The sequence below is a fragment of the Mya arenaria genome, chromosome 9 (genome assembly GCF_026914265.1).
Source record: "Mya arenaria isolate MELC-2E11 chromosome 9, ASM2691426v1".
In the NCBI taxonomy this organism is placed as follows: Eukaryota; Metazoa; Mollusca; class Bivalvia; order Myida; family Myidae; genus Mya; species Mya arenaria.
This window is the reverse complement of record NC_069130.1, coordinates 30,150,304-30,294,482: the sequence shown is the minus strand read 5'-3', so window position 1 is coordinate 30,294,482 and position 144,179 is coordinate 30,150,304. Positions and strand designations below refer to the sequence as shown.

At 37.7% G+C, this 144,179-nt stretch overlaps 3 protein-coding genes, 1 long non-coding RNA gene and 1 pseudogene across 7 annotated transcripts in view; 2 read left to right on the top strand and 3 right to left on the bottom strand.

The window, feature by feature from the left end:
- LOC128246814 (F-actin-capping protein subunit beta-like) overlaps window positions 1-38,095 on the top strand; it is a 47,652-nt gene extending 9,557 nt beyond the window's left edge. Inside the window, exons 2-8 of the mRNA XM_052965268.1 lie at window positions 8,781-8,870; window positions 10,164-10,285; window positions 24,463-24,576; window positions 27,976-28,117; window positions 31,868-32,050; window positions 35,598-35,787; window positions 36,273-38,095. Of these exons, the coding sequence (XP_052821228.1) occupies window positions 8,781-8,870; window positions 10,164-10,285; window positions 24,463-24,576; window positions 27,976-28,117; window positions 31,868-32,050; window positions 35,598-35,765 (819 nt within the window). The 3' untranslated portion in view covers window positions 35,766-35,787; window positions 36,273-38,095. The remainder of the gene's footprint in view (window positions 1-8,780; window positions 8,871-10,163; window positions 10,286-24,462; window positions 24,577-27,975; window positions 28,118-31,867; window positions 32,051-35,597; window positions 35,788-36,272) is intronic.
- Window positions 38,096-64,458: 26,363 nt separating this feature from the next.
- Window positions 64,459-68,384, bottom strand: LOC128245557 (uncharacterized). The gene is given in 4 exon segments (XM_052963755.1): window positions 64,459-64,746; window positions 64,885-64,942; window positions 64,945-65,078; window positions 67,694-68,384. Coding segments are annotated over 4 exon segments (858 nt in total). The 5' UTR covers window positions 68,215-68,384; the 3' UTR covers window positions 64,459-64,601.
- On the top strand, window positions 66,989-81,069 carry LOC128245559 (guanidinobutyrase-like; annotated as a pseudogene).
- Window positions 77,372-80,522, bottom strand: LOC128245560 (uncharacterized). Its single transcript, XR_008263182.1, has 5 exons — window positions 80,432-80,522; window positions 79,950-80,072; window positions 79,234-79,371; window positions 77,953-78,105; window positions 77,372-77,468 (listed from the first exon to the last, which is right to left on the bottom strand). It is a non-coding gene; the product is annotated as an uncharacterized LOC128245560 (long non-coding RNA).
- A 3,047-nt stretch (window positions 81,070-84,116) lies between the features above and the next one.
- LOC128202976 (membrane metallo-endopeptidase-like 1) lies at window positions 84,117-139,139 on the bottom strand. Of its 4 annotated transcripts, none has more exons than XM_052904193.1 (24): window positions 139,011-139,139; window positions 137,874-138,025; window positions 137,013-137,048; window positions 136,709-136,750; window positions 136,337-136,498; window positions 135,908-135,991; window positions 133,582-133,799; window positions 133,114-133,293; window positions 132,815-132,901; window positions 132,479-132,612; window positions 131,709-131,802; window positions 130,911-131,039; window positions 130,598-130,696; window positions 130,222-130,299; window positions 113,495-113,598; window positions 113,194-113,252; window positions 111,248-111,299; window positions 110,808-110,875; window positions 110,478-110,611; window positions 110,057-110,122; window positions 104,903-105,007; window positions 104,412-104,488; window positions 84,423-84,566; window positions 84,117-84,284 (listed from the first exon to the last, which is right to left on the bottom strand). In XM_052904193.1, the coding sequence occupies exons 1-23, from the start codon at window positions 139,034-139,036 to the stop codon at window positions 84,467-84,469; spliced, it is 2,286 nt and encodes a 761-aa protein (XP_052760153.1). In that variant the 5' UTR covers window positions 139,037-139,139; the 3' UTR covers window positions 84,117-84,284; window positions 84,423-84,466. The 4 variants fall into 4 exon arrangements, 2 of the variants coding, with proteins under 2 accessions (XP_052760153.1, XP_052760154.1); XM_052904194.1 differs by lacking the exon at window positions 104,412-104,488 and adding an exon at window positions 91,922-91,998; XR_008255831.1 differs by lacking the exon at window positions 84,117-84,284 and adding an exon at window positions 91,922-91,998 and having other exon boundaries at window positions 84,429-84,566.
- Window positions 139,140-144,179: the final 5,040 nt, after the last annotated feature.

The window sequence follows — 144,179 nt, the reverse complement described above, 5'->3', positions numbered from 1 at the left end:
CCTTTACACAGGAGGAGGTAACTCTTTCAAGCTCTTTGACAAATTAATGCCCCTTTTTCTACTTAGAATTTACGTTAAAGTTTGCGTACCACCTCAAATATTTTCAAAGTCCATTGACATCTGGCTTTGAAACTTTGCACTCTTGTTCATCATCATGCCCCCAACATGTACACAGGAGGAGGTAACTCTATCAAGCCGTTTGACAAAATTATGCCCATTTTTCGACTTAGAATTTATGTTAAAGTTTGCGTACCACCTCAGATAATTTCAAAGTCCATCGATTTATGGCTTTGAAACTTTGCACACTTGTTCACCATCATGATCTCAACCTGTGTAAAGGAGGAGGTCACTGTATCAAGCTTTTTTACAATATTATGCCCCTTTTTAACCAGGTTTTCACATATTGAAACCTGGTTATTAGAATGGCGACATCGTTGTTCGGGTGGGAGGGCGGCCAGGCGGCGTCAAACTCGCTTATGAAACTAAATAACTTTAGTAAGGGTTGACATATCTTGACCAAACTTGGTCTATAGAAAGAGTTTATGGGTACCTTTCATTGGATTGCGATTGGGGTCCCTAGGTTCAAGGTCAAGGTCACTGTTACTTAAAATAGAAAAACGTTTGAAACTAAATAACTTTAGTTCGGGATGACATATCTTGACTAAACTGGGTGTACAGGAAGAGTTTGTAGATACCTTTCATGGGATTGCGTTTGGGGTCCCTAGGGTCAAGGTCAAGGTCACTGTTACTAAAAATAGAAAAACGGTTGAAACTTAATAACTTTAGTTAGGGTTGACATACATGTATCTTGACCAAACTTGGTCTTTAGGAAGAGTTTATGGATACCTTTCATGGGATTGCATTTGGGGTCCCTAGGGTCAAGGTCACTGTTATCTTGACCAAACTTGGTCTTTAGGAAGAGTTTATGGATACCTTTCATGGGATTGCATTTGGGGTCCCTAGGGTCAAGGTCACTGTTATTAAAAATAGAAAAATGGTTCAAACTGAATATCTTTAGTTAGGGTTGACATTTCTTGACCAAACTTGGTCTATAGGAAGAGTTTAAGGATACTTTCATGGGATTGCGATTAGGGTCCCTAGATTCAAGGTCAAGGTCACTGTTACTAAAAATAGAAAAACAGTTGAAACTGAATAGTTTTAGTCAGGGTCTACATATCTTGACCAAACCTGGTATAAAGGAAGAGTTTATGGATACCTTTCATTGGATTGCGTTTGGGGTCCCTAGATTCAAGGTCAAGGTCACTGTTACTAAAAATAGAAAAATGGTTGAAACTGAATAACTTAAGTTAGGGTTGACATATCCTGACACAACTTTGTATAAAGAAAGAGTTTATGGATACCTTTCAATGGATTGCATTTGGGGTCCCTAGGTTCAAGGTCACTGTTACTAAAAATAGAAAAACAGACACAGGCTGAAGATCTTTTGTCAATCATTAAAAACCTGGTTTCGTCGCATTGCGGCGTTTCTTGTTTTACTTAGACTTACGTTAAAGTTTGCGTACTACCTCAGATATTTTCAAAGTCCATTGACATATGCCTTTCAAACTTTGCACACTTGTTCACCATCATGATCCGAACCTGTGAGACTTTATACAATGGTATTCAACCACCCAGCCTAATTGAATAACCAAGTTAGATAACTGTATTTTGCAAATAATGGCCCTTTATTATTAGACTTAAAAATTCTGGTTAAAATTTTGCATGTTACCAAATTTATGTTAATATCTCAGCACATCATGTATTGCATTGAAATCTAATCTAACAGTGATCCATTCATGTTTCGCCCAAACTTTTCAATCCTTACACTGAAAAGCGAAGGAATAGTCGAGCGCGCTGTCTCTGTAACAGCTCTTGTTTAGCTCTAAGTGTTTGTAGTTCGCGCATTCATCTAAACGAAATTGGTTGTGAATGTTTGTTCAAATTATGCCCCTGGGGTCATAACTGGCCACTCCCCAGGGTTCACAGGTTTGGTAAACTTAAAATTAGGAAATGTTTGAGAATCTTTTTGTGCATCCATATCAACACAATTGCTTGTGAATATTTATTCAAAAAATGCCCTTGGGGTCATAACTGGCCATCCCCTGGGGTTCACAGGTTAAATTGGGAATGCTTGAAAAAAAAATTGTCTGAACCAGTTATGCAGACACTTGCTATTTTAAATAAGGCACAATTTAGTGGTCTGCTACCATGCTTGTTTAAATTATGCCCCTGGGGTCAAAACTGGCACTGCCCCTGGGAGGAATTCTAGAATTATTCTAGAACAGATTCTAGAAGATAGTTCTAGAATAGTAAATGAACTCTAAATGGCAGTTCTAGAACTAAATGTTCAAGAACTTTCTCTAGAACTTCTTGAACCAAATTCTAGAACTTATGAAAATTTGTTCTAGAACCCAGTTCTAGAATATAAATCCCAGTTCTAGAATAGTAATTGAACTCTTAACAGATGAGTTCAAGAACTTGTTCTAGAAGTTCTGGAGAAAGTTCTTGAATATTAAGTTCTTGAACTACCATTATATGACTGCTGCACCTGATTTGAGAAAGTTCTTGAATATTAAGTTCTTGAACTGCCATTACTATGACTGCTGCACCTGATTCTATGCATTTGGTTGTTTTACACAATTTTCAAGAAAACAAAATTCAAGTGTTATATCTCACATTATTGTCGATCACAAATGTAACTGGCTGATCTACAATATTTATAGTACCTGTCAGTGCCTTTTTCAAAGCAACAATCTGCAAAAGTTTTGAGGGCCAGATAAGGTACATATCATAATGCATAATTAGATCCTTGCTTAGTTACTTGCAGGTAAAAACACGGGATATGGCAGGGCTTTTTCTATAGTACCCACGGGTCCGACTATCGGACCCATTCCCAAAGCAAAATATAAGATATTTTTCCCAATCTTCAGAAAAAAATCCCAATCCAAAAAAAAAAAAAAATTTTTTTTTTTTTTTTTTTTTTTAGAAATTCTTTATACCTGTACTGGTTCATTTTCAACATTCTAATAAATTACGTGATGTGAAGTTTTTTTGGTACTTGAACTCAGAAATCATTGATTTTCATCACATTCAGAGATATGAAATATCTGTCATGATTTATTGAAATAGATATTTACACCCCAAGGATTGATATTTCAGCCATTGTGGGTCTTTTAAAGAGAAAATAAACTAATATTAAATCATTTCCTAATTCACAGGAGACTAGACAGCTTTTTCTTTTCACTGTAAAATTTCCCAATTTCCGCATTTTCACGACGCAAAATTTCCCAAAATGTCTAGGGTCTTTTTCCCAAAATGGGCAGAAAAAGCCCTGTATGGCAATAGCTCCCTGAACATTTGTAGTGGCTAGCTAACAAGGAAAGTTTGAGCACTGACATGGATAACGTGAAGCCATCATTTGATCCCATCATATAAGAGAAAGTTCATGTTGAAAATTGTTAAAGCAGCACTCATTAGAATGAAAGATTCCTACATATATACAATATTTTTTTGCCTGACTTACAACGCAAGATCAGATGCTTAATAATGTTATTAATATATTGAGAAAGTATTGTCTATTTAGACTCTATTTATTAGTATTTCCCTAAAGAGTGACAGCAAGACAGATGGCCTGCTGCAAGGTACTTCAGTGGTATTTAACACCTAAAATCAATACAAATTAAATGTGATTTCACTGACCAGTCTATTGTCTGCTAAATAATGAGAAGTTACAATAGATATCTCAAGTGGTAAAAGTTTTTCCTAAACATTGACAGTACACTGTCTCAATCTTTAAAGAAATGGTGCTTGTTTTGTGGCATTTATCTGAAAATGCATAGGGTCCGAAAAAATGTCACTTGAATCTGAACCCAACGGCAGGCGGATTTTCTGGAAATCTACTTTCACTTTCGTAAGACATAATATTACAACAGACTGTGTCACTGTTATTTACGCATGCTGGATCCAATTTTTAACTTTAAATAGTAACAAGTCCAAAATTAGACTGGTTCACTTATATTATACTGGTTTGCCGAACAATACATAACACCAGTCGAGTGAGTCCGCCAATTAAATCGACATGTATGCTATTGTGTAAACACTTTAACCTCCTGCTGGCTTGTACAGGCCTGGAAACCGTAATAAGTTTAAAAAAAATAAAAATAAGCCAGGAAAAATGCATTTTGTTTCTCAATTTAAAACTATACAAAACCCATAAATCAGAATCCATAAATCAATTCAAGAACTAGATTTTAAGAGAACTTTGTAAATTTCAATGAAACTACATGTTTAGTGTGATTCAGGCCATCTGGATTCTAGATCAACTCGTCTATTCAAGATTTGCGACAGTTCTAGAACTTTATTGGTTGAACAAATGGTTACACAGTAAAGATTTTGTATCAGAGTTCTAGAACTACCCCAATTCTTGAACCTTAGTTCTATAACTGTTTGATTATAATAAAAAAACGTGAACAACCGTTTTTGCATTGTTCTAGAACTTGAACCTGAGTTCACTAACCTTTCTCAGTGATCTAGAACTATTATAGTTCTAGAATCTGAGTTTTTGCATTGTTCTAGAACTTGAACGTGAGTTCAAGAACCTTTCGCAGTGTTCTAGAACTATTATAGTTCTAGAATATGAGTTCAAGAACTATTCTATTACTTTAGCAACAGTTCTAAATGTTCTTCAGAAGTTCTAGAACGTTCAAGAACTTTTCACTAGTTCTAGAACATTATTCGCAGGGGTGCCCCGGGGGTAACAAGGTTCCTAGAGACTTACTTAAGATTTTTTTAAAACTTTCTTGTTTCAAACCACAAGGCTCATACCTTTGATATTTGTTTTGGAGCATGATATGATGACTGTCAAGCAAATCAGTTGAAATTATGCCCCTGGGGCCAAAGCTGGCCCCACCCCTTTTGACCTTCTTTTTATTTTTAAAGCTACAGCAATGATATTTAGACCATGTGTTCAGTTTTGCAACTGAGCATCAATGTTGTCCTCGGATGAGCTTGACATTGACCTTTTAACCAGCTTTTTTTATTTTTAAAGCTATAGAAATTTTGACCATGAGTACTGTCAGTTTTGAAATCATTTTTTTTTATCAGATGACCTTTACTTGGCACATATTAAAATAGTTGATGCAACTTATCTGCTTACAACAATTTCTGTCCTCAGATGTTGACCGTACAACGTTTTCAGGTAACCCAAACACAAAACAGTAACTACATGTTTGTTACCTTTTACCCTTACATACATGCTCTGGATTAAAAAGACCACAAGAGCCATGCCAATAGAGTAGAGCATAGGTGCTTATGGGCCTCTTGTATTTATATATTTATAACAATCTTATTAGGCATTTCAAGAGGAGATTACTTGGAGAAGGCCAAACTAGGTCTCATGTTAGTATTTCCTCATGAATGTGGGTACCATCTGAAATGGCAGATAGGTGTTAATATATTGTTTTGACAGTTGTTATAGTGAATTTATGTAATTATGCCCCCCTTCGAAGAAGAGGGGTATATTGCTTTGCACATGTCGGTCGGTCAGTCTGTCCGTTGGTAGACTAAAGCTTGTCCCAGTGATAACTCAACAATTCCTGGACGTAGGGTCATCAAACTTGACATGAACGTTCGGCCTGACCAGTAGATGACCCCTTTTGATTTTAGGGCTCATCAGGTCAAAGGTCAAGGTCAAATTGACCTTTAATGGTAAATGAATTTTAAAGCTTGTCCGAGTGATAACTCAACAATGCCTAGACCTATGATCATTAAACTTGATATGAAAGTTGGGCCTGTCCAGTAGATGACCCCTATTGTTTAAGGAGGTCATCGGGCCAAAGGTCAAGGTCACAGTGACCATGAATGGTAAAAGGTTGTCCGAGTGATAACGCGACAATGCCTGCACCCATGACCCTCAAACTTGACTTAGAGGTTTGGCCTGACCAGTAGATGACCCCTATTGCTTTTAGGGGTCATTGGGCCAAAGGTCAAGGTCACAGTAACCTTGAATGATAAAAGGTTGTCAGAGTGATAAATCAGCAATGCCTGCACCCATGGCCGGCTAACTTGACTTGGAGGTTGGGCCTGACCAGTAGGTGACCCCTATTGATTTTAGGGGTCATTGGGCCAAAGGTCAAGGTCACAGTGACCATGAATGGTAAAAGGTTGTCCGAGTGATAACGCGACAATGCCTGCACCCATGACCCTCAAACTTGACTTAGAGGTTTGGCCTGACCAGTAGATGACCCCTATTGCTTTTAGGGGTCATTGGGCCAAAGGTCAAGGTCACAGTAACCTTAAATGATAAAAGGTTGTCAGAGTGATAAATCAACAATGCCTGCACCCATGGCCGGCTAACTTGACTTGGAGGTTGGGCCTGACCAGTAGGTGACCCCTATTGATTTTAGGGGTCATTGGGCCAAATGTCAAGGTCACAGTGACCTTGAATGATTAAAGGTTGTCCGAGTGATAACTCAACAATACCTGCACCCATGGCCCTCAAACTTGACTTGGAGGTTTGGCTTGACCAGTAGATGACCCCTGTTGATTTTAGGGGTCAAAGTTCAAGGTCACAGTGACCTTGAGAGCAAACTCGACAAATCCTGGACCTATGGTCCTAATACTTGGTATGAAGGTTGGGCCTGACCAGTAGATGACCCCTTATAACTTTGGGGGTCATCGGGCCATAGGTCAAGGTCACAGTAACCTAAAAACGCAAAAAAGTTAACAAATCTTCTCCCAGTGATATCTCAACAATGCCTGAATCTATGATCATCAAACTTGACATGGAAGTTGGGCCTGACCAGTAAATGACCCTTATTGATTTTAGGAGTCATCGGGTCAAAGGTCAAGGTCACAGTGATCTGAATGCGAAAATGTTGTTTGAGTGATAACTCGACAATGACTGCACCCATGGCCCTCAAACTTGACTTGGGGTTGCGGCCGACCTGTAGATGACCCCTTATGATTTAAGGGGTCATTGGGGTAAAGGTCACAGTGACCTTGAACGAAAAAAGCTTGTCTGTGTGATAACTTGACAATGCCTGCACCCATTGCCCTCAAACTTGACATTTAGGTTTTTTAGGTCATTGATTGCTCATCTTAAAATAACATCGCCAAAATTCAGCCATTCAATCTGGAATCATAATGTTGATTGCCAGGGATAAACTAGTGCATACAATGCATCCGTAACAGATTTTTTTTACAACTGTTTTGATTGGTTCTTGGTTTGTAACAAGACAGAATCAAAATCATCAGCTCTCAATATGCTTCAGCTTCAGTCAAAATGGCGAAGGTTGATGGAATTACCGGAAGACGGAAAAAACAGAAAACACCGATATGGCAGCGGTGTTGAAATATGAGACTAAGTGTGTTAATCATTTTTTATATTATTTTTTTTACTCTTTTTGTATACTATTCAATGACATGTTTGTTCGGACAGGCAAATATTTTTTTCGGAAAAGCAAAAACCTCCAACATACAATTTCGGGAAGATGATATGATGGGAGTTTTTTGCCAATATTTTATTCGTAACTTCTGATCAAATAATATCAAAATAATATGAGGGCATCAGGTATAAAACTTTATTGTTTCTTGGAATCCTCAGGAACAATTCTATATGGCATGGGAGGTGTTTTAGTTAAGGATTGTTATGTCCAACCTTTAAAAACCTGAAGGGTTGTTTTGTCAACCTTGTCAAAACACTTGGGGGTGTTTTGTCCGCCTTTTAAAAATGGTGAGGGTGGTTTTGTCTTGCTCTTGCTGTCTTTGGTGCGGGATTCTCTGTGATTTGATTTCTTTTAACTGGCTGACAATCTTCCTGAAATTGTAAAAATTCTGCCTGTCCACCGGACAGGCACTTAGGAAGTTTTTGCCTGTCCGAAAAAATATTTGCCTGTCCGAACAAATATGTCATTACATAGTATACAAAAAGAGTAAAAATATAAATGTCAACTGGTATTAATGCTTTCCTGATTTAATTTACACAAAAAATTTACACTGCTTCGGTTTTCCCGTAATTCCACCAACCGCTGCCATTTTGACTGTAGACGAAGAATATTGAATGCTGACGATTTTGATAGTACCTTGTTGCAAAACCAAGAACCAGTCAAAACATTTGTAATAGAATGCTGTTAGTGATAAATCGTAATTACTCGTTTATCCCCGGCAATCAACATCATGATTGCATATCAGAAATGGTCGACTTTAGGCGATGTTATGTGACGTCATTATCAGTATGGGATCGACTAACTACCACTAAGGCAAATAATCAGTGAACAGTTTTTATAGACATTTCACTTTTAGGTACCCTTTCGCTATTAATTGTCTCAAAATATGTTGGTCATCTGGACCGTCATTTCCGGAAGACCTGCTGGACCCGTACAAAATCTGCTGGACATGTCCGGCGGACTGGCACATTTCAGGAAGACTGGGCTGATGAAACATGTCAAATGGGGCATTATTGCTTTATTGAGTAATAATTAGAACAAATGAAAATGTGATTCCTTGTTGGCAAAGAAGCAACAAACTCTGAGCTTTGAGCTCAGAATAGATGCAATATGATGAAAAAATAACATTAAGCAGGAACTTAAAGCCTTATGCAACCTGGGCTTTAATGCGTCGATCATCTAAAAATGAACAGAATTCCTTGAACAATTCTAAAAAACTACATAAATGTTGTCGTGGAAGTATCGCAAAATTTTCTTTTGTTCTGAAATTTGATTTTAAGTTTGACTGTTTCATGCTTAATAATAATCAATGTTGTCCCCTTTTTATAATTTTAGACGGACCAGCAACTAGACTGTGCACTGGATTTGATGAGGCGTCTTCCACCTCAACAGATAGAAAAGAACCTTAGTGACCTTATTGACCTTGTACGTATTGCCATTTAAAACTGTAAAACAGCAGTTTTCACGATATCAGGTGGATCTTTCTATATATGTAAGTGTTTTATTCAGAGTTTGTGAGTCTTACATGTGTGAGCCCTGTCATTTTCATAGATGTAATGTGAGCCCTGTCATTTTCACAGATGTAATGTGAGCCCTGTCATTTTCACAGATGTAATGTGAGCCCTGTCATTTTCACAGATGTAATGTGAGCCCTGTCATTTTCACAGATGTAATGTGAGCCCTGTCATTTTCACAGGTGTTATGTGAGCCCTGTCATTTTCACAGAATCTGATGTTATGTGAGCCCTGTCATTTTCACAGATGTAATGTGAGCCCTGTCATTTTCACAGATGTAATGTGAGCCCTGTCATGTTCACAGGTGTTATGTGAGCCCTGTCATTTTCACAGAATCTGATGTTATGTGAGCCCTGTCATTTTCACAGATGTAATGTGAGCCCTGTCATTTTCACAGATGTAATGTGAGCCCTGTCATTTTCACAGGTGTTATGTGAGCCCTGTCATTTTCACAGACTTGACATGAGCCCTGTCATTTTCACAGGTGTTTGGTGAGCCCTGTCATTTTCACAGACTTGACCTGAGCCATGTCATTTTCACAGGTTTAATGTTAGCCCAATCATTTTCACAGACTTGACATGAGCCATGTCATTTTCACAGGTTTAATGTTAGCCCAATCATTTTCACAGACTTGACATGAGCCCTGTCATTTTCACAGGTTTAATGTTAGCCCAATCATTTTCACAGACTTGACATGAGCCATGTCATTTTCACAGGTTTAATGTTAGCCCAATCATTTTCACAGACTTGACATGAGCCCTGTCATTTTCACAGGTGTTTGGTAAGCCCTGTCATTTTCACAGACTTGACCTGAGCTCTGTCATTTTCACCAGTGTAATGTGAGCCCTGTCATTTTCACAGGTGTAATGTGAGCTTTCAGATTTCACAGCAGTGATCTGAGCTCTGTCATTTTCACAGACTTGACCTGAGCCCTGTCATTTTCACAGGTGTAATGTGAGCTTTCAGATTTCACAGCAGTGATCTGAGCTCTGTCATTTTCACAGACTTGACCTGAGCTCTGTCATTTTCACAGGCTTGACCTGAGCTCTGTCATTTTCACAGACTTGATCTGAGCCCCGTCATTTTCACAGACTTGACCTGAGTTCTGTCATTTTCACCAGTGTTATGTGAGCCCTGTCATTTTCACAGGTGTAATGTGAGCTTTCAGATTTCACAGCAGTGATCTGAGCCCTGGCATTTTCAGGTGCCGGACCTTTGTGAGGAACTGCTTTCATCTGTGGACCAGCCGTTGAAGATTGCTCGCTGTAAGACAACAGGCAAAGACTACCTGCTTTGTGACTATAACAGGGATGGAGACTCATATAGGTATATATAAAGGATAATTGTTTGTTTCAGTGGAAGGTCACAATGTATTTCACCGAATGAGCACCAACAGCTCTGTTTCAGTATTGGCGTAGACACAAGTGAAATATATACTTTTGGTGCTCACTAGTTGAAAGATAGTGGGATATTTTTCTTTGGCCTAGAAAGGATATAAAAAAGACAGTTAATTGTAGTTTTCAAGAAAAAGGGTGTCAAAAGTGTATTAGAACGTAAGTATTAGAACGTAATGCCATGTCTGAAATGATGTCTTTGAAATTATGATTCAACCATTTGGGTTAAGTGGCCCATCAGTAAAATTGACAGTAATAAAATATTGAAATGTGAGAGCAGGCAATACTTAAGACTTTATCAATATAATGATGAAATCCGAGAGGTCAGATATATGGTGAAAAATCATCTATATATCTTGAGTATTGAATGTATAGAGTGTTTGTTGGAGTACCAAATTAATCAAAATATTTAATAAAGCAAAACGAAGAAGTTGTGAATTTTATAAGGTTATTGAGTCAGTATTATTTTATTATTTACGTATTTTATCGACTATAAGACCGGGAAATTTGGGATTTTTAACCTGAAAGTTAAGGGGCCCGTCTTATAAGCGAGTCAATAAAATAGTCAAGTTCAAATTCAAGTCAAAATCAATAATATTTTACATAGGGTATTTGACTAACCGGTATATCCTCTGCTGATGCAAGTATGGGGCGATTAAGTAAACAACACAAAATCTCTTCACCGCGCGTGCTCTGACGTCACACAGTGTACATTTTGATCTGCATTTTTAGCTCGACTATTCGAAGAATAGGTGGGCTATACTACTCGCCCCAGCGTCGGCGTCCGGTTAAAGTTTTAGGGCAAGTTGGGATTTTCACTTATAAGTCCAATACCCTACATTCAATTGACTTAATACTTCACACAGTTGTTCAGGGCCATCACATGATGAGGTTAGATAACTCCATATTATTCTTTACACAGATTATGGCCCCTGATTGACTATGGAACTTAGGTTAAAGTTTTAGGGCAAGTTGGAATATTTATTAATAACTTCTATATCCTTTGTTTAATTGACTTAATACTTCACACAGTTGTTCAGGACCATCACACAATGAGGTTACATAACTCCATATTATCCTAAATACAAGTTATGGCCCCTGATTGACTTAGGTTAAAGTTTAGGGCAGGTTAAAGTTTTTAGGAAAGTTGGGATTTTCACTTAAAACTCCAATACCATTCATTCAATTGACTTAATACTTCACACAGAGGTTCAGAGCCATCACATAATGAGGTTAGATAACTCCATATTATCTTTTATACAAATTATGGCCCCTGATTGACTATGGAACTTAGGTTAAAGTTTTAGGGCAGATTGGGATATTGTTTAATAACTTCTATACCCTTCATTCGATTGACTTAATACTTCACACTATTGTTCAGGACCATCACCCAATGAGGTTACATAACTCCATATCCTTAATACAAGTAACGGCCCCTGATTTACTTAGGTTAAAGTTTTAGGCAAGTAAATGTTAAGGGCAAGTTGGGATTTTAATAAAAAAACTTCTATACCGTTTATTAAATGCACTTAATAAAATTCAAAATTATTTATGACCATCTTTCAACAAGAAACATAACTCCGTTTTAAGCCTAAATACAAATTATTGCCCTTGAATTTTTTTAATTTTCGCAGTTTTGTTATTGAAGCCTTTTTTTTTTTATGGTGTTAATTACGGTTTATTGATCACAACATAACGGTCAATCTTTTGATTTTAATTGGGTTAACCAAAATTATTTCAATTCCGATACTTAATGTCCTGTCCTGCAACCTTTAAAAACGCCTGACCGTGTACTAATTATTAACCCACCTCAAAATAGAGAGCTCACAGTTGCCCGCCATTTTCTTCAAGCAAAACAACAAATTTACCGCGAAAGTCGATAATTGTCTGTTGACCTTGAACATTTTCACACATTTTGAGAATTTAAAAGATTTAGATTTGATTAAAAAATTGACCCCATCTTATAAACGAGTCGAAACAGAAAGTACCAGATTTCATGGGCAAAGTTAGGGGGTCGTCTTATAAGTGGATCGCCTATAGTTTAGAAAATACGCTATGGATCTTGGGTAGGAGGCTCAAGACTTGGTTAAATACAAATCTCACTTTGATTAAATAAGATATAGTTGATCATAACTGAAAAAATCTATCTGTAAGGTCAGGGATGCCAATCAATAGTGATTTTGTTTATTGAAAATATATTGGTTCGAATTGCCTCAGATGGTTTTTGACCATTTTGGCTCCATTATTTTCTTCTTTCAAGATTGAACTTTCTTCCATCTTCTCACCAAAAATAATCCTCCCTTTGAAATTCTTCTATTTGTAATATGATTTGAAATATGATAAATTATTCAATGCTGGGTGAATGAAAGTAACAAAATAGACAAGTATTCAAAAAAATAAAAATAAAAAAGGCAAAATGTCAAGTGTTTATAAAACAGAATAACATATGATTATAAGTCTTTCTCTGAATCTTTTCAATCTATAAAACAACAGAAATACCGTAAATCACTGTGTATAGGACACTATCATAAGACATAGGCAAAAATATGATAAAATGAAGAGTAAAAACTGCTAATTGCAAAAATAGGAGGCAGTGAAAAAATGTCAAAATCGGCAGCTGCCATATTTGTTTTGATGAATTTTAATGAATAATGAAAAAGGCAAAGGTGATTAAACAGTACAACACATGAACATAAATGATAAAGAACATAAAAATAACAATGGTACAAGTGGTATACTGTACATAAATAGTATTGCAATACTATATGAAGTAATGAATATGCAAAAATTTCATTCTGTCATCTGATGTGGCTCTGACCTCGAAGCCTTCAAATTATTTTCTTAAATGCAAATTGTATAAGCAAAAGCTGTACATTGTACTTAAATGAATAAGCACATGTATTTGGTACATAAACAGGATGTGCAAAACCCATGATCCTACCTCAAAGTTCAAGGTCACACATAGTTAGGTTAAATCTCAAAATGAGAACTGTTGATAAGACTGAACCAGCCTGTATCTTCACCATGCATTATAGGATTTTCGAAAAACTTGCCATGGAGGTTCACCATGATGAGGTTTAGTATTGCAGGTTCAATGTCTTGTTCCAACTCCATGTTATTCTGAGTTGCAATTAAATGAAAGAGCTTTTATTATGCCAATCTTCGAAGAAGAGGGGATATAAAATTATTGCTTTGCACATGTCGGTTGGTCAGTCGGTATACCAAAGCGTGTCCGAGTGATAACTCGACAATACCTGGACCTATATCCATCAAACCTGACATGAAAGTTGGGCCTGACCAGAAGAAGACCCCGATTGATTTTAAAGGGTCATCAGGTTAAAGATCAAGGTCACAGACCTTTAATGGGAAAAGGTTGTCAAAGCTTGTCGAGTGATGACTCAACAATGCTTCGATGGTCATCAATCTTGACATGGAGGCTTGTCCTGACCAGTAGATGACCCCTATTGATTTTAGGGGTCAACAGGTCAGAGGTAAAGGTCACAGTGACCTTGAAGGCTAAAAGGTTGTCCGAGTGATACTCGACAAGGCCTGCACCCATGGCCTTAGAACCTGACTTGGAGATTGGGCCTGACCAGTAGATGACCCCTATTTATTTTCGGGTTCATTATGTCAAAGGTCAAGGTCACAGTGACTTTAACGCAAAAAGCTTGTCTGTGTCATAACTCGACAATGCCTGCACTCATTGCCCTTAGGTTGGAGGTGACCAAGTAGATGACCATATTGGTTTTGAGGTCATAGAGTCAAAGGTCAAGGTCACAACTCGTACTGGTCATTAAAATTACGTCATATTTACTTATTCCCTACTGCTAAGAGGTTACATGTTTATCTGCAGATATCAGTCTTCATCTGAACATGATTAAAATATGAACTTACTATCCTCACACTTTGAGTGGTCATAATCTTAAAACTGCTTAAAAGGTATCCAATGTCAATAACAAATCAGCTGTCATTTCGGTCCATGCATACTTTATTCAATTTACCAAGTATTCCTGACAACATGGCTCTCAGGGGGCATAATGTTTGACTAACATCTCTTGTTTGATACACATTCACAGTCTCAAAGAAAATGTTTATGGTCTTACATGAACATTCTAGCTGCGTTGCCCATTTTCTCATAGTTATCCGCATTGACGTTATATCCTTTTCACTACCATAGCCGCCTAATGCAGACCCAAAATTTGGGTGTCTCCAATAACTCTATCATACACTGGCGAACTGCTGCAGCAGTGTAATCCATACTCAAATTTTGGGCTTCTTGGGAATACCGCTTATTTTTATAATATTGTACATGTTTTGCTAAAAGCAGAGACTTAAATCTCCCGATTAAAATGTGTTAGCAATTAGGTAAAATGTTTATCAATTTTGAAACAGTACACATTTTGAACACAATTAAAAAAAAAAATTACAAAGATTATATAGTATATAAAATTATATAATATATACCCTTATTAATCAAGTTTGCATTTCACGAATTAGTGACATAAACATTATACCTAATTAGGTAATGTTCAAGTGAAAATGTACATTTTCCCTTTTACTTAAACCCTTTTATAGACATATTAATACAATAAAATGCATTTTATTGGTTTAATTATGTAACAGCAATTAAAATATTCACTTATAAATAAATACGCTCTGGTTGACTTCGGAAAAATAAAAAACTCTCATTAATACACTACGGATATGATGAATATTGACAAATGTAGCAATGACCGTAGACGTGTGTTGAAGTAATTTGATTGAGGACCATCATCAGTAGGTAAACGCACATGCAAAACAGTGCAATGGTAATCCTGTGATATGTAGATTGTGGTAATTTTCATCTTCGGTATTGGCTACTTTTTAATGTTTATAAAACTACTATAGGCGAGTTGTGTCGATAGGAATTGCTTCTTTAAACAATTTGTTAAGTACATAAGGATAATAATATGCACTCTGGTAGTTCTAGTACAAACATTTTATGTATGTATGTGTATTTCAAAATTACCGGAGACGTTTAATGTTATTATCAATCTTGAAATTATACCACGTGTACGTGCATAGATACACTATGGCAGTTTGAACTTTTGTAGTAACTCGATATTAATGTCTGTTGTTTTCCTCATAAATACGCTACGGCTAGTATTTGATATTTCTAAAACAGCAATTGTGTACTACGGAAATTGAAAGAGGTTTTCCAAAACATTTCAAATGTACAATGCTTCAGAAGATGGTTGTAAGGCAATTTTGCGAAATGTTTCTTTTTTATTTCAATCAATTTATGCATGTGTGTGCTGGAATCCGAGTAAATTGAAGAAATCTACATAAACACTCTCTGGAATGCCATGTGTGACTAAACCATGTATGTATAAATATGCTATTTTAGCCAGGCTTGATTTTAATGCAGACATCACATAATCACAGTTTTCCAGGCACGTTGTCTTAATTCCGTGTAAAAATTCAGTAATAAAACAAAAAGTGAAACTTATGATTTAAGAAGTGGTTCGAATATGGTTGTGTCCCTAGTTCATTGTTGTTTCGGTCCTTGACTAGCAAACCTACACAAGGCTTATTTTTTAATGTTCAACTAATGGGCTAATGTTCCTGTAGTTTTCATGATATTATACATGTTTTTGTTTCTTTTATTATTTACACATGGGTAGAGCGATTACGAAACAATATGTTTTTATTAAATAAAACAGAAAGGAATTAAGATAACAATTCTCTATCATCATGTTTTACACATATGTTCATTCATTTCCCCTATAAATGTATACTTATAGGACTAAAATCCAAATAGGGTTTACAATTCATTCATACATCAAGGTTATAAAATGTATAGATCATGGATTGAATTTCATTAATTTATTCATACATCAAGGTTATAAAATGTATAGATCATGGATTGAATTTCATTAATTTATTCATACATCAAGGTTATAAAATGTATAGATCATGGATTGAATTTCATTAATTTATTTACATCATAGGAACTTGGGAAATACATAGGGATAAAATCAAACATTACGATAATCAGTAATGATAATAATATTCTCTCAACAAAGACCACATGTATATAATTATATAAAGGAAAAACACAGATCAACACATAAATTAAAGTATTTGACTTTAACTATTAAATTGCAAAAAATATCGCAAGACATGTCACGGGAAACAACACTAGTATAATCACAGCATGCGATTAACGAGACAGCAACATAATTTAGTGGAGTTTCTGGTGCATAATGCATCGACCTGTAAAAAAAATCACATATTGATGAATATTTGTTATTAAGACACGTTGTTAGGGATAATTGCATTGTATGTGCATTAACTTTCGTCAAATATGTCCTCATTTTAAGCATGAAATGTTTGATTAAAGATCAAACATTATTCGTTTCTTCAGGAACAAAAAGTTGACCCCTGAACAACATTTTGTTTTAATCATTTCATCAATACTATATTGAAAATTTATTTTAATACCTGACTGATCTAAACGGCGCTTTCTTGTACTAGACTCTGAAATTCAAGATGTGCCATTAAACAGTAGAAATAATTTAATGTATGCATTTTCATGAACTTAAGAGGCCGTTCATTGTTTCGATTTAAGGGTTGTTTCAAAATGCAATAATATAGAAAACATACATTATTGAAAATGTTTTACATACTTGAGTTGTTGTTTTCCGTTCCTCTGTGTTTCTGGAGCCATAGTCTTGTTGGACTTGACCTCCATTCGGCCTAATCTAGAGGTAATGACATGATATGAAATAAAACATTCCCTTAAATAAAATAACATTTCATTTGTGTTTTGTTTTATAAACATTAGAATAATACTTGTGCAAGCTGACTCTGTACTGCACATTGCCAAAGAGGTCAAGTTCAGAAATGTTGCTTGTTTGTTTGGATTCCTAATACGTGTGCTATTCCCGCCAATAAGTTGTTCAACCTAAAAACAGAAACAGAAAACATTAAACAGCTGATTGATTTTGATTTTAAAAGATGTTGTGCATGGTTCATTTTGGTAGTTCATGAAATGATCAATAATGTTATTAAACGTGATTATGGTTATGATTTAACATTCTACAGCATGATTGTAATTTACTGTAAAAGAAGGTATTACCATTCTCTCAAACAGTTTATGGGTAGCCGGAGGGTTGACGCTTTATACATGATGAATCATAAGCAAGATGTCCATGGCAAACCACACAAAATATGTTCACAACAAGCACTTTGTGTTTGTACACTGTAAATGTTGAGACTGTCATGACACCCATTTTTTTTAATTAAAAAATAACTTGCGGAATTTAATGCATGCTTTTTCACACTTTCCATTTGTATTTACTTTTTCCATCATAACCTTGTTCTGTTGTTTATTATAGGATTGAAACATGTAATCGGGTTGCACACATGTTTAGATTATTCTCATGCAGTGGATATAAGCTTCCCTTCCGAGGTATTTCATGCCATGTGTTTCTCTCTGCTGAACATCACTTTGCCATCTCTTTTCGTGGACTCATTCTGCGATTGACCAATATTACCTTCCGGACACGAATGTGTAGATTTTTTCCAAACGCCAAGGGAACTGATGTTTTAAACTTGTCGACAAATACAACATGATTTCTCATGTGATGTTTTCTCTTCAGTTCTCATCAACTGTTTGAGTCAACCCTACTTAATTCTATCATTCGTTTTAAGTACACCTGGTAATTCCTGAGACACCCCATGACACACGAAAATTCTAATTCCTTTTTGCGGGCTTGTTAGGAACACCAAAGATTCTTGAATGGTGACCGTTACATTTGATTACTTTATCAACAGATATGTATTGATGCATGTTGTATTAAGTCATGCTGCTTTCCCATACATCTTCCACAAGAGGGGTCACTGTGGTTCCAATGTAATCTTGATAGCGACCTTGTGATATTTGTCGATATTAGTTGGTTTATTATTGTAATGGTAGGCGCGATTCCGTGCGTATGTGTGTGCGTATGTGTATTTCCTCTTACATTTCTCATGCGATTTCTACCAAACTTTCACAGATTGATGACTATATAGTGACGCAGCGCATATTGTCGGGCTTTTGCGATTCAACCCTTTTTGAAAGAGTTATAGCCCTTTGTTTATTTTACATATAAAATTGGTTTCTTCGCCACTCCTCTTACGTTGTTCATGCGATTTCTACCAAACTTTCACAGATTGATGATCATAAAGTGAAGCAGCGCATATTGTAGATCTTTCCTGATTTGACCATTTTTGAAAGAGTTATTGCCCTTTGCTTATTTTATATTTAAATTGGTTTCTTCGCAATTCCTCTTACGTTTTTCATGTGATTTCTACCAAACTTTCACAGATTGAGTATCATAAAGTGAAGCAGCGCATATTGTCGGGCTTTCTTGATATGACCATTTTCGAAAGAGTTATTGCCCTTTGCTTATTTTACATTTAAAATTGGTTTCTTCGCAACTCCTCTTACGTTTTTCATGCGATTTCTACCAAACTTTCACAGATTGATGATCATAAAGTGAAGCAGCGCATATTGTCGGGCTTTTGTGATTTGACCATTTTTGAAAGAGTTATTGCCCTTTGCTTATTTTACATTTAAAATTGGTTTCTTCGCAACTCCTCTTACATTTCTCATGCGATTTCTACCAAACTTTCACAAATGACTATATAGTGACGCAGCGCATATTGTCGGGCTTTTGCAATTTGACCTTTTTTGAAAGAGTTATTGCCTTTCTTAATTTTACGCATTTCTTATGTTCCTGAGAAACTACCCTTACCATTGATTGGCTTTGGTTACAAAAAATGACCCCAATGCAACTTCATTCGCCTTTGAAATGGGTTGAGTTATGTTGATTACGTATTATGTTTATACAGGAGATAACGCTGCGTAGTTTTGCATACTTCTAGATTCAAGAATGCTACCAAAGTGCACTTAAGTGACTGTGTTTAGTTTAATTCAATCATGAAATGTCTACCTTATCATAGTTAACACACAGTCCGTAAAACAAATCTCACAGTAATACCACTGCGCACTCAGTTTTGCTCATTTCTTAAATTCAACAGTGATACCACAGCATACCCTTGATACAAGAGGAAAAACATAAGCATGCTGTTTTATTAAAGCAAATTTACAAAAGGCAGAGCCGAATAATGTTAAATTGCGATTTTTAAAGATGATTCTAAGGCAAAGTACCATAGCGTACTAATGCTGATTTTAAAATTCACAATCCTTACAGTAAACTCAACGAGTTAGACCCACTTTCCTCGCTCATTCCAAGGGATAAAGTTGATGATCGCGGGTTTCCTCCGAGGGTAAAACTGTTGCCCCCGCAAAAATCCCCCCGAGTTCCTCGGAGTGGCTGGCTTACCGCCGAGTTCAATATGAACGATAGCGTTGAGAATCGTCCGATTTTATGATCCTGGCGGAACTCCGAGTATAATCAGATAAGCAAGAAATCATTCATGTTTAGAAGTTATTTATTTTTATGCTTATGCACATTGTTAAGCGTAAAAGATTCTTAAATGTACCAACGTTTAATTTGTATTTATGTCCCAGGGATGTGATTTGTCCGCCGCGGATTCGCGGAATTCCGTGGATCTAATGGCCTCAGGGACCCCCCCCCCCCCCCCCCCCCCCCCCCCCAGAATTTTTTTTATTTTTTTTAGCTGATTAAAAAAGATTCTAGTGTGCTTTTGGTTGTTAGAGTTGATATCCCAGTTTGCTTCAAATTTAAAGTCAGAAGAACCCTCAAAAGAGCTTCTAAAAAGCCAGTGTGCTTTTGACCCCAAAAGTGCCCCATGGCCGAAATGGTTTCTGCCCTCCAGCTGCCAGATCAATCACATCCCTGTGTCTGTAAACGCCAATTGAATATTGTCTTGAATAATAAACATTGAATCATTAAAGTATTGCACTAATTTTATTGCATCACAAAGCAGCCGACAATTACACGATTCTGAACCATGACCTCTGACGTCAAGCGCGTGATCAATACAATGTAGAATATACTATTTATTATTGGTGGTTAAAAAAAGCTATGACGTTTAATGGAATTTTCCACAGAAAACAAGGCAAGAAGACCTTCAAAAACATGCGCTGTGAACTTTGAACGCGTCTTTGACCTCCTGATTTTCCGAAAATGTGTAACCTAGAATTCCTGCGATGAAATGTGTTTATCAGTCATTAGCAAAACACGTTTATAAGATGCATGTGCAACTAGTGAAATACGACTGCATTCTTATGGTAAGCTAACATCATGCAAAACGGGCAGAAGAAAAAGAATAATAGCAATTTACTGGAGCCGTCGTTTGAAAATTTTAATAGAAATTAAAATAAAATAACTTTAGAGTAGATTCTTTTCAAGTGTCTGCAGAGTTTCGCGGAGTTAACCCCTCCGAGGAACGCCGAGTTCATTATTCTTCGGTCGACTGATCACCCTCCTAGGGCCTTAAATTCAAACTCTGAGGAACGCGGACAGTCGATAAAATCATTGTGTTGGCCGCGATAGCAAAAATCCGCGGAGGTCTAACTCGTTTAGTGTACTGTATTTTAATGAAAAAGGTACCACAAATTTGTGGAAAATGTGCATTTTGCGGCTGTGGAACTGGACATTACTACTATTTCGGTACGTTTCAGTCGTCTACAGTATTCCTACAGTAAAACAGTAGTGGTAACCATGTAGCACCCTTGAAAAATTGGTCTGCGTTAGACGGTTAAGGTAGCGCGTCGATGTACGGTTGCAGTATTCGAAAGGATATATAGCTAATGCCTTCGAATGTTATTTTGACAAACAAGTTAAAACTAAAACCCATATGATGGATGCCATAATTAATTTGACAATAAATGTTACTAAGAGACCATTATTCCTCACTTGGAAAAAAAACACATTTCAACTCAATGACATCATTCCATATGGTCAAGTATTGTTTTTAGCTCTACTGGCCAAAGGCCAGAAGAGCTTATGCGATGGTAATGTGTACGTAGTATGTGCATCCGTGCGTCCGTGCGGTCTTCAGGAACAAAAAGTTGACCCCTGAACAACATTTTGTTTTAATCATTTCATCAATACTATATTGAAAATTTATTTTAATACCTGACTGATCTAAACGGCGCTTTCTTGTACTAGACTCTGAAATTCAAGATGTGCCATTAAACAGTAGAAATAATTTAATGTATGCATTTTCATGAACTTAAGAGGCCGTTCATTGTTTCGATTTAAGGGTTGTTTCAAAATGCAATAATATAGAAAACATACATTATTGAAAATGTTTTACATACTTGAGTTGTTGTTTTCCGTTCCTCTGTGTTTCTGGAGCCATAGTCTTGTTGGACTTGACCTCCATTCGGCCTAATCTAGAGGTAATGACATGATATGAAATAAAACATTCCCTTAAATAAAATAACATTTCATTTGTGTTTTGTTTTATAAACATTAGAATAATACTTGTGCAAGCTGACTCTGTACTGCACATTGCCAAAGAGGTCAAGTTCAGAAATGTTGCTTGTTTGTTTGGATTCCTAATACGTGTGCTATTCCCGCCAATAAGTTGTTCAACCTAAAAACAGAAACAGAAAACATTAAACAGCTGATTGATTTTGATTTTAAAAGATGTTGTGCATGGTTCATTTTGGTAGTTCATGAAATGATCAATAATGTTATTAAACGTGATTATGGTTATGATTTAACATTCTACAGCATGATTGTAATTTACTGTAAAAGAAGGTATTACCATTCTCTCAAACAGTTTATGGGTAGCCGGAGGGTTGACGCTTTATACATGATGAATCATAAGCAAGATGTCCATGGCAAACCACACAAAATATGTTCACAATAAGCACTTTGTGTTTGTACACTGTAAATGTTGAGACTGTCATGACACCCATTTTTTTTAATTAAAAAATAACTTGCGGAAATAAATGTTACTAAGAGACCATTATTCCTCACTTGGAAAAAAAACACATTTCAACTCAATGACATCATTCCATATGGTCAAGTATTGTTTTTAGCTCTACTGGCCAAAGGCCAGAAGAGCTTATGCGATGGTAATGTGTACGTAGTATGTGCATCCGTGCGTCCGTGCGGTCTTGCGTCCGTGCGGTCGTGCGTCTTTAAACAATTGCTTGTGAACACGATACAGTCTTCAGTTTTGATTGTATCTCGATGAAACTTGTACAGTATCTAGATATCCATTAGAGCTCGGTTCCTTTCGAAAACCAGCCAGATCTGCCATGCATGCCTAGATTATGGCCCTTGATAGTATAAAAAAATGCTATTGTGTAAACAATTGGTTGTGAACACGATACAGTCTTCAGTTTTGATTGTATCTCGATGAAACTTGTACAGTATCTAGATATCCATTAGAGCTTGGTTCCTTTCGAAAACCAGCAAGATCCGCCCATGAATGCCTAGATTATGGGCCATGAAAGTTTTAAAGAAATGCTTTCTATTTTTAGCCAGGTCTGCATGAGCGAATTCTATTTTTAGCCAAGTTTACATGTATATGTTAATTCAAGTCTAGAGTTAAGGGAGACAATTTGCAAGTCTAGGATTTTGAGAGACAATTTGCTTTTTGCTTCTGCAGTTGATTTTGTGAATTACTCTGCCTTGTTCTTGTTGAAAGCCCAAAGGCCATTTTTTAGCTTTAAGTTCTGTAGTTTGCGCATTCATCTTAACAAAATTGATTGTGAATGTTTAAGTTATGCACCTGGTGTCATTACTGGCCCCACCCAGGGTTCACAGGTTTGGTAAACATAAATCTGGAAAGGTTTGAAAATCTTTTTGTGTGTTCGTGCATCCATCTCAGCACAATTGATAGTGAATGATTGTTCAAATTGATCAATGTTGTCCTAGGATGCCCTTGACTTTGACCTTTTGACCAACTTTTTTTAACTTTTAAAACTACAGAAAATTTTACTATGAGTTCAGTTTTGAAAGCATTTTTTTTTTGTCAGATGACTTTTACTTGGCACATATTAAAATAGTTCATGCAACTAATCTGCTTACGATACTTTCTGGGCTCAGATGTTGAACGTGCTACGTTTTCAGGTAACCCAAACACAAAACATAAACTATATGTCTGTTGCCTTTTACCCATACATACATGCTCTGGATTGATATGACCACAAAAGCCATGCCAGTAGAGCATAGGCCCTTTTGGGCCTCTTGTTTTAGATAAATGGCAAAGCAATGAAAAAGTATAGTGTAGAACGTAACTGTTCTGTACCCTGACAACGATTTAATAAAGTCCAACAGTTCTTCTTTCACTTTCATTTAAATTGAATTGAAGTAAACAGGCACCTGTTTCCGGAGCTTTTTTAGACTTAAGACTATATGTGAAAAATGTTTATCTTTCTGTTATGCATTAAATCCTTAAAGATTCATCTTTTTATTTTAGCTGTTAATTAAAATATATTTGAATGAAATATCATTTTGGATATTTTAGCATTGTTGTTTTTCAAAGCCATTGTAGTAAGCGAAAACTGCCGAAGGTATCCCTTAATTTACATAATGGACAGAGTTATTCCGTCATTGAGTTTGACTGCTGCTAATTAACAAAGTTACTGGTCAGAACTACTTGTCAATTCGGATGTTAATTACACTTGACATGTGTTTATATACTTGAATTGAACAAACAAACATTCATCACATCTCTCACAGTTCTGAATCTGAATCTTATAAAAATAGAAAAGTCACCGCAGTCTAGAAACAACGTACAGGATTTGTTAACAGATATTCTCAGGAATCGTGGAGTATAACATGCTGACATGCACAAATGTTTTTTTCGAAAAACCGGAACAGGTGCGTGATCAATTTAAAAATGCCGAAATATTCAAAAGTGCACTGAAACATTTTGGGAGGTTTTGTTTACTTTTTTTTTTTTAAAGTTAAGGCTTGAACTTGGAAAAAAGTCACTCACTAGAAATATCAAGTGGGCATGAAATTCTACTCGCATTTTCTGAATTTGACTCGCATTTAGTGAGTTTGCGCCACTAAATTTGAACCCTGTGGTTGTCTTTTTAAAAACCAGTTATCAAAAGTGCATTTGAAATACCAACGCCTTTCCCATTGCAATATCTTAACAATTACCATTACATTTGTATATATTCAGATCTCCTTGGAGCAACAGTTATGACCCTCCCCTGGACGATGGGACAGTTCCCTCAGAGAAACTCCGCAAGCTAGAAGTTGACGCCAACTCTGCCTTTGACCAATACAGAGAAATGTATGCCTGAATTGATTTCAATAATTATAATGTATTCCCATGAAGAATTTAATGCTAACGTAGTTCAACAGTGAAAATAGTTAAACTATTTAAGTGTCAGTTTGTACTTAAGTCTGGTTTTATTATAGCCAAACCCAAGTAAGTATAATTTAATCGTTTTAAGTTACACACCACTAATTTATTTCCTTATCCTTTTCAATGTAAATAGGCAATCGTCAGACTGAAAATATGCCATTTCTAGCATTTCACATGTGACAACCATATATTTTCCTAAAATTCAGTTTGAATCCAACTTTTTAAGGAATAAAAAAATGGTATGTGATGTTCCTCCTAAGAAAATTAACTCACATAACCATTAACGTTATCCAATTGCATTAGGCTGGAATTTTCTTTTAGATTTATATAGAAAATGTCTTAACCTGAGCTATTCATCTCTGAGGTCTTTCTGATTGCAGTTATTGGACTAAATTCAAAGTATAACAACTACTTATAAATTGCATAACTCAGAGTCAGTCTTAAATATAGAGAGTGAATCCTGGACCACATACAGGCACTTGTCATTTAGTTATAACCAACCTATAGTTAACCCATTCCTGCATTTTTTATGGAAAGCACTTTCAATATGTCCTAGACCTACAAACATAAATACACCTAAAACTACCTTAATCTTAAAGTCTGTTTTCACACCTTGGTCAATGTTTTGCATGACGTCACACAGTGTGACTCTTTGATCTGAAGCCGATAGAATGTATTTATTCAGTTCAATGCATGCATAAAATGGTGTTTTAATTAACTTGATGAAGGATTTACACTTATGGGCGTAATAAATACGTTTATGACCATTGATTACTACGGATAAATTAATAAGTAGTAAATGCAAACATGAAGAAAAAAGGCAGGTTAAACAAACATGTAAATAAAATGTAAAAATGGTAATTTTCTATGTATTCGGACAGCGAAAAAAATAATTAATTTAAGGTGTCCGAACTCTTAGGTGAATTACGGTAAACACATTTAGTATCTCAGCAAAGACTTCATGTATTGCATTGGGTTAATACAAGTGTTCCTAATCACCCAACCTGCCTAATTAATCTAGTGAAATACATCTTTCTTGAACATAATGCACCTTTATTATTCAATGCTTAAAATTCCTGTTAAGGTTTTGCATGTGAGCACATAAAAGTTAATATCTCAGCTACTATAACTTCATGTTTTGCATTGAGACTTTATACAGCAGTACTCAGCTGCAACTTAATTAAACAAGTTAGTTAAATCTATTTTGCATTCGATGCAAATAATGGCGCTTTATTATTTGACTTAGAAATTCTGGTTAAGGATTTGCATGTAATCTTATTGAAGTCAATATCTCTGCAACTACGCAATTTATTTCATAAGGACTTTGTACAACAGTACACAACCGTCCAACTTACTTAGTTAATCAAGTTTGATTACTGTATTTTTCATTTTATGCAAACTATTGGCCTTTATTATTAGCGTTTTAGAAATTCTAGTAAAGGTTATGCATGTTACCACAATTACATCAATATCTTATCAAATGATCATGTATTGCATTGAAACTTTAGATATGTGCTCCTAACTATCCTACCTACATATTTATTTAAGTTAAATCACTTTATTTTGCATATTTTTTGCATAATGGCCCTTTGTTTGTTTACTTAGAAATTCTGGTTAAGCATTAAAACATTATTCAAGGACTTCAAACCATCAAATCTTCTAAACTAGTCAAGTCAGATTTCATGGCCCTTTTAATTATAATTATGCCCTCCTTCGAAGTAGAGGGGTATATTGCTTTGCACATGTCAGTCGGTAGGTCAGTCAGCCGGTAGACCAAAGCTTGTCCAAGTGATAACTCAACAATTCTTACACATATGATCATCAAACTTGACATGAAGGTTGGGGGCCTGACCAGTAGATGACCCCTATTGATTAAAGGGCTCATCGGGTCAAAGGTCAAGGTCACAGTGATCTTTAATGATAGAAGAATTGTAAAGCTTGTCCGAGTGATAACTCAACAATGCCTAGACCTATGGCCCCCAAACCTGACCTGGAGGTTGGACCTGACCAGTAGATGACCCCTATTGATTTTGGGGGTCATCAGGCCAAAGGTCAAGGTCACAGTGACCTTGAATGATAAAGGGTTGTCTGAGTGATAACTCGACAATGCCTGCATCCATGGCCATCAAACTTGACTTGGAGGTTGGGCCTGACCAGAAGATAACCCCTATTGATTTTGTGGGTCATCGGGCCAAAGGTCAAGGTCACAGTGACATAAAATAATAAAGGGTTGTCCGAGTGATAATTCGACAATGCCTGCTTCCATGGCCCTCAAACTTGACTTGGAGGTTGGGCCTGACCAGTCGATGACCCCGATTTTGGGGTCATCGGGTCAAAGGTCAACGTCAGTGACCTTGAAAGCAAACACAACAATTCATTGACATGAAGGTTGGCCCTGACTAGAAGATGACCCCCTTTTGATTTTAGGGGTCACCCAGCCAGAGTTCAAGGTCACGGTGACCTTTGATGCGAAAAAAGTTAGAAAAGCTTCTCCCAGTGATATCTCAACAATGCCTGGACCTATGATCATTAATTTTGACATGGAGGCTGGGCCTGACCAGTAGATGACCCCTATTGATTTTAGGAGTCATCAAATCAAAGGTCAAGATCACAGTGACCTTGAACGAAAAAAAGCTTGTCTGTGTGATAACTTGACAATGCCTGCACCCATGGCCCTCAAACTTGACATTCAGGTTTTTGGTGACCAGCTGATGACTCCTGTGGATTTGGAGGTCATTGAGTCAAAGGTCATGGTCATAACACACTCTATCCTCACACTTTGAATGGTCTTAATCTAAAAACTGCCTCAACAGCATCCAATGTCAGTGACAAATCAGCTGTCATTTTGGTCTGTGCATATTTCATTCAATTGTCCATATAATCCTGACAACATGGCGCTCGGGGGGGGGCATAATGTTTGTCAAACATTTCTTCTTCTACTTAAGAATTCTGGTTCAAAGTAAGGAAATAGTCCAGTGCGCAGCTTGTATGACAGCTCTTGTTCATGAAATTTTGACATTTTGCGTATTGTAGTCCTGAAGGCAGACAACTAAATTTATTTTTTTAAATAGAAGTAAGTTGTGAAAACTATGAAATGGCATTTTTTGATCAACCCATTAAGATAAATGCATTTAATAGTGATAATATGTGGTAAATAATGAAATGCAATACATTTTGTGCAAAAAATGACACTTCTGCTCACAGCAGTTTGACCCCTAAGCTATTTTATAAATGAATAGACAGAAAATAAGTGAAGAAGTCAAACTAACAGGGATTGTGGTGGTTTTATAGAGATGTTCATATGCAGCGTTTTGTATGTGTCAGGTACTTTGAGGGTGGGGTGTCGTCAGTGTACCTCTGGGATCTGGACCATGGTTTTGCCGGTGTTATTCTTATCAAGAAGGCTGGGGACGGCTCCAAGAAAATCAAGGGGTGCTGGGACTCCATTCACGTCATTGAAGTCCAGGTACATATACTAGCACATAGTGCTTATAAATTACACTGTCAGGTAGTCCCTAATGATTATGGAAACTAGAAAGTTATGTCTAAATGCTGAAATTATACTAATTCAACAGAAAAAGCTAAATAATTTCGAAATATTTATCTAAAACAGCTCTTGCTTGTTCCTGAACTCTCATGAGATCTTTCAGGAAGGTATTTCATGTTATTAAGTTGTGGAACTAATAATAATAACTAATGATAGTAACATGAAGGCATATTAATAACATGAAATACCTTCCTGAAAGATCTCATGAGAGTATAGATTAAACATATTCATTCAGCTCATGAGAGTATGACTAATAATCTTGCAAACTTTTGCAGAATTTAAGAGCCCAATTTTTGGTTATACTTTGTGCAGCGGGAAACAAAACCGCAGATGCACAACTTCATCGTATTGAGAAAATATTGGTCCTTGCTTTTGTGACAAACATGGCATATTAAAATTGCACCATCTGTCTGTCTGGTATTCCATGTCTGGGCTCTAACTTTGTCATGCAGGGAGCGATTTTAAAATTACTTGACACATATGTTTGGCACATAAAGAAGATTTGTCAAGTGCAACCCCATGTCATTTACTTAAGGGTTATGGCCACATTTACATGTTTATTATTATTGAATTCTGTATGTATGCACATAGAGTATACATGAATGTAGCTGGTCGTGTCCGGGCTGTAACTTTGTCATGTAGGGAGAGTTTTAAAAAAATTATTGGCATATGTGTTTAGTACATAAAGAAGATGTGATGGGTAAGAGACCCATTTCTCCCACCTCAGATAAGTAGGTCCAATAATTTAACCATGCTAGATATTCTTATCTTGCCCACGGGCGAAGATAAAATGCCCGTATGGAACTCTTTAATGGTCACCACATTGTAATTACCTCCCTTGTTGAAGACTGTCGTCAGTAGCATCAAGGAAATTTTGTTTAATGGTAATATTTAGAACGCTAATTAATTATTTCTCGCTTCAAATGTCACTATAAAACAGTTTTCACGCACCATTTAAGAAATAATGCTTCATCTCCTTAGAACTATTTAAAAAGACCAATTTGTCTATTAACATTTACTGGATCACTGCGCGCATATCCATGACAACCACGTGCTATCACATATCCATACGCAGTTATTTTCACTAAGCACAAAAGAGTTCCAGCACAAAATACATTTTTACTTAATTTTGTTTAACCGAGGTGGGAGAAAAAGCATCTACCATGGCCGCTTGTGTAAGATAGGTTCATCCCGACCCTTGCGCAGGGTGTTTTGCAGAAACTCGGTTGACCTCGTTTCCGCAAAACACCCTACGCTCGGGTCGGAATGAACCTATCTTGCACTCTCGGCCATGGAAGATACTTATAGTCCCTAACTCTTACCTTGACGTTAACCATTACTCGGGGTCGACATATGCTTTAAGTTTAAAATAGCTCTTCCTGAATGTAGGCATATTAGTAATTGCATAATCCATTGAACTGGATGGCACTTTGGAGGCATTTGATTGCCACTAACTGTGACAGCTCTTGTTAAGATATGCATTTTTGAGATTTCCACTGGTCATTATAAATTTAAACAAGAAAACTTATTTGTCATTGTTATAATAATAAAATAAAAGAGTATTGTATATTAGCTATATAAGTCTCTGATTGTTTTAAAGTTGAAGAATTTAATTCCCTGCGAATGATTTTTCCTGAAAAGTGAGACAGATCATAATTAAAAGGTAAACACAATGAGTAAAATGCTGAAAGTAGTAAACACATTGTTTTTGGACTTGATTGTTTTTGGTGTAATATGGTCCTGCTTTTTATGCCCCCGAAGGTGGACATATTAAAATCGCACCGTCCGTCCGTCCTTCCGTCCGTCCGTGTGTCCGGCTCAATAACTCGTGTCCGGGCTGTAACTTTCCCTTGTATAGACTGATTTTAAAATAACTTGCCACATGTGTTCCACATACCAAGACGACGTGTCGCGTGCAAAACCCGTGTCCCTACCTCAAAGGTCAAGGTCACACTTAGGCTTTATTCACAATGGAGTGCTGCATATAGGACATAGAGTATAGGTTGTCGTGTCCGGCTGTAACTTTCCCTTGTATGGACAGATTTTAAAATAACTTGCCACATGTGTTCCACATACCAAGACGACGTGTCGCGTGCAAGACCCGTGCCCCTACCTCAAAGGTCAAGGTCACACTTGGGTGTTTATTCACAATGGAGTGCTGCATATATAAGGACATAACAGTGTCGGTTGTCAACTATGGGTGGTATTTTTTATGTTAAGAGGCAATTTAAAATAACTTGCCATATGTATTTGACATGTAAAGGCAAGATCAACTTTTCATGTACTGACCTTGTTCATAGGTCAATGTCACAATCGGGGGGATTCGTCACATACTGTGACAGCTCTTGTTTTCCTTCCTTGCATTGAGACCTACTAAACAAAAACATCATTTCGGGTCAAGCTAAAGTGCTGACCAATTAGATGACAATATAGACTTAGATACTGCTGACCAATTACTGACCCTAAAGATAAAGAAGGAACTTCTTACTAATAAAATGAAAGTAGAATGACCAGTTATTTTATATTCTATTATGTACTATCTGTTGGTTAAATATTGATTTTATATTGATATTTTATTTAAGTATTAAAGCTGATATTTTGTTATCTCATAGAGCTTTTAGTTACAGGCCACCAGCAAAATGGCTTACTACTTTCAAGGTCAATCATAATAGTCTTAACGAATGTTCTTAATGAGAACTGAAGTTCCTGATGGTCATATATGTTGACGCCCTACAGTTATTCTAAAAATAAAGAGAAGTGAAATATTTCTGTTACAGTATTGAAAAAAACCCATGTGTTTAGTCAAACATTGCAACACTATGTAAAACTGTGCATGGATTTTATATTCTTTTCAAAAAGCTGCACTGACTAAGGAAATACCTAACAACAATAAATCCAAATCAATCTCTTTTACATGTTGAACATTCAAACCATTCAGACACTAGTCATCCCACTGGTTTACCAGTGGGCGAGTACTTTTATTATTAAGATACTTCTTGTTCATGGCCCTGGCCTCCTTCATAAAATGATGGGAAAAAAATGGAAAAAACCCTGTTATATTCTAAATGTGCTCATACACATAATTAGTACTCATACCCTTTCGTACATATGATTTAGGACTCAAAGTGTTTTGTGATTGTATTCATGCTTTACGTTCTACACTTAAAATTTCCACACTTCAGAATTTCAGAGCCCTTTTGCTTCACCATACACCATGTGAAATTCTTTGTAAATCAGGCAAATACTACAAACATATATATTATATATAGTATTTAAAAGACAAATTGACAAATTTTCGAAGGGATTTCTGACTTTAGGAAAAGACACTTGATTTCAACTGATTGTGTCCTTTCACGATCACTGGGAAATAGGAAGTATCGAGCCCTGAACTAAAGTATGGAATGTAGGTATTTCCTGGAGAATATATCAGGAAGTAAAGTTGTGCAACTGGTAATTTCTATGCTCATTCATTGACTACAGGTGGCATAATGGACCTTGCTTTTGTGACAAATGCAGGCAGTAAGGAGTATTTTTGTCTTATTTACACAGTTATTTTTCAGTATGAAACCATATTCACTATTTTTTATATTTAATATGAAAATTTCAATATTTATCTATTAAATGATGAATATTTTGAACTATAAAATATTTTTTTTTGCTTCCCTGCAGGACAAGTCGAGTGGTCGGAGTGCGCACTACAAGCTGACTTCTACAGTGATGCTATGGTTACAGACGACCAAGGAGGGGTCAGGCACAATGAACCTAGGGGGCAGTCTGACACGCCAGGTGGAGCAAGACTCCACAGTCAGTGAGGCAACATCACACCTTGTCAACATTGGCAAACTTGTAGAGGTAAGCATAGTTAGTTTACCTACTAAATTCAATTGTATAGACCCATGCTTGCAGTGGTGTTATTACATTAATAAAAGAGTATGCAGTGGTGTTATTACATTAATATAAGAGTATGCAGTGGTGTTATTACATTAATAAAAGAGTATGCAGTGGTGTTATTACATTAATAAAAGAGTATGCAGTGGTGATATTACATTAATAAAAGAGTATGCAGTGGTGTTATTACATTAATATAAGAGTATGCAGTGGTGATATTACATTAATATAAGAGTATGCAGTGGTGTTATTACATTAATATAAGAGTATGCAGTGGTGTTATTACATTAATAAAAGAGTATGCAGTGGTGATATTACATTAATTTATCACATGCTTACCCTTGTTTTCCATGTAATATACCCATTACGAATATTTTTATCTTACACATGTGTAAGATAACATATCAGACATTTCTATTGGCTAGACTAATCACACGCAACCTAGATATCCCTCCGCATTGTTTGTAAACAAAATGGTTTAAACGCCAACAAATACTAACCTCAATAATGAAGCGGAAGGACTTCCGGGAGACAAATGGCTTACGAATCATAGTGCCAGAAAGCATCTTGTTCGAAAACTTTCTGATAACAATGTTCCGCCAACCAGATAATGCAGATTACTAGTCACAGAAATATCCAGTCAGTCAACAAATACAGCCACATTAGTGACAAACAACACGAGAACATTTCAAACATCTCCATCTTAACAGGCAATATGCGACCAATGCCATAAAATTTGCTTGCCAGTTTAATCAGCTGTCGGTTACCAAAACACAAATACGAATTCCGCAGCACAGGTTTCTCATCACACGTACGTCCCAAGACGGTAAGAACAGCTTGTTCTCTGGAAACATTCTTGATGGAACTTTTTCAACATCAACATCCATGCAGTGCAGAGTAAGGCTTCGTCGTAATCATCTGCATGTTGTGAAAATCCATGTCCACTAAGAAAACGCTTTAAAGTCATCGTAGAAAGCGACAGCGAATAACTTTTAAATCCGTGCACACAGTAAAACTTGACAGACGATGTAGGTCACATAAACCGCGTAAAAGCATGTACTCTCAGTGTGACGTCATCAAGTTGTGTACTTATTGTGTTTTAATGGTTAAAATTGTTCGTTATTCATGTTGTTCGATATTTTACTACACATGTTTATACTTGTGACTTGTTCAGCGCTTTAGCAGAATAAAAACTTGATAACTGCTAGCTGTTTTTATACGCCCATCTTACGATGGCCGTATTATGGGAACACCCATGGCGGGCGGGCGGCGGGCGGGCGGGCGGCTCCACAATGTTGTCCGCTCTCTAACTTGAACATTTCTCATCCAATTTTCACCAAACTTCATGAAAGTGTTTGTTGGTGAAATATCTAAGTCAAGTTCGATTACCAGCCAAATCGCTCTAGGCACTCCAGAGTTATGGCCCCCTGAATTTGTCAAAATTGGCCATTGTAGCTTTGTCCGCTCTCTAACTTGATCATTTCTCATCCAATTTCCACCAAACGTCATGAAAGTGTTTGTTGGTGAAATATCTCGGTCAAGTTCAATAACCAGCCAAATCGCTTTAGGCACTCCAGAGTTATGGCCCCCTGAATTTGTCAAAATTGTCCATTTTAGCTTTGTCCGCTCTCTAACTTGAACATTTCTCATCCAATTTCCACCAAACTTCATGAAAGTGTTTGTTGGTGAAATATCTAGGTCAAGTTCGATAACCAGCCTAATCGCTTTAGGCACTCCAGAGTTATGGCCCCCTGAATTTATCAAAATTGGCCATTTTAGCTTTGTCTACTCTCAAACTTGAACAGTTTTTATCCGAATTTCACCAAACTTGCTACTATAAATGTTTGTTGGTATATATTCTTGGCAAAGTTCTATAACCAGCCAGGCTCTTCAGGATTATGGCCCTTGAATTGGTCAAAATTTGCCATTTTTGCTTTGTCCACTGTCTAATTTGAACAGTTATCATCTGATCTTCACCAAACTTGCTGAAAATATTTGTTGGTAAAATAAATCGGTCAAGTATGATAATCAGCCAAATGCCCCGAAGCACTTCAGGATTACTGCCCTTGCCATTTAAGCTTTGTCTACTCTCTAACTTGAACAATTCTCATCTGACCTTCACCAAACTTGCTGAAAATGTTTGTAGCTATAAAATCTTTACCAAGAATGTTTGCCGGTATAAATGCTTTGCCAAGTACACACTGATTGTCTCTTGGGTACGATTAAGGATGAATCATCTCTTGGAGACGATTTTTACATGAATGTTATTTTTCAAATCCCGAACACGTTGATCGTCTTTGGGCAGTTTAACTCTTTCAACACCATAAAAGCCAGAGTGTAACATATGACATTTCATGTTGTATGACCTATATAAAAGGAACAGTGTAAATAATGTTGTATAAAATAAAACAAGACTTTAGGTTTGATGCAGTGGTATGAAGAATATTTCCTGAGACCACAGTGTGACTGAATATTTGCTGAAGTATACACCATAGTTTGACAGAACAATTGCTATAGATAATTGAAGAATGTGCCATAGTTCCCTGAAATACAGAAGTACTTGGTAAATACAATTTTGCATGAAACCCTCAGTAAAAATCAAGGGCTTGGTCCCCAAAGGTTCTAAGTGCCTATGAAAATTATAGACATTTTAGCACCTTTTGACTCGAAACCCTCGAATTAAAATAATTTTTTTCTACTGTTGATGCCATATTGTGCCAAATCATTTGCTTCTTGAAAAGCTTGCTTCTCAAAGGGCCAATGTGACAGTAAGTTGTCTTAGAATCCAAGAAATTATTGATGGGCGTATTTTGTGAGTGTCACTCTTGTTTGTCATTTTCATTTGGAACTATTTATATGGCGCATCGTTGACATTCCACTCAGTGTACTTTGACTGTCAAACAATGGGTTTAGAAAGTGGAACGTGGAACTAAATTGGTAATAAAAACACCGTTTTAAGCATGTGATAAAAAAGATCTGACACTCGTTGTCATTTTATACAAGATTTTTATTAAACTCGTCCATGAAAGTTGTTAGTAAGCTCGCCAGAGGCTCGCTTACTAACAAATTTCATGAACTCGTTTAATAAAATCTTGTATTAAATGACAACTCGTGTCAGATCCTATATATAAGAGTATGCAGTGGTGATATTACATTAATATAAGAGTATGCAGTGGTGTTATTACATTAATAAAAGAGTATGCAGTGGTGTTATTACATTAATATAAGAGTATAAAATGCATAAAGTCATCAAAACCCATTTGAAAATAAGAATAAAAACATGGACTGTTGTAGCATTGTATGCAAAACAGGATCAGGATAAAAATGCATGACAAATAACCTTTGTATTTGATGCAATACAATCAGTCTTGTAAATTTATGATAGTCATTGGATTCAAAGTAATAACTTAAAAGCCAGTGAATAGCATCATTAAAAGTGTAGAAAATTTCGTAGGTAACACTGTAATACCTAGTGATGTTATTTGATGTATTTCACACATTATTTTACCAGGATATGGAGAACAAGATTCGCAGCACGTTGTATGAGATCTACTTTGGGAAGACAAGGGACATTGTGAACGGTGTCAGGTCAACCCAACCCCTCCAGGACGAAAAACAGAAGGCCAACTTTCAAAATGATTTATTGAATGCCCTTAAAACCAGACAAACAACATCTTAATGGTGGGAGATGATTTAGTCCGGTAAGTAATAACCTCTCTCTTAAGATAAAAGCTCTTGTGTTTTCCTCATAATTATGCTGAATATACAAATTGCTCCAAATCTGTTGTAAAATCAGGGCATGACCCTTACTTTTGTACCTGAAGGATCACCGATTCCTAAAGATTTGTGACCCGTAAAAAGTAGAGGGTGTCCAGCAAAATGTCAGCAAAAACAATGAATGTGTTTGAACATTTATTGTTTTACAATTAACTTAGAATCATTCTATAATTGCCTGGTGTACAAATCGGCAGTCATTGAAATAATGACAGAATTTACATCGCGAAATTGTGTGACAGAATTCTGGGTCATACTGAAATCCAACAACTTTTCTTTCATTTATTTTCCTGGAACAGCCCTTAAATATTTGTTCTGTAATATGACCTTGATCAAGGGATTTACAGGCCTTTGAACTTCTTTGTGTAAACATTTTCCATTACTTTAATAATCATTTTTTTCTTTATTTCAGTGTCCAATTCCGTTGTACATTTGCAATATATGTTAAGAGATTTGAATGGAACATTAACTACCCACTGTTGGCAGCTTCAAGGAACATTGACAAAATTACTACCTACTGTTGACAGCTTTAAGGAACATTAAACATTAACTTCCCATTGTCGGCAGCTTCAAGGAATGTAAAACATAAACTAAACACTGTCGGTAGCGTCAAGGAAAATTTACTACACACCGCTGGCAGCTTCAAGGATCACATACTACACACTGCCGGCAGCTTCAATGAACATTTACTACACACTGCCGGCACCTTGAAGGAATTGCCAATCGGATACATAGCTAACATGTTTCTCCTTAGAAATACAAAAGTACATTTTCTGGAAGAAGGATGATTAATTATAAATAATGTACTTATCAGTTATTCTTGTTATTTCCCTTGATTTCTATGCTTTGAAATGAGGTATATTTAATATAATATTAAAACCCTCAATGGTCTGGAAAAACTAGGGAGGGACACTTCTTATGATTATTTTTAACCTGTATGTTGATGTTTGTTAAGTTATCTCATGATGCAGAAATAATCATTATACTACAGTGCTGTGTATGGTTTCTTTATGGCATTGCTGAAACCAAATTAGCTTTATTTCATTATGATTGATAAATGGATTCTCTGTATGTCCTAGTTTTTGTGTCATCAAAAAAGGTGACATATGGGTATAACTTTTGGTGTCTATTGCAGTGAGATCATTGACAATCCTTGTGTAGACAAATAACATAAGTTTTTAATTTCCAATCATGATGTAACTTGTTGATAATGTTTGTGGGCATAATGTCAAGGTCAAATTCAATCATGGTTGATACCACCTACGCAGTTTTAGAGTTGTGCCCCTTTTACATTAAACGATAGTAGGAGTAAACATGTGCAGACATTGACTTAGGTATGCATTACTTTATCATGATTGAACTAGCTAGTTCTGTATGCTTAACCTTTTAAGATTAAATTGCTCAAGTTACACCAGAGTTATGTCCCTTTTACATAAAAAACAGCTAGCCTACATACTGTCAAATGGTAAGATTAACATACAAAGCTGTCTTGCTCCTTTTACATTATATTTGGTGTTCCAATTGGTTTGACTTTATGGGCTCACACAGGCAACACATCCAATTTTGCGTAATTCTAATTGTTAGCGTTTCAAAAAACTACTCTTGGTACTATAATATTTGTTTAAGAAGTTCTTTCAGTGTTAATATACGGTATTGCAGTTTGATGATAAATATATTTATGATTTGATAATTCCTATAACTCGGGCTAAAGTTTTTGTCAAGCTATGCCCCTGATGGTCTGCAAACAGTCCAGCATTGGCACTAGCCTTTGGTGCTCTTGTTTTTAAATGTCTCTATTCTACAAGGACCTTCTTTTGGGTCACAGAATTACGCACTTAGGTGAAGAAAATGTTCTGCTGCAATGTGAATTTGTAAAAAGTGTTTATTGCAACCATTTCCTTTTTACCAGCACACAATAATTACAATTTCTTACTTTTCATAGAAAATTGACGTTTGGGGAGCATCCATAGCTTCCAGCAATACTCTTGTTGTTAAGAGTACTGTGTTGTATGATTTTCCCAAGTTAAGGAGAACATTCTCTTAACCATCTCCTAGCCTTTGTCAAATCATGTGTATTTTCAATTTTCAAATTGTGTGGTTGTCATGAGCAGATGTGCAAGATGTATTAAATTATAACTTTGTGTATTCATTCATGTTTATTGTATATGCCTTGATTCCTCTTGGGTAATACATTTTAAAATAATGACCTATATATGAATAAAATGTAAACTTTGACTTTTAAATCAGTTGTTAAAGTTTTAAGGCAGATTTTTTTTTCAAACAAACACAATGTTGGATAAGTGGAAAGACAGCTGCTTGATCAGCTTGATCAGCTGTACTAATGTCGTTTACCAGACAGCGGCTTGATCAGCTGTACTGATTTCATTTACCAGACAGCAGCTTGATCGGCTGTACCGATGTCATTTACCAGGCAGTGGCTTGATCAGCTGTACCGATGTCATTTACCAGGCAGTGGCTTGATCAGCTGTACCGATGTCATTTACCAGGCAGTGGCTTGATCAGCTGTACCGATGTCATTTACCAGGCAGTGGCTTGATCAGCTGTACCGATGTCATTGGCAGCGGCTTGATCAGCTGTACGATGTCATTTACCAGACAGCGGCTTGATCGGCTGTACCGATGTCATTTACCAGGCAGTGGCTTGATCAGCTGTACCGATGTCATTGGCAGCGGCTTGATCAGCTGTACGATGTCATTTACCAGACAGCGGCTTGGTCGGCTGTACCGATGTCATTTACCAGGCAGCGGCTTGGTCGGCTGTACCGATGTCATTTACCAGGCAGTGGCTTGATCAGCTGTACCGATGTCATTGGCAGCGGCTTGGTCAGCTGTACTGATTTCATTTACCAGACAGCGGCTTGATCGGCTGTACCGATGTCATTTACCAGGCAGTGGCTTGATCAGCTGTACCGATGTCATTGGCAGCGGCTTGATCAGCTGTACGATGTCATTTACCAGGCAGCGGCTTGGTCGGCTGTACCGATGTCATTTACCAGGCAGCGGCTTGGTCGGCTGTACCGATGTCATTTACCAGGCAGCGGCTTGATCGGCTGTACCGATGTCATTTACCAGGCAGTGGCTTGATCAGCTGTACCGATGTCATTTACCAGGCAGCGGCTTGGTCAGCTGTACTGATTTCATTTACCAGACAGCAGCTTGATCGGCTGTACCGATGTCATTTACCAGGCAGTGGCTTGATCAGCTGTACCGATGTCATTGGCAGCGGCTTGATCAGCTGTACGATGTCATTTACCAGGCAGCGGCTTGGTCGGCTGTACCGATGTCATTTACCAGGCAGCGGCTTGGTCGGCTGTACCGATGTCATTTACCAGGCAGCGGCTTGATCGGCTGTACCGATGTCATTTACCAGGCAGTGGCTTGATCAGCTGTACTAATGTCGTTTACCAGACAGCGGCTTGATCAGCTGTACTGATTTCATTTACCAGACAGCAGCTTGGTCGGCTGTACCGATGTCATTTACCAGACAGCGGCTTGATCGGCTGTACCGATGTCATTTACCAGGCAGCGGCTTGGTCGGCTGTACCGATGTCATTTACCAGGCAGTGGCTTGATCAGCTGTACTAATGTCGTTTACCAGACAGCGGCTTGATCAGCTGTACTGATTTCATTTACCAGGCAGTGGCTTGATCAGCTGTACCGATGTCATTGGCAGGGGCTTGATCAGCTGTACGATGTCATTTACCAGGCAGCGGCTTGGTCGGCTGTACCGATGTCATTTACCAGGCAGCGGCTTGGTCGGCTGTACCGATGTCATTTACCAGGCAGCGGCTTGGTCGGCTGTACCGATGTCATTTACCAGGCAGCGGCTTGGTCGGCTGTACCGATGTCATTTACCAGGCAGCGGCTTGGTCGGCTGTACCGATGTCATTTACCAGGCAGCGGCTTGGTCGGCTGTACCGATGTCATTTACCAGGCAGCGGCTTGGTCGGCTGTACCGATGTCATTTACCAGGCAGCGGCTTGGTCGGCTGTACCGATGTCATTTACCAGGCAGCGGCTTGGTCGGCTGTACCGATGTCATTTACCAGGCAGCGGCTTGGTCGGCTGTACCGATGTCATTTACCAGGCAGCGGCTTGGTCGGCTGTACCGATGTCATTTACCAGGCAGCGGCTTGGTCGGCTGTACCGATGTCATTTACCAGGCAGCGGCTTGGTCGGCTGTACCGATGTCATTTACCAGGCAGCGGCTTGGTCGGCTGTACCGATGTCATTTACCAGGTAGCGGCTTGGTCAGCTGTCCCGATGTCATTTACCAGGCAGCGGCTTGGTCAGCTGTCCCGATGTCATTTACCAGGCAGCGGCTTGGTCAGCTGTCCCGATGTCATTTACCAGGCAGCGGCTTGATCAGCTGTACCGATGTGACCCGATGTCATTTACCAGGCAGCGGCTTGGTCAGCTGTACCGATGTGATTTACCAGACAGCGGCTTGATCAGCTGTATCGATGTGATTTACCTTGCAGAAATTACAATTTCTTACTTTTCATCCCACATTTTTTTATTTTCTCTGCTCCGAATTTTACCCGTTGATTAAAATAAAACGTCGGGGAAAGAAAGACAACTGTTTCCAACTAAACTTTTCATCGTTTCTATAGCCTGTCTATAACTCATCCAATCGTAAGCGCTGATTTTGTATTCAGACGTTTGATTGGACAACAACGCTTGAAGAAACATGAAGAAAAATTTATTTTTTACAACAGAGCGTCTATCGACTGAGATGTAATTAGGAAATAAACATGGTGACGGTGCCGGTGGAGGAAGACGTGTTTTAATATCACTGTTTTATTCTCAAAAGTTTTATGTTATTTTATACTCACGAAGATTAATAAAAGGAGGAGGGAAGTTTTCGTAACATATATGAAGCGGACGAGTGCAATAACTAAGCCATTTAATTGTCTGGACTGCCGATAAATACCTAAATAACTTTGGTGCATGTCCGAGCGATAGAACAATAGCGGCCGCCATCTTGAATTTTTATACATTTTAAAGTTTTAACTGACTTTTAGTCGTCTGTTTAGAGTGTGGTGCACAAACTACATAACTTTTAGTAACTATTAGTAACCCCAGTAAATTTTAACGTGATTTTTACATAAATAAGACGTTATTTTATTATTGATATTGTCCTAATTGTCATTGTAACTGTAATATACACTGCTGGGTGGTGGGGTAAAGGCAGACCGACGTGCAGCCGGGAGAGGACCGTGAATAAAGGCATGGCGTGTGCTATCAGACTGAGGGGCGAGGCGACGAATGATGGTCCAGTCACCAGGAGGAAGGATGAGTTTGAGCTCAACATGGACAAGGCGCTCAAGAAGAAACTGGCAGCAACCAAGAGGTTAGAGAATTTGTCTTATGAACTGAAGGATGGAGGCTTAGTGATAGACGCTGACGCAGTGACTTTTGAATTACTGAGATTCGCAATGAAACGCTTCTATGCTAGGTACCCCACTGATAGGGGAATAGCTTCGGTGACAGTCACCACAGATAAAACTGGCAATAACATTACACAAGAAATGTACAGAGTCAAGAACAATGATAAACAATACACTGTAAACGCTTATACTTCAACATGTCGGTGCTTAGTGAATGGTAAAAATATGGAAACATTTTTGAACAATGATCTTGAATCCATACATGATCTCGTGTTAGCAATTTGCGATAACAACAACCTAAATTTGACATCCTTGAACCAGAAGCTAGCAGAATCACTACAGCAGATTCTCAGAAATAAGGCTCCAGAAAATCTAGTACCGGCTATTGCAGCAAAGAGTCAAGAGACCACAGTGTGTCCAAAATGTAATAGGCAGTGTAAAACCAGAAGTTTTCTGTGCGATATAGGGCACCATTGGATCCACTACAAATGCGACAGCCTGACAGACAACCAAATAGAGGCCATAGAAGGTAATCCAGAAACCGCACATTCATGCAAATCCTGTCAGAAGACCACGAGAAGTACTATCCGACTCCCGAAGACAAGTAGCACAAGTAATGTTGCCCAGGAAATCATGAACGAATGTTATGATGCGAGGTCAGGACAGATTATCCCCAAACTGCAGCCAACCTCAGTCTCCACTCCTGAAGTAACAGATATTCAACCGAGGGCAGTAGTACCATATTCTGCTGCGACAACAACCAGTCCCATCTCTACACAATCAGAGACCCGAGCGAGCCAACTACAATCAAGCGTACCTACCGCAATCCATGTTAGTAAGTCTCCTGTCCAGGATACTAATGATCAGGGTCCAGCTGCAGAGAAACTAACTGACATTAGACAGAGAGAACAGAAGTGTAAGAAGAAAGAAGAGCAGCTGACCATAAAAGAAAAGAAGCTGAGTGAGAGAGGCCGAGAAGTAAACAAAATGGAAGCATATGCCAAACAGCTTGAGGCAAGAAATGAGGAGCTTATGAAGACTATCAGAACCTTACAGGAACAGATTGAACAACTGAAATGTAAAAACCCTATTGATACAAAAGTCTACCCTTCAAGAGTGAATGAACAGAGATTTAATGAGAAACCCAGTTATAGAGAAGGGGATCAACTTAACCACAGAATTCATAAACTTACCGATAAAATTACGGACATAGTGCTCGCTAGGTTGGAAACGGATATAAACAAAATAGAAGATACACTGTTTAGACCTGATAAACAGACTGCTTATGCTGAACATAGTCCTGAACCATCTGCAAGTGACCATCCTCAAAAAGCAAAAAAACCCATTGATGGCGTCTATATAGACCTGACCAGCGATGAAGCACATCAAGAATTCAGAGAGATTCACCCCCACCAACAAAACCTACCCACTCAAAATCAAAGTACAGCAATCAACACTGAGCGGTTTGTGGGACCACCACTTCACTACGCAAAACCACAGGCTATACATACACAGCAGCAGGCAGCCAGCAGACCCAGGGCACCAACTCTAGTACATAATCCGATTCCGGCCCCAGTGCAGCAGCATATATCTCCATTCATGACCCAGACAGCACCTACAGTCCAACACCATCTGACGCACCACACGGGCAACCATGTTCCAGTGCAACCCACTATCGGAGACCAGTGGATCCCAACCCCTACATACCAACATACAGCTCCTCATACTCCGCAGGTTACATCTACAGAACAGCAGTCTTTTTTGTACCAGCGCCCCCTATGGATGCACCACAGGTAGCAGAGGGCCCTGACGAAGCGCCAACTTTGCGGATAGCTTCTTTTAACTGTAAAAATGTAAAAACTAGTGTTTTAACCATACATGAACTACTTGAGACCCACGATTTCTTGTTAATCCAAGAACATTGGCTGTTCCACTCACAGGTCCACTTGTTAGGCGAGATCGATGAAGATGTGTGCTATTCCGGCAAAGGTGCAGATATGAACGAACCTATCCTGCCAACTCAAATTCCAAGGGGATACGGAGGTGTAGGGGTACTGTGGAAGAAGGAGCTGGACTCACATGTGCGGAAGATCGAAGATGGGGGTCCTAGAGTCCAAGCAGTTCATATACACCGAGGTAGCAACGAGTTGGGCCTGCTAATTATGTCTGTCTACCTTCCTACAAGAGGCATCTCCGGCAATACAAATGACTTCTGTGACACTATAGACCAAATCAGAGAAATCTGTTTAAAACATATAGATAACTCATATATTCTTATAGGAGGAGACTTGAATGAAGCGCTAGACCACAGCGTAGGCGGTAAAAGGCGTGACTATTTGTGTGATTTCCTAGAAGAATTGGACCTGAAGTGGCAAACGACAGGGAAGACATACATCTCTCCTAGTGGTAAAGACTGCTCAGAAATAGACTATTTTCTAATGAACATTATTGATTCCCTTTTAGTGCAAAGGAAAAACATTCTACAAGATATCTGTAACAACACGTCAGATCATTATCCAATCAGTTGCGAGATACAGTGGACCAAGCCTGCTCATAGGAAAGAAACAGTAAAAAACCTGACAGTGTCCAGAATTAATTGGAACCGTGTAGATACAGACCTGTATGCAGCCTTTATAGACTCGGGATTAGACCATGTAAACTTAACACCCGTTGAGGATCTTGGCGTAGACAATACCCTGAAGACACTATGCCATCTGATGGAAGACTCAGCTACCAAGTCCAGTAAACCAATAAGACCGGTGAAAGCAAAGCCAAAACTACGTATCTGGAACTCTGAAATAAAGCTATCATTAGAATCGATAAAACTCCACTATAAAAACTGGAAAAAAGTAGGAAAACCTACTGAAGAAGACAATCCTCTGTTGATAAAACGACAAGAGAGCAAAAAGAAATTCAGAAGTGTATACAGACAGAATCTAGCAAACAAGGACAGGTTGGAGAAACAGAAAATACTAGAAGCAAGACAGTCCGACTCCAAACTCTTCCATAGATTGGTCAGCGCACAGCGAAAGAAAGGGAGTGTCTTCATTAATGACCTGCATGTGGGAGAAAGAAGATTCCCAGAAGAAAATATCCTAGAAGGCTTCAAGCAGCACTTTGAGAGCCTCGCCCAAGAGAGCAGTAATGACCTGTACGACGACCAGTACCACTCTCTGGTTAAAGAGGATGCATTAGCCATGTCCGAACTTGCGTCTAGCAAAGAAGTTATTCCGGTGACACGTGAAGAGGTGCTACAAGCAATTGGCAGTATCAACACTGGGAAGTCGCCAGATATCTACAACATCACTATTGAACATATCCTTAAAAGTGGTAACGCTGAAACCTCAAAGCTGATTAATGTGATATTAGATATTGTGAACTGTATAATTAGAACAGGAAAGTACCCTAATACACTAAAATCAGGTCTTCTCACACCTATCTTCAAGAACAAGGGTTTGGCAAACATCTCGTCGAATTATAGAGGAATAACTGTACTACCAGTGCTTGGAAAAGTTGTTGAAGCTGTCCTCCGGGCCCGTATAGCGCCACGTATAGAGGCAAGACAGAACATTGTCCAAAGAGGTTTCACGAGAAATGCTTCTCCTTTGAACTCTGCATTCATCGTCGAAGAGCTGTATAGAGAAACCAAAGACAACAAGGAAACCCTGCACTTGATCCTGCTAGACGCAAAGGCGGCATTCGATGTAGTAGACCACAAACACCTGCTGAGAAGACTATACCAGATGGGGATTGACGACAAGCATTGGTCACTGATAGAAAGTTTTCACCAGAATGGCTCCGCGGTGGTGAAATGGAAGGACCAGCTCTCCGAGAAGTTCCAAATCAACCAAGGTGTACGCCAGGGCGGCATCCTGAGTACAGACCTGTATAAAGCGTATGTGAACCCCCTCTTGGATAGACTGCAGGGCACACACCATGGACACAGTATTGGCAATATCAGATGTGCGGCAAGTGCCTGTGCCGATGATGTGTGCTTGGCAGCCAGAACACCTGACAGAGCTCAGCTCCTGCTGGATATTTCCACAGACTTCGCCAACATGGAGAGATACATACTGCAACCTACGAAAAGTGTGCACATTCCAGTAACCAATGGAAAGAAACCGGATGAACAAAAATACACGATTAACAACAGAGATATTCCTACTGTTAAAAAGGCTACTCATTTAGGTATCATCAGAACAGAATCCTTGGCCAGTAATCAGAACGAGAATATCGAAGAAAACCTACGGAAGACTAGACGGGCATCATACAGTTTGTTTGGAAGTGGTCTTAGGGGCCATGATGGTCTTAACATTAGGACGCTAGTGCATCTCTACAGGACATATATATCACCTGTTCTACTATACGGACTAGAACTGATCCAGCCGAGTGCCGGTCAAACTGACAAACTTGAAGTGTTCCAGAAGAAATTCCTGAAACAACTACTGCAGTTACCAAACAACACAGCAAATCCGGCGGTGTACCTGATCACAGGATTATTACCAGTAGAAGCTCAAATCCATATCCGAACATTAACTTTTCTTTATAACTTGGCTGCACAGGATCCATGCAGTATTGAAAGACAGCTATTGGAAAGACAATATGCTATGAAAACAGTCGACAGCAGCAGCTGGGTTATATGTGTGCAAAAAATACTGTGGAAATATGACCTTCCATCTCTGGGTGAGTTCCTAGAACAACATACTACTAAAGCCAGTTGGAAAACTCAAGTATATACAGTAATAAACAAATACTGGGGAGAGAAGATATCCCATAGTTTGAAACTTTACAAGTCATTACAATACCTGGCAGATGACAGTTACATCCCAGGAAATGTACATCCACTCTTCAGAATCGACTACACCGCACGGGAAAGCGAAAGGTTAAAACCAAAGCTGAAGCTGGCAACAGGAACCTACATTTTACAGACTAACAGAAAGAGTTTCAACCAGCATGGAGTCCCAGATACCTGCACGCTGTGCAACTCCGAAGCCGAAACAGCTGAGCACTTTGTGTTAACCTGTCCAGTGTTAGAGGGTGTCCGCAGGCCAATTCTCAGTGACATCATCTCGGAACTGGACCAGACGTTTAACATCGATTTTGCAGCGCAGAGCAACGCCCTCAAGATACAGTACATACTCAACTGTTGGCCGCTGGTTGGTACAAGAAGACTTAACCCAGAGGAACTACGACCTTATGAAACACAGTGCTGCAGGCTCCTGTATAACCTGGACCTGGTCCGAATCCGAACAATTGGCGTATCCCAACCCAGGAGAAGAAAACCCAAAGCAACACTGCGCCAAGGTCTGCCAGCCCCCCACAAACCAATCAGTTGACACTAGTATGTTACGAGAATTTGGCTGACTATGAACTATGAACTATTTTTTATGCCAGTGTGACAATATCTATTATATAGGGCGTACATACATTAACCTACGCGATAGCATTTTAAATCCTGTGAACTCTTAGCATAATATGTGCGTACATAAACTGTGATTCGTATATATAATTGACATTTTACGGGCGAAGGTGAATTTTTACTACGCACACCGTGCGGTTCTCCTAAGAAGGAGGGACAAGATATACAACAACAACAACATGGCGGATTGGTTACAGTTAAGCTATTTCTCGGATTGCTAAACAGTAAATTTATTTGTTAAAAAAATGAAAATGATACTGTCTCCGATATTATTAACACGAAGCATTCCCTCTAATACACTCGTAATGAATGTATGTGGATCTCGAACGTCAGGAAACCTGAAGGGAGATCGTTATGCAAGGCTCCGTGTTGATACAAATCGGGGTCAAATTCATTGTCAGACTCAAGAGTTACAGATATTAAAGGTAAATACGCTATTAAAATCATAGAAACCCCAATTGTTGTTAAAATCGATGAGTAACAAAACACATAAGAAATGGCAGAATAGATGCGTAATGAATTAAAAATCTAGGTAGGAAACTCATTTCGTCTAATTTGATTCGATTAGTTAAAAATATATAATGGTTTCCGTAAATGGCCGATCATTTTCCGGAAGCAAGCCGGAAATAATCGAATAGGAAATAATCTATTATACCTCGGGCTTTTGCCCAAAGACGCTTTCCGTTGATAAACGAGTAAATACGATTATTGACGGATGCAGGCGGAAACTCAGATGTTTTTTTTTTCAACTTTTCCCGCGAAGATGTCAACAAGGAAAATAGGTCGAAAAAGGATACTTTCAACCCAGTCAAACTTGCTCAATTCTTATCTAAACCCAACATCATCATCGGTGAAATATTAGAAACAATAATTAAGGATTCTGTGCTCTCATGAAATCGGAAGATCGACAATCGACCATCTTCTAAGCGACATTGCATGACTTTGGCGAGTCGAAAGCCAAAGCACATGTAGTTATGTTTATTATGTAAATACAAGCAAATTATATTACAAACAGTGGATATTTTTATTTAAAGTTATTTAAATGATTATGCTATCATTTGGAATCGTAATAAACGAACTTGTGTTATCTTGCTTTGTGCTTATTTTCGTGTTAACTTTCGGAAACTATCGGAATTTGACTCTTTCTATATATGTTTTAATTACAAATATCTGGGCAAATATGTACGAGTAATATGTTGTTAAAAGATGGGAATTTATTGACATACAAAATAACCTTTTATTCTTTTCTTTTTACCATTTTTTGCACCTTTTTCAAATTTTACTTGGTATCATTCGTAAGAACCATTGTTTTTCGACATTTTTCATTCTTTTTGGTATATTAAAACAATTGCATTTATTGTGACAAGTCTTATTTAGTGTTCACTATTATGGCAATAATGACATTTTAATGCCATAGCTACTCTAATCAATGTGTCTTGTGAGTTATTGTCATAATGATATACTTGTATATATGTCATGCAAGTTGTGCACTCATTTAATTTTAATTATACAGTTGTTATCAGTAATTGTTTCAAATCACACTAATAAAAAATAATCGTTCATTGTTGTTACTCAGTTAAAATCAAAACGATGCGGTAATAGAAACTTGGACTACTCATTTACAATGTGTGACCCAATTCTTTTCCAAAGTGAGGAGTTATACTCTATCACATTGGAAAACTTATCTTAACTGTAAATTGTCATAGAGGTTCTGTCAAAAACAAAAAAGGAAACGTGCCACCTAAAATGACTGTCAGTCCATTTGATATATAATGATGTCCACGACGAAGAAATTTGATTGCGTACCTCCATAAAAGTATTATTCAGGCATTTTTTTACTCTTGACTTAATGTTTTTATTTGTGCCAGTTTCACGGACCTATTATATTCCGTGTTTGTTCTATACTATTTGGTAGAAAACGCTGCACATAATATTCGTTATGACTTGATAGGCATAACGACATTTATTTTTAGGAAATAAACCGATCTGTTTAAGTCCTGTAAGAATTGTTTATCTAGTCGCAGTAATATACAACTTGGTTATTTGACGCATTGTTGACGTTTGACACATGTGTTGACACATTCTGACAGCCGGAAAAATGGCAGGGTAAAACAAAAATAAAGGATGACACTGCTAATCATAGTTGTTTAATTGTTGAAAATAAATACAGTCGAAACTCGTTATGTCGACTTTGTCGGGACCTAGGGAAAAAAAATCGAGATAACGAACATTCGACACATTCGAATTATAAAAAAGTATTACCAATCCCAACACATATGAGTTTGATATATGTCCTACATCCGACTTCTGCAATTGAACGGTCTTGTTACGGGCGTGGAAACAGCAAACGTATTTTTTAAAAATAGAGTGATAAAAAAATGAATTATTTGTGCCAAATTAATTTAATTCACGTTTATTGATTACACAAATCAGATATAAAACTACAATTAAATACACTTGTTTATTGTAAGAAAACGGTAAAGCACATATGACAACAGGTTAAAATAGCACAATGGTTATGGCTGTTGGTTCTTTGTCGGAGGATTCGGGCCTTCCATTACGGAGAACAAACTAGAAAATTATATACGAAAACGTGGCCCAAAAGTATCAAGGATTGTTCTAAACAAAACAAGATACGGAAATGTAATAATACGCGTTAACGTAGTTCTAAGATGACGATAACGCGAGCTATATGACTGACGACCCATGCTTCTGGCCTAGCGGCGTCACATGCAGGCCATGGGTGTCGTATGGGACTTACAGGCGACGAAACCATTCGGATGACGACACTAGCCGCGCACGGGGACGATGGCAGACCGGAGACCTGCAGATCGGATATCGGAATGAACGCGATGCAAGAACCAACTCTGGGTTCAGTGATTATAACAAATATGACGTTCTAAATGACCCAAGCGTCGACTAACAATTGTTATAATGATAAAACTAATATAAACCTAGCAACATGGAATGTTACAGGCGTAATGTCCAGCGCTAGCTACTTGAGTGACTGTTTAATGCAAAGCAACATACACATATGTGGAATAGCTGAACATTGGTTATATAACAGTGATTTGTATTTCTTTAATTGTATAAACAATCATTACTGTAGCCACGCAATCTCAGACCCTGATCTTTTAAAACCTAGCAATAGAAGGGTCGGAAAAGGAGGACTAGCAATATTATGGCATCGTAATTTAAATGAATATGTATCGCCGTTAACGTTCAACTCTAAATATATCATAGGCATAGAACTTAATGTAAGCCCTGGCCAATATTTGTATGTTTTTCAGGTATATCTTCCATGTAAAAATTATTCTGTAGATTCATTTAGACACGCCCTAAATGATGTAGAAAATATTATTATACAATTTTCACATAAGGGAACGGTTGTTGTAATGGGCGATTTTAACACAGAACTCCCCTCGCGGGAACAAAAATATATTTGCTTAGACTACCGAGGCCAGTCTCTTACAGATACTCGCTTAGAAATAACCTTGTCGCAGTAAATGGTCTGTCAATTTGCACTGGCGCGCTTTTTACGAACGTACCTTTTAATAGTAAAAGAGAAACTCTTATTGATCATATACTTGTACAATTGCATGATGTAAACTTTGTTAATAGTTGCCAAATATTAGATGATGATTGTACACATTTTTCAACACATCGCCCTATCATAATGAATTTTGTCGTTCCGATATATATGTTTTAAGAAACTGAGCAATCGAATACAGACACACGGTTTGTTAACTGGAAGACAGTTAAGCCGAGTTACATTGAAAACTATAAGGCTAGTATAGAAGGGAGCAAAGTGTTAATAAATCTATCTAGTAAAAGTCCTCGTGAAGAAGAAGATATTAACGCATACTACCGTGAAATTGTCACAGAAATAAATGCGGTAACCAAAAAGTGCATACCAAAGGCAAAATTCAAACCTTATATCAAACCATATTGGACTAAGAATATTTCACTCCTACACAAGAAAATGACAGATGCTAGAAGTAAATGGATACTAAATGGACGTAAAACGCACGAATCGTCGAACACACGAAAATTATATAAAACGGCTAAAGCGGAATTCAGAAAAGCTCACAGATATGCAGTGCCGAACTTTATTATGAAACTTGAACAAGAGATAGACGAAACAGCAGAAATGGACCAAAATCAATTCTGGAAGCTTATAAATAAAAAACGCAAAAAAGTTAAATTCGATAAAGTATTTGAAATGAATTTCTCTGGTAAAACTTGCAATAGACCGGAAGAAATAAACGAAGGATGGAAACATTATTTTACTGACCTTTATTCGCCTGATGAAACTGATATGGAAAGACATATGTTGCGTTAAACAGAATTAAACAATGTTATAGAAAATTTAGAATGTGACGTAAAATGGTTACCTTCCATTACAGAACCAGATGTTATCAAACAACTAAAGAACTGCAAAAATGGGAAATCAAGTGGCTACGACAACATTAACTATGAACATTTGAAATATGGCGGCGAGGTAATCATAAAGACACTGACAATATTTTTCCAAACTATGTTGAAATTCCATCTTGTTCCAAAAGAATTAAAACGAGGAGTAATAACCACTGTTTTTAAAGGTGGAAATAAAAATAAAACAGACCCTAATAGTTATCGAGCAATTTCCTGATGTTCAACTATCCTTAAACTATTTGAAAAAGTAGTATTATACAAGTTAGACGAGTTAGGTGGGCCAACGATAAATTCTCTTCAAGGCGGCTTCCAAAAGAAGTACAGCTGTACGATGACGTCATTTATGTTGAGAGAAAGCATCCTCTTCGCACGTGAAAAGCAGTCGAAAATATACGCATGCGCACTTGACGTCCGGCAGGCATTTGATCATGTAACCTTCGAGTTGCTTCTGCTAAAACTGCATAAAACTGGGATAAATAGCCATATATTTCTAACAATATTCGAAATGTTTAAAAACATCCAAAGCTGTGTTAGAACTCAAAAATGCTCGTCACAGTGGTTTGACATTCAACAAGGAACGAGGCAGGGTCAATGTATAAGCCCGATGTTATATCTTGTCTATATCAATGACCTTATGAACAACTTATTAATCGATAAACGGTGCCTTAAAATAAATAATGTGACTTTTGGTTGTCCAACATCTGCTGATGATATGATTCTTTTATCGCTTAGTAAAGATGGCCTGCAGCATTTGATGAACATATGTTACAACAATTCAGTCAATGAAAACTACACATACAATGCACAAAAATGCAGCGTTGTGGTGTTTAATGAAAACATAATAGAAAATAATCGCCGACAATGGAAACTGGGTCGCGAAATCGTTAAAGAGGAAACCGGCTTTATCCACCTAGGAGTGTATTGTGACAAAAATGTATCGATTGATCGAAATATCAACGACGCTTGTAATAAGATAAGGAAAACGTATTTCAGCCTATCTGACTGTGGTGTGCCCAATCCAATTTCTATTAAACATCTATATGAAATCATAGTTTTAAGTAAAGGACTATTCGGATGTGAGCTATGGTCGTCGATGTCGGAGACACACAGATCATCTCTAGAAACCGTACACCGACAATGCATTAAAGCTATGCAGTGTTTACCGAAATCCACAAAAACCGACTTTGCTTTATCATCCGTAGGCCTAATTCCTATTGAAAATGAAATCGATAAAAGGAATCTATTTTTTCTAGGCCAAATGTGTCACTCATCAAACCACAAGAGTGTGAAGAATCTATTCAATTTTCGACTTGTACAATACATTAAAAGACCACAAAACATACAGGTCTTTTTCCCAGATATATTCAAAATTCTTGGAAAGTATGAATTACATGAACATTTGAAGACATATATTGAAAGCGGACAATTTCCTGAACTGTCGATATGGAAAAGCCGTGTAAGAAAATCAATAAGACAATACGTTTCGAATGATTTCTATCGAAGGCTATCAATTGATGAAACAATGTCCGATTTTATCATCATACAAAGTGAAATCGCTCCATGTATATCTTGGAAATTTGCACAACTATACAGAGAATACTTACCGTACTGCCATTCAGTTGTGTTTCTGCTAAGTAAAGTTTTTTCTAAACCGTACGTGTATATTTGCCCACATTGTAAAATGCAAACTGAATCCATCGTGCACCATATACTTTTCTTTTGCATCAATAATGATAGTATTCGACACTTACTTTGGCGTAAACTGCATTCTTTGTTAGGAAATGATATGTTCACTAGCTTTTGTAAGCTAAGCTTTCAAAAGCAAATTGTCGCGATGTATTCCGGTTTTACATACTTAAATCTTACCGATGAATTACGGGTATCTCTGTATAAGGTCATTACAAGATATTCGCATTTACTTGTTAAACCGTTTGTGTTCCTAAAACAAATTTAGAACATTACATTCACGCAGCATTCAACTGTGTCAATTTTGCGCCTGATTGTCAGAATTCTTATAAATCATTTTAAAATATGTGTGAGACAAACATTTGTCTAATTTCTTTCGCTTTCGTCCTAATTAGACAACATGAAATTGGCACATTTTCTTGGTGAAAAAATAAAATAAACAATATTACACTGTCTAATCATTTTCGCTTTCGGCTGAATTAGGCATTAGGCTATTGCCATTAAAAATATTTATAATTTTACAAATTCATAATTTGCACTTCAGTTATTCCATATGTAGTAATAATGGCAACACGAATTAACTATCGTAATTATTTTCCTTTAATCTATATATGTATTGTTTAATCATAAGTACTTGTACATACATATACATAAATATATTTACTTATAGACATTGGAATCACATTATCATTGTCTTATAAATCACATGTAATTGAGCCATACAACTATGCTCCATGTATATATGTACATACTCGATCACACTTATAAATATGTCTATGTATATGTATTATGTAATGCCATGTTCAATCTCTTCTTTAAAGGAGGAAATAAAGAATTATCTATCTATCTACCTAAATTGCGCGTTTCGATGTATAGCTTGAACAACAAAAGACTCTTTAATCAAAAACGTAAACAAACAACTTTAATTATTCACACTTTCCATTCAATCTCCAACTCATCTTTATTTATTTCCACCATTAGCGGTGATATTCATATTATGTACAAATAGTTACTATGAAGGCATGATATCTATATACATGATATGTACATACACAATAATTAGCATATTATATCAACATGCATATTGAAAATGTGTTTGTATCCTTTGCATCAAACTTTGAGGTATAAGTCTTGTATCGAACACAATTATGCACTATTCACGAGACAGTTATAAATAAATACAAACGATCGTCTCAAGAATTGTTTTCGCACTGCTTGGTAATTCTGTACACTTAGTTCTGCCCCAAGAAGTGCTAAGAAAAACATAACGCTATCCATTGACAACAGTTCTTGCGCAAGGCCCATGTCCATTTCCATGACGTCAGTGATTAGACGCCACCTTTCACGCTCATGTTTGGTACACCCGTGAATGATGTGTATATCCAAATTGTCAGTAACTGTTTGACATCAATGACATCGTTGTGGCAATTGTGGTGGCCTTTTGCACCACAGTTTTGCAATAAACATGCGAATATGTTTATAACAGTTTAAGTCAAATATATCATACACTGTTGCTCTACTTACACGCGGTTGCAAAATTCTAAATAGACTAAAATCCTCGTCTGACAGAGTTCGTGCTGACCATAATGAGGTATCTTTCAATGAAACAATAGTTTTAACTGTATGTTTCCATTGACGTCTAGAGGGAATTCGTTCTGGATTAACTAAAGCATTGTTGATAAAGCTTTGAAGTCCATATGTACATAGGATTTTACATATATCAGGAATAAAACCTAAAGAAACATTTCTATCTGTTACAAACTGAAAGTATCGTCGTAGAAAAATATTCTTAGTGGTGCATTTAGAGTCTAGACAAAGTATCAAATGTAAGAATAGCAATTTCTTAATGATCACCGATGAATACAATTTGTGAAGCCCAAGCATTGATTCACACATATCAGATCTCGTGCGAAAATGAAATCCCTGTATTTTCTTAACCATAAAATGCTGTAAGCGATTAACTGAAGTTATATCGCTTTGTACAATATTATTCCATAATTCACTACAATAGAGAACAATTGGCATTATGATTTTAACATAGAGATTAACCGAAACTAATGGATTAAGACCATGTGGGTGTACACCTTGAGCAGTCATTGCAAAAAATGCATTTTTAGCTTTTTGGCATCTCTCTTCAATTTGTGCTTTGCACTTCATGTTAGAAACTTGTTTCACACCCAGGTGGTTCGCACTATTAGTTTGATGGAGTATCTGGTCACCATACATTATTGCAACTTTGGGTGGATCACGTTTTCTTGTAAATACGATTATTTCTGACTTGTTTACATTCATGTCTATTCGCCATGACTTACAGTAGCGATATACAATGTCCATCAATTTCTGAAGATACAAGGGAGATAACGTCAACAGGGCAATATCATCGGCGTATGCAGGATTGCCGGACTTGGTTGAAAGAACACAACAGCCTTTGTTACTGATCTCAAGATCTTTCAGAAGGTTGTCGACGTAGATTAAATAGTAAAATGTAGATAAAACACCTCCTTGGCGAACTGATTTTTGTATGTTGATGCTATCTGATGTATCGCCATTAAGCTTAACAACGCATTTAAGATTGTTATAAGATGCTTAAGTGTACGGAGGGCTTTTCCGACAATTCCAAACTGGCCAAGCTTTAAGAATAGTCCATCATGCCACACAGCATCAAACGCAGCCTTCTGATCAAGCATGCCTACGTACACGTTGCTGTTTCGTTCTATTTGTTGATAAATAGTCTCTTGTAGATTAAACTCGGTGGTAACACAGCTGAGGCCTTTACGGAAACCTTGTTGTTGTTCATTGGGAAAGTTTATGTGCTGCGATTTTATAACGTCATTGATTCTGTTAAGTATAACCTTTTCAAATAGTTTGCTTAAGCATGGACTGAGGGAGACGGGCCTGTAACTGCCTGGGTCGGTCTTGTCTTTGCCTTTGTAAATAGGGATAAGAATGCTGGTGCTCCATTTGTTAGGGGTTCGTTCGTTGTACAGCACGGAGTTGAAAAGAATAGCTAATGCTCTTGTCAATACTACTCCCCCCCATGTTTTATGTGCTCATTTAAAACGTTATCGATTCCGGGGCTTTTACGAAGTTTCAGGCTTCTCACTGCGCTGGTAATTTCTTCGTTTGTAACTTCTTTCGTAATTTCTAGTGACATTGCTATATCGTTATCTTCCCTTAAAAATGTTTGTAAATCTTCGTTATGTTTTTCATCCTTATTCACGAATTTATCTTCAAACACCCTGGTAAAATATGTTTCAAAACCACTTATAACGTTCTCATTTGCGTATGTTTTGTTATCAACAGATAATTCGTTACACATTAATGGTTTTTTACCGCTTCGTTTTCGGAGTAGTTTCCAAAATAAAATTAATGACAGTTTGTTATTTTGACAGATAGAGATAGATATCTTTTATTCCTTCAGGTTGGAGAGCAAAACATATATACATTATACAGAAGGTTAATTACAATAGTGTGTATATGGATTATTGCAATATCATTGCAATATACAAATACACATATACAAATGACATACCACAAAAGTGATAATAGTCACGGTGGAGAACCCACGTGACTTATTTGGTAAAGTGCACGGCAACAAATGTCAACAAGTCTCGATTCAGGTAAGGTTTTTAAAGATAACTTTCTTAATATTTGGATTTTTTTGTGAAATAAAGACCATAAACCCCGCATTTAAGAGCTCTATCCACGGTAATAAAGAACTTTTTCTAATATTCTAAAGTTTTCCTGAAAATCTTGACCAACTGATTTCTCAGAGTTGAAATCTAGGGCAAAGTACACGGCTTTTGAAAAATCTATCGCTTTACTTCATGTTAGCCGTAAATAATTCATACACAAATCTTATTTTAAGCAAATTTTATTTATTTTAAAGTTTTCAGCGTGTATTGTTGAACTTCTCATAGTTATTTCAAAGGCGAAAATGAACTAAAACCAAATCGATAAAGTACACAGACATTTTAGGTTTGATAAAGTACACGGTCGTTTACAACCTTCAGTGTATATACTCATTATTTCACTGACTGATGCTAAAACGAGTTATAATAAATTTATTTATTATTTCTATTCTTCAAATTCATTATTGAACATTGCTCCATGTTTGAAAAGACGCATTGTTATGCAGTGGCAATGGAAGAATGAACGCGTTTTAACAGTTAGACCGACGGAGTCTCCTAAATGATGGGCTCATTTTCATGAATCATGGGAACATGTGTTATCACACTAAATTCAGTCCTGTATTTTAACAATATATTCGCGATTGATATATAAAGGGCTTGAAGTTTTTGTAAAGGGTGTTCCACTTCTTTTTCGTATCGTTTATGTAAAACGTGTTTGTATGCATCATACATGGTAAACATTAACACATAACTGCTTAATAACTCATAATTTTGGCAATTTTGAGAAAGAAAAGTTGTCTTTTATTTTAATGTCTTCGATTGCTAGCTGATTCGATAGACTTATAATTTTGTGATATTTGTTTCATTTCAGAATATGAAGACTCCGACTTTATGCAAAGAATGCGGAATGGCATTTCAAAAAAACAACAACATCTAGTAGACCACGATAGAAGGCATTCTGGTCAATTGCCATCGTTTTTACAGGAAAGTGTTTACACAGACACAGGTTAGATTTGGCTTTATTTTTTCGCAGAGAAATAAGAATATACTGACAGTTATACTTTTATTATGACACCCCTCGTGTGGAGGTTAAGATTTGCCGTCGTCTGACTGTGTTTTCAACGTCTTTTAGGGGTTGCGTTTTTCACATAATAATGTGGTCCGTGTTTTAGTGGACAGGGTCGTTTAGTTTTATGATGCTGATTACACGATCAAACACTCATTGCGTGGAAGTAAAATAGTGTTTTTTATAAATAATATTCAAGTACTGACATTGCCAGCATTTCTCGCTAACTTGTGACAGTACATGTCTTTTTTATAGGTGCCGCAATCACGGCGAGACAAAGTTGCACGTTTGCAAATATTGTGGCAAAACTGCTCTTGCAAGACTTGGAGATACACGAAAGACACGAAAGCGGCCAATTGAAGCTAACCTGTGATGTGTTTGGGTTCAAATTGGGTGACACGACCAATCTCAGTGACCAAATTTCTACTAGACACAGGGGAATGACACGTTACAAATGTCTACAGTGTCGCTCAGCATTCAAGTTCAAATCTGGACTCAGCAGGCACGTTAAGGCGAATCTCACCTAATCAGGACACTTTGAAAGATCACAATGGTCTTGTTAGAAGTGCATTCCAGTATGTTGCCGAGTTAAGATAGCGTTTTGATGAGTTTAACATTTTATTAAGATAAATAGCAAAACGTACTGTTACCAAATGGTGCTCTTTCAAAATCTTCGTTTGTCTTACAGTACTGAAAAAAAATGCTGTGTAAAATTAGTATGAAAACGGATTGAGCATAAAACATTTTCACAAGGTTTAGAGATGCATTGTTGTCATTTTCCCATTGATGTCCTATAAACTCTTAACTGCATGTATCTTATATAATTCAGCAAGCTTTGAAACACAATTATTTTGTAATCACATTTAAGCCTTTAGTCTAGAACATTCTAATGTTCCATGCTCAGCTCTAATCTAGATGTTCAAGTCTTAGTCCTAGCCTGTAAGTTGGTAATATAGTGTGCTCTCATTCCTCCTTGCTGTTTCCCATCTATCTCCGAGCCTCCATCTTTACAATCGAGTTCCTGTCTGTATTGTTCGAACGACCGCAGTTTTACTGATGTAGATCAAATAATATTTGTTCAGACTGAACCAAATAAAAGATTCAGCGTTACCTGAGAGGTATGAACAATATGCTTTAAATGTGGAAATATATATAACTAATTGTGATGTGCCTATTTTATTGTTTTATATCACATCAAAATAGGAACATTCATGAAATTTATAATCACCAAAAACGGGCCGCTAACTACAGAGATGTTTTATTCGCCGTCAGTCCAGATTATAATTTATAAGTAAAACTATCTGATTTTTGAAGAAATGTATATATGATTCTGTATTGATCTGCATATTTGAAAGTAATCGAACTTATAATGGCAGACTTTCTCTTAAATAATACCATAGACTATCTTTCAACTCCTCATTAAATATAATTGCTAAATATTTAGTTATTTAGGTGTGCGTTATAATGCAACATTTATTGATACAACTTAAATAAAAACTATCTCATTATACATTCTGACTTCGCGAATAGAAAATGCTTATATAACTATTAGTTTGTAAATCGCACTCTACTTTCAAACATAAACTAAAATGACCGTGTACTTTATCATCCTAAAATGTCCGTGTACTTTATCAATTTGGGTTTAGTTCGTTTTTACCTTTGAAATAACTAGATATTAAACAATACACGCTGAAAACTATAAAAATTTGCTTAAAATAAGATTCTTGTATGAATTATTTACGGCTTACATTAAGTAAACCGATAGATTTGTCAAAAGCCGTGTACTTTGCCTTAGATTTCAACTCTGAGAAATCAGTTGGTCAAGATTTTTAGGAAAACTTTAGGATTTTAGAGAAATTTCTTTGTTACCGTAGATAGAGCTCTTAAATGCGGGGTTTATGGTCTTTATTTCACAAGAATTCTCCAAATATTAAGAAAGTTATCTTTAAAAACCTTACCTGAATCGAGACTTGTTGACATTTGTTGCCGTGCACTTTACCAAATAAGTCACGTGGGTTCTCCACCGTGATAGTACTGTCAACATTTAACAATTAATAGCTTGTGTGTATATATATAGTTTTTAAAGAAAGTTTAGAGACGGTACTAATTCAAATACAAACTAACATATAACATACTGCAATATCGTAATAAGCCGCAGTTCTATATTACAGCCAGTGGCAAGGTTGTCTTAACGTAAATCGAAAATGAAGACATATAAGCTCAGGCTTATAATTATGATATTGGCACAGCGTTAACTTAGTAATATGCACAATGAAGTTGCCAGATTCAAATGGCGAAGACTTCTACCGTTGTTGTCAGTAGAAATTTTCAAAATGAACTGACACTGTTCGTTGCTATTGATATTTGTAAGAACAGCGTTTGACTTAAATCACATAACGCATCCCAAAATAGCTTTCTTTTAGCCTCATTAGCAGGGCAAAAACATAGTACGTATTCTGTAGCATTCTCCGTAAGCAAACCGCATCGGCTGCAGCGCATTACAAAGTGTTTTGAAATTAACTGTCCAGCAGCTTTAAGAAGTGTGGTGCACATTATCGTTCTTTTATTTTCGTTCCTCGCAACAGTCCAGAGTTTTGAACAGTGGCCATCCGCAATTATATTTGGATATAGCCATTCATTATCAGACACCACAGAGTGTTTAACAATGATGTTTTCACATATATTAGCACGTTTCTCTTCAGTATATGTTTCCAGGTCAACTTCGAAGGAAATGTCCCGCAAATAAGAAACTGTTCTCAAACATTATGCAGCCCGTACTTATTTAAAATTTGTTGGATGTGCTTTAAACAAAATCTATGCGCACGCTCCAGGTGTAATATTTCACTCGACGAGTAGGTGTTCCATGTTTCACACCCGTATAGGGCCTTTGGGAGAACTGCTGAAATATATATTGTTCTCAAGGTCAGAGGGTTCAATTTTTTTGGATGTAACCCAGAGTTTAGGACATTCAAATACGATCCACGCAATTTAGTACACGCTTCGCACATTGCTTGTTTCGATGAAAGATTTTTGCCCGTTATAACTCCAAGGTGGGTATAATTGTCACATTCGTTGATCCTGTCAGGTCCAAGTACAAAACAGCGGTCAAGTGGATGACTGACTTTTTCAGCACTTCCGGCCCTGTGGGCAGCCTTGTAACACGGGGAAGTCATCTGACATAAGACCTTGATTTTTTACACAGCTATGAGAGTGAAAAAGTAGTTCCTTCATGGCAATTAACGAAGTATCATCAATGTCACACTGTTTAAGTTTAAATAATAGCCCAAGGTGCCACACATGGCCAAAGGCCTAACGGCCATTTAAAAAGCACAAGTAAACGAGTGACGATTTTTCTTTGGCAAAATGTAGGCTTTCGCGCAAGACGAACGATGTCATAATACATGCAAGTCCCTTTTGAAATCCACCTTGCTGTTTACTGAGGTTTTCTAACAGTTTATTTTCGCATCTTTCTAACACGACATCTTCGTACAGTTTTAAAATAGATGAGGACAATTATGACAGTTTGTTATTTTGACAGGCATGGTTATTTAGCGACATGCCGCAAACCTTCACAACAATTTTCGCACCTACAACTCGATCTACAGTTCGACATAACACGCCGGGTAATCAATTGGAGCCATAACATTTTGTTATGTGTTAAAAATGCTCCAACGCGTCTTCCGTTATAGTGCCAATGAGTGGAATATGGATGTAAACTGTGAGTATGGTTTCTTTTTTTCTCATTTTTTAAAGGTTTATACACGAGTAAATTTAAAAAAAATGGAGAATGTAGTTCCACAAAGGAATGGTCATGAGTTGTTCTAAAGGTTAAAGATTTATTTTATATAGATTAAGAAGGAACAAGAAAAAAGTTGATGCCGGCGCAATGAAATTAGAAGAAAAACGTGCATGCAGATAACCAAAAATGGTTATTGTTTCAATGATAATATTTTGTTTTATGTTTGGTGTACATATGCTCGAAGGAGATTATGGTTAATAATATTGTAACAATAGTTTAAGCCCGGAATTATAGATATTCTGTTTTTTTTCCCAAGCTAATCCTCCGGTTTAAACTAAATTATAACATAAATATACAATCGTTTCTTCGGATGAAATAGCGTCAATGGTCTAATACATAGATTTCAATAGCATGAAACTCACCTTTTATTTGTACCGGCATGTTATGTGAATTCCTTGCTTAATATTTTGTATAAGTTTTTATAACACATTTCACTCATATGAGTATATATTATACCTCACATAAATTTGTCCCTTCTTTATATATATATACTCTCGATCGGTCCGTATATCACTGTGTTTTGATGAAAATCCAATTTTATGACGTCAACGGTCCATATCATATTTTTGGCCGGTCCGGACCTCGTCAAAAATGTAATATGGACCGCTTACGTCATACGGTTGGTTAGTGCGGCTTGCTATTTTCACAACGGCGAAAATTTGTCGCAAGTAAACATTATCAGGTTTGTAAAATAAAACACATTTAAATCGCTTTAAAAATATTGTCTTGTTATGAAAAGTGTTCGGTATAATATAAGAAATATAACACACCACTTCGGGCCATATGGCATTATAAGGACCGGGCATTCAGCCCCCGAAGGTGAATGGACCTCGGCTAACGCCTCGGTCCATCAGGCGCGTAGGTATGAAGTTGACATTGAGGCCGCGAAAGGTGTGGGCTCGGGAGGGGTGTCCCCTCCCTTCGAGATTTTTTCAATTTTAAGCATTGAAAGACTCGATTTCCAGTGAGTTCAGGTATTATTTTCATGTTTTTATCTAAACCTTTATTGGTTAAAATAGTTGTTATAAAACTATTATCGTTTAGTAACATTCATTCACTATTGCATTTAGACACTGACACATGGACAAGATCGTGACCTTCAGAAGCTGACATGTCTTTGTCAGAACCCTGCTTAGGTTGTCATTGTGCTTAAACGGTTCTAGTTCTGGCTTCCATAACTTTAATGTTGATATTTTTTTTTTTATGTTTACAACACATTAAAGTTCTGGCGTAACCCCCATAGTAAAGTCAACTAGAATCAATTGAGTGTGATGATGCAATGCAATCACATGACCATGATGACGTCGATGGATTCTATTTATAGCATCGGATTCACATTGTTCATTTAGTTGAATCCAATTGCTGTAAGGCTGTAAATACCTTTTGATAAGTAAAAACAATTTATTTATTCCAAATTTGTTATAAGTTATTAATTAATTATTCGAAATAGAAAAAATAACAGCAAAATAAACACTAGGTCACATGGGTATTTTCTGTTAATCTTGGTGTCACGTGATTAAATTTGAACACAACTATGACCTACAATGTAGATAAGGAATGCTTGTAATAGGATTTATTAAAATGCTAAATCAACTATCTTTAAAGCGTTTTTTGGTTTTGAAAAGGAGTTTGTGAACTACATTTTACTTCATTAACCTAAGGATACAGCTATTTTGTCTGTACAATGCATACAAGTGAAATAACAGCGTGACATAAAAATGTCACGAATTCTGGTAGGGTTTGGAAACGGCGTTCTCTTCAGCGAACACATCCAAAAAGGTAATATATAACGTGTTCGCTGAAGTTCTTTAGCTAAAACGGTTCATACCCAAGTGTCACACCATAGATAAAGTCAAATGAGGCCATCTGACTCTTAACACCAACACACATACAATGCTCGCTCTGGTCTCAGTGTCTTTTGTGGCCTCGTAAGTGGTATCCCACAATTTCTGGAGAATTGAATAATTGTCTAAGACACTTTTCAAACACTCCGCCATAACAGTCCATCTAGTCGGGCACAGCACTCTAAATCCAGGTGTGGCGGGACTCATTTCCTTTCTCAGTTCTTCAACTACAGTTTTTGAAACATCAAACACGATACAAATAATTATTGTCTTATTGCCTCATCTTCCACTTACCCGTCTTCAATAATATACCGACTGTTTTCACGCCATTCACACGCAAATTAGCTATATGGTCACAGGTTTAATTATGACATGGTGACCGGTTTATTCAATTTGTGTAAGACTGCTACTTATCTATATGCGCGTAGCTTTATTTAAAATACGATTATTAGGAAATTTGGTATCAAATATTCGCGGCCCCATTGCCGTTACTAGCCAGAATATTGGGGCCGCGGTCGCGGCCCCTGCGGCCCTAGCTCCTACGCGCCTGTCCATATACACCTTTGGTGGCTGACTGGCCGGTCCTTATAATGTCATATGACCCTCAGTGGTGTGTTATATTTCTTAAATAGAACGGGGATAAAAAATACTATACATCAAAGGGGAATTATCTGGAGTTCATTCTTTCGAATGACATTTTCAAAACAAACAATTAAGCTCAAGGTTAATTTTTCAAAACTCAGCATTTTTGCTGTCACCAAGGAAGATTACTGCGTAGGAGGTTTACAAACATAAAGGATATTTTAATAATACCGTGTAACCTTCATCTATTTGATATCAATCGGAACACCTCGGCCTGTATCTATCTCGGAAATGGCCGAGTTGTTATGATTGAGTTGGTATTTAAAATCAAAAAATAATTTAAGGTTTCATTATCAATTAAAGTGTAAAGTTTTATAAAACAAACTAAACTTCATATTTTATCATGCAACGTGGAAACTATTGAAAGCATTGTTCTGCAATTTATGAACTAGTCCCTTAGTTGGAATATTTCTAATATCAAATATAGTCGGTGCCCTTCTGGGCGCCGACTAATAAATTCGGGACCGAAGAAAAAAGTCGACATAACCGGAAAGTCGAGATATCCGACGTCGATATAGCGAGTTTGGACTGTATAACCCAAATGAGAGGAATGACATATTGCATTGTATGGCGGATAAATGTATTTGTTTATAAATAATTAAAAACTACTAGTACAAACATATCAAACACACCAGACACGTACACATTTCACTATACGCCTATTTCCACGAGGTAAGGCCTCGTTTTGGTGCGGCCAATCGTTCGTACACTTTTCCAAAATGGATTTTATCCTTCTTGCGTACACAGATGCAGATCAAAAACACGACAGTGCATGTAGAGGTGAGGAGAAACCAGCATAGGTTGGGACGGTTAAACAGGAACCAGATGATATGGCCGTCCCAGTGGTGCCATGAGCCGGCGTGAAAGTGCACGATGTAATCGTGGTAGTCCGACAGAATGTAAAACTCGCCTTTGTGCGCATAGTTCAGGTAGCGGCCCCAGAAAAACATCGTACCTGGAATTAAAGTAATTTAATTTTTGCTGATACAATAAAAACATTCTTATAACAGGACACAGTGAGGTTACTCCTAGTTTGTTCCGAAAAGTTGTACTAATATATGAAATAAACATACAAAAAGGTTGACCTATTTACCTATAGAGAACATATTTGTGGCGTACGGGAATATGAACCATCGTTTGGCGTGTGGCAAGGCGGACACGACACTCCACATGAAACGGTGGCGAGGCGAGGCGGCGATGAAGTCATTTGAGAATCCCCAGGGGTCCGTCAGCCGCGTGATCACGCTACTTCCGTTCTTAATTGAACCTTGGCGTATGGATTCCAACCTGGACAGGACAGACCATATTGTGAACTTTGTTTGAAATATGGTTTTTAAAGGCATGAAGCTGTGTATTTGAATCTGAATGTATACTGTAACACGGTAGTCATTCTAAAATGCCGTCCAGGCTTTTTTTTTTAATGATGGTTAGCCTGGACGTCATTCATAACAAAATTCGTAAACATGTTCAAAATGCCGATCAGAATTTGGTCGCACATTTTTTTAAGAATTTTCCAATTTAGTCTATTTAAACAAAAAAAGAACACTGTACCTGTTAAAAGTAATCCTTTTTACATCAATTGCAATATATATTATAAAATAATCACGTTCCGAATTGTTAAAACAACATACATTTTCAAACACCATCAAAATTCACCAAACACCATTGTTTTTGTTAACGAATGTAGCCGAGAATATCCAAATGCATTTTCTTTTCTCTGCTTAAGGTTACACATGACTATTAGTTACTTTAGTACAGCTCAGTACGAGCTGTAGTGTCATTGGCAGTAGTTTTGTTAAGGCAACTTATTGTAAACCTGTAAATTATTCAAAATAAATTAAGAACGAAGTGTTTACAAACATTTATTACTTTTGTTAGTATATTGGAATAAAGACATTTAGTTTTTGCAAAATGAATCAAATAGCAATATCATTAAGTTTGTGAAATGTTATCATGCAAAGTATGGGAAGAATTTTCATTTGCATGCATGGCATTTTTTTCAGTTTGTATCATTATTTTCTATTCTTGTAATTTACCCCTCATTTGCGCTCACTTGGATGTCTTTGAACTTTTGTATGCTTAATATCCTTTGTTTGGTTTCTTTAAAGCATCCAGATTCTGACACACACAAAAAAAACTTTTTCAAGTACTACTTGTCACAAACTTTAGGTAAGAGCAACCTCAGGTACCAACTGGTGATTGTACGAGCTCTCTCCTCCCTACCTTTTTCCTACCAGTAGGCGAGTAAGTTTTCTGGTGTTCCCCAGTGAACGACCATTTGTATGTATGTTGACAAAAACCTGCCAAGACGGTTTGAAATTCTGCAATTATTTGGAGGTTTTTGATTGCCATCTTTTGACATAAAAACATTTCTACATTTCTTTCCCCTTTCCCACACGCACCTAGCCTCCCGTCTAAAAACGACCATACATTATAAATACTATATGTGTGCTTTTACTTTGTAAGACAGAAATTAGAATACTGGGTAAAATTACCGGTTTGCCATTATAAGCTTTGTTAAATTTGTTAAATTTTATAGCGTCTCTTTGAACCGCTGGCGCGTTCACGTCACAAACTGGGCATATGACCTTCTATAAGATGACATTTTAAATGTAAAGTCGGCGAAGATTGCACAAGTGTCCCATAACAACCCGAGGCATATTCTATAAGAGCATGAAGGCCAATTCTCACACAGAGTCCCGGCTTTGTCATGTTTTAACCCCTTAAACACATGAGCGTTACTTCTGTTTACCAATATAGTTCTTTTAAAAACACACACAACAATTCTAACTCTAGTTGTTTTCCTATAAGCTTTAAGCTTGACGATAAAATGCACTCTAGTCGGAAAAAAAGCAAACAACAATGTTCTGTAATTATATATATATGTATATATATATATATATATATATATATATATATATATATATATATATATATATATATATATATATATATATATATATATATATATATGTCGTGTTGAAGTCGAATTTTGATTAATAGGTTACACAATAAAACATTTTGATTCACTTAGTGTAACAATGCTGTTGATATACATGTATGTTTTTTTTTTAATAATTAGTCTTATGTTAAATACATGTGTATAATAGTATGCATTGTCCACATAGCCCATAGAATAGTTTGTAAATAAATCTTGAATCCTGTATGTGACGATAAATGTTTTTCAAATTCATTAAGTACAAAAGTGTGGTAACTGATAATGATAGTGTTAGGGGAAGGTAATCCATACTAAAAATACTACTTCAGATTGAAACCTTAAAGTATAGTTGTGTGTAACCTTTTTTTTCTTTTTGGCAGTAAGAAAGCTCTTGTCAACTGAAATCAGGTATTTAAATTACTTTTTTGAAGAAATAGCTTGTGAATTTGCAAAATGGATATGGTTATTGATAAGAATTAAGGTATTTATTGGCAGTCTTAAGCCACGGAATACAAATGAAGAACATTTCATTTCATAGACAGTTTTTACATGTTTTTGAATTTTGTTATGAATGACGTCCAGGCTAACCATCATTAAAAAAAAAGCCTGGACGACATTTTAGAATGACTATGTAACACGGAATCTTATTTAATTTCCGACAGGACTATTTTCGATACATGCAAAAAAAATAATCATACGCGTTATTTTTTTTATTCGAGTTTACGTACTTCAGTTATGCATCGTTATCCCATCAAAACAGTATCAAGATCATCATCCTCATTATCATCATCAACATCATCATCATCGTCATCATCATCATCATCATCATCATCATCATCATCATCATCATCATCATCATCATCATCATCATCATCTGTGATGACGATACTGGTGCTGCTGCTGCTGCTGCTGATGATGATGATAATGACGACGATTATGTTGAAGCAGTATTAGCCGTACGTACCCAGCTATACATTTCATATCCATGTCCATGTAGAATCCCCCGAAGTGAAAGACGAGAATGTATCTGGCCATGTCGGTGCGCCACACCCACTTCTGGTAACTTCGGTACAGCGGCAGCAGGTCTGGGTAGTTCTCCTCAAGCAGCGCCACCACCATACTTTCATTCCAGACCGTGAACTCGTAGTTCCGGTTGTGGTCGCGGCACGTTTGTTGAGCGTCTTTGAGCTCCTGAGGGATGCCGGTCACGGGGTCCTGGGCGTAGTATATCTGGTGGATGCGTCTGGGGACCTGACCGTGCTCACTTCCGCTGCCGCATTTCCTGCACTCATGATTGTAATCGTGCAACCGAAAAACGAACTCATTTAAAATGTATAGAGTAATGTAGGCAGTATACGCTAAGAACACTGTCACAAATATAGCTAATACTATTTTTAATACTAAAATCCATGATGTTTTATTCCAGCGATCTAGAACTTGGTCCGAAATAGACTTTTTGTAGTGTTCAACAGTAAGAAAAGGCATGGTCTATTCTAAACCACGCTTATATTACATTAGTTTTTCAGTTTAATCTTCATAACAAAATGTCTAGAGTAGAAAGAGTATGATTTTCACCACATTCGACTATATATCTAACAAAACTGCTCGTCGTTCGAATTATGACTAGTTTGAATAGAATTTTCAATACTAATAGAGAAAAGAGCGCACCTTTTGAATGGAACGGTATTGATTACTTCGGACGCTAAAAACCAGAACGGTTTGACTTAATAGATGTAAACAAGCGTTGCCATGTTTGATATGTTGTGGGGTAAACGCAATGATCGCACTGTAGCACTTTGCCTCAAGTAAGTGTACAACAATGTGTACGGACAAATCAAATATTTGTAGTTAACTGCTTTGACTACTTTTCTATTGGTTTGTATTTGTATTGTCTTTCCAATTACTTTATGAAATCTTTTCGGTAATGTTTGTGTTCTATAATGTGACCTTAGTTATTTTTAAGCGTCCCTGTATCGATTCAAACACGTTCCCACACAAATATGCTTTTAACTAGCGGATCCGGATGGGGAGGGGGGCAAAAAAACCCGAAGACTATCGAAACTTTGTCAAAAGATGAAATATTATGCTTGTTTGCAATTTCTGGCTTTATAGCGAATACAGTCAATAGTTATATAAATTTGTTATAATAGTAGCAATAATAAGCAGCAGTTGTAGAAGAAGTATATAGTGGTTGTAGTGGTGTTCGTGGTGGCTATAATCATAAGCAGCAGCAACAGCAGCAGCAGCGGCAGAAATAGCAGCAACAGTAGCAGCGGCAATAGAAGCAGCAACAGTAGCAGCGGCAATAGAAGCAGCAGCAGCAGCAGTAGTAGAAGCAGCAGCAACAATAGTAGTAACAGAAGTAACGGCAGTAGTTGTTGCAGTAGCAGTAGAAGTAGCAGCAGAAGCAGCAACAACAGAAGTAGCAGTAGCAGTAGCAGTAGCAGCAGCAGCAGCAGCAGTAGTAATAATAGTAGCAGCAGCAGCAGCAGTAGTAATTGTAGTAGTAGTAGTAGTAGTAGTAGTAGTAGCAGTAGCAGTAGCAGTAGCAGTAGCAGTAGCAGCAGCAGCAGCAGCAGTAGCAGCAGCAGCAGTAGCAGTAGTGGAAGCAGCAACAGCAGCAGCAGCAGTAGCAGCAGCAACAGTAGTGGAAGCAGCAGCAGTAGCAGTAGCGGTAGTAGTGGAAGCAGTAGCAGTAGTAGTAGTAGCAGTGAACTAGGATTATACGTTATACAAACCTTCTAAACATAATTCGGACCTTATAAAAACATACTTGGATCCCTAAAAATTATAATCCCTATGTTATTCAGTTTCAGTATTTACATAACCAACTTTTTAATCAGTGCTCGCTTTATTGTCAATTCAATTATTTGCTTTTAATCCAAAGCCAATATTTTGATTTCGGATTGGAAATCTCTTAGGTACACATTCTTTAACCCGCTTCATTCAAGTTGTATTTCTGTTTATGAGCTAATTGGCATTTGATTTAATAGATTATATTATGATCAGTCCCAATAATTCGTATATGATTATGCAAAAGACATATGTATTTCTTTTTTCAACACCCACGCGTATGCGAGTTGATTATTATCGATCAAATGCAGCCCAAATATTATATTCATATTAGCCTTAACTTCAAAGCTTTTATTAGAAACGAATGATATATTGACCATTAGAAGATCCTTACATTGGTAATGCTTTGATAAATCATACAAATAAATTACTTGTAAACGAGAAAAGGTAATGTGATCAACAATTTATTTAAAGTATGTAGAAGTGAAATGAATGTATAGACGAACGAACAAACGATCAAACGAATAAATGAATAAAATCACTCTTCATAACAAACATGCATAACAAAAGACGGTATAAGTCTGCATGGACAATCAATATCCAAACAACTGTAATACGGGGGCCAGTGCTAAGCCCTGGATTTTAAGCCCTTTTTCGGTCCATGTGTTAGAGGGACTTCATGCACTGCTATTTTTGGCCGAAGTAATGTGTTTGAGTGTTTCTGGTTCAGCTAATGGGAACCAGAAAAGCTATTCATTCATTGTTCATATATTGCGCGTGCAGACCACCAACCAAATTGTACATATTCTGTGCTGGGTCTGAGTAAAATAATAAAAAAAATATACGGAAATACTCGAGGTACATGAACATTTTTACATCGTCACGATATTTATGCTTATGAGTTCAAAACAGTTCAAAATTTGATTTCATTACCGTACAAAAGAGTATGAGGCAAAGTTGTTTTTGACATTTATATTATTATTGCTACTGACGAGTTGAAGCAAAATTTATGAAATAAGATTTACATGTGAATGCTTTTTATCCGCATTTTACTATTCACTGAGCTTGAGGATGTCAAGTGGACGCCAAAGCGTGTGTGTTTTTGCAAGCGGAACAAATCCGATTTTTTTTTAATAAGTCGGATTATTTCTCTTCACGGTGACTTTAACTGAAATGTATGAATTTTATATTTTTATTTAAATCATTGATATTTGTTCACTTTCCGTCAGCCACTTACTGTTTTATCGATCTTCGCAATGAAAACAAAAATCTGATATCGAGGTAATCGGATTGATGTTTCATTTCATCAGTTAAGGTATAAGGCCACGGCCTGTAAACGCCAGCTCCACCACTTTACGGTGGTGCAAAGAAAAAGAGCTGTCGACACTTCCGTGGTGGAGCTGTGCCCTATGTTTACATGAACAAACGTGAGTATGATTTATATTTTATTTGATAATTTCATTTAACGGACATATTTCGGAAATCGAAGAATGTGGTACCGTGTAAGAACACTTCTACTGCAGGCTGGTTACTATTTCGTTTCAATAATGTGCAAACTGTGGTGCCAGGAGCTTTTCTCCCGAATCAGACTTGTGCATATTTTGAGATCTGATTGCATAGCAAGTACATTTCGGTGCTTACACACCCCGTAAGAACATTCTCACGCATGCAAACATAACTGTTATGTATTGTATCTAAGCCGGAACACAACAAAACTAATAAAAAGGAAAAATGCACATATTTATAAAAGTGGTGGCGCTGTTGCCCTAGTGGTGGCGCTGTCGAGTAGTGGTGGCGCTATCGAGTATGTTTTGCCTATGAAGTAATATAAAAAGTTAACGCTTTTGGAATAAATACTTAAGTTGCTATGTTTAATATTCATTGAACATTATGCTGGTATGCATACTACTTGCGGAAACAAAACTCTTCGCGAATTATCTTAACCTTACTTAAAACTATTTCGAAAACAAACGGCTAGGTACTGTTAATTTTACCATAGAACTATAAGTATCTACCATGTGTGTCCGGTACGGATGGAAAAATCCGACCCGTGTGCACGCTCGTAAGCCGGTAACGAGGCTTGCCGAGTTACAGGCCACGCAGCGTGACCGAAGGACGGATTTTTCGTGACCGAAGGACGGATTTTTCGGTCCGGACCTGAAAAACATGATTGATATTTTTTCTAGCAATTCTAAAATTATCAGTTTGTGTAAGAATTGACGTAGAAAACGCACTTTTGTACATTTTACCAAAAGCGCGTGAAACCTTGTTTACTGACGGCAAGCCTCGTTACCGGCTTACGAGCGTGCACACGGGTCGGATTTTTCCATCCGTACCGGACACACGCAGTAATTTTAAATCACTATTGATGTCAAATAGTTACTATTTAAATCGCGTTTTTACGATTATTCATTATCTGTTTTAATTAATTGCATACTTATTTATTTGATTGCGCTTTATTGAAATGAAATAATGTACTTTTCATAAACCATACAATAAAAGAAATAAGAAGAAGCGCGTTGTTGCGCGTAACTCATCTTACATGGGGGTGTAAGATGCGTTTTTCCAGCACTGGACAAATGACCGGAAACACACGTCCGGTATGCAAGAATACCTCCCTCATAACCGGACACACATGATAGATACTTATAGTTCTATGGTAAAAATTAACAGCACCTAGCCGTTTGTTTCGAAATAGTTTTAAGGAAGGTTAAGGTAGCTCGCGAAGAGTTTTGTTTCCGCAAGTAGTATGCATACCAGCATAATGTTCAATGAATGATAATATAGCAACTTTTGTATTCATTCCAAAAGCGTTAACTTTTTATAATACTTCAAGAGCAAAACATACTCGATAGCGCCACCACTACTCGACAGCGCCACCACTAGGGCAACAGCGCCACCACGTTTATAAATATGTGCATTTTTCCTTTTTAAGAAGTGCTTATTAGTTTTGTTGTGTTCCGGCATAGGTACTATACATAACAGTTATGTTTGCATGCGTGAGAATGTTCTTACGGGGTGTGTAAGCACCGAAATGTACTTGCTATGCAATCAGATCTCAAAATATGCACAAGTCTGATTCGGGAGAAAAGCTCCTGGCACCACAGTTTGCACAATATTGAAACGAAATAGTAACCAGCCTACAGTAGAAGTGTTCTTACACGGTACCACATTCTCCAATTTTCGAAATATGTCCGTTAAATGAAATTATCAAATAAAATATAAACCATACTCACGTTTGTTCATGTAAACATAGGGCACAGCTCCACCACGAAAGTGTCGACAGCTCTTTTTCTTTGCACCACCGTAAAGTGGTGGAGCTGGCGTTTACAGGTCGTGAAGACTGTGTAGTTAAAACAATTTACTCACACGCATCGTCACTGTGTGGGAACGGACACCGGATATAGCTCAAAAAGTGATAAGTAAACAGACAATTATGCAGTTGTTTTTCTTAACCAGAGGTAAGATCTTGCTGTGTAAACGCATATCTACCGTATCCACAAATGAAGCAAGTGTTTGAATTAATAGCTGAATGCTTAATTTGGCCTATGGTATACTTTAAAGTGCTTACGATTTAGCAGACTTCGTAAAATGTTTCTTCAAATATGAGCTGATCACCTCAAAACTTACAGAATTTCGACAAGTATTGTTATTTTTAGGAAATATATCAAATAAATAAAAAATCTGAATCGAAGGATTTCACTAGCATAAGCTCAACTATTTTTATTGTGAGATATGGCATTGTAACTTTTAAACTGTTAAAGATATGCCCTTAGAAATGTTCACAGTACTGTACTGGTGATAGCCGTATTATGTACTGGGGATAGTTTCAAAGTTGAGAAATTTGTGTCCTGGTGATAACATATAAAATTGGACAAAAAATGATAGTGACACTGTTAATATACAATATACATGTATATGTCTATTTCGAACTTTTAAATAATCGGCAAAAAGTGAGAGTACAATTTGATAAGAAATTATTGAGCAAACTTTAAACTTTGTTGACAATGAGTTTGATCCATGCTCTCCTAAATGAACGTATATGCACGCTGCGTAAATATCAGGGTTGTTCACAAGACATTCTTTCTCACTGAAATGAACGAACAGAGACCATTATTTTGTTCTAAGTAATACCAAAATCGATCCAAGATAAGAAAAAAGTGTTCCAAATTTGATCACAATATCTCATTCCCTACTGGTGACTTGCTGTGTGCAAAAACGTACCTACTTGATTTACAAAGCAATACTATATATATGAAATGCAAACACCACAAAAATTATACGGCCCTATGTTTTGTGTTACTCAATATATCAGATTACCGGCGTATGTCAAATATTTAGATATTGATGCTTGTGATAAACACATCATGGTTAACTAATATGTATGAATGAATGAAACAGTTTTAAGTGCATACAGATACAAAACAACAACAACATGTTTTTGCTCTCATCCCTCGATATGGACAACATCGAACAATTTCCCTCGAGCTCGCGTATAGATAAATAGCCGTAATCATTATCACAGTCTCGTTATTCTAAATACATCGTTACTATCCTCAGTCCACTTAATAGCTATTCCCTGTGCAGTTATTTATTTGCTTCATCTATCCCCAGTACACTGCCAGGGCATCAAAAGGTATGAATATCTCCGTAACAACAAAATATATCATATTGATATTTTACACATTATTAGATTATGTAATTACAATGAAATCGCTCGATTCAGTTTTTATTCTTATTTTCAATTTGTTGATTTATGTTTGAAATCGTACCACATAAATTAACATTCGTGAGCGATCATGCAACTTTCGGAGTGACTTGGGCTATTATACAAAAGAGGAGACATATTTCCATCATAGTCGTATATTGCACAGTATCAAGTAATTCAAAACTCTTCGATTTTGTTAAATATATCAACATAAAATACAAAAAATGATAGAAAACTGACCATGTGTCAAAATCAAACGCTTATCGATTGATCATTTTTTTTTAGCTATATCCGGTGTCCATTCCCACACATTGATCGTGAGTAAAACAAATATTTCCTAACCAAAATAGTCAAATATACCAGACACCGTAGACTATATAGAGTTATTATGTACATTGATACAAAAATACAACAAATTTTATTTTATTAAACAGTGTGCGCATACCACGTTATAAATTGCGTCATAAATGCTACGTCGGAAGGCGAAATTTTGCTCCGAATGAAGACTTTAAACTTTCACCTGTCATTTCTTTGTAACAATATATCAGAAACTTTATTATTTGCACAAGTAGAAGCACCACCTAAACGGAAAGAGAGCTCGGCATTTAAAGAGTACTACAAGGAAAATGGTATACTCAGTACTGGTAACACCCAGGTAAGTTGTATTCCGTGTGTCTGTGCTTTACGCAGAGCATGGTAAAGAACCTAGAGGTCTCTACGCATAGAGCTAGGGTATCGCACCTAGATCTCTTGCACTCTTCGTTGTTACTTCTTGTCTTCCAATATCTGAATATGACTGGTATGTTATTTAAACGCGATTTAAATCGTGATGGCGTCACGGCGAGATAAAGTCACAATGCAGCCAATAGACAAACAAACACCTGGAAATGTTCAACAATGGTTATTTAGTTGAGTTGGCCGGCAATCCCATTGTTGGTAATGTTCAACATAGGTAGGTGGTACTTGACTCTGCGATACCCTACACTACTAATGGTAATCCACACCGATATAGGTCAAGTCCCATAGTGGTACTTATTTGCGTTGGTCGGCAATACCAGATTTGGTAATATTCAACATAAGAACGTGGTCACTACGAAAATCTACACCAATATAGGTAATTCACACCAATAATATGAGTCAATAGTAAGCCTATATTGGAAATTCACTCCAATATTAGTAATTGAACAATGGTCACTTACCAACCAAGAATGCCGTTGCACTTTTGGTTATAATGGAGTTGACATGGGAATGGAATGAAATGGTCGTGTCGTGTACCATTGATGGTATTAAGATGATTTAGACCCATAACTGTATTCACTAGACCAAAATGGTATTCTAGGATTAGATTGCATAGCCGAATGAGGCAGTCAACCAAATATGGCACCGGAGATGGAGATGCTGTTTCAATACAAAATTAAAATACAACTCTTGAAGAGATGGTTACCTGGAAATCCGGAAAGGGGTCCATCCTGAGAAGAACACAAGATCTTATGGTTAGCACAACAAACATCAGCAGCGAATAGTATGACGAATAGTTCCTTCAAGTATAAACTCTGAGGGTTGCCTAATCACAAACTTAAAGATGAAATTGATACTGTCTATTGATGGAGTTCTTTGTTTTTAAATGTTGGATTATGTTGTTAAAGTAGTCCAACAGCTAGTACTTTCTGTTTATCATCAGAAAGGAGTTTTAAAGCAGCTAATTGAACGAAATGAAGTCGTAACACGCCATGAAGCGCTAAGCGGCTTATCACCGTGCACCAGATAAAGTAGCCCAACGGAGACGTAAACAATGCTATTTTCAGTGGGACAGTTAGGGTTTCACGTTTTTTTGTAATAAATAAACTAAGATTGCCACAATGAAGTATCAGTCTATCGAGTCAAGACATGTCCAGGTATACATACATAAAATCAACTGTGGTTCTTGGCTTTAAAACATTAGTAAACTGGTGGTAAAGTAGCTCACGGGCAAAGGCAGTATTTTAACAAAACTATTTTAATAATTTGGCTTGCAAACGGGTTTCTTTATTTTTTAGTCAAGTTTCTCAGTTTCAAAGCATTTTAAGAACTTCTAAGTAATATCTGAGAATTTCTCGTTTAATTTCTCAGTGGTAATGTACTGTATATATTTTGAAAAGAATTGTGACACAATAATCACGCCGTTGCTTCGGAATTGTTAGTCCTGCATATGCTGTACGTCTGAAAAAGAAATTTCACTTTACTTGCCATTTCTAAAGTTCTCGCCACCATTTGCCCTGATTGAGTGTTACATGATAAATATACACTCCGTAAAATACATTATTTAAAGATAGAGGCTTTTAAACTACGTCAAATGCATATAACGTCCCAACCACCAGGCACGAAATTTAGGTTCCATGTATTTTCCATTGTGATGACATTTGTTTTGTTGGTGTGTTTTTTCAAACAAGCTGCAAGAAGATTTTACGTAATATTGACTAGCACATGTGGTAATCAAGAGAGTGTATTCTCGGATATGTTGGATTTCGTTGCTGTAAGAAACAACAATAAATAATTTTAAAGGAAATACATTAATGAAAAACATTCTTTTGTAACAATTAGTTAATTACATCAAAATTACGTAAAGAGAAACTATGCATGGTGTCACTTAAATATATCACACATTTCGAAGAAATAAAACAATATTGAGCAAGTGACATATGCTCTTAAAGTGGATTTTAGAGTTTAATATGATGACCTGCAATACACTTGATTTACATCCTAGAAAAATAAGTAAGTGTTATACAGGTAACACAGTCTAGCGAAAGAGTTGACGAACAGAAAATTAGACGGGCAATGCATTATAATGTTGATAAAGTGGCAAAACTGTCAGTAAATATCAGTGAAACCGTGGAATGAACTAGTTAAGGGACCCATGCAGATCCTGTCATATATGACAGCGCCGTGGAATGAACTAGTTAAGGGACCCATGTAGATCCTGTCATATATGACAGCGCCTTTAAATGAACAGAGCTGTTGTAAGAACGTTAAACCCCAACAAAACCAAAACGAAAGCGAGGTAGCGTTGAAAGGCTGTAGGCGCGACAAAAACTATTTTACTTTATTTTACAAATCTGTTCACAGACAATGAAAATTGAATCCAAAAATATTTTGAGTGGCCCCAAACTGTATGGCTACAGCCAACCGATAAGTGCCTGCACATTTTATACTGCATAATGCCTCTTTACTCATTCATGTATGCCATGCGTGATGACTGCTTCTGAAAGAAGTACGAAAATAAACTCTGCAAAGAAACTATAATTGTTGTATTGAATTAAAAGACATTAAAGTAAGCGAATTAAAAAGGGCTCTAAAACACAAATTGTCTGACAGAATAGTATACTGTATAGTAATTTTAATTGAAACATGAAGAAAAGAAGTAACATGATAAAAATAATATAATATCATTCCAATTATAAACACATCTAATGAAATAATCACTTCACCATTAATCAGGATTCCCAATAAGTTTTGGTTGAACTGTCCAAAATACAAAAGTGACTGACCAGCTAGCTAGGGGTTAAAGAAAGGTGCTTTTTATAAATAAATCTTATACAACAAATTTGAATTGACCTTAAAGTCAATTGAATCGTCCGTTCTGACCAAAAGGCCCGTTCTCATTGAGAACCTTGAATATAATACAGTTGTTAAGAATAAATGTGCTTTTTTAAAGCTGTATAGCAAATATAAATCTATAAATATACTCAGTTTGCCCGGGTATGTATTTAGGCAGGGCCCTAATGACTGATTTCACCTCCGTGTTCATGATGCTGCGCACGTGTAACTTGATCATTGCTGCCATCTCAATCAGCAGCTGTCTCTGGGGATCCTAAGTTCAGCAGCAGGGATCTCCTCACCTAGAATTGTATGCAGGTAAAATGTGAATAAAACCAATCCATGCAATATTCTTAGTCATAACCAAATTTTCAGTGTTTGATATTAGCACAAGCCCACCAGCCCTACACTGATATTATGGTTTTCGTGCTTGTTCAATTTCTTAATTTCATATAACAGTGCTTGTTGACAATTTTGGAAGCCAAACGCACTAGTATAAGAAGTTGGGCTTGTTTACCCATAAGTCTTATTTCCACGACTGGATGTAAACAATTAAAGTAGGCCAGTCTATATAACAGTGAATAATAAGTATTATGTACTGAAATCACAGATTCATCAAGGCCCCCAAAATCACATACATGAAGTACTTAAATGCTCACTTTAAAATATGTTTCAGGTGATTTGATTTTATAATTATATACTAAATTTAAAAAAAACAAACAAAAGTATTTAGCATTATATCTTCTGGATAATTCATCTTTTATTATTGACAAAAAAGGGAAAGCTAAAAAAAACAAGCATAACATGAAAACCATGCAAGGACCTTCGTTTCAAGATTCAAAGCATGCCCAAGTTCATATGGGAACGAGACATTTCATGTTTTCTATATTTGGTAAACAATTAACTATTCAAGGAATGAATTGCGGGGTTGATGTCATTGGGGCGCCATTCCGCCGTGCCTTCGAGGAGGGATGTTTGATTGGGAACAAGGTCATACAGATTGGTCGGCGAGGATTTAACTATACACTGGATGACTACGAGTGGGGAAAGAAACAGGTGTTGAAATGTTAACAGAATCATTGTTATAAAACCGTTATTGTATAAAAGCACAAAACTGTTAACATTTTTGGATATATTTTTTTAATTTGTTTAGATTTTCAAACTTATAATACAAAATTCCCTTCAAATTATGAATGTTTTTTTATACAATTATACATTTGCATGTCATTGTAACTGTCATTACATTTGTAATATGTATTTTGTCTTAAATATGAAATAGCATAATTATTCCATGCACATGTACATTCATTACAATTAACATGACGTGAATGGGAGCGTCGCTCTTGGTCAGTTGTCAGGGGTCATAGTAATTCATTTGATTATCTAACTCTGTGTAAGTATTTTCTTCTAAAAGTAATTATCTCATGTACAGGGTTTCCGCGTTGTTGATGCCGTTGAGTGCTGGCATAAGTCCCTGAGCCCACTGATGGAGGAAGTGCGGGTGATGATGGGCGAACACCCAGTCTACATATCTTTTGACATTGACGGGCTTGACCCATGCTTTGCCCCTGGAACAGGTAGAGTATTGAACGTATATTAGGAAATAGAAAACCGAAGAGCTTTTGTTTTAATCCACTTCATGATATTAATGTTGAATGAAATCTTAACCTTTAGTAAACAATTGATTTAAATGCTTTAAATATTACACTAATCTCCGTTTTAGCTTTTCTGTTTTTGAAAGAAAAAAAGATAGGTATTCTCTAAGCGTTAATATTTTCATCATTTACAGCTCTGTCAGCATCGTAATTCACAACTTTAACCTTGCAATGGCCATAAAACTCAAAATATATTCACATGAGACCTGTTGCAAGACACAATGTCTATATTGTAGCTTGGATTTAATAGTTAATGCGTTGGGGAGCTTTTTACTGAAACTAAAAACAACAAGCATTAGCATTCGCTTCATGGTGCCTCTTGTTTCTGATAAAACTCTTTTAAGTGCTTCTCTGAAAAGAAATTATAGACGGTTAGTTGACGAGCATGGAAATACAAGCAATAACAGAACTTTGAGTATTTCGTGTAGAAAATGTTATCCCAAATCAAACACAACCAGTATCTGTTTATTATTCCATTTACACCAATCTACCTGTTGTTGTAGCAAGTGTATCTTCTGTGACAGGTACCCCAGAGATTGGCGGGCTGACATCCATACAGGCACTGGAGATCGTGAGAGGCTGCAGCCAGGGGTCTCAACATTGTAGGCGGGGACCTAGTGGAGGTTAGTGGAGTGTACCTTTAAACATACACATGTTAACTTCTCTACTTGAAATTATCAATTTAAAAGGCGAACACTTATTTTTACATGCGATTTTAGAGCAATGTTTTTCATAATACTGACATTAATACATGTGGATGTTTCTAAAGGCCGTTTAGGTTAATTATGATGTTTCAATGGAATGCATTATATTCAAATTTTCAAATAACACAGTTTCTAGCACTTTTTTGAAAGTTACTTTGTTAACACTAAATCTGTGGAAGTGTCACTTTAATGGGTACTACAAATATCAAGACATGCCTACCTGAAACATGGGCATATTATGGGTAAGAAAAAATAACAAAATGACGTACTGCGACTTAAGTGATTCCTGGATAAACCATTCTTAACCATATTGTATTCCTTTCCAAACACTTCTGGTGATGTTTGGACTGTCAGTCTTTTGAATATTAACTGTTCTGTACACATTCTGCTGTTTTCAGGTATCCCCTCCCTACGACTTTCAAGGGACAACAGCCCTTACAGCCGCCAACCTGCTCTTCGAGATGTTGTGTGTCCTGCCTAAAGTCAAATATGAGCTCAGATAAATAGTATACAATTAAACATACACTAAAAATGCATTTTATAAAACAGTGATCACATCTCTTTCTTAGAGTTGTGGTATAAGGGTTTATTTACATTATTTATTCTATGGATTAACATTCATGCTGTACAAGTATGAATTTGCTCAATTGCTTGTTGCTTGTAATGAAACCTATACGTCGTATCTACAGCTACACATAAATGTTGAATGTTATACAGTATATATACATGCATGCTTGTAATGGCTACTACTGGGGTTTGTATTTTTTTCATGGTGATTTATATTTTTATTTGTTAAATACATACAGATGAACATGATTGTATGCTTCATTCAGTGTATTGTGATAACAGTTTGATATGTTAGAAATGTTTTTGTTTAATTTTGTCAAATATAATAATTTTAAATGGATGCTATTTAAACTTTAATTTTAATGGTCATGAAATCCAAGTTTGTCCAACTTTGGAGAAATCCGCTGAAGCGAAAGTGCCTATAGAGTTATACAGGGAAAATATGGTTAAACAGTTCTCATGAATTAGTCTTTTAACAGATCAACTTACTTCCTACATATATGTTAGGATAATTCTTGCCCTTGAAGATGATGGTTTTGTTTTAATTGTATGATTTTTTACATTTTGGTCCTTTTTAAGGGTTTTGTTGGTCATTAAAAGTTACATTGAAATAAGGAGGAGCTAAAAAATGTTTGCTATTTAAAGTAAGTTAAAGACATCCTATCGCTTAGCTTCCAGCGGATTACGATGCATATTTTTTCAAATGCACTTTTCGAAATAATGAATTTTTAAATATCTATTGGTCTTTTTTGAACATTTATGTAAAATTTGTAGAAAATCGATGCCCAGAAATTGTGTATTCAACTGTACGCACCTTGAAATGACCTTGACCTGTGATGACCTTGATGGTCAGTTAGAAAGCTTAGCGTATATACATAACTTACTTAAAACATATAAGTCAATAAATGTTTGTGTTAAATAGTTATAATAGATATTATAAGGCTTGTCATGGGCTAAAAAACGGCGGACATCTTGGCTGTTGTCTTGGTTACCATGGTAACCTGGCGGATACCAGCTGTCCACCCTCGCTAAGAACGAACTTCAGACACCCCCCAACACAAATATACAAAGAAACGCTCTGGACAAAAAATGCACACAAATACCTCTAGGGACTGTACTATAAGGAGTTAAAGATTTATCACCCACAATTTATGTTTGATATAAATGTGTATGTATGGATTTTGAATAAGAGTGTCACTTTAAAGTAAGCAAGGGACAACTTTTGGGATCTGCATCATACTTTCAAGTCTCTGTGGACGCAATCATAAAGACTGGAACGCCTCCATTCGAAGGCGGCACTGACTAGGCGTTGAACGTTTGTTTTATGGCTCTCGACGAGCACTGTGTATCTGGATGGGAAGTTATCCCTCACTTGTTCCCTGGTCAAACAAGGGCAACTTGAAAGAAACTTGATCGGTATCTAAATGTATCTGCCTATCTTTCAGTGAACGGTTTTCCAATAGTTAAGCTATACTATGGGAAATTGTAGTTAAATTGTAGTTGAATTTACATTTTCCTTGTTCCTAATGCACACGCGTACATTTTAGTGTTGTTGGCATCCAAGAACAACATTATGTTTAAATGTTATAATACCACACTGTTTTTGAATTAACACTAACAACTATGTTGGTTTGGTCGAGGTGTAACTGACTGATTAAACAGTAACAACTACATGTAATTTGGTTTTGTCGAGGATAAACGGAGCACAATGAACTAATTTGATTTTGTCGACGTTAAACTGGCACCTAGGCAGATTTTGCCGACGTTCAACTGGCGGATTTATCACTGTAAACTAGGCTGATAAAGACGACGCTAAAGTGGCGGATTTATCGCTGTAATCAAGGCAGATTTTGTCGACGCTAAACTGACGGATTTATCACTGTAATCTTAGAGGCAGATTTTGTCGACGCTAAACTGACGGATTTATCACTGTGAACTAGGCTGATTTTGTCAGCGCTAAACTGACGGATTTATCACTGTAATCTTAGAGGCTGATTTTGTCAACGTTAAACTGACGGATTTATCACTGTAATCTTAGTGGCTGATTTTGTCGACGCTAAACTGACAGATTTATCACTGTGAACTAGGCTAATTGTGTCAACGCTAAACTGACGGATTTATCACTGTTATCTAAGAAACAGATTTTGTCGACGCTTAACTGACGGATTTATCACTGTGAACTAGGATAATTGTGTCAACGCTAAACTGACGGATTTATCACTGTGAACTAGGCTGATTGTGCCAACGCTTAACTGACGGATTTATCACTGTGAACTAGAATGATTGTGTCAACGCTAAACTGACAGATTTATCACTGTGAACTAGGATGATTGTGTCAAGGCTAAACTGACGGATTTATCACTGTAATCTTAGAGGCTGATTGTGTCAACGTTAAACTGACGGATTTATCTCTGTTAACTAGGCTAATTGTGTCAACGCTAAACTGACGGATTTATCACTGTAATCTTAGAGGCAGATTTTGTCGACGCTAAACTGACGGATTTATCACTGTAGTCTTAGAGGCAGATTTTGTCGACGCTAAACTGACAGATTTATCACTGTGAACTAGGCTGATTGTGTCAACGCTAAACTGACGGATTTATCACTGTGAACTAGGCTAATTGTGTCAACGTTAAACTGACGGATTTATCACTGTAATCTTAGAGGCAGATTTTGTCGACGCTAAACTGACGGATTTATCACTGTAATCTTAGAGGCAGATTTTGTCGACGCTTAACTGACGGATTTATCACTGTAGTCTTAGAGGCAGATTTTGTCGACGCTAAACTGACAGATGTATCACTGTTATCTAGGCAGATTTTGTCAACGTTAAACTGACGGATTTATCACTGTGAACTAGACTGACTGTGTCGACGTCAAACTGACGGATTTATCACTGTGAACTAGGCTGATAAGTTGACGACATTAAAATGACGGATTTATCACTGTGAACTAGGCTGACTGTGTCGACGTTAAACTGGCGGATTTATCACTGTGAACTAGGCTGACTGTGTCGACGTTAAACTGGCGGAATTATCACTGTGAACTAGGCTTATAAGTTGACGACATTAAAATGACGGATTTATCACTGTGAACTAGGCTGACTGTGTCGACGTTAAACTGGCGGATTTATCACTGTGAACTAGGCTGATAAGTTGACGACATTAAAATGACGGATTTATCACTGTGAACTAGGCTGACTGTGTCGACGTTAAACTGGCGGAATTATCACTGTGAACTAGGCTGACTGTGTCGACGTTTAACTGACTGATTTATCACTGTGAACTAGGCTGATTGTGTCGACGTTAAACTGACGGATCTAGCACTAAGACCTAGTTTGATTGTATTGAGGTTAAACGGACTAATTTAATAGTAACAACTCTAGGGTAATTTTGTACCTTTATGTATCATAACATTTTTGTTCAATAACATTCAAACACAAAAATTAATCATTGTTTAATATACACACACCTTTTATTCACATACAAATTATGGCAGAGAATATAACACCACACTTCGTTCCAGTAACTCCCAGTAACTATCCATCGCCAAATTCTGTAATAAGGAATGAAACATATTACACATATAAATTATGCACATATTTTTCTTATAAAGATTTTGAAAATAAATATTTTTTATCCACATAAATGCCAACGCTTTTTAAAGACAGTTGATATGTTAACCTGCATATACCTTCTTCTTGTAATCCTTGAGCAAGTACATAACGGAGCGGGTGTTCACCAGACTGAACACTTCTTCCTTGGGTTCATATAGGAGCCCTCGGGGCACTGCCACGCTCGGGAAAACTCGTCAAAGTTCTGGAGAGGCCCGTACACCCTGTGCAATGAAAAACTTGTATGAGACCTTTCTTGGCTAAATAGCTCAAAATAATGCCTCTATTATATAATGGTTAAAGTTATATGTATGCATACATACGAAATAAATAAGCCTGTGTATCCTGGATTGAGGTATTACATGTGTATTTGGTAAATGCATACAAATAAACCTTTAACTAGCTTAGTGTTTGAGATTATTTTTTTTCTACTGCCCCCGCCTCGTCTTAATTCTACCTTTTCATCTGATAAAAAAATGTTAATAAATGTACGGCAGTTCTGAAAAATACTAGACAAAATTTATTTTCGACCACTTACAAAGCCTTAGAGACGAGCATGCGTTTGGTTTTGGGAAAGAAATTATGTTGATAACATAAGTACCGTACAATTTGAGGCATACAACGGTAAAAATACATCATAAAATTATTTGCTTTAAATAAAAAATGAATAGACTAAATTAACTGAAATTGTTATCATGTTTAACAAAGACAAGGAGTCTCTATAACATTAGCTATCTGTATCATGTTGGAGTCTCTATAACATTAGCTATCGGTATCATGTTGGAGTATCTGTTACATAAGCTAAGTTAGTTCCAATAGGGACATTGATTCATGTGACATTGGGTCTAGTTAGTTCCAATAGGGACATTGATTCAAGTGACGTTGGGTCTATTTCGTTCCAATAGGGACATTGATTCAAGTGACGTTGGATCTAGCTAGTTAGTTGCAATTGGGACATAGATTCATGTGACGTTGGGTCTAGTAAGTTCCAATAGGGACATTGATTCAGGTGACGTTGGGTCTAGTTAGTTCCAATAGGGACATTGATTCAGGTGACGTTGGGTCTAGTAAGTTCCAATAGGGACATTGATTCAGGTGACGTTGGGTCTAGTTAGTTCCAATAGGGACATTGATTCAGGTGACGTTGGGTCTAGTTAGTTCCAATAGGGACATTGATTCAGGTGACGTTGGGTCTTGTTAATTCCAATAGGGACATTGATTCATGTGACGTTGGGTCTAGTTAGTTCCAATAGGGACATTGATTCAGGTGACGTTGGGTCTAGTTAGTTCCAATAGGACATTGATTCAGGTGACGTTGGGTCTAGTTAGTTCCAATAGGGACATTGATTCAGGTGACGTTGGGTCTAGTTAGTTCCAATAGGGACATTGATTCAGGTGACGTTGGGTCTAGTTAGTTCCAATAGGGACATTGATTCAGGTGACGTTGGGTCTAGTTAGTTCCAATAGGGACATTGATTCAGGTGACGTTGGGTCTAGTTAGTTCCAATAGGGACATTGATTCAGGTGACGTTGGGTCTAGTTAGTTCCAATAGGGACATTGATTCTGGTGACGTTGGGTCTAGTTAGTTCCAATAGGGACATTGATTCAGGTGACGTTGGGTCTAGTTAGTTCCAATAGGGACATTGATTCAGGTGACGTTGGGTCTAGTTAGTTCCAATAGGGACATTGATTCATGTGACGTTGGGTCTAGTTAGTTCCAATAGGGACATTGATTCAGGTGACGTTGGGTCTAGTTAGTTCCAATAGGGACATCGATTCAGGTGACGTTGGGTCTAGTTAGTTCCAATAGGGACATCGATTCAATTGACGTTGGGTCTAGTTAGTTCCAATAGGGACATTGATTCAGGTGACGTTGGGTCTATTTAGTTCCAATAGGGACATAGATTCAAGTGACGTTGGGTCTATTTAGTTCCAATAGGGACATAGATTCAAGTGACGTTGGGTCTATTTTGTTCCAATAGGGACATAGATTCAAGTGACGTTGGGTCTGTTTAGTTCCAATAGGGACATAGATTCAAGTGACGTTGGGTCTATTTAGTTCCAATAGGGACATAGATTCAATTGACGTTGGGCATATTTCCTTCCAATAGGTACATTGATTCAGGTGACGTTGGGTGTATTTGGTTCCAATAGGGACATTGATTCAAGTGACGTTAGGTCTTTTTCATTCCAATAGGGACATAGATTCATGAACATGCATACGCGTTTAGAGAATTGAAGCAGTTGTAATGAACTTCTTCTGAATCAATGTGCCATGTTGAAAAGTACATACAAGGCATTCCAGCTAAGCTATTGTAAACAACCTTAAGGTGGTCTTTGTTTAAAGCAATTCCAAGTCGTAACACCATTGTAATAAAACGATCGTTGTTAAACAAACGAACAAACAGATACGCCCAATTCGAAGAAATTTGATTTTCGATTTGCGCAATCAGAAGGTTTGAGAAAAAATGAACAAGTGATGAACAGGAGCAAGCGATTGGGAATGGTTAAGTTGGTTAAGTTTCTTGGATAAACATTTATTATGCCATGCCCTTGACTTGAAATTCAATGGTCGAAAATATAGTTTTCTATGGCTGGGTGGCTAGTTTATCCTTGTCTCGTCCCGCCCATACAGTATTACCCCATCCATACACTGGGTTAATTCGACAGGCAAACATTTCCTTTCTTAAATTAAGTTTCCTTAAATAAGACTAATAGCATTATCAAAGGAACAATGTACAACTGCTTTTAAGCTCCTCGACTACTCGAAGAATGAGGTGGGATATACTACTCGCGTTTAGATCAAGTTTTAGGGCAAGTTGGCATTTTCCCTTATAACTCCAAATACCCTTCACTCAACTCACTTCATACTTCACACAGTTGCTCTAGACCATCAAAGAATTAATTTATTTAACTGAATATCATCCTAAATACAAATGATGGTCTCTGATCGACTTAAAAACTTCACATACTTTTTGATGGCCATCAAACATTAACGTTACATGATACAAGTATGGCCTTTAAACAACTTCAAAATTCAAGTTCAAGTTTTAGGGCGAATTGGAGTTTTACCCAGATTTCAAAAACCGTACGTAATTCCATATCATCCTAAATACAAAAGTATGGCCCTTGATCGAATAAATAATATGTTAAAGTTTAGGGTAATTTGAGGTATCACTCTGATCTCAAATACCAATCATTCAATGGAGCTAATTCTTCACAACCATCACACAATTAGGTCACATAACTCCATATCATTCTAAAACGAATTACAGTCATTGATTTACTGTTGTTCATTTTTTGCTTTTTCATTTTCTTGTTTTGTACTTTTTATTGTGTTTTTTTTGACAGCCACATATTTCATCATTTTGAACACATTCCTATGACAACGCTGCGTATCGTCGAGCTCGCTGTCCTACAGCAGTTCTTGTTCAAGTAGCATTCAAAACTTTGGCCACAATAAGGATGCATCATTAAATGGCAGATAAAACATTTGCAATAGTAATTAAAACTTTCACAGTCGTATAAATCTTAATGATAAAATGTCGCATTTAGCTGTTATAGTGTCTAATATGGTTAAGTGTTTATAATTAATCAAATTAACCAGTGGATATTTTTTTCATTGCCTGATATTGCCAAATGCAAAACAACCCAACCCACTCAGTATGACTGATCAGTATAGAAGTAACCAACCAATTCATTTATTATTTTTCAATCAGAAATACTCTGTCGATAATTATATAAGCACAACTAACCCACCTTTGTTCCATTCGATATGTACCAGCCCGTTTGATATAAATGATGTTATCCAATCCATCTAGTATCACATATGTCATAGTGTGTGACTTTTATATTTCAATGAAAGTGTTACAAATATATTTATTCGTATTTTGTTAAAATACCCTAATTCTCATTTATTACTCCGCCCCGTAAATTATCAGGTTTGGTAACTTTTACATATAGTGTAGTGTAGTTTGTTAAATATCGAGTTATAGTATATATTAACCTAAAACTAATACGTCAGTGTTTTAAAATTAACCAATCAACTTATTACTACTTTCACTTTTAAGTCAATAAATCTTCACGTACAACGCCATTTTTATACGGTGCTTTTCTATCCAATTTATGCAGCTACTTATTTAGAATACTGCAGGAGGATGACGATGACGTCGATGGTATAGGTACTATTAAAACGATTGGCACGAATTCACGTTTGTTCTGTTCCCCATCTACCGCCCAGTAGAGGTCAGAGGTGGCCCGGCAACACATAACCAATAATGTGATGTAAACCCATGCAGAAAAACCAACCCATGCAGCTTTACACAACCATGCAGTATTACCACACACATACAGTATTCCCAGATCCAAAAGGTATTATCCCATCCATGCAGTATAACCCCACCCGTGCAGTATTCCCAAATCCAAACAGTATTATCCCATTCATGCAGTATCATCCCACCCATACAGTCTTACCCCACCCATACAGTATTACACCATCCATGCAGTATTACCCAATCCACGCAGTATCATCCCACTCATGCAGTATTACCCCATCCATACAGTATTACACGACACATACAGTCTTACCCCACCCATATAGTATTACACCACACATACAGTATTACACCACACAAACAGTATTACCCCACACATACAGTATTACCCCACCCATACAGTATTACCCCACTCATACAGTATTACCCCACACATACAGTCTTACCCCACCCATACAGTATTACACCACACATACAGTATTACACCACACATACAGTATTACACCACCCATGCAGTATTACCCCATCCACGCAGTATCATCCCACCCATGCAGTATTACCCCATCCATGCAGTATCATCCCACCCATACAGTATTACCCCATCCACGCAGTATCATCCCACCCATACAGTATTACCCCATCCATACAGTATTACCCCATCCACGCAGTATCACCCCACCCATGCAGTACTACCCCATCCATGCAGTATCATCCCACCCATACAGTATTACCCCATCCACGCAGTATCACCCCACCCATGCAGTATTACCCCACACATACAGTATTACCCCACACATAAAGTATTACACCACACATACAGTATTACCCCACACATACAGTATTACACCACACATACAGTATTACACCACCCATGCAGTATTACCCCACACATACAGTATTACACCACCCATGCAGTACTACCCCATCCACGCAGTATCATCCCACCCATACAGTATTACCCCATCCATACAGTATTACCCCATCCACGCAGTATCATCCCACCCATGCAGTACTACCCCATCCATGCAGTATCATCCCACCAATACAGTATTACCCCATCCACGCAGTATCATCCCACCCATACAGTATTACCCAATCCATACAGTATTACCCCGTCCACGCAGTATCATCCCACCCATGCAGTATTACCCCATCCATGCAGTATCATCCCACCCATACAGTATTACCCCATCCATGCAGTATCATCCCACCCATACAGTATTACCCCATCCACGCAGTATCACCCCACCTATGCAGTACTACCCCATTCATGCAGTATCATCCCACCCATACAGTATTACCCCATCCACGCAGTATCACCCCACCCATGCAGTACTACCCCATCCATGCAGTATCATCCCACCCATACAGTATTACCCCACACATACAGTATTACCCCACACATAAAGTATTACCCCACCCATACAGTCTTACCCCACCCATACAGTATTACACCACACATACAGTATTACACCACACATACAGTATTATACCACCATACAGTATTACACCACCCATGCAGTATTACCCCACCCATACAGTATTACCCGACCCATGCAGTATTACCCCACCCATACAGTATTACCCAACCCATGCAGTATTACCACACCCATTCAGTCTTACCCCACCCATGCAGTATTACCCCACCCATACAGTATTACCCTCACCTATACAGTATTACCCCACCCATGCAGTATTACCCCCACCCATGCAGTATTACCCAACCTATACAGTATTACCCCACACATACAGTATTACCCCACCCATGCAGTATTACCCCACCCATACAGTATTACACCACACATACAGTATTATACCACCATACAGTATTACACCACCCATGCAGTATTACCCCACCCATACAGTATTACCCGACCCATGCAGTATTACCCCACCCATACAGTATTACCCAACCCATGCAGTATTACCACACCCATTCAGTCTTACCCCACCCATGCAGTATTACCCCACCCATACAGTATTACCCTCACCTATACAGTATTACCCCACCCATGCAGTATTACCCCACCCATGCAGTATTACCCCACCTATACAGTATTACCCCACACATACAGTATTACCCCACCTATACAGTATTACCCCACCCATACAGTCTTACCCCACCCATTCAGTCTTACCCCACCTATACAGTATTACCCCACCTACAGTATTACCCCATCCATGCAGTATTACCCAACCCATACGAGTACAGTATCACCCCATCCATGCAGTATTACCCCACCCATACAGTATTACACTACCCATACAGTATTACCCCACTCATATATTATTACCCCAAACATACAGTATTACACCACCCATGCAGTATAAAACATCACATTCAGTTTTACCCCACCCATACCCATACAGCATTACCCCGCCTTTGCAGAAATTTCCCGTCCATACCGTATAACCCCAACCAACCGATGGGGAGTAGATCTCGGACAATAACTAGTTTAGTTTTTAATGATTAGAAATATAGCAAAATCAGGTATTTGAGATTTATCATAACAGAAAGAGTAATATCTTGGGTTATTATTAATTGTAACTGTGAACATGTAGCAAACAGACGTCACCGAACGTCAAGTTAGAAAATGGTTAAGCAGCCAAATGCTCTGATGAACAATGGTATTTTAATGGTAATGACAGCTTCTAATTAATTGTTTTAACTTATTTAATATAAAACAGACACACGAAAATGTATTTTATTACGTCAATTTAAAACCCTCCGATAACCACCACCGTCGAACAAGAATTTGACCTCTTTGCAACATCTATAATTTCGGAACCATAAGAGTTATGTTATTAATTCTAGGCTGTTGAAAGTTTTTAAAGTGCAGCTAATTTTCTATGGTTTAAAAAAAGCTAAAGTTGATCATTAAAATATCTTAAAAACATTTCTTGAAGTCTCGAGATGTACATGCGTGGTTTAATCATACCCATCTATAGGTTTTAACCCACTATGCGGTATTATCCCACAAAAGCAGTAAACACCATACAGTTTAACCACACTCATGCATATTAAATCCACCGAAACCACCAATTCATTACCACGTCCATTTAATATATAGTATATATATTAGCCAATCAATGCAGAAAAACACCACCAATATATATGCTTTCATTCGCTCGACCGTTCTTATAATAGGTTGAACAGTATAATAATTATCCCGCCGTGCGGTTATACTCCATCCTTACAATATACAACGTACGTGAGTAATAACTTCCGCTTGCAACATGCAAAATGACCCCATATATGCAAAGAGTTATCTATTCATGCAGAATTATCTCATCGCTGTCGTACCTAAACATCCCAGGACTATGAGGGTCGACGTATATAGAAGTGCGTCTCGCTTGATCCCTCATTTGCGAACACCATACCTTAAATGAGGGAACAAAACTTGGCTTGCTTTTCTGCTGGAGTTGATTGGATTTCTTTCATCTTCATTTCTGTTTGAAATTGATGAGCCACACATTTTGCTTACTGTAAGTGAAGTACCTATTTTTGTAAAGAGCATACCTGATAAAAATGGCGATATTTTTGGGAATATGTGACCACGTAGCTATGCATTGAAAAAGAAAAACATTGAACTATACTAGTATGTTTTATCTATACATAATTCACACGTTTTGTTTTGATCATTAAAGTCAAATCAGTTAAAAAAAAATCATTACAATTGCTCTTTAAGGACTCCTGCTATGGGATATATAAACTGCTATTTCATACGTTATCAAACGAAATAATACCATTATTGTTAGATACAATAATTATATTAACATTGTTATTATCAAGATGGTCTGACGTTGGAAAATTAGGTCAAGACATAGCGTCTCTTTAACATGACGTAAATTGACAATACGTTGGACATACGTAAACGTCAATTTGACATAATAACATGTCACGTAGGCATGATAAAATGTCAGTTAGACATAATAATATGTCGGTCTGATCTTAGAACATGTCGGTCTTACATAATAATATGTCACTTAGACATAATCACATGTCGGCTAGACATAAAAACAAAATAGTTAAACTTAAAAACATGTCAGTGTGACAAAAATACATGTTAGTTAGACATAATCACATGTCGGTTAGACATAATAACATTTCATTCAGACATATTTACGCCTCAGTTTCCATTCCTTATTCCTTTTGGCAATTGCGAATAATTTCCGATGATCGCTACATCTTTGGATATGTTCGGATCGTGACTCAGCGCATACCAATATACATGCAAATTAAAATAGTTTATCTTCTTATTGTGTATAGTAACTTTATAAACTGTTGTCGGTTACGTTTGGTTCGTTCTATTTACAGAATGGGCAAGAGAGAATCACTGAAAGGTTTTCTTAAATGAAAGGTTGTCCGGTTAGCGCAGTGGTTAGCCCACTCGCTTATCACCAAGGCGACCCGGGTTCGATTCCCGGCCCTGGCGCATGTGAGTTTGGTTGGTGGACACCAAGCCGGACAAGTGGGGTTTCTCCGGGTATTCCGGTTTCCCCCACAACACAACACCACACTCTCGCGCAACTTCGTGCCAACGAGAATGACTTGGTATAAGCTATCATAGCTTCCTTCACAATCGTTGTAAAATATATAATGGTTAAAGTAAATGAAAGGAAGTATTTTTTTTAACAATTCTTGAATTAAATAATGAATTTTGGTGTAAATAATGTATAAGTAATAAATTGCGTGATTGATTTCATTATCGGAGATCTGAATGCAGTTGGGCTGGATAAATAAAGTGCGCGTTGCTCCACACACTTTAACCAACCTTCTCTGCATTCATACCTCGATAATGACATCCGATCCCGCATGAATTCCGTAAGTGATAACATGCCTGTTAGACATAATAGCATGTCAACTAGACATAATAACATAAGATGTCATGACATAAGACAGTTGAGGCGTTTTATACTTCCTTCTGAACAAGGGCTGTTCTAATTCGTTTCAGTTATGTGGAAAATAGTCCCTGAATTCGTCATTGAGGTTATGCATTGTGTGGGGCTGGGACTTTATAACTGTTTTCATCATTTTCAACAAGTTTTCAATGGATTTAATCTAGGGTCAGCGAAAACCAGAACAAGTGGGAATGCTATTGTTTTGCTTTCCTTGCTGTGACAATATGTGACTTATGACCAGGAGCATATAGGGTTCCATGAGCTACAATTGAAATGATTAACCACTGATGTCCTCAAATATTCATCTAACGTTGGAATAATTTTTTGATGATACTTGTTCTAATAATAATTAAGGGCAAGCGTACTTACACAGAATAACATATGCAGCCCTGACAAATTTCGGATGACCGCTTCTTGATTTGTTTTCAACATGTCAATGGATCCAAAATCGCTTAAAAAATACTGATTGTAGATTTACTCCTTTCCAACACTTCTGCTCATTCCAACAGCCCGATAATTTATTCCAGACAAATCCTAAATCACGTTCTTTCCTTAAGCGAGTTATTGGTATAAATAATAATATATAAAATAATAAACAAATAATGAATTACGCTATGAAAACATATCAGTCATTTATGGCATGACGAAGATTTCCTTTACACTCTGCGCTCATGTAGTACAGGAAGGTGAACAAGGTACAAAGGTAAACAAATACTCCTGTCACATTTCGCTGTGTTACTTCATATCGTTTCATAAATAGGAAACCCCGGCAACTTGTTTACGATATTTGAAACAGTTTTGGAGACTTAATTGTAAATGACAAATACGTTTGGAATGACGACAATGGTCAAACTGAATGAGTAGTTCCCGTCCCTTTTACCAATGATCAATATAATTAGTAATGAAAAAATAAAGGTAAACATATCATAATTATGATACAATTGAGTTGTGGGCTATATGCAATATACTTATTACTAATACTTATACTATATAAGTAGGATTGAATTGATTTTTAAGAGCTCGATGTTGACTAAAAAGGTATAAAAAACCTATTTTGTAAATGCCTGAGAGTAAAGAACACAATACATGCGTGGAACGTACCAATACATGCATGGGATGTACCAATACATGCGTGGGATGTACCAATACATGCGTGGAATGTACCAATGCATGCGTGTACCAATACATGCGTGGAATGTACCAAAACATGCGTGGAACGTGCCAATACATGCATGGGATGTACCAATACATGCATGGAATGTACCAATACATGCGTGGAATGTACCAATGCATGCGTGTACCAATACATGCGTGGAATGTACCAAAACATGCGTGGAACGTGCCAATACATGCATGGGATGTACCAATACATGCATGGGATGTACCAATACATGCGTGGAATGTACCAAAACATGCGTGTACCAATACAAGCGTGGAATGTACCAAAACATGCGTGGAACGTGCCAATACATGCATGGGATGTACCAATACATGCGTGGAACGTGCCAATACATGCATGGGATGTACCAATACATGCGTGGAACGTACCAATACATGCGTGTACCAATACATGCGTGGAATGTACCAATACATGCGTGTACCAATACATGCGTGGAACGTACCAATACATGCGTGTACCAATACATGCGTGGAACGTACCAATACATGCGTGTACCAATACATGCGTGGAACGTACCAATACATGCGTGTACCAATACATGCGTGGAACGTACCAATACATGCGTGTACCAATACATGCGTGGAATGTACCAATACATGCGTGTACCAATACATGCGTGGAACGTACCAATACATGCGTGTACCAATACATGCGTGTACCAATACATGCGTGGAACGTACCAATACATGCGTGGAATGTACCAATACATGCGTGGAACGTGCCAATACATGCATGGGATGTACCAGTACATGTGTGTACCAATACATGCATTCAATGTATCAATACATGCGTGTACCAATACATGCTTGGAATGTACCAATACTTGCGTGGAACGTGCGAATACATGCGTGTACCAATACATGCGTGGAATGTACCAATACATGCGTGTACCAATACATGCGTGGAACGTACCAATACATGCGTGGAATGTACCAATACATGCATGGGAGGTACCAATACATGCGTGGAACGTACCAAAACATGCGTGTACCAATACATTCTTGGAATGTACCAATACATGCGTGGAACGTACCAATACATGCGTATACCAATACATGCGTGGAATGTACCAATACATGTGTGGAACGTACCAATACATGCGTGTACCAATACATGCGTGGAACGAACCAATACATGCGTGGAATGTACCAATACATGCGTGGAACGTACCAATACATGCGTGTACCAATACATGCGTGGAACGTTCATAATACATGCGTGTAACGTTCACAATACATTAGTGTCAATTCGTGCGTTTAACATGCACGTAATTCATTGTTTGATAGATGCTGGTATACATAATCTATATTCATTTCATATGTATGTTATCAGACGAGATGACTTTCAGTGGAATACCGAGTATAAACAGTTTACAATTTTACCTTCATTTACAAGTGATACCATCAACACTAAAACAAGTGTTGCAACATTATCCGCAATTGTACACTCGATATATAACATCTATATCATAGAAAGCCAATTTAAGGCAACGCATTTGGTGTTTCACGTACCTGATTGTTTCCAGACAGAAAATAATCGGGTTGTATATTACAAAAAAGCTCCCTCATGTTACTTCATTACTGTATGTCAGTCGAAAGTTAAGTTATTGAGACGGTTTATTTTAAAATACAATGGAATTGACTGACCTCAGCAAAAATGCAAACCCAATTTATGTTTCCCGAAAACAAGATCCTCATCTCAATGATTTTATTTTTATTTTAGTAAAACCTACAGTGATCTTTTCACCACCAGCCCCACATGCAATCCCAAGCTTCATCTCAACATGAGCTTGATAAACTACTTTTCATCACTATATATCATTCCTACCTCAAGGTATTAAACAGAAACCGTTTATCTTTTTTTTTCTAACAGCGACCGTTCCCATCAATCCCAAATCGATCTCAAGGTACAGGTTCACACGAACTTATTCAGGCAAGGTTTTATAACTATACGTAAATCGTTACTTAAGTTGTTCAACAGAAATCATTTGGCCTTTATTAACCTAAAACGTTTTAGATAGCATAACAAACGCTTCAAAAATCATATTCCATTGAAAAGATGGTTGCAACATTTTACAAAAATATCTTAAAAGCGACTCCACTGTATCACTAGTTTGGTTAGAAATAAAACTAAACTATTAATATCAAACATAAATGCATGCTTAAAGAAGACGATCAAGGAGCAAATCGTAAGCAGTCTTAATGTTTGAAAAGCGTTATGTTTTTAAGACTAATACGAAAACGAAGTTTGGATACTTCATTTTTCTACTGAAACATCTTATCCTCATTTTAAACATATAGGAACAGCACGGATGCAGCAACAGAAGAAGGCGCTAAAAGAAGTGATCTATAGGAGTAGAGGAGAGAAGTGTGTGGGAGCAGAAGAACGCGCTACAAACAGTGATCTTGATGAGAGAGGTCTTGGGCAACAGAAGAAGGCGCTTTGAGCTATGATCTAGTGGAGTAGAGGAGAGAATTGTGTGGGAGCAGAAGAACGCGCTCCAAACAGTGATCATGATGAGAGAAGTCTTGGGCAATAGAAGAAGGCGCTATGAGCAGTGATCTAGAGGAGAGAAGTCTTGGGAAACAGAAGAAGGCGCTATGAGCAGTGATCTAGAGGAGAGAAGTCTTGGGCAACAGAAGAAGGCGCTTGGAACAGTGATCTAGAGGAGAGAAGTGTGGAACGACAGAAGAAGGCGCTTTGAGCAGTGATCTTGATGAGAGAAGTCTTATGCAACAGAAGAAGGCGCTTTGAGCAGTGATATAGAGGAGAGTAGTCTTGGGCAACAGAAGAAGGCGCTATGAGCAGTGATCTTGATGAGAGAAGTGTGGAGCGACAAAGAAGGCCCTATGAGCAGTATTGATGAGAGAAGTCTTGGGCAACAAACGAAGGCGCTATGAGCAGGCTTGATGAGAGAAGTCTTGGGCAACAGAAGAAGGCGCTATGAGCAGTCTTGATGAGAGAAGTCTTGGGCAACAGAAGAAGGCGCTATGAGCAGTCTTGATGAGAGAAGTCTTGGGCAACAGAAGAATGCGCTATGAGCAGTGATCTAGAGGAGAGAATGTAAGGGAACATTAGAAGGCGCTATGAGCAGTAATCTTGATGAGAGAAGTGTGGAGCGACAGAAGAAGGCGCTGTGAGCAGTGATATTGATGAGAGAAGTGTGGAGCGATTGAAGAAGGCGTTATAAGCAGTGATCTTGATGAGAGAAGTGTGGAGCGACCGAAGAAGGCGCTATGAGCAGTGATCTAGAGGTGAGAAGTATGGAGCGACAGATGAATGCGCTGTGAGCAGTGATATTGATGAGAGAAGTGTGGAGCGATTGAAGAAGGCGTTATGAGCAGTGATCTTGATGAGAAAAGTGTGGAGCGACCGAAGAAGGCGCTATGAGCAGTATTGATGAGAGAAGTCTTGGGCAACAGAAGAAGGCGCTATGAGCAGTCTTGATAAGAGAAGTCTTGTGCAACAGAAGGAGGCGCTATGAGCAGTCTTGATGAGAGAAGTCTTGGGCAACAGAAGAAGGCGCTATGAGCAGTCTTGATAAGAGAAGTCTTGTGCAACAGAAGGAGGCGCTATGAGCAGTCTTGATGAGAGAAGTCTTGTGCAACAGAAGAAGGCGCTATGAGCAGTCTTGATGATAGAAGTCTTGGGCAACAGAAGAAGTCGCTATGAGCAGTGATCTAGAGGAGTAGAGGAGAGAAGGGAGTGGTAACAGAAGAGCAGTGATCTAGAGGAGAGAAGGTAGGAGCAACAGAAGAAGGCGCTTTGAGCAGTAATCTAGAGAAGAGGAGTGTGAAGGGACAGAAGAAGGCGCTATGAGCAGTGATCTAGAGGAGAGAGGTGTAGAGCGACAGAAAAAGGCGCTAAGAGCAGGGATGAAGAGAAGTCTTGGGCAACAGAAGAGGGCGCTATGAGTACTAATCTTGATGAGAGAAGTGTGGAGCGACAGAAAAAGGCGCTATGAGCAGTGATCTAGGGGAGAGTATGTGAGGGAATAGAAGAAGGCGCTATGAGCTGTGTTCTTGATGAAAGAAGTCTTGTGCAACAGAAGAATGCGCTATGAGCAGTGATCTAGAGGAGAGATGTCTTGGGCAACAGAAGAAGGCGCTGTGAGCAGTGATCTAGAGGAGAGAAGTCTTGGGCAACAGAAGAAGGCGCTATGAGCAGTGATCTAGAGGAGTAGAGGAGAGAAGTGTGTGGTAACAGAAGAAGGCGCTATGAGCATCTAGAACAGAGAAGTCTTGGGCAAAAGAATAATGCGCTATGAGCAGTAATCTAGAGGAGAGAAGTCTTGGGCAACAGAAGAATGCGCTATGAACAGTAATCTGGAGGAGAGAAGTTTTGAGCAAAAGAATAATACGCTATGAGCAGTAATCTAGAAGATATCAGTCTTGGGCAACAGAAGAAGGCGCTATGAGCAGTGATCTTGATGAGATAAGTGTGGAGCGACAGAAGAAGGCACTATGAGCAGTGATCTAGAGGAGAGAAGTGTGGAGCGACAGATGAATGCGCTGTGAGCAGTGATCTAGAAGAGAGAAGACTTGGGCTACAGAGGAGGGCACTATAACTAGTAATCTTGATTAGAGAAGTGTGAAGCGATAGAAGAAGGTGCTATTAGCAGTGATCTAAAGGAGAGAAGACTTGGGCAAAAGAAGTAGGCGCTATGAGCATTGATCTAGAGGAGAGCATGTAAGGGAACAGAAGAAGGCGCTATGAGCTGTGATCTTGATGAAATAAGTCTAGGGAAACAGAAGAAGGCGCTCTGGGCAGTGATATAGAAGAGAGAAGTGTTGAGCGACAGAAGAATGCGCTATGAGCAGTGATCTAGAAGAGAGAAGTGTGCAGCGACAGAAGAATGCGCTATGAAAAGTGATCTAGGGGAGAGAAGACTTAGGTAACAGAAGAAGGCGCTATGAGCAGTGATCTAGAGAAGAGAAGTGTGGAGCGACAGAAGAGTGCGCTATGAGCAGTGATCTTGACGAGAGAAGTGTTGAGCGACAGAAGAAGGCGCTATGAGCAGTGATCTAGAGGAGAGAAGTCTTGGGTAACAGAAGAGGCCGCAATAAGTAGTAATCTTGATGAGAGAAGTGTGGAGCGACAGAAGAAGGCGCTATGAGCAGTGATCTAGAGGAGAGTATGTGAGGGAAAAGAAGAAGGCGCTATGAGCTGTGTTCTTGATGAAAGAAATCTAGGGAAACAGAAGAATGCGCTATGAGCAGTGATCTAGAGGAGAGATGTCTTGGGCAACAGAAGAAGGCGCTGTGAGCAGTGATCTAGAGGAGAGAAGTCTTGGGCAACAGAAGAAGGCGCTATGAGCAGTGATCTAGAGGAGTAGAGGAGAGAAGTGTGTGGTAACAGAAGATGGCGCTATGAGCATCTAGAACGGAGAAGTCTTGGGCAAAAGAATAATGCGCTATGAGCAGTAATCTAGAGGAGAGAAGTCTTGGGCAACAGAACAATGCGCTATGAACAGTAATCTGGAGGAGAGAAGTTTTGAGCAAAAGAATAATGCGCTATGAGCAGTAATCTAGAAGATATCAGTCTTGGGCAACAGAAGAAGGCGCTATGAGCAGTGATATAGAGTAGAGAAGTCTTGGGCAACAGAAGAAGGCGCTTTGAACAGTGATCTAGAGGAGAGAAGAGTGGAACGACAGAAGAAGGCGCTTTGAGCAGTGATCTTGATGAGAGAAGTCTTATGCAACAGAAGAAGGCGTTTTGAGCAGTGATATAGAGGAGAGTAGTCTTGGGCAACAGAAGAAGGCGCTATGAGCAGTGATCTTGATAAGAGAAGTGTGGAGCGACCAAGAAGGCCCTATGAGCAGTATTGATGAGAGAAGTCTTGGGCAACAAACGAAGGCGCTATGAGTAGGCTTGATGAGAGAAGTCTTGGGCAACAGAAGAAGGCGCTATGAGCAGTCTTGATGAGAGAAGTCTTGGGCAACAAACGAAGGCGCTATGAGTAGGCTTGATGAGAGAAGTCTTGGGCAACAGAAGAAGGCGCTATGAGCAGTCTTGATGAGAGAAGTCTTGGGCAACAGAAGAATGCGCTATGAGCAGTAGTCTTGATGAGAGAAGTGTGGAGCGACAGAAGAAGGCGCTGTGAGCAGTGATATTGATGAGAGAAGTGTGGAGCGATTGAAGAAGGCGTTATAAGCAGTGATCTTGATGAGAGAAGTGTAGAGCGACCGAAGAAGGCGCTATGAGCAGTGATCTAGAGGTGAGAAGTATGGAGCGACAGATGAATGCGCTGTGAGCAGTGATATTGATGAGAGAAGTGTGGAGCGATTGAAGAAGGCGTTATGAGCAGTGATCTTGATGAGAAAAGTGTAGAGCGACCGAAGAAGGCGCTATGAGCAATATTGATGAGAGAAATCTTGGGCAACAGAAGAAGGCGCTATGAGCAGTCTTGATGAGAGAAGTCTTGTGCAACAGAAGAAGGCGCTATGAGCAGTCTTGATGAGAGAAGTCTTGTGCAACAGAAGAAGGCGCTATGAGCAGTGATCTAGAGGAGTAGATGAGAAAAGTGTGTGGTAACAGAAGAGCAGTGATCTAGAGGAGAGAAGGTAGGAGCAACAGAAGAAGGCGCTTTGAGCAGTGATCTTGAGGAGAGAAGTGTGGAGCGACAGAAGAAGGCGCTATGAGCAGTGATCTAGAGGAGAGAGGTGTGGAGCGACAGAAGAAGGCGCTATGAGCAGGGATCAAGAGGAGAGAAGTCTTGGGGAACAGAAGAGGGCGCTTTGAGTAGTAATCTTGATGAGAGAAGTGTGGAGCGACAGAAGAATGCGCTATGAGCAGTGATCTAGAGGAGAGTATGTGAGGGAATAGAAGAAGGCGCTATGAGCTGTGTTCTTGATGAAAGAAGTCTAGGGAAACAAAAGAATGCGCTATGAGCAGTGATCTAGAGGAGAGAAGTCTTGGGCAACAGAAGAAGGCGCTGTGAGCAGTGATATTGATGAGAGAAGTGTGGAGCGACAGAAGAAGGCGTTATGAGCAGTGATCTTGATGAGAGAAGTGTGGAGCGACCGAAAAAGGCGCTATGAACAGTATTATTGAGAGAAGTCTTGTGCAACAGAAGAATGCACTATGAGCTGTGATATAGAGAAGAGAAGTCTTGGGCAACAGAAGAAGGCGCTATGAGAAGTGATCTTGATGAGCTAAGTGTGGAGCGACAGAAGAAGGCGCTTTGAGCAGTGATCTAGAAGAGAAAAGACTTGGGCTACAGAGGAGGGCACTATGACTAGTAATCTTGATGAGAGAAGTGTGGAGCGATAGAAGAAGGTGCTATTAGCAGTGATCTAGAGGAGAGAAGACTTGGGCAAAGAAGAAGGCGCTATGAGCAGTGATCTTGATGAGAGAAGTGTTGAGCGACAGAAGAAGGCGCTATGAGCAGTGATCTAGAGGAGAGAAGTCTTGGGTAACAGAAGAGAGCGCTATGAGCTGTGTTCTTGATCAAAGAAATCTAGGGAAACAGAAGAATGCGCTATGGGCAGTGATCTAGAGGACAGAAGTATTGGGCAACAGAAGAAGGCGCTATGAGCAGTGATCTAGATGAGTAGAGGAGGGAAGTTTGTGTTAACAGAAGAAGGCGCTGTGAGCATTGATCTAGAGGAGAGAAGTAAGGAGCGACAGAAGAAGGCACTTTGAGCAGTAATCTAGAGGAGAGAAGTCTTTGGCAACAAAAGTAGACGCTATGAGCAGTCTTGATGAGAGAAGTCTTGGACAACAAAAGAAGGCGCTATGAGCAGTGATCTTGATGCGAAAAGCGTGGAGCCACAGAAGAAGGCGCTATGAGCAGTGATCTAGAGGAGAGAAGCCTTGGGCAACAGAAGCAGGCGCTATGAGCAGTGATCTAGAGGAGAGAATGAAAGTGAACAGAAGAAGGCGCTATGAGCAATTATCTAGAGGAGAGAATGTAAGGGAACAGAAGAAGGCACTATAAGCAGTGATCTAGAGGAGAGAATGTAAGGGAACAAAAGAAGGCGCTATGAGCAGTGATCAATAGGAGAATAGAAGTGTGTGGGAACGGAAGAAGGCGCTATGAGCATTAAACTAGAGAATATAAGTGTGTAGGAACGAAAGAAGGCGTTATGAGCAGTAATCTGGAGGAGAGAAGTGTGTTGGAACGGAAGAAGGCGCTATGAGCATTAAACTAGAAGGGAGAAGTGTGAGGGAAAATAAGTAGGCGCTATGAGCAGTGATCATGAGGAGAGAAGTTTGGAGCGACAGAAAAGACTTTATTAGCAGTGACATAAAGGAGAGAAGTGTGAGGGAGCAGAAGAACGCGCTACAAACAGTGATATAGGCAAAAGAAGAGTGAGGTGTCAGAAGGAGGCGCTATGAGCAGTGATCAAGAGGAGAGCGGTGTGGGACAACAGAAGAAGTCGCTATGAGCAGTGATCTAGAGGAGAGACGTGTGGGACAACGGAAGGAGGCTTTATGAGAGTGATCTAGAGGAGAGAAGTGTGAGGGTGGGGGATGCAGAAGAAGGCGCTTTGAGCAGTGATCTAAAGGAGAGACGTGCGGGACAACAGAAGAAGGTGCTATGAGCAGTGATCTAGAGGAGAGACGTGTGAGACAACAGAAGAAGTCCATGTGAGCAGTGATCTAGAGGATAGACGTGTGGGACAACAGAAGAAGGTGCTATGAGCAGTGATCTAGAGGAAAGACGCGTGGGACAACAGAAGGCCATGTTAGCAGTGATCTAGAGGAGACAATTAAGGGAAGAGAAGAAGGCTCTATGAGCAGTGATCTAGAGGAAAGACGTGTTGGACAACAGAAGAAGGCGCTATGAGCAGTGATCTAGAGGAGAGACGTGTGGGACAACAGAAGAAGGCGCTGTGAGCAGTGATCTAGAGTAGACAATGCTAGGGAACAGAAGAAGGCGCTATGAGCAGTGATCTAGAGGAGAGAAGTGTGGAGCGACAGAAGAAGGCGCTATGAGCATTTATCTAGAGGAGAGAAGTGTGGAGCGACAGAAGAAGGCGCTATGGACAGTGACTTAGAGGAGAGACTTGGTGGACAACAGAATAAGGCGCTATAAGCAGTGATCTAGAGGAGAGAAGTGTGAGATAACAGAATAAGGCGCTACGATCAGTGATCTAGAAGAGAGAAGTGTGGAGCGACAGAAGAAGGCGCTATGAACAGTGATATATAGGAGAGACGTGTGGAACAACAGAATATGGCCCTGTGAGCAGTGATCTAGAGGAAAGACATGTGGGACAACAGAAGAAGGCGCTGTGAGCAGTGATATAGAGGAGAGAAGTCTGGAGCGACAGAAGAATGCGCTATTGACAGTGATCTAGAGGAGAGACTTGTGTTACAACAGAATAAGGCGCTATGAGCAGTGATCTAGAGGAGAGAAGTGTGAGATAACAGAAGAAGGCGCTACGATCAGTCATCTAGAGGAGAGAAGTGTGGAGCGACAAAAGAAGGCGCTATGGACAGTGATCTTGAGGAGAGAAGTGTGAGATAACAGAAGAAGGCGCTATGGACAGTGATCTAGAGGAGAGACGTGTGGGACAACAGAAGAAGGCGCTAGGGGAGTAATGTGCATGCGAACTATACCTTTATGTTTATTGCAACGAAAGCAAATATATACAAAGAACGATTGTGGAATGATATAAGTCGGAGGGATTCTAGCGTCTAATTAAGCTTATTGTATTGCAGTTGGTATACATGACGGGACAGATCTAGACACGCGGTCAAATACTACCTGTAATCCATAATACTGTGAGGGTCGGTTCGAATTCTCTCTATCTTCGCACTGTCTCGCATTTTGCCACACCAAACCTTTTAGGTAGTAACATTCGAATTGCGTTACAATGCTCCAAATTGTACATTAGGTTAGGGCAAGAACTACTACTACGACTACCCTCAAAGTTGTGAGCAATATCATTCTCATTTACAGAAATACTAGTAGCGCAATAGGTTTGCAATTAATACAGGTTGATAAAAATGACAATATTAATTACAAACTTATTTTCCGATGACAAGGCTAGAAGAACATTGAATTAAATGTCAATGAATTTAGTTTAACAATCGAAATTGAATGATTTGTGTGTTAATCGCACTTTGCGGATTATCCAACACTTTGGCTAATCACCTTGGACAACAAATGAGGCGAGGCTAAAGAATATTAAGGAATATTGAATTAGGAACATGCACTGTCACATTTCAGCCATATTTCAGTTAGTTTCCACCGACCTGTGCTGCATTAAGAAAGTAGAGTTGGTTAGGAGTGTAGTCCAGCCCCGGGAGTTTCTCCTCTTCTCGCCCCCCTCGGGCACTCTCCACCCACTTCCGGTATGCCTGAAGAACGGATACATATAAGACAGTATCGCCCCATTATGCTATTTAACCTGGACGCATATCATAATCTTGTGTTGGCTTTGGACATATATAAGCTTTTTGACGTGTGTTGTTGTGTGAATGTATATTTTGTGCAAGAAGCAAATTCATGAAATTGAAACGGATTCAGTGTTGAAGAACCATACATTTCAAGATTGCAATTCGAGCAAAGCTCTGGAATAAGTACTTAATTTAGAAAGAATAAATATGAGTTATAATTAGGTAACAACTCAATTATGAAAATTGTTGTAAGCTCGCAATTTCATTTAACTATTGATATTTGCTTCATAAAGTTATATCCAGCGTAAGATATAGTTACGGCTTCAAAAGGACGTATTCATGTATAACACAGTGTTGAATTTAAGAGCACCAACTCCGATGAAGCTCAGATTCAATTTGGACAACACGTGTGCATGCACCACAGCACTATACTTGTACACACATCACGTAAGGTTCACTAATACACATAAATGGCTTCAAATGGAAACAATGAGCTGTTTAATTACGGCCAATAACTGACCTTATCAGAACGAATAAAACGCCTACCCAACCACATTATAGAATATATACTTGACTTAAGTTTCATTATTTCCGTCAATTAAAGGCCATGGACGGACAAAGTTGATTTACTTTCTATTAATTAAAAGGCAATAACTCTTGTGTTAAAGGCCCGTATCAGTTGAATCTTGAGTGTGCGTACTAAAGTACATTATTATTATTATTATTATTATTATTATTATTATTATTATTATTATTATTATTATTCATAGTTGACATCAATGCTAGTAGCTACATAGTACATACGCACGCTCTACTGCACTATGGTTGGAAGGAAACACTTAAAGTTTGAACATTTTCTGTTAAAACGTTATGTATAAATGACTTCAAATTAAAGGCCAATTACCGATTCCCCGACGAATCAATAAAAACATATAATCGTCTTCCGGGCGGTCCCGTGTGACAGTGATATACACTTGTGCATGTTAAAGAACCAGGGTATCTCTAACCAGGGTTTCATTATGTTTGTGCACTTTTCTCCAAAAAGCCTAATCTGACTAACAATCTTATCGGAGCACTCGCCGGATGAGCTTAAACACCACCATGGCCAATCTGACTAACAATCTTATCGGAGCACTCGCCGGATGAGCTTACACACCACCATGGCCAATCTGACTAACAATCTTATCGGAGCACTCGCCGGATGAGCTTACACACCACCATGGCCAATCTGACTAACAATCTTATCGGAGCACTCGCCGGATGAGCTTACACACCACCATGGCCAATCTGACTAACAATTTTATCGGAGCACTCGCCGGATGAGCTTACACACCACCATGGCCTATCTGACTAACAATCTTATCGGAGCAATCGCCGGATGAGCTTAAACACCACCATGGCCAATCTGACTAACAATCTTATCGGAGCACTCGCCGGATGAGCTTACACACCACCATGGCCAATCTGACTAACAATCTTATCGGAGCACTCGCCGGATGAGCTTACACACCACCATGGCCAATCTGACTAACAATCTTATCGGAGCACTCGCCGGATGAGCTTACACACCACCATGGCCAATCTGACTAACAATTTTATCGGAGCACTCGCCGGATGAGCTTACACACCACCATGGCCTATCTGACTAACAATCTTATCGGAGCACTCGCCGGATGAGCTTAAACACCACCATGGCCAATCTGACTAACAATCTTATCGGAGCACTCGCCGGATGAGCTTACACACCACCATGGCCAATCTGACTAACAATCTTATCGGAGCACTCGCCGGATGAGCTTACACACCACCATGGCCAATCTGACTAACAATCTTATCGGAGCACTCGCCGGATGAGCTTACACACCACCATGGCCAATCTGACTAACAATCTTATCGGAGCACTCGCCGGATGAGATTACACACCACCATGGCCAATTATCCTTTCAGCTTGATCGGGGAGTGTAAAAACAGGCAAAGTTTATGGTAGAACATAGCACAATGTAATTAGTTGAGAGGAATCTTGAAATGAGTCATTGGAAATGTGATGCAATTAGGCAATTAAACCAATGTCATTAGTGAGAGCATATATTATGCAACAATTCGGTAGAAATGATGTACATTTTTAATAGTGATAAGGAATGTCTTACTGCTAGCTTGTCAATGGTAATAGTATAATACGCGAGACAAAATATTAAACCAGCAGTCAATAGGAATGATAGTGAGAAGAAACTTGATGCTACATGTATAACTCATGACAGAATTCCTATTGACTAATACATGTAGCATCTCGTTTCGTCTCACTAATGACAGCATTCCTATTGACTAATACATGTATCATCTCGTTTCGTCTCACTAATGACCGCATTCCTATTGACTAATACATGTAGCATCTCGTTTCGTGTTACTAATGGCAGCATTCCTATTAACTAATACATGCAGCATCTCGTTTCGTCTCACTTATGACAGCATTCCTATTGACTAATACATGTAGCATCTCGTTTCGTCTAAATTGTGACAACATTCCGTCTTGACTAATACATGTAGCATCTCGTTTCGTCTCACTAATGACAGCATTCCCTCTTGACTTATGCATGCAGCATCTCGTTTCGTCTCGCAAATGACAGCATTCCTATTGACTAATACATGAAGCATCTCGTTTCGTCTCACTAATGACATCATTCCCTCTTGACTAATTCATGTAGCATCTCTTGACTAATACATGTAGCATCACGTTTCGTCTCACTAATGACAGCATTCCGATTGACGAATACACGTACCATTTCGTTTTGTGTCAATAATGACATCATTTCTATTGACCAATACATGTAGCATTACGTTTCGTGTCACTAATGACATCATTCATATTGACGAATACATGTAGCATTTCGTTTTGTGTCACTAATGACATCATTCCTATTGACTAATACGTGTAGCATCACGTTTCGAGTCACTTATGAGAGCATTCCTATTGACTAATACATGTAGCCTCTTATTTTGTGTCACTAATGACAGCATTTCTATTGACTAATAAATGTAGCATCACGTTTCGTGTCACTAATGACAGCATTCCTATAAACTAATACATGTAGTATCACGTTTCGTCTCACAAATGGCAGCATTTCTATTGACTAATACATGTAGCATCTCTTTTCGTCTCACTAATGACAGCATACCTATTGACTAATACATGTAGCATCACGTTTCGTGTCACTAATGACAGCATTCCTATTGACGAATATATGTAGCGTTTTGTATCACTAATGACATCATTCCTAGTGACAAATAAATGTAGCATCACGTTTCGTGTCACTAATGACAGCATTCCTATTGACTAATAAATGTAGCATCACATTTCGAGTCACTAATGACAGCATTCCTATAGACTAATACATGTAGTATCACGTTTCGTCTCACAAATGACAGCATTCCTATTGACTAATACATGTCGCATCTCGTTTCGTCTCACTAATGACAGCATTTCTACTGACTAAAACATGTAGCACCTCGTTTCGTCTCACTTATGATAGCATTCCTATTGATAAATACATGTAACACCTCGTTTCGATTCACTAATGACAGCATTCCTATTGTTGTTATACATGTAGTATCACGTTTCGTCTTACTAATGACAGCATTCCTATTGACTAATACATGTAGCATCTCGTTTCGTCTCACTAATGACAGCATTCCTATTGACTCAATAGGAATGCTGTCATTAGTGAGACGAAACGAGATGCTAAATGTATAAGTCAGTGATACGAAACGTAATGCTATATGTTTTAGTCAGTCGAGATGCTGCCATTAGTGAGACGAAACGTGATGCTACATGTACCAATCAATAGATATGCTGTCATCAATATGACGAAACGAGATATATGCTACACGTATTAGTCAATAGGTATGCTGTCATTAGTGAGATGAAACGAGATGCAACATGTATAAGTCAGTGAGACGAAACGTCGGCTACATGTTTAAGTCAGTCGAGATGCTGTCATCAGTGAGACGAAACGTGATGCTACATGTACTAGTCAATAGGAATGCTGTCATCAGTGAGACGAAACGAGATGCTTGTATAAGGCAATAGGAATGCTGTCATTAGTGAGACGAAACAAGATGCTACATGTATTAGCCAATAGGAATGTTGTCATTTGTGACACGAAACGAGATGCTACATGTATTAGTCAATAGGTATGCTGTCATTAATGAGACGAAACGAGATGCTACATGTATAAGTCAGTGAGCCGAAACGTGATGCTACATGTTTTAGTCAGTCGAGATGCTGTCATAAGTAAGACGAAACGTGATGTTTGTATAAGTCAATAGAAATGCTGTCATTAGTGAGACGAAACGAGATGCTACATGTATTAGTCAATAGGAATGCTGTCATCAGTGAGACGAAACGAGATGATACATGTATTAGTCAATAGGAATTCTGTCATTAGTGACACGAAACGTGATGCTACATGTATAAGTCAATAGGAATGCTGTCATTAGTGACACGAAACGTGATGCTACATGTATTAGTCAATAGGAATGCTGTTTTTAGTGAGACGAAACGAGATGCTACATGTATTAGTCTATAGGAATGCTGTCATTAGTGAGACGAAACGTGATGCTACATATATTAGTCAATAGGAATGTTGTCATTAGTGACACGGAACGTGATGCTGCATGTATTAGTCAATAGGAAGGCTGTCATTAATGACACGCAACGAGATGCTGCATGTATTAGCCAATAGAAATGGTGTAATAAGTGATAAGAAACATGATGATACCAGTCAATTTGACCGATGTATTTAGTTAGAGGACTTATGTGATGCTACTAGTCAAGATGATGATGTCATTTGTGAGAGGATACGTTACGATTCTGGCTAGGAGTAATATTGTTTTTTAGGGTATAAAATGTTGGAATGCTTTTGGGAAACAGCAAATACAACAGCGTTACTTGATTAAAAATGTTTCTTTCATACGCGGGTATTTGTGATATATAGAAATCTATTTATATTTTACCCAGAATGATTCCTTGATTCCACCGTTGTCAGCTATGTTTTCCCCTTGAGTGTTGATCCCGTTGATCTGGAAGTTAATATTTACGTTGAGAAGTACGTCTCGCGGTAAACTAGAAAGCTATATATCGTTGACAGTCGTGTCTTTGGCATAACATACTAGTATATCATCATTTGAAAAATCTATTATATTATAAATAGTAATTCGTTATAACAAATATGTCTGAAAAGTGTATATTTTGTTATACTGTTGTGTGTTATAAAAACAATATTTGAAATGGAATGACCGTACTTTTAAGACTGAGCAAATTTACAGAAAACCACTATCACTGCCAAAATATCTGTAAGGAATCTGTCCAATTGTGCACGAAGTGCAAGCCGGTCGATCTAAGGTAATAACAATGAAGGTCGTGGCAATGTACTACCGTCATGTTTCCTGTACCGGGAACCACGAAGCCATCATACTGGTCAATGATACATTGCGCCCGTTCCTTGAACCGCTCAGTGTCTTGTTCCGACCACCAAGATTCGAGGTTGCCGAACTTGTCGTATAAACGTCCTAGTATAGAAAATAAAACATAATGTACGCATTCGACTAAGCTTATTTCGGCCAAAATGTAACAAAACAAATGATGAAATGATACAAGAAATGGAATGCGAATAGGCAATTTCTCGTAATGCTGTTAAACAAGGTATCTGTTAGTTCACTGATACAAAAGCAGTTATTGGTACCTGCATCAGGATATAACACGTACCTCGATCGTCAAAGCCGTGCGTTATTTCATGACCGATAACGTACCCGATTCCGCCGAAATTCAAATATCTGGAACAGGGTAAAAACTTGCACAATATAATTAATCGTAAGCTATTCTTAGAAATCAAAGTCATTACTGAAAACCAATTCGAAACATGCAAAAGTTTGTGTATAATAATTTCTAGGAAAATCATTATCAGGGACGTAGCTATGTCCTTTTTTAAGTGCAGTGGCATTGTGTTGCTTCCTCTTAGCATGTGTTAGTTTTAAGATTGTCTGTATATTAAAACTGTTATTTTCGAACTTATTCAAGAACTAGGACGCAGAAACCGGTGCGTGTTTGCATGCATAGTTCATCTCAACTTATAATAAAGAAGCTGATATGGAGAAAAACAAGTATTTATGACGATTACGTCAAGAACAATTAATTAGCAAACTCACGCTGGCTGATCTTTGGAATAGAATGGCGGTTGAAGAATAGCCGCAGGAAACGCTGAGAAAGGAAAAATAAAGCACATATGACATTATCGTTTCGTTTATTAAATGTCCTTGCTAAACAGTCGTTCTAAATAAAGTATGCGTTCAATTATCCGTTTGAACATTCCTATTAATAAAATTATAATCCAATATTTACACTTCAACTTCCATTCCTTAAAGGAACTGCCTTTCGACAATGAGATAATTTTTTCGAGAAACTTTGCACAACATCTTCGGATCTGCTCGAATCGCGGGTAATTGCATATCTTGTTATTGTTTGTATTGTGTCAGCATGCCACGAAAAAACTTTAATCAAAATGCTAGAAAGCCTTAATTTTTGATATGTTAAATGAGTTTTTGCCATAAGCGTTTCAATTACACGTTTAAAGGTGATTTGAAGTGATTATTTATTCCCGCGTTGTTGTGACGTAATATGATAAACTGTATCCGGTAACGGTCGGGTCGTTCTAATTACAGAATTGGTAATAAAGAATTACTGTATGGTTTTCTGATATAAAATGAAGTATTTTTTAACAATCAATGAATTGGTGTAATTTAAAATATAAATCATGAATTGCGTGACTGATGTCATTATCGGGGATATGAACTCAGCTGGGCTAGTTAAAGTACGCGCGGAGTCCATCGGATTCCACACACTTAAACCAGCCTAAATGTATTCATACCCCGATAGTGATATCGATCACGTATTTCATTCCTCGTATATGTTCTATTAAGATAATAGTTAAGAACCGTTTCGAAATATATTAAGCAACTGAAATTGTAGCAACACTTTGGAAAATGTTTTTATACGAACATTGACATTTAATGGTAAATTTAGCCAGTCTTGTCTGGGGTTCACTAGTTTTAGTTCCAAACACATCTATTTTACAACAATTGTTGAACAAGATATTACAACATTATATTAATCACTCTCGTTGGCACGATTTTACGTGAGAGTGTGGTCTTGTGGTGTGAGGGAAACCGGAGAACCTGGAGAAACCCCACTTGTCCGGCTTGGTGACCACAAACCAAACTCACGAGCGCCCAAGCCGAGAATCGAACCGGTTCGCCTAGGTGAGAAGCTAGTGCGCTAACCACTGCGCTAACCGGACAACAGGTTCACTACAAAACTTCGTTTCTGTTATTATTTTTTCATGGAGTACCTGCAACTAAACGATTCATACTACAGACTGTACAACGACGCAAGCCTTATAATAGTACATGCAAACGTTAAGAAAAACTAAAACCATACCAGCATGCAGACTTAACAGGATATTGAAATACAGGTACATGGATTTAACTACACACCATACCATAAAGAAGTCTTATCTGGTTATTGTTATACATGCAAATATAACCAACTACAAATTAAACAACGGTACAGACTTACCTGTTGTTATAAAACATGTACATTTGATAACCTAAAAACTATACAGCACTGCAGTATTATCTGTTTGTTGTGATACATGTAAATTGAATGAAATAAAAACTTTACCAAAATGCAGGCTTACCTGATTATTGTAATACATGCTAATGGAAAATTACCGACAATACCACGATTCAGACTCAGCTTGTTATGGTAATACATATAAAATGGAATATAGGACAAACTAGTCAACGATGCGGACTTACCTGGTTATTATAATACACATACACAAACACCACAGCATATCGGGGGAGTGGTATAAACTTTATTACCGTAAGTTAATTGACACCAGAATAACCTATGTTTCAAGTTTAACTGGTGGTTGCCAAGCATGTGAAATAAATAAATTCCAGTAGAAAACCGCTGGTTATTTGATGATTGGAATACAAATGAATGCTAATGATCCCACAACCACCATAAAAATAATAAATATGTTTTATCCTTGTTTTTGGTTCTGTTAATCTCGCTAGTGTTGTATACGTACTTATGGAGTTAACACCGCTCATGTAGTAGGCGTTGACAGTCGCCGGAGACATGTGCCACCTTCAGAACATGTACACACATTATTCACATGTACTCAACCAAGCATCTTCAAAAGAGTATACACGTATACGTTTAATGTAAAACGTTTAACAAATGGTCAAACAAACCAATACCCGAGTAGTAAAACACTAAGATATAAAAGTACTTGAATTTGATTTAAAAGAAACATCAAGTCATGCATGACCAGTTGCATAATTCTCACTTACACATGAACAAGAACATAGGTAATGATGCGTATTTACTCAGATTTATCGTATGTCTTCCTCAATTTCTGGAGTGTTTCCACAACGCCCGCCTCACCGATGTTGACAAGAGTCTTGAGAGGGTCTTCCACGTCAATTGTAACCTATGAAAGACGGAAGTAGTCGTAAACAATGTTTTGGTTTAAACTACGTCTGTGTTAAGACTCTATAGATGCTCTCATAGACATAGCACCATCGATGTCGTACAGATATAGCCATGCTAGTTTTAAAGACATGTTGTCTTGAAAGTGGTATAGACATACTGTACATATCACCATTGAAGTGGTATACACGTAACACTATGATAGTGGTTTAGACATACTGTACATATCACCATTAAAGTGGTATACACGTAGCACTATGATAGTGGTATAGACATACTGTACATATCACCATTAAAGTGGTATACACGTAGCACTATAATAGTGGTTTAGACATACTGTACATATCACCATTGAAGTGGTATACACGTAGCACTATAATAGTGGTTTAGACATACTGTACATATCACCATTAAAGTCGTATACACCTAGCACTATGACAGTGATTTAGACATACTGTACATATCACCATTAAAGTCGTATACACGTAGCACTATGATAGTGGTTTAGACATACTGTATATATCACCATTGAAGTGGTATACACGTAGCACTATAATAGTGGTTTAAACATACTGTACATATCACCATTAAAGTGGTATACACGTAGCACTATGATAGTGGTTTAGACATACTGTACATATCACCATTAAAGTCGTATACACGTAGCACTATAATAGTGGTTTAGACATACTGTACATATCACCATTAAAGTCGTATACACCTAGCACTATAATAGTGGTTTAGACATACTGTACATATCACCATTAAAGTCGTATACACGTAGCACTATGATAGTGGTTTAGACATACTGTATATATCACCATTGAAGTGGTATACACGTAGCACTATAATAGTGGTTTAAACATACTGTACATATCACCATTAAAGTCGTATACACCTAGCACTATAATAGTGATTTAGACATACTGTACATATCACCATTAAAGTGGTATACACGTAGCACTATGATAGTGGTTTAGACATACTGTATATATCACCATTAAAGTGGTATACACGTAACACTAAGATAGTGGTTTAGACATACTGTACATATCACCATTAAAGTCGTATACACCTAGCACTATGACAGTGATTTAGACATACTGTACATATCACCATTAAATTCGTATACACGTAGCACTATGATAGTGGTTTAGACATACTGTATATATCACCATTGAAGTGGTATACACGTAGCACTATAATAGTGGTTTAAACATACTGTACATATCACCATTAAAGTGGTATACACGTAGCACTATGATAGTGGTTTAGACATACTGTACATATCACCATTAAAGTCGTATACACGTAGCACTATAATAGTGGTTTAGACATACTGTACATATCACCATTAAAGTCGTATACACCTAGCACTATAATAGTGGTTTAGACATACTGTACATATCACCATTAAAGTCGTATACACGTAGCACTATGATAGTGGTTTAGACATACTGTATATATCACCATTGAAGTGGTATACACGTAGCACTATAATAGTGGTTTAAACATACTGTACATATCACCATTAAAGTGGTATACACGTAGCACTATGATAGTGGTTTAGACATACTGTACATATCACCATTGAAGTGGTATACACGTAGCACTATAATAGTGGTTTAAACATACTGTACATATCACCATTGAAGTGGTATACACGTAGCACTATGACAGTGATTTAGACATACTGTACATATCACCATTAAATTGGTATACACCTAGCACTATAATAGTGGTTTAGACATACTGTACATATCACCATTAAATTGGTATACACCTAGCACTATAATAGTGGTTTAGACATACTGTACATATCACCATTGAAGTGGTATACACGTAACACTTTAATAGTGGTTTAGACATACTGTACATATCACCATTGAAGTGGTATACACGTAACACTATGATAGTGGTTTAGACATACTGTACATATCACCATTAAAGTGGTATACACGTAGCACTATGACAGTGATTTAGACATACTGTACATATCACCATTAAATTGGTATACACCTAGCACTATAATAGTGGTTTAGACATACTGTACATATCACCATTAAATTGGTATACACCTAGCACTATAATAGTGGTTTAGACATACTGTACATATCACCATTGAAGTGGTATACACGTAACACTTTAATAGTGGTTTAGACATACTGTACATATCACCATTGAAGTGGTATACACGTAACACTATGATAGTGGTTTAGACATACTGTACATATCACCATTAAAGTGGTATACACGTAGCACTATGACAGTGATTTAGACATACTGTACATATCACCATTAAAGTGGTATACACCTAGCACTATAATAGTGGTTTAGACATACTGTACATATCACCATTAAAGTGGTATACACGTAGCACTATGATAGTGGTTTAGACATACTGTACATATCACCATTAAAGTCGTATACACCTAGCACTATAATAGTGGTTTAGACATACTGTACATATCACCATTGAAGTGGTATACACGTAGCACTATAATAGTGGTTTAGACATACTGTACATATCACCATTAAAGTGGTATACACCTAGCACTATAATAGTGGTTTAGACATACTGTACATATCACCATTAAAGTGGTATACACGTAGCACTATGATAGTGGTTTAGACATACTGTACATATCACCATTAAAGTCGTATACACCTAGCACTATAATAGTGATTTAGACATACTGTACATATCACCATTAAAGTGGTATACACGTAGCACTATGACAGTGATTTAGACATACTGTACATATCACCATTAAAGTGGTATACACGTAACACTAAGATAGTGGTTTAGACATACTGTACATATCACCATTAAAGTCGTATACACGTAGCACTATAATAGTGGTTTAGACATACTGTACATATCACCATTGAAGTGGTATACACGTAGCACTAAGAGAGTGGTTTAGACATACTGTACATATCACCATTGAAGTGGTATACACGTAGCACTAAGATAGTGGTTTAGACATACTGTACATATCACCATTAAAGTCGTATACACCTAGCACTATAAAAGTGGTTTAGACATACTGTACATATCACCATTGAAGTGGTATACACGTAACACTAAGATAGTGGTTTAGACATACTGTACATATCACCATTGAAGTCGTATACACGTAGCACTATGATAGTGGTTTAGACATACTGTACATATCACCATTAAAGTGGTATACACGTAGCACTAAGATAGTGGTTTAGACATACTGTACATATCACCATTGAAGTGGTATACACGTAACACTAAGATAGTGGTTTAGACATACTGTACATATCACCATTAAAGTCGTATACACCTAGCACTATGACAGTGATTTAGACATACTGTACATATCACCATTAAATTCGTATACACGTAGCACTATGATAGTGGTTTAGACATACTGTATATATCACCATTGAAGTGGTATACACGTAGCACTATAATAGTGGTTTAAACATACTGTACATATCACCATTAAAGTGGTATACACGTAGCACTATGATAGTGGTTTAGACATACTGTACATATCACCATTAAAGTCGTATACACGTAGCACTATAATAGTGGTTTAGACATACTGTACATATCACCATTAAAGTCGTATACACCTAGCACTATAATAGTGGTTTAGACATACTGTACATATCACCATTAAAGTCGTATACACGTAGCACTATGATAGTGGTTTAGACATACTGTATATATCACCATTGAAGTGGTATACACGTAGCACTATAATAGTGGTTTAAACATACTGTACATATCACCATTAAAGTGGTATACACGTAGCACTATGATAGTGGTTTAGACATACTGTACATATCACCATTGAAGTGGTATACACGTAGCACTATAATAGTGGTTTAAACATACTGTACATATCACCATTGAAGTGGTATACACGTAGCACTATGACAGTGATTTAGACATACTGTACATATCACCATTAAATTGGTATACACCTAGCACTATAATAGTGGTTTAGACATACTGTACATATCACCATTAAATTGGTATACACCTAGCACTATAATAGTGGTTTAGACATACTGTACATATCACCATTGAAGTGGTATACACGTAACACTTTAATAGTGGTTTAGACATACTGTACATATCACCATTGAAGTGGTATACACGTAACACTATGATAGTGGTTTAGACATACTGTACATATCACCATTAAAGTGGTATACACGTAACACTAAGATAGTGGTTTAGACATACTGTACATATCACCATTAAAGTCGTATACACGTAACACTATGATAGTGGTTTAAACATACTGTACATATCACCATTAAAGTGGTATACACGTAGCACTATAATAGTGGTTTAAACATACTGTACATATCACCATTAAAGTGGTATACACGTAGCACTATGATAGTGGTTTAGACATACTGTACATATCACCATTGAAGTGGTATACACGTAGCACTATAATAGTGGTTTAAACATACTGTACATATCACCATTGAAGTGGTATACACGTAGCACTATGACAGTGATTTAGACATACTGTACATATCACGATTAAAGTGGTATACACCTAGCACTATAATAGTGGTTTAGACATACTGTACATATCACCATTGAAGTGGTATACACGTAACACTATAATAGTGGTTTAGACATACTGTACATATCACCATTGAAGTGGTATACACGTAACACTATGATAGTGGTTTAGACATACTGTACATACCACCATTAAAGTGGTATACACGTAGCACTATGACAGTGATTTAGACATACTGTACATATCACCATTAAAGTGGTATACACCTAGCACTATAATAGTGGTTTAGACATACTTTACATATCACCATTAAAGTCGTATACACCTAGCACTATGATAGTGGTTTAGACATACTGTACATATCACCATTAAAGTCGTATACACCTAGCACTATAATAGTGGTTTAGACATACTGTACATATCACCATTGAAGTGGTATACACGTAGCACTATAATAGTGGTTTAGACATACTGTACATATCACCATTAAAGTGGTATACACCTAGCACTATAATAGTGGTTTAGACATACTGTACATATCACCATTAAAGTGGTATACACCTAGCACTATAATAGTGGTTTAGACATACTGTACATATCACCATTAAAGTGGTATACACCTAGCACTATAATAGTGGTTTAGACATACTGTACATATCACCATTAAAGTGGTATACACGTAGCACTATGATAGTGGTTTAGACATACTGTACATATCACCATTAAAGTCGTATACACCTAGCACTATAATAGTGATTTAGACATACTGTACATATCACCATTAAAGTGGTATACACGTAGCACTATGACAGTGATTTAGACATACTGTACATATCACCATTAAAGTCGTATACACGTAGCACTAAGATAGTGGTTTAGACATACTGTACATATCACCATTAAAGTCGTATACACGTAGCACTATAATAGTGGTTTAGACATACTGTACATATCACCATTGAAGTGGTATACACGTAGCACTAAGATAGTGGTTTAGACATACTGTACATATCACCATTAAAGTCGTATACACGTAGCACTATAATAGTGGTTTAGACATACTGTACATATCACCATTAAAGTGGTATACACGTAACACTAAGATAGTGGTTTAGACATACTGTACATATCACCATTAAAGTCGTATACACCTAGCACTATAATAGTGGTTTAGACATACTGTACATATCACCATTGAAGTGGTATACACGTAACACTAAGATAGTGGTTTAGACATACTGTACATATCACCATTAAAGTCGTATACACGTAACACTATGATAGTGGTTTAGACATACTGTACATATCACCATTAAAGTGGTATACACGTAGCACTATAATAGTGGTTTAAACATACTGTACATATCACCATTAAAGTGGTATACACGTAGCACTATGATAGTGGTTTAGACATACTGTACATATCACCATTGAAGTGGTATACACGTAGCACTATAATAGTGGTTTAAACATACTGTACATATCACCATTGAAGTGGTATACACGTAGCACTATGACAGTGATTTAGACATACTGTACATATCACCATTAAAGTGGTATACACCTAGCACTATAATAGTGGTTTAGACATACTGTACATATCACCATTGAAGTGGTATACACGTAACACTATAATAGTGGTTTAGACATACTGTACATATCACCATTGAAGTGGTATACAACTAGCACTATAATAGTGGTTTAGACATACTGTACATATCACCATTAAAGTGGTATACACGTAGCACTATGATAGTGATTTAGACATACTGTACATATCACCATTAAAGTCGTATACACCTAGTACTATAATAGTGGTTTAGACATACTGTACATATCACCATTAAAGTGGTATACACGTAGCACTATGATAGTGGTTTAGACATACTGTACATATCACCATTAAAGTCGTATACACCTAGCACTATAATAGTGGTTTAGACATACTGTACATATCACCATTAAAGTGGTATACACGTAGCACTATGATAGTGGTTTAGACATACTGTACATATCACCATTAAAGTGGTATACACCTAGCACTATAATAGTGGTTTAGACATACTGTACATATCACCATTAAAGTGGTATACACGTAGCACTATGACAGTGATTTAGACATACTGTACATATCACCATTAAAGTGGTATACACGTAACACTATAATAGTGGTTTAGACATACTGTACATATCACCATTGAAGTGGTATACACGTAGCACTAAGATAGTGGTTTAGACATACTGTACATATCACCATTGAAGTGGTATACACGTAGCACTAAGATAGTGGTTTAGACATACTGTACATATCACCATTGAAGTGGTATACACGTAGCACTAAGATAGTGGTTTAGACATACTGTACATATCACCATTGAAGTGGTATACACGTAGCACTAAGATAGTGGTTTAGACATACTGTACATATCACCATTGAAGTGGTATACACGTAGCACTAAGATAGTGGTTTAGACATACTGTACATATCACCATTGAAGTCGTATACACGTAACACTATGATTGTGGTTTAGACATACTGTACATATCACCATTAAAGTGGTATACACGTAGCACTAAGATAGTGGTTTAGACATACTGTACATATCACCATTGAAGTGGTATACACGTAGCACTAAGATAGTGGTTTAGACATACTGTACATATCACCATTAAAGTGGTATACACGTAGCACTATAATAGTGGTTTAGACATACTGTACATATCACCATTAAAGTCGTATACACGTAGCACTAAGATAGTGGTTTAGACATACTGTACATATCACCATTAAAGTGGTATACACGTAACACTAAGATAGTGGTTTAGACATACTGTACATATCACCATTAAAGTCGTATACACCTAGCACTATAATAGTGGTTTAGACATACTGTACATATCACCATTGAAGTGGTATACACGTAACACTAAGATAGTGGTTTAGACATACTGTACATATCACCATTAAAGTCGTATACACGTAACACTATGATAGTGGTTTAGACATACTGTACATATCACCATTAAAGTGGTATACACGTAACACTAAGATAGTGGTTTAGACATACTGTACATATCACCATTGAAGTGGTATACACGTAGCACTATAATAGTGGTTTAGACATACTGTACATATCACCATTGAAGTGGTATACACGTAGCACTAAGATAGTGGTTTAGACATACTGTACATATCACCATTGAAGTGGTATACACGTAGCACTAAGATAGTGGTTTAGACATACTGTACATATCACCATTGAAGTGGTATACACGTAGCACTATGATAGTGGTATAGACATACTGTATATATCACCATTGAAGTGGTATACACGTAGCACTATGATAGTGGTTTAGACATACTGTACATATCACCATTGAAGTGGTGTACATGTAGCACTAAGATAGTGGTTTAGACATACTGTACATATCACCATTGAAGTGGTATACACGTAGCACTATAATAGTGGTTTAGACATACTGTACATATCACCATTGAAGTGGTATACACTTAGCACTAAGATAGTGGTTTAGACATACTGTACATATCACCATTGAAGTGGTATACACGTAGCACTATGATAGTGGTTTAGACATACTGTACATATCACCATTGAAGTGGTATACACGTAGCACTATGATAGTGGTATAGACATACTGTATATATCACCATTGAAGTGGTATACACGTAGCACTATGATAGTGGTTTAGACATACTGTACATATCACCATTGAAGTGGTATACACGTAGCACTATGATAGTGGTATAGACATACTGTATATATCACCATTGAAGTGGTATACACGTAGCACTATGATAGTGGTATAGACATAGAGGCATCATAGTGGTACATACATTGCGCCAGCAGTGTGGTTTGTTCATAGAACAATGATAGTAACATACATAGAGCCATGCTATTGGTAAAGAAATAGAGTTATAAAAGTGGTATAAACTAAGCCCAAAGGGTCTGGTTAAGACACAGAGCCATAATAGGGGTACATAGAACATCATAAAAGAAATACATACATCCCTGAAAGTGGAAAAGACAAAGAGCCATGCTAGTGGTATATACTAAAAGGCATGGTAGTGGAATAGACAAATGGCCATGGCAGTGGTAAAAACATAGAGCCTTGATAGTGGTATAAACAAAGACCCATTATAGTGATATAGACCTAAATGCATGGAAGTGAAATAGACATTGGTCCATGATTGTGGTAAAAACATAGGGCCAGGTTAACGGTGAATACATAGGGCCATAATAGTGGCGAATTCATAGGGTCATGAAAGTGGTAAAGACATATAATCATGATAGTGGCATAGACTAAAAGGCATGTTAGTGGAACGGACAAAGGGCCATTATAGTGGTAAGACATAGAGCCATGATAGTGGTATAGACATAAATCCATGGTCGTGGTATAGACATAAAGGCAAGACAGTGGTAAATACATAGAGTCATAATAGTGGTAAAGACATAGACTCATGATAGTGGTAAAACATGGAGCCATGGTAGTGACATGATAGTGGAATAGACTTGAGACATGATAATGGTATAAACATAGAGCCATGACAGTGGTAAAGACACGGATCCATGGTAATGGTATAGACAAAAAGCCATGATAGTGGTATAGGCACAAAGTCTTGATAGTGGTATAGACACAGATCCATGATAGTGGTATAGACACAGATCCATGATAGTGATATAGACACTAAGCCATGATAGTGGTAAAGACACAAAGCCATGATAGTGGTATAAGCACAAAGTCATGATAGTGGTATAGGCACAAAAACATGATAGTGGTAAAGACAAAAAGCCATGACAGTGGTAAAGACACAAAGCCATGATAGTGGTGTAGGCACAAAGTCATGATAGTGGTATAGGCAAAAATTCATGATAGTGGTATAGACAAAGAGCCATGATAGTGGTAAAGACACAAAGCCATGATAGTGGTATAGGCACAAAGTCATGATAGTAGTATAGGCACAAAGCCATGATAGTGGTATAGGCACAAAGTCATGATTATGGTACAGACACAGAGCCATGACAGTGGTATAGACAAAAAGTCATGATTATTGTATAGACACATAGCCATGATAGTGGTCAAGACACAAAGCCATGATAGTGGTATAGGCACAAAGTCATGATAGTGGTATAGGCACAAAGCCATGATAATGGTATAGGCACAAAGTCATGATTATGGTATAGACACAGAGCCATGATAGTGGTAAAGCACAGATGCATGATAGTGATATAGGCACAAAGCCATGATAGTGGTAAAGACACAAAGTCATGATAGTAATACAGACAAAAAGTCATGATTATTGTATAGACACAGAGCCATGATAGTGGTATAGACACAGAGCCTCGATAGTGGTATAGACACAAAGCCATGCTAGTTGTAAAGACACAAATCCATGATAGTGGTATAGGCACAAAGCCATGATAGTGGTATAGGCACAAAGCCATGCTATTGGTAAAGACACAAATCCATGACAGTGGTATAGGCACAAAGTCATAATAGTGGTATAGGCACAAAGTCATGATAGTGGTATAGGCACAAAGCCATGATAGTGGTATAGGCACAAAGTCATGATTATGGTATAGACAAAGAGCCATGATAGTGGTATAGGCACAATGTCATGATTATGGTAAAGACACAGAGCCCTGATAGTGGTATAGACAAAAAGTCATGATTATGGTATAGACACAAAGCTATGATAGTGGTATAGGCACAAAGTCATGATAGTGGTATAGGCACAAAGCCATGATAGTGGTATAGGCAAAAAGTCATGATTATGGTATAGACACAGAGCCATTATAGTGGTAAAGACACAGATGCATGATAGTGATATAGACACAAAGCCATGATAGTGGTAAAGACACAAAGTCATGCTAGTGGTGCAGACAAAATGTCATGATTATGGTATAGACACAGAGCCATGATAGTGGTATAGACACAGAGCCTCGATATTGGTCTAGACACAAAGCCATGCTAGTGATAAAGACACAAATCCACGATAGTGGCATAGGCACAAAGCCATGATAGTGGTATAGGCACAAAGCCATGCTAGTGGTAAAGACACAAATCCATGACAGTGGTATAGGTACAAAGTCATGATAGTGGTATAGGCACAAAGTCATGATAGTGGTATAGGCACAAAGCCATGATAGTGGTATAGGCAAAAAGTCATGATTATGGTATAGACACAGAGCCATGATAGTGGTATAGACACAGAGCCTCGATAGTGGTATAGGCACAAAGCCATGATAGTGGTATAGGCACAAAGTCATGATTATGGTATAGACACAGAGCCATGATAGTGGTATAGACACATAGCCTCGATAAATGGTAAAGACACAAAGCCATGATAGTGGTAAAGACACAAAGTCATGCTAGTGGTACAGACAAAAAGTCATGATTATGGTATAGGCACAGAGCAATGATAGTGGTATAGACACAGTGCCTCGATAGTGGTATAGGCACAAAGCCATGCTAGTGGTAAAGACACAAATCCATGATAGTGGTATAGGCACAAAGTCATGATAGTGGTATAGACACATAGCCTCGATAGTGGTACAGACACAGAGCCTCGATAGTGGTATAGACACAAAGCCATGATAGTGGTATAGACACAAAGCCATGATAGTGGTAAAGACACAAAGTCATGCTAGTGGTACAGTCAAAAAGTCATGATTATGGTATAGGCACAGAGCAATGATAGTGGTATAGACACAGTGCCTCGATAGTGGTATAGGCACAAAGCCATGCTAGTGGTAAAGACACAAATCCATGATAGTGGTATAGGCACAAAGTCATGATAGTGGTATAGACACATAGCCTCGATAGTGGTACAGACACAGAGCCTCGATAGTGGTATAGACACAAAGCCATGATAGTGGTATAGACACAAAGTCATGATTATGGTATAGACACAGAGCCATGATAGTGGTATAGACACAGAGCCTCGATAGTGGTACAGACACAGAGCCTCGATAGTGGTATAGACACACAGCCATGATAGTGGTATAGACACAAAGTCATGATTATGGTATAGACACAGAGCCATGATAGTGGTATAGACACAGATCCATTATAGTAGTACAGACACAGAGCCATAATAGTGGTATAGACACAAAGCCATGATTATGGTATAGACACAAAGTCAGGATAGTGTTATAGACACAGATCCATGATAGTGGTACAGAAACAGAGCCATGATAGTAGTACAGACACAGAGCCATGATAGTGGTATAGACACAAAGCCATGATGGTGGTATAGACACAAAGTCAGGATAGTGTTATAGACACAGATCCATGATAGTGGTACAGACACAGAGCCATGATAGTGGTATAGACACAAAGCCATGATAGTGGTATAGACACAAAGTCATGATTATGGTATAGGCACAGAGCCATAATAGTGGTATAGACACAGATCCATGATAAGTGGTACAGACACAGAGCCATGATAGTGGTTTAGACACAGAGCCAAGATAGTGGTATAGACACAAAGTCGTGATAGTGGTATAGACTCAGATGGATAATAGTGGTAAAGACAAAGATCTTTTATTTCACGAGTGTCATAGAAAAACATATTTTCACGAGTGGCGAAGCCACGAGTGAAAATGTAGTTTTTTATGATTACGAGTAAAATTAAATACGATCTTACACTGAAATAAACAAATTTTCTTTTATGCTTATTTTCGGAGTTTTATTTGTTTTTTTTTATTTATTTCTGAATTACCCCCTGTTTTGAAAAGGGTGGGCTTTACGCTGCTACCAGTGGAACGACCCTCATGCATAATTATAGCTGTCAACTTTTCTACTTTCGGTTTGCTGAGAAATAGTTCTCTGCTATTCATTGTTATAGCTTAATATTCTCTCGTTTTTTATTGCAAAACTTTATGAACAGTAAACAATGAAGTATTATTAGTGCACATATTTTCCAAAAAATAATGAAAACACTTTTTATTTTAAGATGGGCATGAATACATAACCAAATTACTACGTCGCTATTTAAAGAATGAAAATTTGGAAGGTCAAATGTGTAAGCAAAACAAATGTGGATACTCATTGGATTTTAACCATTCTTCTTAGTTTAAGCCTGCATGTACGCGTGTTTTTATAGTAAGTTAATATTCAGTCATCTTACTGTCAGAGACCAGTCTGTTTCGCTTTAAAATGTTTGTTTTCCAGATAAAGAGTAAATGCCACGCTAGTTTGTCGACACATTTTGAGTTGTGGGTGGGGTAAAAAATACCAGATCTATCTGTAAATTGTTGTGTGAATTCTCCAGGAAGCTCATTTTACGTACTACAACGGCAAACAGTTCAAAATGCATTTGAACGATGATATAAAATCTTATTTATGCTCGAACAGTTGTTTTTGTTTGTAATTTGTTTGGTATGAAAGCAAATGTTCGAACATTCAGCTTCAAAGATCAGTAAAATGTTTGATAAACGGGATAACCGGTGAAAAACGGTTAGTTGTTAATTTCCAATTATATATTAATTTAAATTAATAAGACATTTCTTTATTTTTTTGAACATTTTTTTTATATAATTTACTGAAGTCCAGTGTTCTGTTTTGATCAAGGCAAGTACATGTAACAACAAAGGTATTTCAAAGTAGTTCTGAAAGTTGATATTTTCACTCCTTATTTTGCAGTGAAAATATCAAATTGATATTTTCATGGTTGTTATTTCACTGTTAAAACCCCATATTTCATCGTAAAGCATGAAAGAAAGTGGTATATACATATCTCAATTATAGTGATACAGACACAGCGCCATGATAGTGGTATAGACACAGAGCAGCGATAGTGGTATAGACATTTAGCCATGATAGTGGTATATACATTTAGCAATGATAGTGGTATAGACATTTAGCAATGATAGTGGTATAGACACAGAGCAGCGATAGTGGTATAGACATTTAGCCATGATAGTGGTATATACATTTAGCAATGATAGTGGTATATACATTTAGCAATGATAGTGGTATAGACACAGAGCAGCGATAGTGGTATATACATTTAGCCATGATAGTGGTATATACATTTAGTAATGATAGTGGTATAGACATAGAGCCTTGATAGTTGCATGTTACATATACATTTAGCCATCATAGTGGTATATACATTGAGCCATGATAGTTCTATATACATTTAGCCATCATAGTGGTATATACATTGAGCCATGATAGTTCTATATACATTGAGCCATGATAGTTCTATATACATTTAGCCATGATAGTTCTATATATATTTAGCCATGATAATGGTATATACATTGAGCCATGATAGTTCTATATACATTGAGCCATGATAGTTCTATATACATTTAGCCATCATAGTGGTATATACATTGAGCCATGATAGTTCTATATACATTAAGCCATGATAGTTCTATATACATTTAGCCATGATAGTTCTATATACATTTAGCCATGATAGCTCTATATACATTGAGCCATGATTGTGATATAGACATAGAGCCTTGATAGTTCTATATACATTTAGCCATGATAGTTCTATATACATTTAGCCATGATAGGTCTATATACATTTAGCCATGAGAGTTCTATATACATTGAGCCATGATTGTGGTATAGACATAGAGCCTTGATAGTTTATATACGTTGAGCCATGAGAGCGGTAAAGACATAGCGCAATGATAGTGGTATAAACATTGATCCATGATAGTGGTTTAGACATTGAACGATGATAATGGTATAGATACAGAGCCATGATAGTGGTATAGACATAAAACCATTAGAGCGGTATATATACACAGATCCATGATAGTGGTAACGACAAAGATTCATGACAGAGGTATAGCCACAGATCCATGATAGTGTCATAGACATACAGCCATAATAGTGGTATAGACCCTGCGCCATGTAAATGGTAAAGACACAGATCTATGATAATGGTATAGACACAAAACTATGATAGTGGTATAGACACAGATCCATGATAGTGCTATAGACATTGAGCCAAGAAAGTGGTATTGACATTGACCCATGAGAGTGGTAATGACAATGATCCAATGAACAGTGGTATAGACGCATAGCCATGATAGTGGTATAGACATATAGCCATGATAGTGGTATAGATACCGCGCCATGATAATGGTATAGACACAGATCCTCGATAGTGGTATAGACATATTGCCATGATAGTGGTATAAATACAGCGCCATGATAGTGGTATAGACACAGAGTCCCGATAGTGATATAGACACTGAGCTATGATATTGGTGAAAAGAAAGATCCATAATAGTGGTATAGACATATATCAAATATTGTGGTATAGACATATATCCAATATTGTGGTATAGACATATATCCAATATTGTGGTATAGACATATATCCAATATTGTGGTATATACATATAGCCATGATAGTGGTATAGACACTGCGCCATGATAGTGGTATAGACACTGAGCCTCGATAGTGGTATAGACACAGAGCTATGATATTGGTGAAAACAAAGATCCATAATAGTGGTATAGACATATATCCAATATTGTGGTATAGACATATATCCAATATTGTGGTAAAGATATATATCCAATATTGTGGTATAGACATATAGCCATGATAGTGGTATAGACACTGAGCCTCGATAATGGTATAGACACAGAGCTATGATATTGGTGAAAACAAAGATCCATAATAGTGGTATAGACATATATCAAATATTGTGGTATAGACATATATCCAATATTGTGGTATAGACATATATCCAATATTGTGGTATAGACATATAGCCATGATAGTGGTATAGACACTGCGCCATAGTAGTGGTATAGACACTGAGCCTCGATAGTGGTATAGACACAGAGTCATGATAGTGGTATAGACACAGAGCGATGAGAATGGAATAGACACTGAGCCTCGATAGTGGTATAGACATAGAGTCATGATAGTGGTTTAGACACACACGGATGATAGAGGTAAAGACAAAGATCCATGACAGTGGTATAGACATATCTCAATGATAATGGTATAAACACGGAGCCATGCGAATGGTATAGACATAGAGTCATGATAGTGGTATAGACACAGAGTCATGATAGGTGTATAGACACACACAGATGATAGAGGTAAAGACAAAGATCCATGACAGTGGTATAGACATATCTCAATGATAATGGTATAAACACGGAGCCATTAGAGTGGTATAGACACAGAGCCATGATAGTGGTATAGACACAGAGTCATGAAAGTGGTGGAGACACAGAGCCATGATAGTTGTATAGACACAGAGCCATGGGAGTGGTATAGACACATATCTATGGGAGTGGTATAGACACAAAGCCATGGGAGTGGTATAGACACAGATCCATGATAGTGGTATAGACACAAAGCCATGGGAGTGGTATAGACACAGATCCATGATAGTGGTACAGACACAAAGCCATGATAGTGGTATAGACACAGAGCCATGAAAGTGGTAAAGACACAGAGCCATGACAGTTGTATAGACACAGAGCCATGGAAGTGGTATAAACTCAAAGTCATGGGAGTGGTATAGACACAGAGTCATGATAGTTGTATAGACACAGAGCCATGATAGTGGTATCGACACTGCGCTATGAAAGTGGTAATGACACAGAGCCATGATAGTGGTATAGGCACAACGTCATGATAGTGGTATAGGCACAAAGTCATGATAATGGTATAGGCACAAAGCCATGATAGTGGTATAGGCACAAAGCCATGATAGTGGTATAGGCACAAAGCCATGATAGTGGTATAGGCACAAAGCCATGATAGTGGTATAGGCACAAAGCCATGATAGTGGTATAGGCACAAAGCCATGATAGTGGTATAGGCACAAAGCCATGATAGTTGTGTAGACACAAAGCCATGATAGTGGTACAGACACAGATCCATGATAGTGGTATAGACACAATGCCATGATAGTTGTGTAGACACACAGTCATGATAGTGGTATAGACAAAGAAAAATGATATTAAACGTAAGTCTTGGGTTGAGGTGTTTAAACCCGCTAAAACTTAATAAAAAGTGTTAAAAAAGTGTTTGAACTTCCATATTTTTTGTTCGCGGTCTTTAAACAATGCTCACTTACATTTTCGTATTTCTCCTCCAATGCTGCATCTTTATACACAAGATCCTGGTAGCCTATTCTCGGGTCAATAAAGTTGGCCTTAAAACAGACAAATATATCACTGCTCAGAATTTAGGAGTTATACATACTACATAGTTCCAACCTTTAAACATACATCAATCAAACATTAACCACACAAATACACGAATTACTATGCTCAAACGCACGGTTGCTTGTCCTGAAAGATGCAGTTGTGAAATAGCAAATAAGAATAAGTACTACACGTGATCGGTAAGGTAGGTTTACCACAATAGTCAATTACGCGCTGCTCCTATCTTATCCATCGCTTCACTTTTTTTCATTTATCTCGTATATATCATGCCATCAGGTAGAATACCTTTTCCTTAGCGGTCTGTTTCGTGGTGTAGGCCATCCAGGGCAGCCCATCAATCATCTCCTTAAACGCCTCCCGCAATTTGTCGACAAGCATCAGCACCTACACGTGATGCAGCGTAACATTCATGTACAACGGAGAGATTACATACATGTGTTATTCATTTGTTGGATTAATATTAAGCAATGATGAAAGCTTTTACGCCTAGTTGTAATCAAATACAACTAAAACATCAAATTAATGTTCTTCACAACCATCGACAAAAAGATGGGATGGTATGTCATTGTTTGAAGGCATAAATCTCTTATTAACTTACATCTTTCTTGGCATCCTCCTTAAATGCCTCCTGTACAAAGAGGCGTCCCACCACTTCCGGCATCGCGCTCTTCACGCTCCCCGCGCAGCTCTGCCAACGGGCTGGCACCGTAGCCGTCCCCGATAACACCTACAAGAGGATAAACTGTGCATTCATTGAGATAAATAGACAAACAACAATCTACGATATTAGTAAAATCACAGTCCCCATATGAGAAAAGTTACATTTGGCAGAATAGTGAAACTACTCCCTATAATATCCACAAAGGGGGGGGGGGGGTCAAAACAGTCCCCGGTAACGCCTACATTTGGGAGAATAGTGAATCTAGACCCCTATAATATCCAGATGAGGAGGGGGTAAAAACAGTTCCCGGTAACGCCTACAGTTGGGAGAATAGTGAATCTAGACCCCTATAATATCCAGATGAGGAGGGGGTAAAAACAGTTCCCGGTAAAGCCTACATTTGGGGGAATAGTGAAAGTAGTCCCCTATAATTTCCAGATGGGGAGGGGGTGAAAACAGTCCCTGGTAACGCCTATCTTATTGAGAATAGTGAAACTAGTCCCATATAATATCCACATGGGAAGGGGGGTAAAAACAGTCCCCGGTAACGCCTACATTGGGCAGAAAAGTATAAACAGTCCTACTAAATCCACTTAAGCTCACTAACAGGTAGAAATAAGGCTTTCTAACAAGCGAGCCCAATAACCGAGTGCCCTATTAGCAGTTAATATTGAGATCTACTTACACCGAACAATAACTGTGTATTGTCATATATCCATGTCAAATTAAAGTTACCTTATTGTATTTCTGTTTGATTGCTCTGAACATTTCAGGCAGGTAAAATGTTTTTCCAACCGTCCGTTGTAATAAAACATAAGTGGCTAATGTTCTGAAACAAAATAAAAAAAGCAATCAATTCATTCACATTTTACGTTTAAGTTCAAAAGAAGGCTCAAGACCACAGTTATCTGCTCGGATCCGGATGTGAATACGGAAAAAAGAGTGCTAGTGTTCAAGTATCAATATTTTATTAAAATTGAATGAAAAAGAAGCAAAAAATGTTCTTTTTGCAGAGAACTTGACTGAATTTGACACTCTATTGCAGAAATTAATAGTTTTCAGTGTAAATATTGGAAAAATCATAGCTTGTGGAAGTCTGAAAATTAGTTGTTTGTAGCCGATTGACTCCTTGGCGGAAGGGTTATGTATTTGAACTCAATTTTGACAGGCGGGTCAAAGGTCAACATGTTGTTTTCTTGTGATTATCTGTTGTGCCTTGAATTGTTCTGGAGATGCCATGTCCTTGTTTTTCAATTGGGATGTGTATAAAGTCAAAAGCCAGGTTAGTGTCTATATGAAACATATAGTAAAAATAACTGTGGTCTCACGCCAGAAGGTGAACTATTAATTAAGTCATAATATCGCATAAACAAAACGGTGAATTTTAACAATTAAAGTTTACATTCGTATAATCTGTTGAAAATACAAAACAGAAATATTGGGGGGGGGGGGGGGGGGGCGAATTCGTTATTACGGAATTATAACATTATTTAAAAATCGTATACCTGGCCGGATATTTATGCAGCAAACTGCCAATTTTCTCCAGGAATGCTGGCGCGACGGCAACGACAGGCTCAGTCGTCGGTAAGGTGATACCAATGTGCTTGAACGTCCCGCTGACGAGTCGCATCCAGTCCACCTTCATAGAAAATGGTAAATGTAATTGCCCCTCCATTAACACCCTCATATATATCTCTGTATTGATACTAGTTATCAGTTTTGGTAAAGAGCATCAGATTTTTTCGGATACACCTCCGAACACAGAGACATACATTTACAAAAACTTTCTTTTTGTGCTGTCCTTAAAGTCTAATAAGGTGTTTCAGACATTCATGACTTACGTCTGTGAAGTTCTGTGTCAGTTCTGTTACGGTCATTTTGTTATACATCTTCTCTGGATCCCTTCTCTCCTCCTTTGGAATTGTTATCTGAAAGAAAACTCATAAAAGTTTACACAGACACAGGTCAGCTCACAATGCATGAACCAAAATGTTTATTGTTGTTTTTGTTGTTGTTATTGTTGCTGTTGTTGTTGTTTTCAATAAACAAGAAACTGAACCAGTCGATAAACACTAACTGATAGTTTCCTGATTTTATTATATTCCTAGTGTGGTATTATCCATGTGGGTTAGTCCCTTACATTCGCTAGTTCTATTTCCATATCCACCACGTCCTGTGCGTCCTGGCTGGCAGTGGTTTCATCCACACCTATTGCCACCATGAAGTCTTTCATCAGTGTCTGATAGGCCATCAGCATCGTGTCATTTCGCTCCTTCAAATAGTAGTCCCGACTGGGCATCCCTAGGTCAGGTTGATCTACCTGCATTGATGTGTCCAGTAATGTTAATCATCTACAATTGGACATATATAATATATTTCTCATTTATGCACATGAAAATAGAAGGATACCCCAAGTAACTAAGTAAATGTTTATCATTTTACAATTAAGAACATAAAGAATGTGTCTAATTTTAACTGTACCATCGTCCCATAACGTTTGTGGTAAAAACTATTCGGACATTGACTGTACAATATAAAGCACACCATAGCCAATAACGCAAAACATTCAGTAAACAAGAAAGGTTGAAGACTATCTCTAGTCACATACGTAAAGAATATAGTTAGTAGGTTTCTTATCATCTTGCATTACTCCGATGTCAATTAGGGGTATGAGGTCGACTCCTTTTCTAGCCTTCACCATGAGGTTCACTATGTCAAACGAGGCTTTGTTCCACCTCCCACCCGGGCGTGGTCCCAGGGCGGGGAGACCATCAAGGGTTTCAAGGTAATGTAGCAGGTACGTCAAACCGAGATCTTCAACCTTTTCTGATGAAACAAAACATGAACCATAAAGGTTATTGCGAGTCGGAAAAGGTCCTTGTTCTATTCAGCTAAGGACACCCTCTCAATAACGGCCCCTTATACAAGAACTTGTTTTACAAAATAATCTGACTTTATTAAAAATTCGTATCAGTTTAAAGCGTAAATTCAAAATCGAATATAACTAATCAGTAGCAGCACAAATTGGATTTAATTACTTAACCTGCTTCTGAAAATATTCAAGTAGTGCTTATTTCCATCAATGTAGTTTTCATGGTAGCTACATGTAATAGCCTTCAGATCAACATACTCTCATTCATGAACATTTTGTAGCACTACCACAGTGTGTGTATACCACGTGATAAATTGCGTCATAAATGCTACGTCGGAAGGCAATATTTTGCTTCGAATGAAGACTTTAAATAAAGATAACTTTCATATTTCTTCACCATTTTAAATGAAACTTAGCGCAGTCTACGCCGCTTACAGGACCCCGCATTCGGTCTTTTACCAGAGTTTGATTGAGCGTTTAATTTCGTTAAACACTTCGACAAACCTTTTCACAATACGGCAGTCAAAATATTATTTTGGAAACAGGTTTGTAGAAGTGTTTAATGAAACTAATCACCTTATCAAACACCGGTAATACAACGAAGGCAGGGCTCTTCAAGCGGCATAGACTGCCCAATGTTTCATTTAAAATGGTGTAGTAAAATAAAAGTTAACTTAATTTAAGTCTTCATTTTAAGCAAAATTCTGCCTTCTGACGTAGCATATATGACGTAATTTATTACGCGATTATTTGCACAAAAAAACGCGTTGCCACCGCGGGAGAGATTGCGTCATCGCGGATTTCAACAGCTGCTATCGCGTACGACTTCCGAAAATTTAACAGGTAAAGATCGTACAAATAGAAGACTGTACATGTAAATTGAACCGTGCTCACAGAATTGATTTTGCTCAATTGCGAGTGTTAACAATCTTATCCCCAAACTTGATAATCATGTCTTGGTAAACTGAGTGTTTGTTACAGTATTTGTAATAAGTTTTCATATTTTAAATTGACTCAATTTAGTATTTATTCACAAGCACACAAGTTTAACGAGGGCATTCGAAATTTAGATATTTTGGAACAAGCTGACAATAGCGTCTGATTACTTTCACAGTTGCAACACATAATTTTCAGGGATCAAACTACATTTTAGTACGAACCAAGATTTGTAGATAACGAGTCGAGATTCTATGAGTTAAATAAAACTGACTAGAAATATTTGTATAGGACGGGAACAAAGAATTTGACAGCTACCTTTATACCGTAAATTAAAACTTCGCAACGCCTCAGATCGCGTCGATGCGGTGAAACGAGGGCGACATTATAGGTATGGGCGCGGTGGGTATTATGCTTCAATCGCGGCGTATTGAAAAAGATAACGTCCGCGGTAAGGAAAGATCGCGGCGATGTTTTTGAAATATGGCAAAAAAGCGTGGTTGGTAGTGTAGTCCGAGCAATAGACTCTCATTCATGCAGATTTTGCAGTAGTTTCTTGCCTTCCGAGCAACTTACTCTCATTCATGCAGATTTTGCAGTAGTTTCTTGCCTTCCGAGCAACTTACTCTCATTCATGCAGATTTTGCAGTAGCTCCTAGCCGTCCGAGCAATATACTCTCATTCATGCAGATTTTGCAGTAGTTTCTAGCCTTCCGAGCAACTTACTCTCATCTATGCAGATTTTGCAGTAGTTTCTTGCCTTCCGAGCAACTTACTCTCATTTATGCAGATTTTGCAGTAGTTTCTTGCCTTCCGAGCAACTTACTCTCATTCATGCAGATTTTGCAGTAGTTTCTTGCCTTCCGAGCAACTTACTGTCATTCATGCATTTTTTGCAGTAGTTTCTAGCCTTCCGAGCAACTTACTCACATTCATGCAGATTTTGTAGTAGTTTCTTGCCTTCCGAGCAACTTACTCTCATTTATGCAGCTTTTGTAGTAGTTTCTTGCCTTCCGAGCAACTTACTGTCATTCATGCAGATTTTGTAGTAGTTCCTTGCCTTTCGAGCAACTTACTCTCATTTATGAAGATTTTGTAGTAGTTTCGTGCCTTCTGAGCAACTTACTCTCATTCATGCAGATTTTGTAGTAATTTCTAGCCTTCCGAACAATTTGCGGGTCTTCTGGCTTGTTTTCTGCCTCCAATACACCTGGTTAAAGACAACAATCTACATGATAGTGTGTGTTTCCAATGTACCTCAAATGTTCTTCTATTGAGATAGAAGTCACAGAGTTTCACTGTGTTGGTTTGTTATTTACTGATAATGCTTTTATTAAACAACATTCATACTTGTATCTTACAAAAAAACTTGTAATACATATCAACATACGTAAATACTCTGACACATTGTAGTAGCTCCTTGTTTTTATTGACAAAGTCATTTCTGTGTTGTGTCAACATACACTAACTTATTTGACTTATATCCACGTTATTGTCTAATTTGTGGTGACTGTGCAGAAACGCTTTGTGATATAACTAGCAAAATAGCACCAACCTTTGACGATGATGTCCACGTCATCGCGAATCTTATAGAATGAGCCAAACGAACTCTTATCCTCCGGAATCACGTTGGTTTTAAGCCAGCCACCGCACGAGAACTGGTAGAAGTCTGCACAAGGGTCGGCGGTGGGGTTCATGGCGGCACGCACACGTGCAGCTGGAGATCATAAGGTATCATTTATACGTTACAATTGGGGTTAAATCAAACAAAAACAAGGTTTTCCAAATGAAATGAAAATTGAATGTTAAGCTTTATTTTTTAATGCATATTATTTCAAGTTCATTTTCCGAACTTCGACTCGCTTTTGTCTACGTTTTTTAACAAATGCGATCTAAAGCTTTCTTCTTATTACCTACGATGACATACCTGCCATAACACATCCTTCAGTAAGGCAAACATCTTCTTTCCCTGAAAATCCAAACTCGACATGTTATGTTTTATTCTGCTCTCCTATGTACTAATCATGGTCTAGTACAGTTCGTTCAGAGTATTTTTGGCAACAGCATGACACAACATTCACTACGGTTAAATATTATATATAATTGTATAGAACTTTCACTTTACATATATAGTGTAATGCCTAATATATTAAGAAAACTTCTGCCATATCCAATGCTTGCATTAACCTACATTGGACCAAAGAAAAAACACCTGTGACTTTAACGCTTACCAACTGATTCAGTTTCCGCTGGATTTACAGTTGGAACTGAAATATATTAATAATGTCAAATAAAACACAATGTAGTTTTTTAATATCGACCAATGGAATTGTAAGTTTAATGTTTAAAAGCTTTTTAAGACATCGCATCATGCAAAAACATGCATGAACTAAACTAATGAGAAATTAGAACATGAATGTGGGGTGGATTTCACCTGTCTACATTCATGTAATAGAATATGGAAATTAGTAAGATGATATACAGGATGCGCAATAATGGAAATAAATATTAAAGGTAAATACTTATCAATTAAACAATATGATTATTTAACTTTGTAATGGAACATAAATATATCAGTGATTTTAGTATATCAACAAACCCTGGTCCTGGAAAATGTTAAGGCTTTTAAGAGCCCCAAGTCCATGATTGGTCTCCATAAACTTTTTGTAAACCAAGTTTTGGTCACAATATGTCAACCCAAACTAAAGATATACAGTTTCAACCTTTTCTATACTTTTAGAATCAGTGACCTTGACCGTGACCCAAGGGGCCACAAACCCAATCCAAAGAAAGTGTTCCATAGATTATTCCAATAAACCTAGCTTGGTCATAATATGTCAACCCAAACTAAAGATGTTTCAACCATTTTTTTCTGTTTTAGTAACCTTTACCTTGATCCCAGAGACCCAAAACGAAAACCGTCTTCATAAACTCTTCCTGTATACCAAGTTTGGTCACAATATATCAGTCCTGGCTAAAGTTATTCAGTTGACAGCGAAAGAACGACGTATGTGTACGTCATTCTAATAACAATGCAAACCTGGTTCATAAATTATATCTAAAAACGTCCACTTTTGTGGCCGGTGTCATACCAGGTTCTTTGTCGTCCTCTACCTTGAGCACGGTGAAGGCTAAAACCACAGCCAGAGCCACAGTTGCTAGCGCGAACAAGACGACAAGGAACGCGAGGAGACGAGTGGCGCCGCTTTGAGACGTCGCCCCATTCCGATGTAATGTGTCCGTGCTACAATAACAGATACAGCGACAATCGAGAGAAATGACATTTGCAAATAGGGCAGTCGATAATCGCCGCTTTTAGAAGTAACCCTTAGTGTCTCCTAGCTATGATAACAGATACATTGAAATGGCATTTGCAAACAGATCAGTATATCGCCGCTGCGAGAGGTCACCCCATGTCGATGGTGTATCTTGGCTACAACAGCAGAAACAGAGACATTCAAGGGAAAGGGTGTTGGCAAATAAGGCGGTCGGGCAGCAACATTGCGAGAGGTCACTCCATTCCGATGGAGGTTAAAAATATAGATACAGTGGCATTCCAGTGAAATTAAAATTACTTTGGCAAACAGTGCAGTCGAAAATTGCCTCTGTGAGAGGCCATCCCATTTTGATGGTGTGCGTCCTTGCTACAACAAAAGAAAATAACAATCCAGGGAATAAGGCAGTGGTGAAATGTCTTTGGGAGAGGTAATCCTTTCGAGTTGAGTGTTTTATTGCTTTTTCTCGCAGTACGAAAATCAAATAAGTAAGAGTTCATGTTTCGGCGATCTACAGGAAAAGGTGCGAGCGTTCCCGGCCTGCGGCCTCGCTAAGCACGTTTTATTTTTCTGTAGATCGCCAGAATAAACTCTATGATATATACATACAGGGATATTTTCAGTGAAATGACTTTGGAAAAAATGGCAGTTGATAATCGTCGCTGCGAGATGTCACCCCATTCCTCCTTAGCTAGCTACTGACTGAAGGCTTACTTTGACCTTAATTTACCACAGTGGCCACAGGCACACTAGAATCTTACCTGGCAAACCAACAGAGATGAAATTACTGGTGGTTCATAATGAACTGTAACCCCCCACCCCTCCCCACCATACTTACATATATCAATTCGAAAACAAGAACTACAATACATGTACGAGTTAGTGACACATCAATTCCCTGGTAAATAAATTAATTTCATTAAAGATATAAATCAAATAGCAAACTGTATTTACCTTTCGTGTAAATTAAAAGATTTCATTATCCGTCAAGTAGGACCATGCAGAAACAGGTACTTCTTTCCCCAAACAATGTATCGTAATGAATTAACCACATCATTCAATCAATTTTAACGACATGTCTACGCATGCATAGTTCGTTTACAAATATATGTATGATGGAACGTTTATTTAGTTGAATTTTACTAAGCCATATATTGAATATATTCACAACTAATATATGCATGATGTTAATACATACATTGTAGACAATCGCAAAGAAGATATGTTGACATATAATAATAAATCATTTAAAAAAAGATAAACGGCATTGTTTTTACACTTATGTTATCATTTATTTGTGACGTATGCTATTTAAACCGACGGCTGTAAGCATAACGGAACAAGCCCAACTTGACTTGCTCATCGACGTTTAAATATGAAAAAATCGATTGAAAGAAGGTGTTCCTCACCAGTTTATCAAAATAAGTCAGGAAATGGCATATTTATGATAAAAATCACTGTGTTTAGCCAATAACGGTTTTTGTTATTATAAGCTATCTTTGACCTGCAATCTACTGCGTGCAGTACGAGTTCACGCACTGAGCCGTGAATGTACATTTGTAATTTATATTTACATATTATAAACGGTCAAGTTAAACCTAATGTACACAAGCACGGATAAAGAAGCCCCAGTGAAAAGTAAACAATGTTATTTTTTATAGGAACGTGAAGCGTTTGACCTGTTTTTGTTTTAAATAGTTTGACACAACGAAGTATCCGTGTTAAGAGTATAGACATGTCCAGGTCAACCGACATGAATACAACTGTGTTGCTTGACTTTAAAACATTAGTTAACTGGTGGCAAAGTAGAAAGCTCACGTTCAAAGGCAGGGTTTAAGCAGAACTATTTAAATAATTTGGCTTGTAAACGTAAAATAACAAACAAATGAATCGAGACGTTTCTTTATTCAGTGTATGTTTACAGCGTGATAAAATACGTCATATATGCTACGTCGGATGGCAACATTTTGCTTAAAATGAAATCTTAAGACAAAGATAACTTTAACTACACCATTTCAAATGAAACAAAGGGCAGTCTATGATGCTGTTATTTGTTAGTCAAGTTTAAACTCGCAATGGTAATGTACTGAGTAAAGATATTTTAACGCAGATACTGTTTTCTATGTACTTGTGATAGTTGTGGCATTGACATGCGCTCTATAACAAGAGATGTTTGTCAAACATTATGCCTTCCCTGTGCGCCATGTTGTCAGGATTATATGGACAATTGAAAGAAATATGCATGGACCGAAATGACATCTGATTTGTCACTGACATTGGATGCCGTTGAGGCAGTTTTAAGATTATGACCATTCAAAGTTTGAGGATAGAGTGTGTTATGACCATAACCTTTGACTCTATGACCTCAAAATCCATAGGAGTCATCAGCTGGTCACCCAAAATCTAAATGTCAAGTTTGAGGGCCATGGGCGCAGGCATTGACAAGTTATCACACAGACAAGCTTTTTTCGTTCAAGGTCACTGTAACCTTGACCTTTGACCTATGACCCCTAAAATCATAAGGCGTCATCTACCGGTCAGACACAAACTAAGTCAAGTTTGAGGGCCATGGGTGCAGACATTGTCGAATTATCACTTGAAACATTTTCGCATTCAAGGTCAGTGTGAACTTGACCTTTGACCCAATGACTCATAAAATCAATAAGTGTCATCTCCTGGTCAGGCCCAACTTCCATGTCAAGTTTGATGCCCATAGGTTCAGGCATTGTTGAGATAGCACTGGGAGAAGATTTGTTAACTTTTTTGTGTTAAAGGTTACTGTGACCTTGACCTTGGCCCGATGACCCCCAAAGTCTAGAGAAGTCATTTACTGGTCAGGCCCAACCTCCATGTCAAGTTTGATGACAAAAGGTCCAGGAATTGTCAAGTTTGCTTTCAAGGTCACTGTGACCTTGACCCTTAAAATCAATAGGGATCATCTACTGGTCAGGCCCAACCTCCAAGCAAGTTTGAGGGCCATGGGTGCAGGCATTGTTGAGTTATCATTCGGACAACCTTTTATCATTCAAAGTCACTGTGACCTTGACCTTTGGCCGAATGAACCCTAAAATCGATAGGGGCCATCTACTGGTCAGGCCCAACCTCCGAGTCAAGTTTGATGGCCATGGGTGCAGGCATAGTCAAGTTATTACTCTGACATCCTTTTACCATTCAAGGTCACTGTGACCTTGACCTTTGGCCCGAAGACCTCCCAAAACAATAGGCGTCATCTACTGGTCAGGCCCAACCTCCAAGTCAAGTTTGTGGGCCATAGGTGCAGGCATTGTCGAGTTATCACTCGGACAACCTTTTACCATTCAAGGTCACTGTGAACTTGAGCTTTGGCCTGATGACCCCCAAAAACAAAAAGGGTCATCTACTGGTCAGGCCCAACCTCCAAGATATTTGAGGGCCATGGGTGCAGGCATTGTTGAGTTATCACACGGACAACCGTGTACCATTCAAGGTCATTGTGACCTTGAACTTTGGCCCAATGGCCCCTAAAATCATAAGGGGTCATTAACTGGTCAGGCCCAACCTCCAAGTCAAGTTTGAGGGCCATGGGTGCAGGCATGGTTGGGTTATCACTCGAAAAACCTTTTACCATTCAAGGTCACTGTGACCTTGACCTTTGACCCGATGAGCCCAAAAACCAACACGGGTCAGCTACTGGTCAGGCCCAACCTCCAAGTCAAGAGTGAGGGCCATGGGTGCAGGCATTGTCGAGTTATCACATGGACAACTTTTTACAATTCAAGGTCACTGTGACCTTGACCTTTGGCCCGATGACCCCCAAATACAATAGGGGTCATCTACTGGTCAGGCCCAACCTCCAATTCAATTATGAGGGCCTTGGGTGCAGGCATTGTCGAACTATCACTCGGACAACCTTTTACCATTCAAGGTCACTGTGACCTTGACCTTTGACCCGATGAGCCCTAAAAACAATAGGGGTCAGCTACTGGTCAGGCCCAACCTCCAAGTCAAGTTTGAGGGCCATGGGTGCAGGTATTGTCGAGTTATCACATGGACAACCTTTTACCATTCAAGGTCACTGTGACCTTGACCTTTGGCCCGATGACCCCCAAATAACATAGTTGTCATGTACTTGTCAGGCCCAACCTCCAAATTAAGTTTGTGGGCCATGGGTGCACGCATTGTTGAATTATCACTCGGACAACTTTTTACCATTCAAGGTCACTGTGACCTTGACCTTTGACCCGATGAGCCCCAAAAACAATAGGGGTCAGCTACTGGTCAGGCCCAACCTCCAAGTCAAGTTTGAGGGCCATGGGTGCAGGCATTGTTGAGTTATCACTCGGACAACCATTTACCATTTACCATTCAAGGTCACTGTGACCTTGACCTTTGGCCCGATGACCCCCAAAAACAATAGGGGTCATCTACTGGTCAAGCCCAACTTCCATTTCAAGTTTGATGACCGAACGTCCAGGAATTGTAGAGTTATCACTCGGACAAGCTTTGGTCTACCGACGGACCGACCGACCGACCGACTGACATACCGATATGCCTGTGCAAAGCAATATACCCCTCTTCTTCGAAGGGGGGCATAACTATTCTAATCAAAAAGTTGATATTCGGCATTCATTGTCAAAGATTACCAGTTACAAAACGTATATGTACCAACTATTGCGATTTTACTTCTTTATCTTTTCCATATTAACAGTGCTTTGTTTTTACTTTGTTCCATAATTAAGTAATCAGTAAAATTTGACCTTTAAGCTCATTACTTGAGTGATTAATGCTATATGCTATACCCTTGATTAACATTTAGTGTTATTCATAGTGTAAAACATTCTGAATGAAAGAGCGGACAAACAGACGATTGGTGGGCAATGCATTATAATTTGTTTTTGATTTAAGTTGGAAAGTTGTCAGTCGATTGCAGTGTAACCGATGAGAGCACTGGTAATGGAGCCAATGTCGATGACTAATGCTGTCAACAGGGCGTTAAAACCTAGCAAAACCAAAATGAAAGCGCTATAAACGTTGAAAGCGTTGAAATGCTGTTGGCGCGACAAAAGTGATGCTACTTTTTATAATTATTTTCACAGACAAAGATAATAAAATAAAATATAAAAATATATTGAGTGGCCCAAACTGTACGGTTACAACCGATATGTGCCTTTCATTACCTATGAGAAGGTGAAGTAGATTGAAGTAGATTGATTACTTTTAATAAGCTAAGTGATAAACCTTTGAACTGGGATATGTGAACATCGCTTTCATCTCGCAAGTTAATTGTTAGTGAAAAGTAAATTTATGAAACCCGATATTTGATGAGGACATGCTTTGTCTATATTGAAGTCCGTTATAAAAAGCAGGGTATTTCCTGCGTAATAATTTAGAATGATCTATTTCTCTCGGTTCCCTAACCAATATTCATTTAAGATTAATCTGCTTGCTTTCAAGCGAACGTTGATATCTTATGAACGTATTTATATAAAATGATATTTTAGTCTGCACTGTTTTAAACCGCATAACACCATACTTTCCATTTTGCAAGCACGGCGCAATTATTATTTTAACATGTTATGTAAAAATGTAGGTCTGACGATACGTAATTTCGACTTGCGTAACTAAAGTTTGTAAGCAGCAGCCTAAAAACAACAAAGCTTTACAAATTTGCCCCAATTTGAGACATAAAATACTTGATATTAAAAGATATTATATATAACACGATTCGTTAAATGATGTTTTTTTTATAGACCTCTAGTTCCAAAAATTTAATTTCATTTTAAACGTTTTAATGATTTTAAAAAGTACTACGGCTATGACACAATCAGTACACTACTATCCGCAGTACAAACTTTCTAATATTTGGCTATAACCAGTGAACAAAAATACTATACCCAGTCCAAGTAAGAAAATATGCAATGTTTTAAATTACCAACAATACGCGAAACGCAATAAAATTATAAATTGCCTACTTTTCGTATTCTCTTTAGTATGTATTTTTGAACAATTTTTATCAAGAATCCGGGAATGACACACAAGTATGAGGCTGGTATCTCTGTATCGTATTTTGCCCCTCTGTTGATGACAGAGATCACCTTATAAATATCCTATACATTTTATAGTCTATTGACTTATTTGCAAGCG

Coding starts and splice junctions, on each gene's coding strand:
- LOC128202976 (XM_052904193.1), bottom strand. CDS start 139,036: ATGAAATCTTTTAATTTACACGAAAG. Junction 113,253..113,494: donor AAGACATACGATAAATCTGA/GTAAATACGCAT, acceptor CATGTTCTGAAG/GTGGCACATGTCTCCGGCGA. Junction 84,567..104,411: donor CACAGTATTATGGATTACAG/GTAGTATTTGAC, acceptor TTCATTGCACAG/GGTGTACGGGCCTCTCCAGA.